A 102730-nucleotide genomic window follows, 5' to 3' on the forward strand; every position below is an offset into this window, starting at 1 on the left:
CTTGAGCGGTTTAAAGGGCGGCAGCTAATTCCTGTCCTTTCCTAGGGCCACTGGAATTAGCTGTGGGGGCAAGGACTCTGGTTGACCAGGGGCCACCCCCTCTTCTCCAAATCGCAGCACACTGCAGAGGAAAGTCGGGTTAGGGTCTGGGGGGTGGGGTAGAGTCATCCGGGGTGGGGATCCGGATTTAGCACTACGGAAGCCTGAGAGAAGTTTCAGAGGCACAGCACCAAAGGGGACTGACAGGGCAGGACAAGGTGAAGCGAACCGCTGTTCCACCCACCTCCTCCCCACCGCTACTCCAACTCCAACCCAGACTGGAAGCTACTACCCAGAACTCAGCTAACTGATCTGTTCCCAGAAAACAAAACGAAACCAAACCAGGGTAAAAGAAGCCCCACCAGCGCGTCCGTTTGAGCCTCATGGAGGGCCTGAGCTCAACGCAGCTACGGAAGGTGGGGGCAACATTGGAGTGGTCGCTGTTAAGGGGAGATGGGAATCCACAAGGCGTGGGGTGGGTAGGGGGGAGTGGTCCCCTTGATTAGGGTAAATTTCCCTAGGAACTTCAGAGCTAATACTCAGCCTTTCGCTTCCCCGCCCTCCCACCGCCACTGGAACTCAGCTTGAGCCCTAAGACCCCCGCGCCCCTACACAGCTCCGAGTTTGCCAGGGACCTTGGACAGGGTTCCGGAAGATTGGGATGCGGGTGCGGAAGAGGGAGAAGGTGGGACTGCGGCCCAGGACTCCCCCCGCTTTGATTGGAAGGGCCAGGATAAAGAAAATAAAAAGCAAAAAATTAAACTTATGCAAAGCATTAAGCTGTTGCCATTAGGGAGAGAGAGGACTCGGAGGAGTTCTGGGCCCCTGTCTAAGAAGGGTGAGTGGAGCCAGAGATGGGATGGGGTGCTCCTGGGCAAAAGCCTTGGAGACGGGCCTTAAAGATCACATAGACTAACCCTCTCATTTTACAAATGAGGAAAAATGTTCACAGAGCCTAAGCCATTCAGCCAAGGTCACACGGCTATTCAACGACAGGGCTGAAATTTGAATTTAGCTCTCTTGATTCCAAATTCGGTGCGCCACCATTCAATCATTGGGCTAGATGGCAGTGGATAGAATGCAGTGCCTGGAGTCAGGAAGTCTCATCTTGCTGAGTACAAATCTGGTCTCAGGCACTTACTAGCAGAGTGACTCTGGGTAAATCACTTAATCCTGTTTGCCTCTGTTACATCTGCAAAATGGGCTGGAGAAGGAAATGGCAGACCACTGAACAAATACCCAGTCAGCAGCAGCAGCAGCAGCAGCAGCAGCAGCAGCGGCGGCATAGCACCACCACCGATAAGCATTCATTAAGCACCCCTCTTGGAGGCAGAGTGGTAGAGGAGGAAGTCTTGGAATGCAAGTGAGATGAGACCTGAAATCAAATCCTGCCTAAGTTTACTAGCTGTGTGACGGCGGACAAGTTATTTACCCTCTTTAAGCCTCAGTGTCTTCATCTGTAAGATGCAGCCAATAATACTTTTTGTACCTTCCTCACATAGTTGTTTTGCGGATCTATGAGATAATACATTTGTTAAGCCCTAAAATGCTATGCAAATGTAAGTTATTACTGTTATTGATATGTGCCTAAATTTTGCCGGGCACTAGGAATATAAAAATGAATATCATATGATCTCTTCCCTTAAGGAGCCTAAGTCTAGTTAGGGAAGAAAATAAGCATTTTTAAAGCACCTACTATGCACTAGACACTTTATAAATAGGATCTCATTTGATCCTCACAACCACCCTGTGAAGTAAGTGCTATTATCATCCTCATTTTGCAGGTGAGGAAACTGAGGCAGACAGTGGTGAAGTGATTCACCCACAACCACACAACTATTAAGTGTCTTGAAATCAGATTTGAACATCAGGTCTTCTTGACTCCAGGACCAGTGCTCTGTGCCTAGATATAATAACAGTATATGGTATATAGCATAGGGGAAAGAACACTTGGCTCTTGAGTTTGGAGTCAGAAGCATGAGTCAGAGGTCAGAAGTCAGAGTATGTCTGACAATTGGTCATTTGACCTCTATGTGCCTGAGTTTTCTTACTGGTAAAGGGGGATGAGAATGCTCATAGAGAATGCCCCACAGAGTTGTCATTAGAAAGCTGTAGTGTGATAGAAATATGAGTTATTGCGTCTTTGTATGAATGTAATGAAATCTGATAAATATAAATATAATAATGTAATGAATCTCAGGTGTCGAGTGGGGGGGGAAGAGTGAAGAAAGACTCTGTTCTGAAGAGGCTCCACCTCTCGCATAGTTCCAGGAGGATGGATTTCTGGTCCTGGAAGGGATATTTTCCCCCAAGGAGTGTGACATCATGAGGGAGCAAATCCAGAAGATCATAGCAGAAATGGAAGTCCCATCTCACAGTCGAATTGAATTCTCTACTCAAGAAGAGGAACAACTCCGAGCCCAGGTAGGTGAGCACTAGAATCCTGGCTTCCTGACTCTCACCACTGCACCACACTGCCCTCTCCTGGTTTTTAATGTACATAGATCTCAGCATCTCCCATTGCCAAATGAGAGCATTTTATATTAAAACCATAGAATTTTTAGATACTGTCATTTTGTAGTAGATAGAGAATCAGTTGGCCTTGGAGTCAAAAAAGACCTGCTTCTAGTTCTGCCTCTGACAAATATATACAGGCTGTGTGGTCCTGGGCCAGTGACTTATTAACCTGTAGGTGCCCCAGTAAACTCTAAGCCTTTAAGTGGCTGAACGGGAATTGTTCTCCATCAGTGAAGGGGGCTGCCTTACTGGGATTTCCCTTCCAGGATGCAATCCAGTCCAAAACAAAAGTTCTTCAATGGGTTTTTGTATGACTCAAATCCCATTTTATACTTCTCTTTACACCTAACAGCACTTATCCCACTCAATCAAAAGCATTTATGGAGCACCTGCTATATGCCAGGCAGTGTGTTAGGCAAAAATACAAAGAAACAAACAAACCAGTCTATTCTCTCAAGGAGCTCTGTGTAATAGGATATGTTATATACAAAGGACAATGTACAAGTAAGATAAGTTATATTGGAGATAATAGAGGAAAGGCATTAGCATTAAGGGGGACTGGGACAGGCTTCTTGCAGAAGATAGGATTTTAGCTAGTAAAATGTTCTAGAGGTAGAGAGAGAAGAGAGCCTAGGACAGAGCCTGGGGTGGGGGGCCCCTGGTTAATGGGCATGGCATGGATCCAGCAAAGGAAACTGAGAGAGATTAATCATATAGGTAGGAGGAGAACCAGGAGAGAGCTGGGTCATAAAAACCTAGAGAGAAAAAGAGAAGTGTCAAAGGCTGTAGAGAGGTCAAGAAGGATGAGGACTGAGAGAAGGGCCATTAGATTTGACAGTTTAAAGGTCATTGGTGATTTTGGAGACAGTAGCTTCAGTTGAACAGCAAAGCTGGAAGCCAGACTGCAGAGAGTTAAGAAAGGAAATAGAGCCACCTATTGTAAATGGCCTTCTCCAGGAGTTTAGCCATGAAAGGCAGGACTTGTATGGAATAATACTAGTGGGAATTAAAGTAACAGTTTTTTAAGAATAAGGGAGACATGGACACGTTTGTATATGGTTCTTAGAGAAAAAGATTAGAGTCTAATCTTATTGTTTTTCTCAAAATTTACTATTCCCATTTATTTAGAAAACTTTTTACATTACATCTTTGTTGCAGTACTTTGTCTAATCATTTCCCCCTTAAGAGGATGTTATCCCCATATTATAATTTGACCATAAATACTGGTTACAGTTGTAAGATGTTCATACTTTGATCCTATTATAGTAACTCAGAAATGTTCCAGTATTAATCTGTTATTTAATAGATTTAGTATTGTATTTACAAAACTTCTTGATAGCAGATATTTTCTATATGTATAGGAAAGGAAAAAGAGGGACATAGTTATAACAATGCCATACACCATAACAGGGGCATAGTTCTCTTTGGTTCTAGGCATGAGTCATAGCTGACAGCCAGTCATGGAGTCACAGGGTATCAAAAGCCAAGTTCAGGATTAACCAGGTAGGAAACTTCCTTTTCAGCAAGGAAATAGCACAATGGGGAAATAGAGTCATGAGGATCCTACCTTAGGCCATGCCAAAGTCTTCCCCAAAACCTTTCCCAGGCACAGACAACCACCTTTAGCAGTTCCCTGACTGCAACGCATGACATTTTCTGCTGTTGGCTTCATGACAATTCAGACAACTATCCAAGCTCAAAACAATAGTAAATTACAGTCCCAGGGATTTTTACCTTAAATTGCAAAATTTCACTAATCATAACTTAGGACTTAAACACCTTTTCTGATGTTTCACCAACAGTTAAGATTTCATTTATCCTCTACTTATAAATTTAAATTATCCATATTCTGGGGCTTCAGACATATAGCAAATCTCTAACAGTTTCTTCATCATAAATATGTTGAAACTACATCTTTAAATCACCCTATACACTTTCATAATAACCGACAATTTCCAAATGAAAATTTGCTATTATAGTAAAATTATTGTTATCTGCCTTATAACAAAATATACCTCACTGAATATTTAACAGTTTTAAAATATCCATTTTTTATCACATACTTTTAAAAACCCAATTTATGTGTAACAGTATCCAGATTTAAAAAATTGTTTTGTCTAACAGCATTTCTGTTACAATGGTCTCTAAAATTTTACAATATAAGAGAATTTAGGGATACAACATAAACAATATTATATATCTTATAAAACCTGAAACAAAACTTCAGATGACATCAATTGCATTTCCAAATTATCACATATAAAAATCATTGATCTTAGTGCCATTAGCATTTTAAAACCACTTTAGAGTCATCAGGTGTGGGACAATTACATTCAATTCAATAAATAATAATGTAGTGCTTAGTATATGCCATTCATTATGTTAAGCACTTTACAATCATTATATTATTTTGGTCTCACAACAACCCTGGGAGGTGGGTACCATTATTATTTTTCTCTTTACAGATCAGGAAACTAGGGCAAACAGAGACAGTATAACTTGCTTAAAATTATACAGTTGATACATTTCTGTAACCAGAACCTGATGCAAGTTTCCCTACATTTTTCAGCATTTTTTTTCAGCACCTTTATTTGGAAATCTGATCTGAGATGAGAGGGGTTAACAGAATAAGAGGGAGAAAAATCACAAGCATGGTCAAAGAAGAATTAACAAGAGGTTGCTATAAAGTGCAAAGTGTTTACTTATTTTTTTCCTTTCTTCACTCTAGGATTAGTTCCAAACTAGCTGCCTTCTTTCATTGCCCTAGAACAATGAAACTATTCATCTTCAGGGGAAGTGCGTCTATTTTTTAAAATTAATTAATTTTTAGTTTTCACTATTCATTTTCACAAGATTTCAAGTTTCAAATTTTTTCCCCGTCCCTACTCCAAGACGGCATGCAATTTGATACAGGCTCTACGTATACATTCATATTAAACACATTTTCACATTAGTCATTTTGTAAAGAAGAATTAGAACCAATGGGACAAACCATAAGAAAGAAGAAACAAACAAACCAAAGAGAGAGTGAGCAAATAGTATGCTTTGGTCTGCATTTAGACTCTATCTACTTTTAACTTTTATAAAATTTAGTCCTTATTTTTCCTTAAAACAAATTCTACAGAGTGGTACCCCAAAACTTTCAGAAGAGAGTGAGTTCCTGAAATTATCCAGGAGTTCTTCCTCGTAATCTTAAAATGATTAATCTCCAGACTTCCAAAATCTACCAAGATGTTTTCAGCAGTTCTGCAAGTATGATTATCTGACCCTATTTCTTATTAGCTAATTTCCCTCAGAAAGCTTAAAGTAGGAATTAGCCTTGCTTACTGGGACAATTCAAGTAGGAAAGTTTATCAGTCTCTCCCAGTGTTCTAAACTCCTTGGCTATAGCCCTTATTAGTTTTCTGGCCGACTGCATTTTAAATCTTTCAAGGTAACAGAATCTGCAAACACAGATATGACACAGATATTTTACATTTTACAAAGACATAAACACAGACAAAAACAAGACAAATACAAACAGACACAAACAGTTTTAACAAAACACATAGTGTGTGCAGTTTAAGAAAGGAAATCCTTACCGGAATAATCCAAGATGAATTGGGTCATCAAAGGCCCTGGAGTTTTTCTCACAAAGAATGGTGAGCTTGACCAAGGCAGGAGCTTGGTTTTTGGAGCAAGAAGGACACAGGACTTGCCAGATGAGGGGGGAGTTGGATTCCAAAGAAATAAATCTCCAGTAGCACCTAGTCCATTCCCACTGGAAGAAGAGAGTCTGATGGCCTGGTTCTGTGTCCAATCCCACTCTTTACATGAATTAATGTCAACTGAACTGAACTGGCCTCTAACCTGTGAATGGCCAGAACTGAACAGAGAAGGCTAGAGAAAGGAGAATCAGGAATAAAACAGAAGTTCAATTTAAAAATGAGGGAAATAGCATGCAAGCTAAGTCCTTCCTAAGAACCAGGGCTCACCTGCTTTGGCAAAGGTAGTGTTTTTAAGTGTGAAAACCACAAATGACTGGCCCACTACATAGGCATTCTTGGGTTTTGAGTACAGTCTTCAAGTCATTAGGGTTGTTGAGCCTTGTCGTTCCTCACCAGGGCACAGAACCAGGGTTAGCATGGCTGGGAACAGCAGTGGGGCGCTTGGTTTAGTTCACTTGGCAGTTCCAACTACAGGGATTGTTGTTATATCAAGTTCAGGGTACAGCTTGCTTACTGTGCATTAGGGTGTCTCCGAATTCTCCTAATGGTATTTTGACGCTGTCTACTCCCAAACTATGTTCTCATACATGAAGGCTTTAATTTACACATGGATGTTCCCTTAACCTCCCTAGTTTCCCAGTTCATCAGCTTCCTAAACTCTCATGACCTACATCTTCACTCACTTCATCCATACACAGGAATGGCCGTACTTTTAATCTCCAATTACTCTTCCCTGTCTAAGAACTACAGCCCACCTCCTTATCCTCCCACCTGGCATATTGCGCTGGTTTGGTTTCCCTGCTCCTTTCTTCTCTAATTCATTTTCCTAAATTATCTTCCTAAAGCACAGGTGTGGTCGTGCCTTTCTTCTGCTCAGGAATCTTCAGTGGTTTCCTATTGCTTTTAGGATAAACTACAAACTCCTGTATGGCCTGGCATGTCAGGTCCTCCATGATCTTGCTCTGGCCTACCTTTTTAGATTTGTTTTATATTATTTCCTGCAAAGCACTCTGTGTTCCAAACAAACTGGGCTAATTGCAGTTTCCCCATATATCATCTCACATCTCCTACCTCCATGGCTTTGCACAAGCTGCACCCCACTTGTGGAATACCCTCCCTTCTCACATCTTCCTCTTGCAATCTCTAATTTCCTTTAACAAATAGCTCTTGTGTGTTCTCCTACACGAGGCCTTTCCTGATTCTCCTAATGGTGAACACCCCTTCTATGAATTTACTATCTACAAACACATATATGTGTCATTAGGAGGCTGTTATCTCTGTGAGGGCAAAAACTGTCTCATTTTTGTCTTATTGAATTGAATCACTTGATCTACTCTCATATCACAACCTCTTATCTGTCCATATTTATTTCTGCCGTGCTCTTCCTAAGTCTGTTTTTCATCCTCAGATGGACCTCAATTCCTCTAATCTTTTGAGCTTCCCCCGTCCATGACCCTCACTCTGGCCTCATTTTCATCCCTTCATCACGAGGTCCCTTTAGAGGCAGCTAAATGGCACAATGAATAAAGTATTTTTGTTTAGTCTTTTCAGTTATGTCTGATTCTTCATGACCCCATTGGGGATTTTCGAGGTAAAGATACCAGAGTGCTTTGCCATTTCCTTCTCCAGCTTATTTTACAGAGGAGGAAACTGAGGCAAACAGGGCTAAATGACTTGCCCAAGCTCACACAGCTTAGTAAGTGTCTGAGGTCAGATTTGAACTTCTTGACTTCAGGCTCATTAATCCATCTATACAGTGCCACCTAGCTACCCCTTGGAGTCAGGAAGACCTGAGTTCAAATGCAGCTTTAGACAATTACTAGCTTTGTGATCCTGAGCAAATCACTTAACTTCTTTATGTCTCCGTTTTCCCAACTATAAAACAGGGATAGTAACTACCTTGCTGGGTTGTTATGAAGACCAAAGGAGATAATATATGTAAAGCACTTTGTATGGTGCCGGGTGCACAGTAGATGCTGAATAAATGCTCGTTCCTTTCCCCTTCTCCCTTTATCCAATCAGCTCCACTGTCCTCTACCCCAGAGCACCTTGCCCTCTGATCCCATTGCCAGTCATGCCTTGCCAAACTCCCCATCTGACTTCTGCACTCCAGGGTTGTTCATTGCTCCTATCTCCCACACTTAGAATTTTTCCCTCCTCACCTCTTCCCCTTAACTTTTTTCCAGGATCAGCTCAAGTGCCACTTCCTCCAGAAAGGCCTTCTGGATTCTTCCAGTTTTCTTTCTATCCTCAAATTACCTTTGTTACTGGATAATTCAATAAGTTTTTATTTATCATATACATATATACACACATATACATGTACATACATATACATATAGGGATATACTTTTGAGAACAGGGACTGTCTTGTTTGTTTTTTGTCCTATCTCTAGTGCCTTGTACAAAGCAGGAGTTTAATAAATGATACAATAGCTATCATCTCATTTGATCTTCCTAACAACCTTGGGAGACAGGTACTCCTTATCCTACAGATGAAGAAATTGAGACAGAGGTTAAGTGACTTGCCCAGGGTAGGGGACACAGGGATGGGGGGAGGGGAGAAGACAGGGAAGAAAAGGGCATCTGTAACCCTTTAACTATCTGAGGCAGAACTTGAACTCATTTTCCTGACTCCAGATCCAGTGTGCTATCCACTCAGCCACCTAGTGGCCTCTAGTTTAAGTAGGTTAAATGAGAGAGGAAACATCTTGTAGTGGAAAATACATAAGACCTGGAATCAGAGTAGGATCACCAGATTTTAAATCCTGGCTCCCCTATTTACTATCTGTATGACCCTTAGCAAGTCCCTTCACCTGCCTATGGATAATCTGTGAAATGCAGAGAGGTTCTAGATCAGGAGTTCCTAATCTTTGTGTCCTGGACCTCTCCAGCAGTCTGATCAAACCTATGACCCCTCCCCAGAATAATGTCATTAAATGCATAAAATACAAAAGATAGGATTGCAAAGGAAACTGATGGTATTGAAATAAGATGTAATTTTTTTCCCATCCAAGTTCACAGACTTCTTTGTAATTTATCCCAGGTTAAAATCCCTAGTCTAGCAGATTAATGCTTATCCCTTTCAGCTCTAAATCCTCTAAGTGATGATAAAGAAATGTGGTCTAGGAGCTACAGATAAAGATTTTCAGAGTCAGGAGCTCATGAGTGCCTGGGGGCTTAGTTCTTGCCCTCACTCCCTCCACATCCTGCTAAGTCCCTTTTTCCTGGGACAAAGATGATTGAAAATACTTTCAGTTTTAGGGACAAAAAAGAAATCTTCCAACACTGTTAGTCACTCCTGTTTCCAGAGTTACTCACCCTTGCCCCTCCCAACACTTTAGTCAGTAATCAACTGCTGTTCCTAGTCTATTTATCAGAAAGAACAGAAGAATCCTCCCACTGCTCAGTGACCCCTTCTTAAGATTCTGGCTTTCAGAATTCCTGTAAGCTTTGGGTCCTCACTCAGAATCATGATGCCTGGGCTTGATCTACTTGTGGAGAAGATACTATATTTGGTCTCCTCCTACCTTACAATCTAGTCCAGAGATTCAGTGACTAAAGCATGCAATCTTCTGGAAAGAGCTGGGATCAGGATCTAGATCAGACTTCAACTGATGTCCCTAGCATGGTAAGTGTCTAGCTCTATGCTATCCCTTCAGAGTGAAGGATCAAAGTGCCACTGACTTTGGGGCAGAGCTGACTTTAAGCCCCCATGATCTCTGACCCCACTAGCAGAACCGAAGAATTATATTTCAATCCTGGCTGTGCTCTAACTTGATGTATGTCTTTGGACAAGTCCCAGACTCTTAAAAGTAAGGAAATCTCTAAGGTGCCCTCACTTTTGGAGCATTACCAACACACTAATGATTTGTTTCCCTCACTTCCCCACACCTTGCACAGGGCAATACCAACTATTTTTTGACCAGTGGAGACAAGATCAGGTTCTTCTTTGAGAAAGGAGTATTTGACAAAGAAGGTAAGAAGTTGGTAGGGGCAAGGTCTAGGTGATGCTTAAAGGGCTGGGGGTGGGGGGGGAAGCAAGACAATTGAGTTCTTATATCTTCTCTATCAACTGAGAAATGGACTTTCAATTTTCCCTAGCTCTTATCATCTCTTTTATTTCCTAGGCAATTTTCTATTCCCACCAGAGAAGTCTATCAATAAAATTGGCCATGGTAAGGATGGTCTTGGATGGTCAGAGAGGGAGGGCAGGGGGCCCTGATGGCTTTATGGGTACTCATACATTGTTCTTCCCTAGCCCTGATCTGCCCCTTCATAGCAGGGGAGCTTGGTCTTTCCCTGGGGGTTTCACCCTCTCTCTGCCTCCCCCTTTCTATAGTTTTCTAGTTACTTCTTGAATAATAAGTATCAATAGCAGCCTGTGTCCATTTTCATCTGTCCCTGTGATAATTTCAACACTGAAGAAATTGCAGCCCTTTCTCAGTAGTGCTAGGAGTGAGTGTGCACTATGGATCAGGGAGAGGTGTCTGGAGACTCCTGCTCTCCTTCCTTCGCAAACCCCTGGGTAGTCCTGGCTTTGTCCTTCCCATTCCACACCTCTGGGGTTCCATATCTCAGCTTGGCTATTTTCTGCCTCCAGCTTTCCTTGGAGAGGGGGAAGTGATGGATTAGGAGAGTGGCTCAGATTCTGTCACTACTAAGTCACTCTCCCTTCTCCTCTTCCTACAGCTCTGCATGCCCTTGACCCCATCTTTAAGAGTGTTACCCACTCACCTCAGGTGCAGGTAAATGAGGATAAGCTCCGTCAGAATTCTCCCCAGGGTGTCTTGGAGCCCCTCCCCAATAGTCTGACCAGAGAACAGACCCCAGTTATCCTTCCTGGCCTTTTCAGGCCTATCCCAAAGTCCAGATAGCCTGGGCCTGATTATAGGAGCAGAAAAGTGGAGAGGATTGCCTATGCCCCAGCATCTTCATACTTTAAAAAGTGTATTATTTCCATGCTGTTAAGAAAGAAACAATGGACCCTAGGATCCCCCTTCTCTTCCTTTCTCTCTTTGCCAATGGGAAAGGGAGCAGTTTTAAACCCAGGCTAGGAGGGTGGGTAAGCAACAACGCAGGGACAACTCTATGAAGGTCTCCCAGATATGGGGTTAGTGACATTCTGTGGTAATGCCATCTTGGGTCTACGTCAGTGAACTCTACTGTTTCTTAGGAGTTGGCCAAGAGTCTGGGGCTTGAGGCACCCGTGGTAGTTCAAAGCATGTACATCTTCAAGGTAAGCTGCCTATTTGGGTACTAGTTCACTTTTGGACCTTGGGAAAGTCTCCCTGGGATTCAGTTTGTCAAACTGCAACATGCAAAAGATTGTGAGGATTACAGGATAATATAGCTACCAAAGCTTTGTTGAAGCAGCACACATACACACAGGATTGTAACCAATAACACCACTTAGTCTAATTTCAGATTTTATAAGGAAGATGATATTCTCAACATCCTGGGAGAAATTTTTTTCTAAAATTTTAAATTAAGAAAAATATTTTTACCAAGAATGAAATGACCTGCTCATCCAGCCATTCTGAAGAGCAGTTTGGAACTATGCCCAAAGGGCTACAAAAATGTGCATACCCTTTGAACCCAGCAATATCGCTAGTAGGACTGTATTCCCAAGAGATCATAAAAATGGGAAAGGGTCCCACATGTACAAAAATATTTATAGCAGCACTCTTTGTAGTTGCCAAAAACTGGAAATCAAGGGGATGCCCATCAATTGGGGAATGGCTGAATAAATTATGGTATATGAATGTAATGGAATACTATTGTGCCATAAGAAATTATGAACAAGAAGACTTCAGAGAGGCCTGGAAGGACTTATATGACCTGATGCTGAGTGAAAGGAGTAGAACCAGGAGAACTTTGTGCACAGCAATGACCACAGTGTGCAAGAGTTTTTTTCTGGTAGACCTGGAACTTTGTAATAACACAAGAACTTAAAAAAAAAAATTCCCAATGGTTTTCTAAGGCAAAATGCCTTCCACACTCAGAGAAAGAACTATGGAATTCATTTGCAGAATGTAGCAGATCGTGTGTGTGTGTGTGTGTGTGTGTGTGTGTGTGTGTGAGTGTGTGTGTTATGTTTTGATTTGTTATATGATTTCTTCCATTTATTTTTGTTCGTCTACACAGCATGACTATAGTGAAAACGTATTCAATAGGAAAGTATGTGTAGATCCTACATAGAATTGTATGCCGTCTTGGGGAGGGAGGAGGGTGGTGGGGAGTAGATGTTGGGGGAGTAAAATTCTAAGTTTTATGGTAGTGATTGTAGAACATTAAAGAATGAAATGACCTTGGAAAATTCAAGATTTTCTTACTCCTCAATCTCTCCTCCCCCTTACCTTCAATTTCCCTCCATTCCCCTTTTTCATCAGTCCTCCTCTCTCTTTCAGCAACCACACTTTGGTGGGGAAGGTGAGTTATGCACAGGTCCTAGCATGGTGCAAACAGTGCATACATGTTTGGGGATAAGATTCTGAGGGGTGAGGAAATGAGTTCCCTGGTTCTTTGTGGATAGGGGAATATGGAACTATTTATGAACCAGGCAAAGATAACCATGGAATGGGGAAGGTTATTCCTGATGGGGAAAGCTTTAGGTTGGTAAAGGGGATAGGAAATGGATATTGGCTAAATGGAAAGGGATAATTCAGCTTTGGGATCAAAAATGGGTGAGGGAGGGGACCAGGGGATAGGTGGCCTAACCCATAGGTTGGTGGCTTGTAGTCACCCCACACCAGGATGCCACCTTTCTGCACACTAAGCCACTGGGGCGAGTACTGGGTGTTTGGATTGCCTTGGAGGATGCTACCTTGGAGAATGGCTGCCTCTGGTTCATCCCTGGCTCCCACACTGGTAAGGAAAGCCCTTTTGGAACATCATCCTTTCCGTCTTTCTGGGTCTGGTCAGAGGGAAATACATTCATAGAGGCATCTGAGGCTCCTCATCTGTCTGTTCTTCCTTGTGAACAATGCAGGTGGCATTTCCCGGAGGATGGTACGGGTGCAGGCTAACTCTGGGGGTGGCACCAAGTTCATAGGCACTGAACCGGTTTATGAGGATAATCGGTTCATCCCTACACCCATCCAGAAAGGTAAAGGTTATTACATGTCAGGCAGGAACCTAGGTTTTGAATGATTATGTTAAGTAAGTGGGTCCAACCACCCCAAGGTTATGTCTCTGTGGGGAGTTTTGGGGAAACTATGGTTGTCCTCTTTTACCTTTCCTGCCCAAGGGGTGTGGCTGCCAGAACTGTTGAGACTTAAGCTGTCCCTGTCATTTGTTGTTTTTACCTTTGAGAGGTGCTCAGGTGATGGACTGGGGGTACATCCAGATAGGGAGACATAAATACTGGAATGGGACACATTCAGGTAGAGAAATGTGACCCTTTCATCTCTCTTGCCAGGAGGTCTCATCCTGATACATGGAGAGGTCGTTCATAAGAGTGAGCTGAACTGCTCTGCATGTTCTCGCCATGTATACACCTTCCACATCATGGAATCCAAGGGCACTCATTGGAGCCAGGATAACTGGTAAGCCAACGTGCCCCAGGAGTGTTGGGCAGGCAGGCTCTTTTCCCAGGGGCTAGCCACATACAACTCTTGCTTTCCCCAAACATTTCAGAGACTCTCAAGGCTACAAAACTGCTGAAAATTTCAGCAGATTGCTCACTTCTCTCTTCCCTTCTCTCCCTTCAGGCTTCAGCCAACACCAGAGTTGCCTTTCCCACTACTGTACACCTAATTACCAAGATGGACCTTCCGGATGAAGCTTTGGGCCTACCTTTTAGATGTACCCAAGCAGCTTCCTATGCTTCCCCAGAAATAGGAGTGAAGTCTGTTATACCATCACTTGGACTTTCTAATGAAGGCCTGATATTTCCTGTCCTCTGAGGAACATGTCTCTTGTTCTTGTCCTGGACAACTGAATACCTAGTACCTTTGCCTCTCTTCTTAGTGTCAACTCTTGAATAACCCTCAGATTCACCTTGTAAAGAGTAAGAAAGCAGCCTGGTGTGTGGAGGTGGGGGGGGGAGGCAGAAGCAGCACAGTGGGCAAAGGGAAGAAAATATACATGAAGGTCTTCCAGAGTGATGGTCATTGAATAAAAAACTGATAAATGCACAGTAGGTACTTTCTGATGTACTTTTATCAAACCAAGCAGCTTTGATTATAAGAGAACAAAAACCTGTCACACAAGTTCTACCTAGCTTGTGCTGGAATAAGTGTTTTAAGGGAATTGTATCATTAAGCTTGATGAAGTAGAAAGAACTCTCAATTGAGACAGCAGACTGGGATTCTAGTCCTGCTTGGTCACTAATTCATTGCAATGTTAGAAAAGTCATCCCCTCTCTGGACTTCAGTATTATCATCTATAAAATGAGAACATTCTTGAGCTACAAGGGAATGTCCACGTTTATGATTAGGAATTTATAATTGGGTATTGAGCACTTAGATGATTTCTAGTCACACACTGTAAGCCACTAGCCAAACTGACAATACAAAATAGAACAAACATTAAGAAGTGGGTCTTTAGCTTAGCTTCTTGGCTACATATAGTTGAAGACTTCTTTCTGTCTTGCTTTTCTTCTGCTCTAACAGCTTCTCCTTTTAGGCAAAACAAAATACAGTTATCTTTCTATGCAGCTTGCAGAAAAGATCTTTATTCAGACCAGGATTCACAACATAGCCAGAAAAGAAACTGGTCCTCTTTAAAGGCAGGGAAAAGTAGGCTTTGAAGTAGCTCTCTTGGTCCTAGTATGAATTCTTAGGGGAGGACCCTCTACCACCCCATAGTTCTTGTCCTGAGAAACTTGGTCCCTTCTGTGCTAGGATCCTTCCTGTTTGAATTAAGATAAATTCAAAGATACTGTATTTTGCTGGAGCTGGAACAGGAGGAAAGCTATAAGTCTCTAAGTCTCATATATACTCTCAGCTTGCCCTATCCCCTCCTATTGACATCTCTGGTAGTCAGGTATGAAGGGAGAGAAGCTCTACAAGGGATGCCGGAGTGGTAAGTAAAGAAAAATTATAAGTGATGGTTAGATTCCCATTTTTAACCAGTATTTATTAAGTAATGATTTGTGGCGAAGTTTTTCTTGTCAGCAAAATGTTTACTATAAAAAGATCATGTTTCTTAAATTCTATAATCTTGAAAAAGCTGTTTCCTTTTCCCTGACTTTTTTTCCTCCCTCCCTCATGGTCCCCTATCCTTTGAGTTGCTAAAGAGGTTGCAGTAGGCTCTGTATGGATGTTATTTATTTTACTGTTCAGGGTTCCCAATGTTTATGATTCACAATGATCATTTAGGTCAGGAAGCACAGCTCTAGAACACTGGTGTCAAAAATCAAATAGAAACAAGGACCACTAAACTGTACATAAGGATCCCTGTGGGTTGCATATTGACTTAGAAAATCATGCTTTAACATCATCTATGTTTTATTGCATTTTTATTTATTTTGTTAAATATTTCCCAATTATATTTTCATCTGGTTCAGGCGGTACTCAGGAGTATTTTGGGTTGCATGCAGCCCTGTGATTTGGATCTCTGATATAGAGTACTCCCCGATTTCTCACATTCTCCACAATTGACCCTCAATATCTATTCTAGTATCTTCTCTTAGTTCCTCTGTTACCCACTTCCACCCCTAGGGGCTCCTAATTTCCAAGTAACCACCTATACTAATCCAGTTCTGACATGGCACACTATGGCCCACTTAGAAAAAATAAATGGCATTAGCTCCACTATTTCCTCATTCACTCTTTTGCACTCTTCTCCCCCTTTACCCAGTTAAAACATTCTCATAAATGTTACAAAAAGCTTCTCCTTTCACTCTCTTCTACAAAATCAAGCCTAGTAAACAAAATCCAGTTTTCACAATTCTCTAAATTATTAGATATAAATTAATTATTCACCATGAGAAGCTATTTTTCAAGGCTGGATTTTGATTTCTCAAAACACATCTTCCGCTGTCTAAATGGGCTCTATCACCGTGAAGAATGTGCTTCCACATAACTGAGAAAAATGAAATAAAAATTAAGTGTTAAAAAAATGCACTTCCACTGGAAACCCTCACTGGTATGTCCTTCCAATTCCTTCATCTGAAATGTTACCTTATTTTCAAATCAACAGAGCTAAAATGCAAGGGCAGCTTTGATTTTATTTTAAATCTCAATTTACTGCAAAAGTGAATCAGCTTTTCACTACCTGACCTATCATACCCAAATGGCTAAATGCTGACTATGGGCCATATGTCTCTCTTTAACTTACTTCCTCCTGTGATCCTTGCATGAAGGCTAAGCCATCAGCAGAATCTGGAGGTAGAGAGGTAAGATAAGATTATCTATTTGAGTAGTGTAGGCTTCCAGGAGGGAGACTATGCTGAGAGACCCCAAAATCCAAGCATAGCTGGAGTTAAGGTCTACCCTACTATCAAAGATTAAGATCAAAGCCACAGAAATGATTTGAGCAAATATGGAAGTCATTGTCCCTTCAAAAGTCTTCAGAGTTCCTGGCCAATGGATCTCCCCCACTGTACTGCCAAAAATGGCAGCAATGGTGTCACCTACTCCCACAGCCAGCACTCCTGCATAAGGGACCAGAGCCCCAACTCCTTCCACGCTACCCTTTGGGGCACAAGGTCTTGGGAATAGCCAAACAGGGAGAGACATGCCCAGCAGCAGGTAAATGTGAGTCAGGATGAGGGGGCCACTGTCTCTTTCATCAAGGAAGAGGGAGAGCAGGTTTCTCAGAGTCTGGCCCAGGGGCTTAATTCGGAAGAAGCGAATATACTCAAGGAAGATAAAGACAGCTAGGCAGACCACAGCTGCAACATACAGTAAGAGTCGGTCATATATAAGTCCTGGTATATAAGTAGCCACTACGATGATGTGGAAATACTTCCGGGTAATTGTGGGGGCCTGATGTTTCTTTGACTCAGAAGATAATCTCTTAGCATTTTGGTACATCACAACTAAGCAGGCTGAAGCAGCCAGCAGAGACCAGTAGATCAGGAGGTAGATACGAGTTTCTGACTGGAATAGGAATTGGAAAAGCCAGAGCAAGGGGTTCTCCCGGATTAGGTGGTACAACCAGGGCATGACGACACCAAGGCCCAGCACACCTGTCATTAGATGAAAGAAAAGAGAAGATGTCCAGGTTCCAGAGTCCATGAAGACAAAGAATGTGCTGAAGAAGATACCCATGATAACCATCCCTACTACTACCACCAGGAGAAAGAAGTCTACAGGGTCTCCTCGGCCTTGGATAACATTTAGGGATCGCTTAATGAGCTGGTTGAGGACAAAGCTGATGCCCCCTAGGATAAGCAATGCCTCCCCTGGGGTGAAGCACCGGGGTAGCAGATACAGTAGGATCATGTTGAGGTAGACAAAGATCAGCAGGACCTCGAGGACCTCAATCACCTCTGCCACACTCAACGAGTGTTTCATGATGTAGATGATGACACTCCCAGCCAGACCAGAGATGACACAGGTGTTGGTGGGCACTGGCCTGGTGATGCCCAGTGCCAACACGGACAGGAAAAGCGCCAGTGCCATTCCGGTGGCTGCCACCACAACGCCGAAGCGCTCGAAGTAGACGTTTCCCACACCCTCGCAGCGCCTCTTCATCACCACCCCCAGCAGAGGGATGACCATGGAGGCCGGAAGCAGGCCGCTGTTAGCTGTGGTCCGGAACTGGAAGACCGCAGCCCCCTGCTGGAGCAGCCGGTCCCACTTGTACTGGACGTAGAAGGCCTGCACAGCCAGGGCCACGGCACACCAGGAGTAGCGGTCCCACACCGAGGCATGGATGCTCAGCACCACCGCGAACACAATGGCGGCTTCCCCCAGCGCGGCTCTGCTCGTCATGGCTGCAGCCATTCGACCACCCTCAGCTTGGATGGGCGCTGCCACGTTTCCCTTCCACAGTGGGGGGGGCTCTGGATCATGGATGAAAAGGTCAGAAGAAGCCTGAGGGTTTGCCACAAAGAAAAAAAGGGCGACGGGCTGGCAGCTGCTTGGGGAGAGCGCGCTGCGTCAGACAGCCCCGAGGGAGGGCACGTGTCAGGGACCCCAGTGTCCACAGTAGGCTGGAGACTCACTGTCCCCTCTCCATCCCCTTTCAGGACTCGGGGAGATGATGTAGGGTGCCACCTCGCCGGCAGCAGCCGCGAAGCCGGCACACCTTCCCTTTTCCCACCTCCTTGTCAGAGATCCAGCTCCAGCACTACCTGGCCCTCACCCACTCGGTCTTCTGCCCTCAAACGAGGGCTTTCACCTCCCTGGGAGCCGCCATCTTAAGCCCGGAAGGTCACGTGACAGACGCCTGGCCAGCCTAAACAGCGGAGGCTGGTCCAACCGTTCGACTCCTTCCATTTGACTCTTCGGTCACGCCCCTACGCGATCACGTGAGGCAGGCGGCCCAGCGCGCGGGCTACCGCGCGGTCACGTGGGGGGGACGCGAAGATGGCGGCTGCCGCCGGCGGGCTCTGTGTGAGGTACGGGCCGGGAATTCTTGATGCTGGCTGGAGGGGGAGTGTGGGGAGAGGGAGCAGGGGTGAATGGAGGGCGGGAGGCGGAGAGAGGCCGAATATAGAGGGAGTGGAGGAACCGGCGCCGAGGGCAGCGACGGTGGGGCCAGGTTGGCGGGCGACGAGTCGGTTACTTTCCAACCGGCCCCCGTCCCAGGCACGAGGCCCCCAGCGCGCGGAGGGGCACTAGGAGGCGGGGGAGTGGGGCGGCCGAGGCGCGAGCAGCCCCTCCTCCCTTGGTGTGTGAGCGCGCACGCCAGATCCCTCCTCCCCTTTCCCCGCGCTGGTGCTGCAGTCCCCGGACTCCCGCAGGCTGGGGCTGCCCCTCCCGCGGGGGGCGTGGCCTGCTCCTGGAACCGCCCCCGCCCCTGCCTCCCCCGCTCGGCGCGCTGGGGCAGGCCTGTAGTGGGGAGCCGCCCTCTCCGCGGCCGAGCAGGAGCGGCAGGCGTCGGCAGATTCATTCATTAGTTCTGCAGACTTGTCTGAGACGCTGTTTTGTGCAAGGCCGGGGAGAGGAGATTCATCTTAACTGGCGTTAAGTGCAGAAAGATTGAACCCACGTGTTCCGTGCAAGGCTCCCTTGGCCGGGGGAGGCTCTTCAGCCCTGGGGAAGGGTTTTAAGAGAGGGACATTTATTCAGGAACTCGGCTCAAAGACAGGTAGATGGATCTTTGACCCCATGAGTGTGGCTGATTCCTCCATAGAAGGCGCTGGAATGTTTCTCTTGGTGGTTTTAATTCCTGTAGAACTGAAAGGGGCCGCCAGACTGGAACTGACATTGTACAAAGAAGCGCCTGTCCGGCCAGAGAAGGCTTACTGTGTGACCTTAAGTCATGTAGCCATCCTGAGACTCAGTTTCCTCGTCTGTAGAAGGAGGTAGCGTTTAGGTCACGATCTGTGAACCCTGCTGGACTGCGGTAAGACTGCTATCAGAGTACCGCCCTCACTAAGTTCAGAAAGGTTTGGCTACCAGGGGATGAATTTTTTTTTTCAGCTATTGCAACTCAGAAAACCCATTCATCATGTTGTGCTGGAAAGAGAGGAGGGGTTTGAGATCATAGATCAAGAGCTTGAAGGGGCCTGTCGAAGGTCCAGTCCGTTCATTTTATAGATTAGGTGAAATGATCTGCCCAAGGACATACAGCTAAGAAAGAGTTTAAGGTCTTCCTGAGTAGATCACCATACCCAGGAATCTTTACTGAAGGTGGAAGTTCTCATTCTTACGAGATCATGGATCTTTTGGCCGTTTTGTTGCATCCCTGATATAGATTTTTCCTTCTACAGCTCTTGATTCATATCCTCTTGGGGGTGTCAGTACTTTCTATGTTCAAGGTGCTATGCCAAGCTCTAGAGGTAAAAAAGATGAAAAGAATGGCATAGTTCCTGCCTCTAGAAAGTTTAGTTTAGTAGTAGATAATACATAGTGTATTTAATAAGTGCAAAGGAGAGGTCCATATTGAGTTCTATGAAAAATCTGAGGACGAAATAATCAAGGAAGCTGACTTATACTCAGATAATTGTAATACAAATCAGAATGTGGAAGTGCATAAAAGGGGAAGTTTAGCCATGGAACCTTCTCTTGCACAGCCCTCTGTGCAGGATTTATGTCAGAGACTTTGTGGCAGTTGTCTTACCCTCTTTAGTTTTTTTGTGTGATGTTACAGTAGTCAAGATCAAGATTCCTTCATCCTCTTTGTTGATGTTTCATAACTATTGCAGAGCCTTGGTGTTAAAGTTGTGCTTCAGACACCTCAAAGTTTCCTTGTAGATCAAGGCATGCTATTTTATTAAAAATAGGTAAGAGAGTTACCACTGAACTACCTTGTTTAGTCGTTTGAGTTGTATCCAACTCTTTAGGACACCATGTAGGGTTTTCTTGGCAAAGATACTGGAGTGGCTTGCCATTTCCTTCTCCAGCTCATTTTACAGATGAGGAAACAGGCAAATAGGGTTAAATGACATGCCCAAGGTCACACAGCTAATAAGTGTCTGAGACTGGATTGTTGAGCTCAGGTATTCCTGACTCCAGGTACAGAGCTCTATCTACTCCACCACCTAGTTGCCTAATGAGCTACCTATCAGACTCATATAAGAAACCTAGAAGTAAATACCACTGACTCAATAGAATGTATTTCTAGTCATAGAGTAGCTTGTGGTCTGTATTAGAGTCAGCTCTCCATTCTCCTTGTTCAAGATAAGCCCCCTTTCAGGAAAAATACTGCAACTCCTTCTTAAAATGTCTAGGTTTTTAGACTAAAAGTTGAAAACCCTAGGTTGTATTTCTGGTAGCTTTTGAGTCACTGAGTCCTTTAGATAAATTATTGTACTAATTCTAAAGTTTCTCCCAAGTATAATAAAAAGGCAATTAGTTCACCATTAGAGATTTTCATAACAAGGTCTTATAGGTGAAAAGAATTGAGATGTCAGTTACTTTGAGTTCCTTGAGAGATGTATATATAAATCAAGAAGATACCATTAAACTAGATGACTTCTGAAGTCCCTTCCAGCTCTAAATTTATCCTGTTCAGAAATTTTCTCTTGGGAAAGCAACCCAGAGATTGAGTAGAAATCAGTTAATTGTTGGTGTTTTTCTTATATCCCTTTTATTCTTTAGCTAATGCATTTGCAAAAAGCCAAGCTGTGTGTATATATACTGTAAACAAAAATAGAACTGCTGTTTAAAAGGTTTTTGTTGCTAAGCTTGAATCTCAGTTTATGCCTCTGTCGTTGGACTCATGAGAATCAGTAGACGTCTTTTATTTATTGTCCCTGTGGGATGTCTGTTAAAAAAAAAAAAATTACATCATCAGAGTTGTATATCTGTATCCCAGTTTTGCATCTTAGTTTATAGAACTGAAGAAACTCAGCTCTCAAGCAGACTTACCTAAAGTATTCAGCCGGATGAATGTCTCTAGGGAAGATAATTTTTGTATCCCATAACTTTAGCATCCAAAGTCCTGTGTTTAAATGGCTGACTGTGTCTAGCCTAAGCAAGTCACTTAACCTTTCTGGGTCTCATTTTCCCCATCTGTAAAATAAGGATATAGACTAGATGGCCTCTGAGTCTCTTCCAGCTTTGGGTCCATGTTTCTATGACTTTATGTGTGATATGTCACGTAGAGTGTTTTATTTTGGGCTTAGAAGCTAGGAGATTTGGGGTTTCTTTTGTAAAACACTTATGTAAGGTACACCTATATTTTACTAATAGGATAGACAGTGTGGAGTTGTGGAGTGGATGCTAGAGTTGGGGTCAGGAAGACATGGGATTGAATCCTGTCTCAAACACTTAATAGTTGTATGACCATGGTTAAAGTCATTTGATCTCTCTGAGTCATAGGTTTCTCATTTCTAAAATGGGAGATAATAATTCTTGTGATACCTGCTTCACAAAGTTCTGAGGTACAAATAATTTAATGTATATAAAATGTATTGCAGCCTTAAACTCACTGTATAGATGTCAGCTATTGTTAATATTCTTCTAATTATTTTTGAGCAATGAATTTGGGAGTGCTTCTTGTACAGAAAGCTCAGTGAGGGGAAGAGATAGTAATATCTGATTCTTTGTCTTTCTAAGTATCAGCCCTTAGGAACCAAATACAGACTTTTTAGATATATTTCAGATTTCCTTAATTTGAGAATTCTGAAAATTGGTTTTTAGACTGGAAAGATAAATTTCTATCATTTATATTATATTTCAGTGACCCATGTGGGTACTTCCTTTACCAATATAAATCACAAGCTCTCCACACCTTAGTAGAAGTTTAAGTGAGTTGCTGTTGTCAGAGAATCGTATCACTTTGATGGCCAGCCTCCTGGTGGTGAGCCCCTTTAAATTTAGCTAGGATGGATAATCTTTAGATGACAGTAAGACACATTATTCAACCCATGCATTGATCCAGGAAGCTTTTATAAAAATATTGTTCCCAACCTCTTTTTTTCCCCTCTTCGTATGGCTTCCAGAGAGGCCAGTATTGTAGGACACATTTTAAAATTTAATTCTAGATTGGGTGGCAAAGTGGTATAGTAGAGAGCTGGCCTTAGGAGCTAGAAAGGCCTGGGTTAAAATCCCACCTCTGATACATGCTGGCTTTGTGAACCTGAACAAGACACTTAACCTCTCAGATTTATAGGCAACATTCTTGAGAGACTAAAATTTGTAGCAAAGGTGCTGACCTGCATGACAGGGTCTAGTCTCGTTCCCTAATTCTAAGAAGTTTAAAAGAAAAATCATGTTTCCTGAATGACCAAAGGAGGTATTTCCAAGAGATATAGAACCAGTGACAGGAAGCATGAAATATGGATAGATAATTAGCCTTAGAGTAAGGAACACACAGGTTCTAGTCCATTTCTTGACACATATTAGCTGTACTAACATAGATTGAGCTCTCAATGCCAATTTCTCAGTTATAAGTTATGGACAGATGCTGAGCTATCTTGGTAGAATTTTCTATACTGGGAATTCCCCAAAGAATTGAAATTACACGTCTGAACCAAAAAAAGATAAAACCAACATGATTCCCCTATTACAATTGACTCTGCGGTTATAATGGTTTTTTTAAATTTAAATTTTTTATAATGGATTTACAGTTTGATTAATATTGCTTTCCAGAATTGAATAGAACCCTACACACATTGTTTCCTTTTCCAGTCTTATTTTTCATTGGTTGTTGAATGTTCCTGGAAGGAACCAGATAGAGGTATAAGCCAGGGCCGCATCCTAGTATGGAGCAGTCTCAATTTAAACAAAAAAGGCATCCAAAAACTTAGTCTTATTCTAGCAAGAGCTGAGTATTACTCAGAGCATCAAAACTTGTATATTTTGTTTTATTTGTATTCTGAATGTCACAATTAAAAACTGGTTTCAGTACATTTTGAACTTTTTGTTCAGGTGACCTGCTTTGCCTTCTGTAGTTGAAAATAGCAAAAATTACCTGTTGATTTTATCTCTTTATCCAGGAGCAGTAGAGAACTGTGGACCATTCTGCTTGGAAGATCAGCTCTGAGAGAACTAGTAAGTTAATTAGTAAAGAACTAGTAAGAAACTAGTAAGTTTCTTAAAATATTCACCGGTATCACTCATTCTCTACTTCATTCATATAGACCTGTTAACACTCTGGCTTCCACACTTTCTTAGCTCAAATGATTCTCTATAGAAAGGATAACAGTATTATTTGACTTTTAGTGCAGGGGGGACGGTTTGCTGGGGAAAGTTGAGAAATTTGCTTTCTTTGTATCCTAAAGAATATTCTTAGGGGAAATCAAGTCTTTTTCTAACCCCAGCATACGTTTTCTTTTCTCTTTGTCATTGTGGCCTTTGTACACTCTGGCTGACTGAGTAGCTCCTTTAAATCATAATGGCTGTGGTCTGTAAGAAATAATCTTTGTCCATACTCAGTTAAAAAGTATTTCATTCTGGTCCTTTGGTGACAGGTGATACATTAAAAATAAATATGATGTTGTGGATGTATTATTGCTTTGCACTTTTTCAGAATCAGATCGAGTCAGAGTTGAATAAACACTGGCAGCGGCTACTAGAGGGACTTTCTTACTACAAACCTCCCAGGTGTGGTATATTCTTAAAATATCTTAATTATACATAGTATTTTATGACAAGCACTTAGTCAGTAAGGATTCATTACGTGCTTCCTTTGTACCAGGCATTGTGCTAAAGTAACATGGGATAGAGGTAGAAATGGAGAGTTGTCCTGGAGATCAGGAAGAAGTGGTTCAAACTCAAAATTTATGATCTTGCTTCCTGATACATGCTAGCTTTGTAATTCTCGGTAAATCACATTACCTCTCAGGCAAATCTCTCATTTGTCTAAGACTATACGTTGCATAATATATTACTTTTTTGTTTGTGAGCCTAGCACTTAGTACGGTGCTTTGCACATAGAAAGCACTTAATATTTTATTCATTTGACACACAGGATGACTGATTTGACGATGCTTTGAAATTAAATAATTTTTACTTAAAGAAAAATCTAATTATACAAATGAGTTTTGATTTCTATCAGGTGAGATAGAAGCACCAGCATTATTTCTGTGATAGGTATTATTTAGGTGGATTGTTTTGTTTTATTTAATAGTATTTCTAGTGTGCTTGACTCCTTTGTATGTGAGAGATGGTGCTAATTTAGAAACTTGTTTCTCTCAGTAGGTTGTATTTTATATCCAGCTGTGTTTTTGTCGATAAGAGTAGTAGAAAATGAGTAAAAGTGTTTTGTTTTTTTCATAGTGCAAGTTCAGCAGAAAAAGTCAAAGCTAATAAAGATGTGGCTCCACCGCTGAAGGAGCTTGGGCTGAGAATCAGCAAATTTTTGGTGAGAAAAGTTCAACCTTAGTTTCAAAATATTCTTGTAGATTTTGCATGAATATCTGTGTGTCAGAAAACAACCAACTTTGAGACTTTTGAGCTTAAAATTCCAACTATAGCCTACTTCTTCTATTTATTGTGTTTCAAGGACACTGTCTGAGCATATATATTATTTGATCTTTAGGTTGATTAGTTTATAGTTAGTATCAATTTAATATGAATTTCAGAAATGAAGAATATTACATCTTTTAATAATTGTACTTTTTAACAATTGACTTGCTTGCTACAATTTAAATTTTCTGGGTAGAGGAACAAAATTGTTTTTGACATTCATATAATGCTACAAAGAGAATATTTTGCTTGAAGAAAGAAGACAAAAGAACAGTTGAATAGTAGAACCTTGTCTCCTTAAATTCTTGAAAGAGAACAGTATCTGTGTCCCATGATCTATGGTCTTCTAAAAAAAAAAAATCTCATGGAAGTTTGCTCATTGGTTGTTAATAGCTTTTGTTCATTCCAAAGAACAAACCCTGGCCTGTTTTGTATTCATTTTGGGGGTGGTTGGAAGGAAGGAGATTGGGTTACCCTGTCTTGCCCAGACTGGAAGTACAGTGGCCATTCATAGACCCATTACTAATTGGCTTGGAAGCTTTGTCCTGCTCTTTTTCCAGCTTGGACTCATTTTCCTATCCATAGGCAGACTGCTGCTGAAGCCTTGCTCCCAAGGGGTTACCATGTGGGTGCAGACTTATTGTGGACATCCCATTGGTTTTAGTCCTACTGCAGTTCAGAAATCCAGAGCTCAAGGCCTTTACTTGCTTCAGTTTCTCCAGTAGCAGGAATTACAGGCATGTGCCACCATCCCTGATTTTTCTAGGTAACAGTGTTGGACTTGGAATCAGAAAGACTTGATTTCAAATCCAGCCTCAGATACTTACTAGCTGTGTGACCTTAGGCAAGTCACCCTCCATTTGTCTCAGTTATCTTCATCTGTAGAATGAAGATACCAATGGTACCTACCTCCCAAGGTTATTGTGAGGATCTAACTACAGTAATAATAGCTAATGTTTATATAGCACTTCCTATGTTCCAGGCACTGTGCTGAGTCCTTTACAATTATTATCTCCTTTGATTCTCACAACAATTGTGGGAGGTAGGGGCCACTATTATTTCCATTTTACAGATAGGAAACAGGAGACAAATAAAGATTAAGTGAGTCGCCCAGGGCCACAGAGCTAGTAAGTGTCTGAGACTGATTGAACTCAGGTTTTCCTGACTCCATGTCTAGTGCTCTTGCCCACTGTGCTACCTAGCTGCCTAAATGAGAAAATAATTTTAAAATGCTTAGCGCAGTGCCTGGGGTGTAATAAGTGTTATTTAAATGTTATTGTTATTATTCTTTTTGTGGTTTCTTTGGTGAAATGCTGTTCTCAATATGCTGTCATATATTCTCTTTGTTTCAGGGCCTTGATGAAGAGCAGAGTGTGCAGTTACTTCAGTGTTACCTTCAAGAGGATTATAGGGGAACCCGGGACTCACTAAAGGTTTGTAGTTATGTCCATTTCTAATCTTTCGTTATCTCTTGTTTCTGACAGTCTTCACTAAAGTTCTTCTCTGATGCCTTATTGTAGAATGGATGTGACCCTGGGTAATTAGAGACTGTGTTAGTGAAGTACAAGTTGTGGTAGGTCCTGCAAAAGATTTGAATGTGGCCAAGTAATGGATTGTATGTCTGTTGTCCAAGGACTGCCCTAGCTAAGGTCAGAGAGACTCATTGCCAGTTGCCTACAAGATGATGAATTTTTAGCTGCCCCAACCCTTGAAAACTATCTACTCAATTGTAGAGATGTTGCAGTCTCATCAGGTATAGTACCACAACAATGGTGGTGGTAACCATAACTACATAACTAGATAGTTTAGGAAATTGGCAGCAGTTGTATGGAATGTGTCAGACACTACTAGTTGCATGTCATGGAAGGAATCTAATTTAAATCATTTTAAGGAAATAGTTTAAGCTTTCAGAAATGCTACAATATCTCAAGCTGAGATCCATTTCTTGGACTTTAAGGTATAGAAAGAAGCCCATGGGTTGATGAGGCAAGTGGAGTATACCCTTATATACTTAAGGATAAAAAGATGTTCTCTAGGATTGCCAAGTTGATGATTACAAAAGTTATTTTTAAGAAATAAATTAAAGTTATCCTCATTGTCTGGCATTGCTTTTGGTACTACGTGAGGGCTACCTATAAGATTTCATGTTCATTTCTTTTATAGACAGTACTGCAAGATGAGAGACAGAGCCAGGCTCTGATCCTGAAGGTCAGTGGTAACTGTTTTCATTCTTTTTAATAAAATTGGCTGTCAGAGTTTTTAGTTTGATTGTCCTCAACATTTTGGATTCCTACCATTTCCTGGACCCTAGTTTACCATTAGTGAAGGTATGAGCTCTTTGTGAAGGAATCTGCTAACTCATCTGTGAAATAAGAGAACTTTTAAAAGTGGGTGTTTTTGGAAGAGGAGTCCTTCCAGTGGAGGTAAGAGCATGCTTATGGATTTGAGGGAGTTGGATTGATTGATCTTTAAAGTTCCTTTCAACTCTAAATTATGATTCCTTAGTTGGTTTGTTTTTTTCCTCTCCAGTCCTAAGCCCATCAGAATAATTTTCATTTTTTTATTCTCTCCTGTCTTCTCCCTCTCCCCCTTCTCATTCAGCGCCCCAGCAACACCTTTGCTTTCAAAAAACTTTCCCCTTAAATTGACATTTAAGCAATTAGAAGTAAACACTCTTGTGGAGGGACAAGGTCAAAAGAGAGAATAGAAGAAATGGGGGGCAGGATAGGATGGAGAGAAATATAGTTAGTCTTACACAGCATAACTGTTATGAAAGTTACTTGCAAAACTACACATATTTCTCTCATAAAAGAGGCAAGCAAAAGACTCATTAGTGGAGGGATAAAGAGGGGAGGTGAGAGTAAAACATGAAGTCTACTCTCATCACATTCCACTAAAGGAAAGAATAAAATGCCTACTCATTTTGGTATGAAAACCTATCTTACAATACAGGAAAGTGGAGGATAAGGGGATAAGCAGAGTGGGGGGGGATGATAGAAGGGAGGGCGTGGGGAGGAGAGCGCAATTTGAGGTCAACACTCATGGGGAGGGATAGGATCAAAAGAGAATAGAAGTAATGGGGGACAGGATAGGATGGAGGGAAATATAGTTAGTCCTATACAACACAACTATTATGGAAGTCATTTGCAAAACTACACAGATTTGGCCTATATTGAATTGCTTGCCTTCCAAAGGGAAGGGGTGGAGAGGGAGGGAGCTAAAGAAGTTGGAACTCAAAGTGTTAGGATCAACTGTAATGTTCTTACCACTAGGAAATAAGGAATACAGGTAAAGGGGTATAGAAAGCTATCTGGCCCTACAGGACAAAAGAGAAGACAGAGACAAGGGCAGAGAGGGATGATAGAAGAGAGAGCAGATTGGTCATAGGGGCAATTAGAATGCTTGGCATTTGGGGGGGGAGGGGAGAAAAGGGGAGAAAATTTGGAACCCAAAATTTTGTGAAAATGAATGTTAAAAGCTAAATAAAAAAAAAAAGAGAGAGAGAAAAAAAAAAACTACACATATTATAGCCTATATTGAATTGCTTGCCTTCTCAGTGGGGGTGAATGCTGAAAACTTAAGATAAATAAATAAAACAAATAATAAATAAATGGATTGACATTTGACTATGTAACTCTGAAGCAGGTTCTTACACCCTAAGGTGTAGCTAATGAGAAAGTTACACCTAGGAATTTGCTTCCAGTTAGATGAAATAAATATCCATCTTATTCTTGTGATGGCCATCATAGGCTCTGCTGCTTTTCTGTCCTGTATGCCTTTCAGGTTTGCTTAGATTTTCTGTATTTGAGAACTGATGCCAAAGACTTTGTTTGCAGATAATGTGTGTGTTATTAATCATTTTCTCACTTATTGACTCATGAAGGTTTTAATTTATTTTGGACTCATAACTTTCTTTCCCCCATTGGTTCTTGGGCTTCTGTACCTGTACTTTCATAATTACAGTAATTTCTGACTTTGCAACCACAACTGTTATCAGCAATAAACATTTTAAAAATATTGATAACTTTTGGTTTTATATGTTCTATACTTTTCATCATATTTCTACTGTCCTCCCTCTCCTATCCCTTATGATAGAGTAAGAAGAGAGAATAAAGCAGTTGAACATAGCTAACCCATACACTGAGAAAAATATGGCATTGTATGCAGTGAACAACAAATATTTACTGAGTGCCTACTAAGTTTAGGGCATAATCCTCTGTATTGATATAGATGTCTTTGGTCTTTTCCAGATTGCAGATTATTACTATGAAGAAAGGACCTGTATTCTACGTTGTGTCTTACATTTGCTCACTTATTTCCAGGATGAGAGACATCCCTACAGGGTAAATATTTCCTGGTTTCTTGACTCTATATGGCATTGTTCAGACTGTTGTAGCTAATATGCTATACATCATCTGTGGTCATAGACATCTGAATATTTCTTACTGTAGCTACATATAATTGTGTTGTAATTTTTTTAGGTTGAGTACTCTGAATGTGTTGATAAGTTGGAAAAGGAGCTGGTCACAAAATATCGGCAACAGTTTGAGGAGCTCTACAAAACAGAGGCACCAACATGGGAAACACATGGAAATCTCATGGTATGCTAGTATTAGGTCTTTTCTAGTTTTTAACAGTTGTGTCCTTTTGCACAGGGCACTAAATTGTATTCTAAATTAAATGATTTGTTTAGAAAATGTATATAGCTACTTTTTTCTAAAAAATTATTGGTATTATGCAATTCAAAGCAGGCATGAGACATGTTTTGTTGTTATTAACAAGGAAATACTTAATTTTGCATAATAACCCTTTTACTTAAAAAGTAAGTAATAGAACTGTGAGCCTAAGTGTTCAACTTCCTCATTGTCTTTATCAATGATCTCACTACTCTGTAAAGCTTGTTCTTTCTGACTGCAGGGAGTTTTAAAGGATACTATACTAGAGGACCAGTTGTAGCAATGGATTGTAAATATCTTTAAGACAGTAACTTGGTTTAATTGCAGACCTGCAATACAAACTTTGTATACCACTTGAATTTATTTATTTATTTAAATATTGTGTCCTTAAATGTAAGTCCCTTGAGGGCAGGCCCCATTTCATTTTTGTTTTTATATCCTCAGTGCCTTGCACATAATAGGAAGTTACTAAATGTTGAATGGAAGTCCCATTCCTTCTCTGTTTCTTTTCTAAATCTCTCTCTCTCCTTTTGATCTTCTTTTTCATTTGGTTATATAGACCGAACGCCAAGTGTCCCGATGGTTTGTTCAGTGCCTGCGGGAGCAATCAATGCTGCTGGAAATAATTTTCCTTTATTATGCCTATTTCGAGATGGCTCCTAGTGACCTCCTGCTATTAACTAAGATGTTCAAAGCACAAGGTTTTGGTTGTAGGCAGACCAACAGACATTTGGTGGATGAGACCATGGATCCTTTTGTGGATCGAATTGGGTAAGTGTCTGGATTGGAATGACATTGATCATTTCAGTATACAAGGTATTGATTCTTTATCTACAAGTTTAGAACACTTAACAGACATATTTAGTTACTCTTGTTTCCTTAGGAGAGAAACCTCCTCATTTGGTTGTTAGAGGAACAGATGAGTGAATTGTCATGTATAAGACTGTGCAATGAGTTGAAGGTAGAACCAGGAGATGTGTGGTCTGGGACTTTGAATGGCAATAATAATGTACCATCCTTCATATAAAAAATGGCATCACTCATTTAGTTTTTAGGGCATGTACTTTAGAGTTCTTTCCTTAGGAGTAAGGATTGATTTATACTGAAATATTTTTTTCTCCTTCATCTGTTCCTCCTAACCTTATCTCATACCTATGAGATGAGATGACAGTTCTGGATTAAGGATGCAATTTGAATTTGAGGCATGCTTATTACTGGGTTATACAGAATTTGAACCCGTGATTGTGGTGCTCTATTCAATCTAGCTATCATAGGTTCCACATGGAATACATTTTACTGCAGCCCTATTGTTAAAATATAAAAGTTGATACTTTGTTTGGTTATCAGATCATTAGTGTTAGAAATGGTATGTCTGGTGGTAAGAGGACTCATTTGGCTTTGTTATTTGTGAGATTACAGAACAAATGGGCCTAGGAGAGAGTTCTTAGGATTATAGTTGTAGAGCTGGAAGGAATTTTATAAGCTGACTGTCTAATCATTCCCCTAATTTTACAGAGGAGAAGCTAAAGCCAAGAGAGGTTAAGTAAATTGGTTAAGGTCACACAAGCTAGTAAATAACAGAAATGGGATTTGAACCCAGGGCCTTAGACTTAAATCCAACACAGTTTTCATTATACCATACTGAACTGATACATAGGATAAATAAGGACATAGTAAAGGGCATTTGGTTACCCTTCGTAAATTCAAGTCACCTGGCCTAGATGAACCCAGATTTTCAGGGACAGAATGAACTCTCAGATATGATTGCTGAACCTTCAATAATATTTGAAAGATAGTGGAATGAGACAGATACAGCAAGTTTGAAGAAGGATCAAGTTCAAATTTTCAAAGAAAAGAGAATCTGCAAATTATAAATCATTGCATTTGACTTAGATTCCTAGGAAAAGTCTAGAATGACTCATTAAAGAAATGTTTGGTGAATGTGTAGAAAGGATAATATCTAGAAAGCCATTCAGAGAACTGCATGACTTCATCAAGAATGAGTCATCTCAGACTAACCTAGCATTTCCTATTTTGACAGTTACTAAAGTGATAGATGAAGGGAATGTTATAGATGACCATTTTAGGAAGGATTTTGTTGGGTTAAGTAGCTCATACTTTTTCTCTAGAGGATATGGATTGGTATGACCCAGATGATGATATAATTAGCTGGATCTAGAACTGGGTGAGTAGTCTCTCCTAGAGGGGTCCTCAGTGGTTCCAAGTCAGGTGGCAGGTGATCTTCAGGATCTGTTGTTAGTCTTGTGCTAGTTAATGTTTTTGTCAGTGACTTGGAAAAAAGCATACATAGACGACATGCTCATAAATTTGCAGGTGACATTTAGCTGAGAGGGATAATTAAGACATTAGATTGATAAATCAGAATCCAAAAAGATTTTCCCAAGCTAGAGCATTGGGCTGGATCTTATATGAAATGTAGTAGGATAATATGTACAGTCTTACACTTGGGTATTAAAAAAAGCCCAAGTGCCTTAAGTATGAGAATGGGACTGGTGGTGGAGTTTTGCAGGGTTGTTTTTTTTTTTTTTAATAGAAAGGGTTTAGTGAACTTCAGACTCTACTTTCTCCACCTCCCTGTTTTGTCCATTTAAGCTGTTAGATATTGTTCCCTCGTTAACTCCAACAAGCCCATGTGCCATTGTCAAGGAAAAGGGAGTAAGCAAGATGATGTGGTAACTAAGAAAGCCAACACACTCTTGGACTACTTTAACAGATGTAATTTCCAGGAGTAAGCTGATAGTCTCTTTGTGCTCTCCCATTATCAGAATATATCTATAGTTCTGTATGCATTTCTGTGCCTCTCACTTTAAGAAGGACATGTAGAAAAGAAATACTTGACCATTTTGCCACAGATGTATTGATGGTGAAAGACCTTGAGTCCATGCCATATGAAGGTTGGTTGAAGAAACTAGGGATGTTTACCTTGGAGAAGAGAAGACTTGGAGGAATCTGAAAGCTCTGTTCAAATGGAAGAAAGGCATACTAGGAAAAGGTTGGGAAGGAAGAAAGTTTAAACTTCTCTTTGACTTTAGAAGGCAAGGTGACCTGCCTAGATGTTGCACAGACTTTCCAGCAGTTTGAGCTGTCCAGAGTGGAATGGGTTTCCCCTTTTTGGAGGCCTTCTGGCTGAGGCTTAGTGACCACATGTTCAGTCTGTACTCCCTTTTGGATACAACTTGGACTAGATGGCCAGTGAACTTGTTTCCAACTCTCAGGAATTCTGGGACATTGTAGGAGGGAGGACTCTTGTCAGGTTGGCAGAGTGCTAACACAAGTAACATTAGTGGCAAAGGGCAAATTTTAAAGTACCCAAAAATCTTTTAATGTTCCTTATTTAATACATTTGTCTCTAGCTTCTCTTTTAAAAAAAAGTTTTACTGTGTTTTTTTAAAAAATACCACTATTACTTCCTTAAATATACGCTGTTACGCAGTGAATATCACCATCCACCACTTCATGTTTTCCTCCAATATAATTTTGCTTTGTAGACATAACAACAATAATAGCATTTTTGTAGAGCTTTGAGGTTTGCAAAGTATGTTATCTCATTTGATCCTCACAATAACCTTGGTGGGTAGGTGCTGTTATTATCCCTATTTTACAGATGAGAAAATTGAGGCTTAGAGAGGTTAAGTGACCTCCTCAGGGTCACACAGTTATTAACTATCTGAGGCAGTATGTGAATTTAATTATTTCAGACTCCAAGTCTAGCACTTTTTTAACTGTTCTACCTCCCTGCCTAGCTGACTTGTAACAATTAAGTATAGCAAAGTAAATCAGAGTGTTAGCTATGTTTGAAAATTCTTACCTCATTTCACACTTCTAGTCCATCATTTCTGTTAAGAAGCAGAAAGTATATTTCATTCTTGGTGTTCTCTAGGTCTCCTTTTATTCCTCTTCGCTTTGTACTATCCAGAGAGTCTTTAATTTCTCATGTTTTATTTCATCTCTTTTTAGGTGAAAATGAGAGTATACTATACAGTTTATTTCATCCTACCTTATTCTCTAGGCTGGTATAGAGTCTCACATATGACTCCTTGACTCTCTTTTTTTCTAGCTATTTCAGTGCCCTTATCCTGGTGGAGGGAATGGATATTGATTCATTACATAAATGTGCTTTGGATGATAGGACAGAGCTCCATCAATTTGCCCAGGATGGGCTCATATGTCAGGTAAATTTTGGATTTGGTTGTAATTGAAGATCTCTTTGAGAGTATTGCTAGCACTCTGGATGTGACCATCTTTGATAGGTTAGTTAATTAAATTGATTCCCCTGAATATATGCACATTATAATATAGCTAAAACAAAACATAATTTATTTTCCAATATAGGATTTATCCTCAGGATTTCCTACCAATGTAGATCAGCAACTGTTCTGCACCTTGTAGTCTTAGAAAAGCCTGGGGCACTGAGAAGTTAAATGACTTGCCCAGGGTCACACGCCCAGTATGTATCAGAAGCTGGACTTGAACCCAGGTATACCTGACTCCAAGGCTAGCTCTTTATCTACTATACCACATTGCCTCTTTGATCATTCAGTTTCCAAGAAGGATTGATTTTCTTTACCCTTCTCTCCCATCCACATTTTCTTATACAAAGATTATGAATTGCAAGATGAGGGTGATCCATATCTTGAAGGATAATTGATCAAATTTTGAGCGCTTTGTTTGTGATCTTTCCTGAAAATGGAAAAATCTATGGTGAGGGTAGGATTTTCCAGATGCCTTTATCTCATTCCATCTTGATTCTTCTATTAACACAATTTGTGATCTAAATGAGCCTTACTGGGGCAGTGATGATTACTAAGATACTCTTGTGATGGTAGCAAGCAACATTTAGGGGAAATCAATAAGTGTCCCCCTTGCTTTGTGTTTGGGATTCCACTAATATCCCAAAGCTGTGACTAGTATCAGTGCCAACTAAGGTCTTATCATTTCTATTTCATTTATACTAGCTATTTTCTTTTTCCTAGCTATTTTCTTTTTCCTTTAACAGAATATGGACCACCTGATGTTGACCTTAGGGGATATCCCTCATCATGCCCCTGTGCTTTTAGCCTGGGCTTTGCTCCGTCACACCTTAAACCCAGAAGAAACAAGTAGTGTCATCAGGAGGATGGGCAGCACAGCCATCCAGCTCAATGTTTTCCAGTACCTGACACGTCTTCTCCGGTCACTAGCCAGTGGGGGAAATAATGTGAGTCTTCCCTGGGCATTTGGGAGTGAGGAATGGGCAGAGAACAGAACAGTTCCTTAAAGATTAACCTGATCTTTAGTCCTGGTCAGAATGGTGGTAAAATATTTTCTACTTGAATTCAATTTCAGATATAATGAGGCTATATAGAAAGTTTCTTAAAACCTATTCTAAGACTTGACATCAGTGGCATCATTTGCACTTTGCCTAGTAAGGTAGAGATTCAGCTAAATAGTTCCATTATAGTGACACCAGTAGTATTAGGTTAATTTCTTAGAAGCATTAATAGTTTTTTCTTAGAGATATGTAAATGAGGCCTATAGTTCCATTATAGTGACACCAGTAGTATTAGGTTAATTTCTTAGAAGCACTAATAGTTTTTTCTCAGGGATATGTGAATGGGGACCTATCTATGCTTTCTGTTAACAAGGCAGCGTTACAGTATAGTAGAACGTTCGATTTGATTGTGCCACAGTGGGCATGTCACTTAACTAAACTATCAGATCCTCAGGCAACTCTCTAAGACTTACCTACTAAGTTACCTGTAGAATAGAGATCTGTACTAGTCAAGAGAGGCCCCACTTCAAGACTTGGGGCTCAGTTGCCAACATTGACTAATTCTGTGATGGTAGGTCATTTAACCTTTGTGAAATTAGTTTCCTGGTCTCTTAAACATGAGTTTAAGCATTTTATGGCTATGTGGAAATACCTTTTTCATGACTTCGTATGTAAAATGGGTATATTTACTGTTTTCCCAGTGGGTGGGGGGTGGAGGAAGGGAAAGAATTTGGAACTGAAAATAAAAATTCAAAAGAAAAATCTTGCATTAGTAGAGAAAGCAAAATGTATGTAATGTGCTTGTAAACATTTTCTTAAATGTAAGCAGCTATTAGCAGCAGTAGTAATATGTTAATCTTCTTCCTTCCATGAATTCTTATAATTTCAAGGTCATATTTTCATGGTTTTTTAAAATTATATTATTTCCCTTGACCCTTTCTGATTCTTGGACATTTTTACCTTCAGTTAAAAGAGTTAATCAGACTTCATATTCTTTTCTGCATTAAGTATCCCAATAAACTGAAGTAGGGTTGGTCTGGATTTTGGGGTGGGGCTAGGGAAGGGCTGATCTTGTTCTTCATTGATTACTTTGGTTTTCAGTGTACTACCAGTACTGCTTGTATGTGCGTCTATGGACTACTTTCTTTTGTTCTCACCTCACTGGAGTTACACACATTAGGCAATCAGCAAGTAAGTGTTGGAATTTTCTGTATCCTTTGAACAAAAACTATTAAAGTTTCTCACCAATGAAATGGCCTTTCAAGAATAGTAGCTTGTGTATACTTGATATTGAATTCTCAGTATTATACTATTTTGGAAATTATACTTTTTGTTTGTCAAACCAGTTTGAAGTTCGACATGAAAACTATTTTTCTAGAATTTGGGCGTTACTTGTATCTTCATGACCCATAAGGGTAGGAATCTGTTTTCAAACATAGTAAAAGCATGAAAATGAGACAACTTGAAAGCTCTTGAGTTTCCAAAAAAACAAAAGAATAGAATAAATTTTATGTCTTTCTCATATTACAGATTATACAGAGAAATTGGCATGTTTAAATGACAGAAGGTTTGATGTTGCTGGTTTTAACAAGATGAGAAAAAGACTGGCAAGATACTACCAAGCCAAGTCAATCTGTTTTCTCTCTTTCCCTTTAAAGGATGTCATTGACACAGCATGTGAAGTCCTAGCAGACCCTTCTCTTCCAGAACTCTTCTGGGGAACGGTAAGTCTAGGGGTCTCAGGTAATTTTTCCATTTCTACTGCAGAATTCTTTAGTTGGAAAGGGGTTTCTCATATTGAATCACTAATCCCTTTCCCTGTTGGGAGCTTGTCTTGATACCAAGTTCGCCATCTACCTTTTGTTAAGCCCTCTTGATGGAATTCAGAAAGACCAGTAGTAGTGCATCTGAATTCTTATCAAAGTATTACAGCTGTTGGGGTTCATGCTTGACTTCTGAGAGAATGGTTACCTACCAACACTGTCCTCAGTATTAATAGAAGCTTCTAATCCCAAAGCTATATCTAAGGCTAATATACTTCCTTATGTCTTATGATCTAGTTGATCTGCAAAATTTAATTGAGTCTACATATTTCAACTCCCCCTCCCGCCCCATGGACTGTGCTTTTTCACAGAATCAAAATATTCTAGGAAAAACTGGTATTAAGTGATAATATTTAGGCTGAGATTCTGCTTAGTGGAGATGTGCAGTTTACTTTTGGTAGATAAGATGTAACTATCAATGGTTATATTTTTAAGAAAAAGATATATGTGTAAAGGATGGTCATTACATCTTTTTTGCCATAGAGGTGGCGGTTTTTTTGTTACATAATATATATTATGTAACTCTGGGGGGGGGCAGTTGCTTATTGCTCCTTATATAATAAATCTAGTCATATAGTAACTCTTGTGGTAAATATTTTGCTGTAGTTATTTCAGAAGGTAATGTTGGGGAGAAAATAATTTCTTCCATTGATAAAGATTTTATGTTTCAGATGCTGTAGAAACTAGAGAAAATATATTGTCCCTTTAATAACAGTAATTACCTGCCTTAATATGGGGAAAAATTGTGCTTTGATTTGTTGAAAGTGAGAAATTAATTATTTTATTTCCTTCCTCTCCTAGGAACCAACTTCTGGGCTAGGGATCATTCTGGACAGTGTGTGTGGGATGTTCCCCCATCTCCTCTCTCCTCTTTTGCAGTTGCTCAGAGCCCTTGTGTCAGGGAAATCCACAGCCAAAAAGGTATGTAGTACAGTCAAGTGCTTATGAAAAGTAAGAGTTATTCTTATGAGGCTCTGTATAAATATCCCCTCAACAAAGTCTTTATCCGAAATTCAAGTCCTTTCTATTGTCCCATTGAGAAAACTAAGGAAGTGACTGACCTTCAGAATTTGCATACACTAGTCCTTTGCCCTGTTCAGCGAACATTTATTGAGTGCTTTCTCTATGCAAAGCATTATGCTAATTATTGGACATAAAAAAATAAAATATGACAGCATCTTCCCTCAAGTATCCTATTTGGGGTTGAGGAGTAGGAGATAGTGTTTTGTTGTGTAATGTGCACAGATTAATAACAAGTTAGGGAATGATGTGTTGGGGGAACAGGTATAGTATGAGATAGGGAGTGATGGGAGTAAAGGAGAGCACCAGATAAAATGCTTTAGAAAAACTTGAAGAGGGAGAGGATGTGCACATGTTCATCTAGGGACAAGGATCAGGGAAGGCTGCATGGGGAAAGTGGTACCTGAGCTAAGTTTTGAAAGAAGGGAAGGCTTCTGAAATGTGGAGATAAGGACACCACAATCTTCTCGAAGTTGGGACAGCCTGTGCTAGTGCATGGAGATGAGACAGCATGTTGTGTTCAGGGAACAGGTAGTAATCCAGTTTGGCTGGAACATGGAGTATAGAAAGGGGAGTAATCTGGAATAAAGTTGAAAAAAGAGGTTCAAATGTTATGTGGCAGCATAAAGAGATTGTTTTTATCTTAAAGGGAACCTCTGAAGATTTTTTGAGCAAGAGAGTGACCTATACTTTAGGAAAGTTATTTGGTAACTTATGTGGTGGATATATTGAAGTGAAGGCTGAAGATCAATTAAAGTAAAATAAAGGCTGGAGGTCGATTAGAAAACTGTTTAGAATAGTCCAGGCACTCTAGAGGGGATGAGGTCCTGAACAAGACTGGTGACAGTATGAGTGAATAAAAGGAAGTAAATGTAAAAGGTAGTATAACGGGACTTGGCAGCTGCTTGAATGTGAGGATGTCAGGCAACATTTTTTTGGCCTTTTTATCTATTCAATTATCTGTGTGTTTGCTTATTTATGCCTTCAGTTTTTAAAATTTTGAGTTCCATATTCTCTTCTTTCCCTCCCCCACATATTGAGAAGGCAAGCAGTATGGTATCATTTATATGTATGAAATCATGCAGAACGTTTTCCTGTTAGCCATTGAACAAACATTTATTAAGAGCTTACTGTATTCTAAGCACGGTGCTAAATGTTAGGGTACAAAGAAAGGCAGGGCCCTTGTCACTATTCTCAAGGTGCTCATATTTTAATGGAGAAGGCAACATTTAAATAACTATACATATAAGATAAACCTACATAGAAGGGACTCTTAGAGGAAAGGGACTAGGGGTAGAGGTCAGAGTGAGGTAAGACTTCCTGTAGAAGAAGGAATTTGAACTGAGTCTTGAGTAGGTAGGGAGGAAAAGTATTCCAAATGTCGGGAACAGTCAATATAAATGCATGGAGTCAAGAAGAAGCAGTGAAGGGCAGCAAGGCCTCTGGTATATCTGCATCTTAGTGTATATGAGAGGAAGCCTGGAGAGCCTGGAAAGGGATGAAGGGGACAGGCTGGGACACACTTCAAATGCCAAACAGGATTTAGGGGGGCCGTTGCGCATGTGTGTGTGTGAGAGCTCTATGATGTAGGAAGGTCACTTTGGCAGCTAAACGTATGAAGGATTGGAGTGAGGACAGACTTGAAACAAGGAGATCACTTAGAAGGCCTTTTCAGTAGTCCAGGGCAGAGGAAAATAAGAAGCAGTCAGCTAGATAGGAGGAGACGTATGAAAGAGGATTGTTACAAAAACCTAGATCAGTGCTTCTTTTAGAGTAACAACTTTGCGAGTGGAGAGAAAGAGTCATTTGCAAGACTTGTTGCAAAGGTAAAAATGATGAAATTTGACAACAGATTGGATATGTGGGATAAGAGCTTGTGAGGAGTCAAGGATAATACCAAGGTTAGCCTAGTTGACTGGGAAAATGGTGGTACCCTTAAGAGTAATATTGTAGGGAAGAAGAAAAGGTTTTGAGGGAAAGGTAATGCATTCTGTTTTGGACATGTTGAGTTTGAGGTGGCTGCAGGACATCCAGTTTGATATGTCCAAGAAGCAGTTGTTATAGAGCTGTAGCTCAGGAGAGAGAATGGAGACCAATATATAGATCCAGAAATCATCTGAATAGTGATGATAGTTGAACCCATGGGAACTCATGAAATCACCAAGCGAAATAGTATAGAGAAAAAAGAAAAAGGAGCCAAGGACAGATCTTTTGAAGGTGCGCATGGTTACTGGTCACAATGTAGATAAAGGTCCAGCAAAGGAAAATAAGAAGCAGTCAGCTACTATGAAAGAGAATTGTCACAAAAACCTAGAGAAAGGAGAGTATCCAGGAGGAGGGGGTGATTGACAGTGTCACAGGGTACAGAGAAGTGAATGAAGATGAAGATTTGAGATTCAAGATGCTTGGTGACTTTGGAAAGAGCAGTATAAGTTGAGTGATGAAGTCTGAAGCCAGATTGCATAGTTTAAAAGTTGAGTGTGAGTCAAGAAAGTGGAGGCTCCTAGTGTATGTGACTTTCTCAAAGATTTTAGTTGAAGAAAGGAGGAGAGATAGAGAATAATAGCTAAAGGAGAAGGTTGGATCAAGTGAGGGTTTTTTAAGGTGAGGAAGACATGAATGTGTTTGTAGACAATAGAGAAGGAACCATTATATATGGAAAGATGGAATGTTGGTGAGAGATGATTGTGGGAGCAAGAGAAGATGGGATAGAATGGGATTAATGGTTCTTGTAGAGGGGTTTGCGTTGACAAGGAGAAGCACTGCTTCTTGATTCAAGGTAGGGGTGAAGGAGGAGATAATGGGGAAGGTGTCTGAATGATGAGGCAAGAGGAAGAGAGAATAGAGAGTTCTTGGTGAATGGCCTCAGTTTTTTTGATGAAGTATGAGATGAGAATCTCAACTGAAAATGTAGAGGGAGATATGAGGAGAGATTAAAACGCTTTCAATAAGCCAGTGTGGAGAATGGGATAATGAATTTATTAGGGAGATATAAAAGATTACCTTGCTTGCAATGCTCAGCTGAGGTTAGGTAGAATAGATCTGCAGCAGATGCAGTCACTATGGTTCAGTGATTTTTTTCTAATTCTTTTCAGCATCTGAATAGGAATTAAAGAGATAGATGACCTTGGTAATCCAAAGTTGGTAGGACAAAGCAAGAAATTTGAACATAAATGATAGTGTTGGTTGGTTGTTGTCCTTCGTCTTAGAAGAGGACCAAAATGACATCACCATGGTAAAGTGAAATTTCAGCGTGTCTGACTGTGGATAATCAGACCAATACGAGCTCGGAATGCTCTACCACAGGTTGGGCACAGATAGTCTGTATGAATATTTGGGGTGGATATCCCACATCCTGCATTTACTTTGTACTGTCTCAATTCTGCTTTGCTCAAAGAGCATAGTACCTTTTCTTATGTGGGCACACCATGCTGAGCGGTCCTGTGCCAGTGTCTCCCATGTTGTACAGTCAAATCCAGAGTTCTTGAGAGAGACCTTAAGAGTGTCCTTGTATCGTTTCTTCTGGCCACCATGTGATTTCCTGCCTCATGCAAGTTCTCCATAAAATAGTCTTTTTGGCAAGTGTACATTTTACATTCGAACAAGGTGGCCAGCCCATCGGAGTTGCGCTTTTGGAAGCACAGTTTGAATACTTGGCAGTTCAGCTCAAGCAAGGACTTCAGTTTCTGGTACCTTATGCTGCCAGATGATTCTCAAATCTTCCTAAGACAGTTCAAATGGAAGCAGTTCAATTTTCTGGCATGGCACTTGTAGACTGTCCATGTTTCACAAGCATATAACAATGAGGTCAGCACAACGGCTCTGTAGACCTTCAATTTGGTAGTCAGTCTAATATCTCTTCTCTCCCAAACCTTTCTTTTGAGCCTCTCAAACACTGAAGTAGATCAGGCAATACATGCATCAACCTCATTGTCAATGTCTACATCCCTGGAAAGTACGCTACCAAGGTAAGTGAACTTATCCACAGCATTCAAAACTTCTCCATTTGTTGTAACTGATGGTTCCACGTTTGGATGGTGTGATGGTGGCTGATGGAGCACCTATGTTTTCTTGGTGTTAATTATTAGGCCAAAATTAGCCCAGGCAGAAGAGAATTGATCCATATTTTGTTGCATCTCAGCTTCAGAGGCTGCATTGAGCGTACAGTCATCTGCAAACAGAAAGTCATGCACCAACATTGCCTCCACTTTGATCTTGGCTTGTAACCTTTTCAAATTGAAGAATTTACTATCAGTACGGTAGTTGACCTTGATGCCATGTTCATCCTCATTGAAAACGTTTGCCAACATGGCTGAAAACATCTAAAAAGCATGGGAGCAAGCACACACCCCTGTTTCACTCCATTGGTGACTGGGAAGACACGAGAGCTTTGTCCATTATCCAGAACCTGGGCAAACACGCCATCATGAAATTGATGTACAATATTGATGAAGGAGGCTCATGACAATGTGATTGCCACTCGCAGGAAAATGCCATGCCATCATCATCAGTGCCTATGCTCCCACCATGACAAACCTTGATGAAATCTTAAAAATTTTGTGAAGACCTGGAGACTATTATCGTCAATGTGCCAAAAGAGGACAAGCTTATAATTCTGGGTGACTTTAATGCTAGAGTAGGCTCAGACAGACTACCAGACTTGGCAGGGTGTCCTAGGGAGGAATGAAGTTGGAAACAGCAACAGCAATGGTCATTTACTGCTGAAGACTTGTGCATCGCATGACCTCCTCATCATCAACACTGTCTTCTGTTTACCTCAACACAGTAAAACTTCATAGATGCACCCTCGCAGCAAACACTGGCATCTAATAGATTATGTAATTGTAAGGAGAAGAGACAGAGAAAATGTGGGAGTTACAAAGGCAATGTGTGGTGCAGACTGCTGGACTGATCCTTTCCAAGCTAAATATTCACATTCATCAAAAGCGCCGCCCCCCCCCCAAGGCAAAATGACTACCACGAGAATTAATGTCAACAGATTAGAGCTCTTCTTTGTGCGTGAAATAATAGTGTAGAGTTTTAATGATTCACTAAGGGGTTGAGATACTGAAGGGAGGATAGTGCAAGGGTGATGCCCTGGGAGAGAAGTGAGGAGTGAAGGGATTAGTGGTCACAGTAAGGACAAAACAGAATTAGGCATTATAAGGTAGAGGGAGGATGTTCAGGTAAAGGAATTTTAGACTTCATAAACATAGAAATGAAACTTGTGGGTCAGGTGGAGAAAAATTCTGTGAGCCAGGCAGTGACTTGATTGAAGAAGACAGTTGAATATTGTTGGGTTCAATAGATAACTGTCACCAACATCCAGATTGGGAGATAGTTTTGGATAGCACAACCCTCAAAGGGGAAGAGATTTCTGAGTGGTGGTGATAAAGGGGAAATTTGTAAGTTGCAGTGGGGAGCAAGGAGTATTTTTACTCCTCAACCACAAAACTCTTTGGATCAGAGGGTATGAGTGAAAATTAAGAGGGGAGAGTTAAATTGTGATCCTGGGTTACTAGAGCATGGTCTATAAGACAAAATACTCTTCTTATTTCTGACTCTTCCTTGTCTTTAGTGCTTCTACTGATCTCCAGTTATTGCACACAATCAATGAATCTTTAAGTTCGTACTTAATTCATCTTTTATCTCCTTTAGCACCTTGTACAAGACCTTGTACCTAGTTTGTATTCTGTAATCTTTTCTAAATATTGAATACACGTATTAAGTACCTGCTATATCCAGGCACAGTGGCAGGATACAAAGAAGTTGAAAACAGATTTTGCTCTTAATAAACTTGTCATCTAGTTGGCAATATATAAAGGATATATAACTACCAAAAGAGTGGTACAAGTGATAAATGCTATAATTATTCAGAAGGTAGCAAAGTAGGTATGGGATATTTTGGGAAGACATGGTGTTAACTAGTCTGATTAGAAAATCAAAAGAGGAATTAGACTGTCTTCTCTGCGTGACCCTGAGGTGATCGCAGATAACCATTGTTTTTGTCTCTATCTACAGGTATATAGTTTCCTGGATAAAATGTCTTTCTACAATGAGCTTTATAAACATAGACCCCATGATGTGATCTCACACGAAGATGGGACCCTCTGGCGGAGGCAGACACCAAAACTCCTTTACCCTCTTGGTAAGAAAAAAACAGCTAACTTATTTAACTTAACAAGATGGTAATGTATGGAAAGGTTATTAGTTCTTAATTGAATTTTATAGTGGCCTCTGAGACATCTTCTTTGTAATTTATATTTAATGGAGAAGTACATTTTTTTTAATTTTTGCTATTAATTTGTTTTCAGTTTTCAATAGTCACTTCCATATGTTTTAAATTTTCTTCCCCTTCCTCCCCAGGACAGCTTGCAATTTTATATTGGTTCTACACATACATTCTTATTAAACACATTTTTCCACATTAGTCATGTTGCATAGAAGAATTAAAACGAATGGGAGAAACCATGAGAAAAAAGCCATAACACAAGAGAAAATAGTCTGCTTCATTCTGTATTCTGACTCTATAGTTCTTTCTCTGGATGTGGATGGCATTTTGCATTGAGTCCTTTGGAAACGTTTTAGGTCCTTGTATTGCTGTGAAGAGCTAAGTCTATTAGAAACACTGGCTGTTACTATCTACAGTGTTTTCCAAGTTCTGCTCATTTCACTCAGCATCAGTTCATATAAGTCTTTCTAGGTATTTCTGAAGTCTGAGTGTTCGTCATTTCTTATAGCACAGTAGTATTCCATCACATTAATATACCACAACTTGTTCAGCCATTCGCCAGTTGATGGGCATCCTCTAAATTTCCAGTTCTTGGCCACCACAAAAAGATCTGCTATAAATATTTTTGTACATGTGGGTCCTTTCCCCATTTTCAAGATCTCTTTGGGATACAGCCCTAGAAGTGATATTGCTGGGTGAAAGGGTATGCACATTTTTATAGCCCTTTGGGCATAGTTCCAAATTGCTTGGAGAAGTACATTTTAAAGAGACTTTTTTGGAGACCCCTGTACTCTGTTGGAGGCTGTTGGAAAGAGTAATTCTCTCAGATTGAAAGAGCATTTTTTAGGGAAGTAGTTTAGGATAGGGGGCAAAGCAGTGGACTTGAAGTCATAAGACCTAGGGTTCAAGTCCTAGCTTTATGACTTGACATCTAGGAAAGCCTGTTGTAAGGTTGTATGGCTGTAAAATGGGGAGAGTATATTTGCATGTAGCTTCCTAATGATGTTATTATGAGGTAAGCACTTTGTAATCTATAAAACTATTCTATAAATATGATCTTTTATTAGTATTAAAATGAAGTGATAAGAATGCTAAGGAGTAAAAAAAAAAAAGGTAATTGGAATACAGTTATGATTAGAATAATGGTGATCATGAAGAATTTTCTTGCTTTTGAGATCCCAGGAGTGAGCTTGGTTTTTCTTATTTCTGTAGGGGGTCAGACCAATCTTCGTATACCTCAGGGCACAGTGGGTCAGGTAATGCTGGATGACCGAGCTTACCTAGTACGCTGGGAATACTCCTACAGCAGTTGGACTCTATTCACTTGTGAGATTGAAATGCTTCTTCATGTTGTATCAACAGCAGGTAAGAACAACTTGGGAGTCAGTGCTAATGGGAGAGGGAAGTTATTAAACAGGAAGGTATAATGTAGGGCCATCAAGGGACTGTGTTGCTGATTTGCTTTACATAGGCTTGGTCAGTGATCCAAAAGGAGTTAGTTTCAAGTCTGCAAACTACCTTTCCCCTCAGATGTGATTCAGCACTGCCAGCGGGTCAAACCTATCATTGACCTGGTTCATAAAGTCATCAGCACTGATTTGTCCATAGCTGACTGTCTCCTGCCAATCACATCACGCATCTATATGTTGCTGCAGAGGTAAGTTGCTGATGGATATTCCCCCAGTTATGTGAAAACACTTGCAGTGGAATTTCCTTGCTCTTAGTAATTATTCTCAGACATTAGTTTCTAGGAACTAGGACAATACATCCATTGGTCCAGAGCCAGTTTACTCAGTGGGTGGCTTTTGTATAGTAACTTTTCTTCCAGTAGAGGGTTTTCCTGTTTATCTAGACTGACTGAGAAGAGGAACTTGGAAGGAGAGAGTTGGAATAATATTTGTCATGGAACAAATTATATTACTCCTTTTATTGAGTGCAGCACTTACAGGAAATATCAGAGCCTGATTTTCTTTCCTCACCTAGGTTAACAACTGTGATCTCTCCTCCTGTGGATGTAATTGCTTCCTGTGTCAATTGTTTGACTGTATTAGCTGCCCGGAATCCAGCTAAGGTGAGATTCCATTTTTCCAGCATCAAAAGAATATGGAACATGTTTTGATAGTGCAAAAAGTAAATATTTAACTTCTCTTTTCCTTTCATAGGTCTGGACTGATCTTCGCCACACAGGGTTTCTGCCATTTGTAGCCCATCCAGTCTCCAATATGAGTCAGATGATTAGGTGAGCCAGCTTTTAACTGGAGGAAAATTTGTTAGAGACCTAGAACATCCTCATTAATTAAAATAAATGAATAATTCTACTTTATCTTTTACCTACCTGCTTCCACTTGTCTATTCAGCTCCCCATTTGAAAACAAGAGGTGACAAGAAAAGAAGGGCTTGGTGGTGGGGTGGGAAGGGGAGACTGTCCAATTGTGGCTCATCTCCTCCTCCTGGAAAGCATTACTGTGGGCCATCAGACTCAGAGAAGGACATGTTTGTCACTTGGCAGCACTAACAGTGGGTATATGTGAGTGTTGGTAGCCTAGAGAACCCATAGATCCTGGGTCCAGGCATTTGACCCACTGTTCTTTCTCAAAATGCAAACTGGCCAAATCATTATTCCTGATGCTCAGGAATGTCGGTGAGCTCAGTAACCCTCAACTTATAAAACAGTAGGATCCACCCCTATCTGATCATTCTTCCTTAAGAAAAAAAAAAAGTTTACACTGCATGTTTTTAGGTATGCACGTGTATTGAATGAAACATATACGTCCACTGAGCATAAAATCGGCCATTTTGTCAGTTTCTCACACAGCTGTCTTACACTTAGGAACCCTGTGAGGTAATTGGAGTGCACTGTGAAGAGTTTGTTGCTACCTTGGAAATGCTAGAATTGTCTTTTAGGTTTCATGCTGCCTCTCTCTCCTTTACCAGTGCTGAGGGAATGAATGCAGGGGGCTATGGAAACCTCTTAATGAATAGTGAGCAGCCACAAGGTGAATATGGAGTTACCATTGCCTTTCTGCGCTTAATCACCACTCTTGTCAAGGTAAGTTCTCATCAGTTCTGAAGCATTTATCCTACAAAATGCTGTTGTCCTTAAATTATGTTTGGTATTGGTAGTACAAGGAGTTTAAACCATAAGATCTCTTGTGTAAATGTGACTCCACAAAATGTTCATGGGAGAAATTGTATATATCCTTAATGCTGAAAATAACTTCTTTTCTTCCCTAATTTGTTGTCCGCTTCCTGCCTAATACTGTTTGCTTCTTTGATATTCATTGATTAAGTACTCATGCCTCCCGAGTTGTTTTCCCAAATTGTTAAGGGAGGGCCTCATGTGGACTGTTCATTTGACATAAGAGCTCAACAAGTATGATTCCTCTTATTGTTATCCTCTGGCTTCCTGCTTTTGTATGGATGCAAAAGCATTGTCTTGATTCCATTTGGAATTTGACTTTGGCAATTTATTCTTTAGTAATTGAAAGGCTTCATACAGTAGATCTCATGATATGGTTTCCTATAGGGGCAGCTTGGTAGCACCCAGAGCCAAGGGCTGGCCCCTTGCATCATGTTCGTACTGAAGGAGATGCTTCCCAGCTATCATAAGTGGCGTTACAATTCCCATGGAGTGAGAGAACAGATTGGTAAGGATATCCCTAAAAAGGAACGTGGGATTTTGAGGGCTCAGCGTAGGTGTGATTGCTGTTTATCTGACAGTTTTCCTTCTCTGGGGTTATGTTCAGTCCCACAATGTAAGATTGCATTGCATAGTTCTCTGGAGTATGCTCCCTGTCATCCTGAAATCAGGAAGACTTAGTTTTTTTCCTTTTCTTACTGAATCCAGGCTGTCTGATCCTTGAGCTGATCCATGCAATTCTGAATCTGTGCCACGAGTCTGATGTTCACAGCAGGTGAGATGGGGAAGAGCTGATGGGGTTTGAAAGAGTAGATTCTATTCCTTGTGCTAGCAGCCACTTTAGCAAGAAGAAAAGTAAAAACCTAATGGGTAAAGCTAGCATACCTTCTTTCCTGGAGGAGCAGTACATTGTGTGTGTTGCCTGGGTTCCCTGTCACTAGAGTGGAGAAGCTTTCAGTAGTAAATTTCTCTGCAAATTTATGATTAATTTGGTGTGCCTTGTATGCTGTCTGCATTTGGAGAGATAAAAGGACAAAAATGCGAAGACCAGGCCAGATTGATTGTTAAGAGTGTTTGATCCTGTAGAAAAGGCCTCATCTTTCTGTCTCATTCATCTGTATCTTGAGTGTGGAAGGTTAAATTTTCCTAATCTTGCCCTTACCATCCAAATATTTACTTGCTAACTTTTTAGGGACATAAGAGAACTCTTCTTTTGTTTTCTAGCCATTCCCCTAGTCTACAGTCTCTGTGCATCTGCAGCCTGGCCAACACTGAAGCTGGCCAAGCAGTCATCAATATCATGGGCATTGGTGTAGACACCATCGACATGGTGATGGCATCTCAGCCCAGATGGTAAGTCCTAGTTCCTACCAGCAGGACAGGAGGAGTTTTCAGGTCCTTATCAAATGGAGTTTAAGCACTAATGGTTTTCCTTGGGGTGAAATGGAGATGTTAGCCTCTGTGCAAACAAATTGCATCCCTTTCCCTATCTTTCTGTATTATACCCATATAGACAGATATGTAGTGTATCTGTTAGCCAAGAGAAAAAAGGTTTTCTCTTTGACGGTTGCACTGTCATTACTGATCCCATATCTCTCAGCTACCCTAATTTAAATTTCCCTAGCATATTGTGTATTAGAAGATTTCTCCCCTTTTTTCTTTCTTCCTTCATTTCTTTTTTTATGTCAATCTTTGAATATTCATTTTAAGTTCCAAATTCTCTTCCTGTGTCTTCAAATCCTACCTCACCCATTGAGAAGGCACACAGTATGATATCCACTAAACTTGTGCAGCTTTCCCCTTCTGCCTTCCTATTACATAGCTTCATGGCAGCATATATTAAGTTTTTATGAACTGCAGTGGAATTTTGCTTCAAGCTGTAGTCATACTATTCTTAATCAGAACTGCTTGTGCATACAATGTAATTCTCTATGTGGTGGTATTTGATTGTGTGTGTGGCAGCAGGTCGTGTGCTGTTGTATGATTATAGTTGCCTCTAGACTGGCACATGGCTGATAATAATAATTCATATTTATTTAACATTTTTAAGTTGGCAAAATACTTTACATTCATTATATTATTTGAGCTAAGGGAGTTAACTGCTTCATTCTTGAGTTTGGGCTGAGGTGTCTGCCAAAAATTATAGCAGCCTTAGATTATTGTCAGACTTTTAATTTGAAAGATCACATACAATGAGAATTGCCATATGCTGAGTCAACTTTGGTTTCCATTTGATCTTCCAGCGATGGGGCAGAGGGCCAGGGGCAAGGCCAACTACTTATCAAGACAGTGAAACTGGCTTTCTCAGTGACCAACAATGTCATTAGACTGAAACCTCCTTCCAATGTGGTATCTCCCCTGGAGCAGGCGCTCACTCAACATGGTAAGTACTTCCCTTATGGCCAGCAGCATGTTTCTACACAGTGTAGGATTTTAGACAGGGATTGAGAAGCAAACGTTTCTTAATTTGTTCCATGCTGAGATATCCAGTTCTTCACCCACCACTTGTGGTGTCTGTCGGGCACTGAACTGATTGTTCAGTTCTAATGCTGGTCTTGTGACTAATTTATTCTTATGATCTTGCACAGGTCTTGAATTCAGTTTCCTTATCTATACAAGAAGGAGGCTAAGCTAGATAATTTCTTTGGAACTCTTAGAGCTTTCCAGCTCTAAATCCTTTCGGTCTATGGAAGGCTGGCTTCTCTTTGGAGGCTTATGATTCTTATTATTATCTTTTGATTCAGTGGAATGCTGTTCTCTGACCCATTAACTAGAAGACGTCATTCAACCTATAGTTTTCTTATGTAATATGGGATTATTCTATATCTTGATCCCATATCTTCATCCACTTAAAATTTGCAAAAGATAGGATAATATTCTTCCTTGGATCACTGTGGCACAGCATATTTTGACCATTTTTTAACAGCCTTCTCTCTGTAAGACCGTGAATCAGGTAACTTTGACATTTCCCTTTCTCCTTGTGTTCTTCTAGGTGCCCATGGGAACAATCTTATTGCTGTTTTGGCCAAATACATCTATCACAAACATGACCCTGCCTTGCCACGACTTGCCATCCAGCTACTGAAACGCTTGGCAACGGTATGACCCCCTCTTTACAACCTGGAGTCTTGGAAACTGATTTTCTTTCACCTTGGTACCTTTTGAAACTTTACCTGAGGGAAAGAAAATAGGTATTAATGGAGATGGTGAAGTTTTTAAATTGGATTTCTCTGAATACACCTTTCTTTGTACTGTAGTTTTCTTTTATGGTTTTCTTGAATGTATCCTTTTCCCCTTTTTGCTCCTTCAAACAGATGGCCTGCTTTGGGCCTCTTTAGGAGAACCTTTGCCACATTGGCAGAGCCATAGTCATTGGTGTTCCCATAGGTTGCCCCGATGTCCGTGTATGCCTGCCTTGGCAGTGATGCAGCTGCTATTCGGGATGCTTTTCTGACCAGGCTGCAGAGCAAGATTGAGGATATGCGCATCAAGGTCATGATCCTAGAGTTTCTTACTGTTGCCGTGGAGACCCAACCTGGCCTCATTGAGCTCTTTCTGAACCTTGAAGTGAAGGATGGAAATGATGGCTCCAAGGTGAGGTCTTCTCCTTGAGTGAATCTGTGTTGGCTGCTGGAACCAGAAGGGCTTTTCTGCAGAAAACTAGCCCTTCGCTTAATTCCCCAAAGACTATCTGTGGGGGCAGGCACAGTCTGAACTTCTTTTTCTTTTCCAGGAATTCAGTCTTGGAGAATGGAGCTGTCTCCAAGTAGTACTAGAGTTGATTGATTCAAAACAACAAGATAGATATTGGTGTCCACCCCTGCTGCATCGTGCTGCAATAGCTTTTCTACATGCCCTGTGGCAGGACCGCCGAGACAGTGCCATGCTGGTTCTCAGGACCAAGTGAGTATTTTCTTCACTGCCCACCAGCAGGAGTCATCCCTGCCTGTAACTCAATTTGCTTTATCCTCTCACCTTTGACTTAATTCCATCGGTATTTATTGTACTTGACAAACAACCAAGTGTAAACTTTGAGTTGGTTGGTTTTGCTCCAGGGGAGTATGTTAAGTCCCATAGCAATGTCAGATGGATTGAAACGGCCCTGTTTGCCTGGGGAGTTGTAGCACTGACCACCAATTGAGGACCTATGTTGGGACTCTCCTATTCTTCACTCCATTTTCTTCTTTTAGGAGTTGTTAAAAACTAGTACTAGGTGGCACTGGGCCTGACCTGGAGTCAGGAAAATTTTTTCTGTGTTCAAATCTTACCTCAGACTCTTACTAGCTTTGTGACCCTGAGCAAGTCACTTACCCCTGTTTTCCTCAAGTTTTCTCATCTGTAAAATGAGCTGGAGAAGGAAATGGCCAACCACTCCAGTATTTGTGCCAAGAAAACTCCAAACGGGTTCATGAAGAATCAGGCCCGACTGAAATGACTGAACAACAAAAAAAGGATGAGAGAGATGCAATGGTTTGGAATTTTATGGATCCACTCGTATAAAGTGTAATCAGTGCATCCTTAAGAAAACACATCTTCCTAGACACAGGATCCTTTAAAAGTTGTGTAGAAGCTACTTACTGACTTGTGAGTCAGATGTCACAGTTTGGGGTAGTGGAATAAAGGAGAAGCCATTGAGGACAGTGGAATCAGGGTTAGTTAAGAAATTTGTGTTGAAAAACCAACACAATCATGATGTGTCCTTTTTTAGACCAAAGTTTTGGGAGAACTTGACCAGCCCGTTATTTGGGACTCTTTCTCCTCCCTCAGAAACATCTGAGGTAAGTTGGGTGAGGTGATAAATGAAGGTGACAAAAATTTGGGGGAGAAAACCTGGGTTTTGAGATAGTAGAATAGGAACAGATGCTTCCCCTATTTCCTCAAAGGGCTTGAATCAGATTTGTGAATTCCTAGGCATTTCTCCTCTTTTAAATACTACTTTTACCTTTTTTTTTTTTTTTTTTGAAGCCTTGTCCTGGGAAAAGGCTTTGAATTCTTGATTCTCCACATATGTTAGGGATGACTCTATCCAGTTCATGTTAGCTGCTTTGGAGACATTCCTACCCTGAGGTCTTTGCCTCTTGCAAGTCATTTGCTAATTTTAGTTTGAGAATCTCTGTCCCGTTAGAAACCAGATGAGTTTTGTCTGTGTTTGCTTTCTATTTTATGTCTAAAGACTAGATGTAGAATACTAAGATGCAATTTTCTTTGTGTAATTGGTACATTCTTTGCTTTTTTCCCTCCTTAGCCCAGTGTCCTGGAGACCTGTGCCTTAATTATGAAGATCATTTGTTTGGAGATATACTATGTAGTTAAGTGAGTCTTTTTCCCCCTTAAGATTTTATTTAAAGGCTTGTATGGAGAAAATTTTTTAAATTGTCCTTTCCATGAAGGAGATATAGTGCTCACTATAGTAAGCAAATGAAGGGATGGTTTGGAATTGTTAACTTTCCAGAAAGACAGTAGTACCCTCAGCATGTGTACTTAGACTCCTACATATCCTTCATTGATACCTTTTGTAAATGTCAGAAAGGTAGATTGTAAAGCAACTTTCTGTGCCTATGGAGGAGACATTCTGAAACAGACCACTTTTGTGGAAGCAGGCGTTAGATTTAATGAATGGCCCGGGGAGAAAAATGTTTTGCGAGGTATCCCTGGAACTGTGTGCCTTTTCTGCAAGGCTTGAGTTCTCTACTTTGTGAGGTTGTGCTTTTTTTTTTTTTTTGCACCCTAAGTGCTTGATGTGATCACTTTCCAGTCTTGCTTAAAGCTTTACCTTTCTTTCCCTAATTCCTCAGGGGTTCCCTGGACCAGTCCCTAAAAGATACACTCAAGAAATTCTCCAGTGAGAAACGTTTTGCCTATTGGTCAGGTTATATCAAATCTTTGGCAGATCACATGGCAGAGACAGAAGGCAGTGGCTGCACTTCTTTGGTGGAGTACCAAATGTTGATCTCTGCCTGGCGAATGCTTCTCATTATTGCCACCAGCCATGTAAGCATGTTTTCCTAAGCGTCTTTGTTGCTCTTGTTTCCGTGTCATAGCTACAATGGATTGAGATTCCTGGAAGTCACCACCCCTTGGGCAAATCTATGAGAGCTAAGTTGTCAGTTGGCTCCCTACTGAGAGACCGAGGAGTGGTCACCAGGGACTTGTGGTGCTGGAACCAGCAACAAGTACTAAAGAAGAGGATAGAACATCTGCTCAAAACTTCTTTAGAAAAAACATACAGGTGTTATTCCCAGCAGGAAAAACCTCTTGTGTCTCCTTGTGTGGCTGTTGTTAGTTCTGATTCTCCTCAGTTCCCCACAAGGCCCACACCTCATGAATATATACAATTGTCTTCTATTGTTATGTTCCCTGTGGGCGCTCACCAAATACTTGTTGGCTGGCCAGCTGGGTTATAACATAATAAGAGCAGTCTCTCAACACCCTGGGGGGTGGGTAGGGGATTTGGTTCACTTTCATTGGTTACATAAATTATATCTTCTGACCCTTTCAGGGAAACAAGCAGTTATTATAGTTTTTATAGATGGAAAAGGGAGTTTTTAAGGCCAAGGCTTTTTCTGGATGTCTCTCCTCAGTGTGCACTTTGGAAGGAGATTTAGTAACAGATTCCAGAGGGATCATTTTGAATTTTCCTTTGTGGATTTGATACTGTTGTACTTTGAGCTTGAGCTTATAGCAGAGAGCTTGTAGTTGAGTTGTTGTCTTAGAATTCAAACTAATGACCTAAGTTAACTAACACAGAGTAGGTGCATCCTTGGTTAAAGTGGACTATGTGCATGTCTTCTGTGAAACCTGTCTCTGAGTGCCAGAATTTGATTCCTTGGAGTTTTGGGTATGTCTGAGGAATTTTTGCTGTAAACACATAAAGGACAAGTATTTGTTTAGTGCCTGCTAGGTTCTAGATGCTGTACATGTGATTGTGATGCTCTGAATCTCCAGATATAAGGAGGTTTGATGCTGACAATGCTTTACTTTAAGTAAATAGTTACTCCCATAGTAAGCTGTGTGACTTTGCAGAATCTTCTTGAATCATGCTTCTGGAGATCTCAACATCTTCTTTTTCCCTCTTTTAAGAAGCTGGACTACATGCCCAGATGGTTGGATTTTAACCAGGAAAATGAGATGTTCTTCTCCTTTTTCAGAAGGACCCCCTGAGCACTTCCCAGGTCTCATTATGGTCATCTTCCTGAGTTCTAAAGGAGTGTCATGGTTTATTTGTCTCACAAATTACTGGTTGAAGTTGTTCTCAGAGTAGAGATTGGGACCTTGACTTTGCATATTGAAGAAATGTTCCCACTTAAAGACCTTCTCTCTCTTCTTTTTCAGGCAGATATAATGCATTTGAATGATTCTGTTGTTCGACGTCACCTGTTTCTTGATGTTCTTGCTGGGACCAAAGCATTAGTGAGTATATTCCAGAGCATTTAAATTCATTGTGTGAGATGTTTTGCTAAAGTCAGATACTTTATTTCAGGGTCCCCTAGACTGCTAGATAAACAAATAGTTTTAGAGTAAGGGGATTGATTTGATTTCAGAATTGGCTGTACAGAAACAAGGCCTGTGGATTTGCCATCCTTCCTTCTCCTTTACTATTTCCGAACTGGTTCTCAGATAGCCTAGCTGAAGAGGTCATTGGAAATGGTGGGGGTACATCTCTGTGGGTGGAAGTTAGGTTTCCTGACTAGCACAATTTTAGGCTTTAACTTAACTATTTTTCTTCAGCTGCTGGTCCCAATGTCAGTGAACTGCCTTCGACTGGGATCCATGCTGTGTACTTTGCTGCTTATCTTACTTCGGCAGTGGACAAGGTAAAGTCTGTGTTGGAAGAGTGGTGAAGGCTGCTGGCTCCTGTAGCTTCATTGATCAGTTTCTTCCATGACCCTCTTAACTTGTCCTTTGTTCTAAGAAGAGTAATAACTTTTGATTAAATTTATCACATTAGGTTTTTGTATATTTTTTGCATTATGATTAATCCAGAAAACTGGATCAGATTAGTACAAATTAGTGGGTATCCATATGCCAAAGGCAAGTTGTTGATAACATTTGAGGCTTTCTATTTCACTCTTGTCTCTTTCTCAGAGATTTGGGTTCTGTGGATGAAATCCTTAGCTCCTTGATGGAGATTCTGGAGGGAATCCTACAGGCAGACCAACAGCTAATGGAGAAGGCTAAGGCCAAAGTGTTCTCAGCCCTCCTCACTGTCCTCCAGATGAAAGAGTTGAAAGGTGAGGTGTGGGACATCACAACCACAGCAAGATATCTTTCTTCTAGCTCAGGAATCAGTGTTGGTTTGCACTAGTTTTCTATGGGACTTCTCACTGATGGGAGATTTGGGATTGGGAGGCTGCTATTCTAGACATGGATCTGAGACTGATATGTAGCATTTCCATTACTCCCTCCTCAGTGTGACACACGCCTTGCCTCTCAGAAGTTCACAGTATGTTTTGATTTCTCCCTTTCCACCTCTTCTTCATTCTTCACTTAGTTGAAATTTGTATCCCATTCTGGACCAAGAGGTACCATTTCTGACCCTCAGTCTGGGAAGGGAGACCCACCCCTCCTCCCCACAGGCCTAGTAGTAGATGCTGTTAAGGGATTGTCAGTGCATCTTTTGTCTACCCTGCAGTGAGTGAGATCACACAGTACTCTCAGCTGGTGCTGAATGTCTGTGAGACCCTTCAGGAAGAAGTGATTGCCCTCTTTGACCAGACCCGGCACAGCCTCGCCTCTGGCAGTGTATCAGAGGACAAGGACTGCATGGAGACAGATGACTTTTCACGGCTTCGGCATAAGGACCAGCGAGATGGGGTATGGGTAATTTGTTCAGCCTCTCCCACAGGCAATCTTAAGAGCCTTCTACCATATGTCTCCTCACTTTCTTCTTGGTTCCAGCAGGTGTGTGTCCTAGGCCTACACTTGGCCAAAGAACTGTGTGGAGTGGATGAGGATGGAGACTCTTGGCTGCAGGTTACCCGTAGGATCCCTATTCTGCCCACTCTGTTCACCACCCTGGAGGTGAGCCTGAGAATGAAGCAAAACCTGCACTTTACTGAGGCTTCGCTGCATCTTCTGTTCACGTTGGCTCGAACCCAGCAGGTAAGAAATAGGTTAGGAAGCCAGCATCCTTGAGCCATCGGGAACATAGCTCTAGAAAGTTATGATATCCCCAAACCAGCTTTCCTGTTCTCATATAAGTTCAATTGTCTCTAGATGTTTCCTTGTAGGGCTTGGGAGGAGGTACTGATTATGTCAGAAATCCAACAGCATCCTGCAGTCATTATTGGGGGTGTACTCATCCTCTTTCTTCATTCCCTCTCATAATCCATCATTCCTTCCCCATAAAATCAGGGCAAGAGAACTGGTTGATCCATCCCAGTATTTGGGGATTTCTCACCCATGGTGGAGGAGTAGTGATGAGTTGAGTTTGCAGTATCTTGAGGGCTACTTTAGGGCATCTATCATCTGTGTCCCAGGGTGCAGCAGCTGTGGCTGGAGCTGGCATCACCCAGAGCATCTGTTTGCCCCTCCTAAGTGTGTACCAACTTAGCACCAATGGAACAGTACAGGTGAGTACAGCTGGGCTTCCAGTAGAGGTACAAGTTCAGATGAATGTTCTGTTCATGGATGAGTCTGTTTCTTACTATTGAAATTATTACTCTTCCACTTTCCTGCAGTAATTCTTGGTGCCTTCTGAATCATACTTGTGAGAGTACAGCTAATGTGGGAACTGTAATAGTTCCTCATATAATTTCTGGTTTTTCAGCAAGAAAACCAGAACGGTTAAAAGGCATTACCTTTGTTATACTCATCAGCTGTGGAAAATGGGAAAAACCACTGAGAATAATTCTTCCCACCTCTTAGCTGGGCAAATAAGGACAGAGAGGGTGAGTAGCTAGCCATAAGTCACTGGCAAGACAAAGAGTAGGTCCTTTGTATTCTGACATCACTTCAGCGCTTGGTCCACTTCCTTTTCCCTATGAAGTCTAATGTATCCTGCTACACCTGTTCCAGTCTACTGCAGTGGTGGAAGACTGGAAGATGTTGGTGAGGACTGGGGCAGGAATGAGCTCAAATGCTAGTTCCTTAGACACGTTGGTTATATAGCTAGCTGTGGAGCCCCACCCAGTAAATCCTTTTTCCAGGGCCTTCCTGCCACCTCTTTGCAATAGAATAGTAGATATTAGAGCTGAGAGGGAGCCTGGAGCCCGTCTATTCTGAGCCTTCTCAGTTTACAGATGTAAAGGTGTCCAGCAGGTTAATAGATCTCACATCGTCTGACTTTGTCTAGTGCTTTCTTTTATATGATGTTGTTTCTCTTCTTTCATGTTAGGCTCATGGGGGTAATTATTATGTTGATTCTGTGAAGGTTTCTCTCAATTTAAATTAGCCTGTCACAGCTTCTGAGGCACATACAGGCTTCTCTGTTTATCAGCCTAGCTCACTGGACATTCTGTCCTGATGAGAACAGAGCTGCCAGGCCACTGTCCCATTCTTCCTATTTATACCACCCAGACTCCTGGTGCTTCTCGAAAGTCTCTTGATGCCCCCTCTTGGCCTGGGGTCTACCGCCTGTCCATGTCCTTGATGGAACGTCTGCTGAAAACCTTGCGTTATAATTTCCTGACTGAAGCTCTGGATTTTGTGGGTGTACATCAAGAGCGAATTCTGCAGGTGAAATTTCCATGCTCTTATTGGAGTTGTGACATTAGGGTTGGGCATCCATGTATGTGGTCAGGTGGAAGAATGGCTGTGGGCTGGAGTCCAGTGTGATGCATGGGTGAGGAGAGGCAGGGTTGCCTCTTAGAGGATTTATTGAAGTTAGAAACACTGTCTAGCCAATCCGTGCCCCAGATATAACAGAGATTTGTTCATTTCATGCTTTTAAAAATGGGGCTAAGTTCATCTCCTCAGGAGAGGAATTTACCCCATCTTAGCAACCCTTTCTTTACTGTTATCTCTTTAGTACACTTAAAAATAATGAGTTATTACTAAGGCTCCCCCAACCCCAACCAAGTTATCTTGGGAGCTTTCTCATCCCAGCCCTTCTTCTCTCCAGTGCCTCAATGCAGTAAGGACAGTGCAGAGTTTGGCCTGCCTGGAGGAAGCTGATCACACTGTAGGCTTTATCCTGCAGCTCTCCAACTTCAGAAAAGAGTGGCAGTTTCATCTGCCACAGCTCATGAGAGACATACAGGTAGGGAACAGTTTGACTTCTATCTTGGGCTGGCTTAGGTTAGTTGAGTATACCATGAGGCCTGTGTTCCTAAATCCAGAGCTTTGAACAGCTTAAGGATAGTGTTTATTCCTTGGGGCTCTTGGCCTGGACTTGCACTGTGGATAGACATCCTGTGGGATGATCATATCAAGGTGAAGCCCAAAGGCCCCAAAGGGTTGGGCTTTGTGAGTCTTATTCCTAGCAGGGGTGGGGAATCTGCTGCTTCAAGGCTACATGTCCTCAAGTGTGGCCCTTTGAATCCAAACTTCACAGAAGAAATCCCCTTAATAAAAGCATTTGTTCTTTAAACTTGGACTCAGTCAAAAGGCCAACACCCAAGGACCTAGAAGGCCACATGTGGCCTCAAGGCTGCAGGTTCCCCACCCCTGCCTTAAGTTAATTTTTCTCTTATAAAAGGACATTTAGAAATCCTGTCAAGATCGAGTATTTGAGAGACAACAAGCATGACTGGAACGACCTGAATCAAACTCTTGATGAAAAAATGTCCCATTTCCCCCATTCCCTGCCCTGTATGTTCTAGGTAAATCTGTGTTACCTGTGTCAGGCTTGCACCTCCCTCCTGCACAGCCGCAAGATGCTGCAGCACTATTTACAGGTGAGGGGAACTCCAGGGTGGCATTTATTATTCTTTGACTCCTATTCCAACGTTGTTACCCTGAATTACTCCCACCCTGGATGAGCTGGAGAGAGTTCCTAGAGGGAGTCATCCCTGGTACCTTTCTCCCACCATAGAACAAAAACGGAAGTGATGCCATGCCCTCAGCTGTGACTCCTCGAGTCCAACGCCCTCCCCAGCCCTCATCCTCAAAGCAGCCTAACCCCAATGGTGAGGCTGCAGAACAAAAGGCCCTGCGCATGGTCCAGTATAGCCTCCTGAAAATTCTCAGCAAGACACTGGCCGCCCTGCGCCACTTCACGCCTGATGTCTGCCAGATCCTTTTGGACCAGGTATCTAGTCCTTGTGTTTTGACAGGGGAGAAAAGACTTAGGGTGGAGGAGGAGAGCGGATGATGTTTTTAGTAACTAGGGAGTGGAAGCAGAAGGGTTAGGAATGGATTAGTGATCTTCTCTTGTATTTCCCCTCTCCATAGTCCCTAGACCTTGCTGAATACAACATCCTTTTTGCCCTGAGCTTCACGACTCCAACCTTTGACTCTGATGTAGCCCCCTCTTTTGGGACTCTGTTGGCCACAGTGAATGTGGCCCTCAACATGTTGGGAGAGGTAAGTCCAGTGCCTAGAATATCTCTTACCATACTTTCCTCACCTTCTGCATTTTACATCTGGGCCTGACATTTCCCCCACTCCCTACAGTTGGACAAGAAAAAGGAACCCCTGTCCCAGGCTGTGGGGCTGAGCACTCAGGTGGAGGGGATCAGAACACTGAAGTAAGACATTTTCTTCATAGCATCACCTGATCTCTTTCTTTTTTTTAATCTGAGCCCAGGATCCTGTTGGTGATGGGTGGGAAATTTTCAGCAGTTCTTAATCTTTGGCTCTTCACCTTTATTCCCTATTTTCTTGCTTTGCCAACTAATCTGTTGTCCTTCACAGGTCCCTCCTGATGTTTACAATGGAAAATTGTTTCTACCTGCTTATCTCCCAGGCTGTACGCTACCTGAGGGACCCAGCTGTGCACCCCAGGGACAAACAGCGAATGAAGCAGGAGCTCAGCTCAGAATTGGTATGGTGGGCCTTGGGCAGGGTAAGAGGGAAGTGATCCTTTAGGGAGGGATTCCAACCCCTTGTCTGTTATCTACCTTGTAGAACTACAGACTCTTAAGCAATTGGATACCTTCAATCCTAGAGAGAAACCATCACAAATTTGACCTGTCCTTAACTCTTTTCCCTTTACATTCCAGAGTACATTGCTCTCCAGCCTTTCCCGTTACTTCCGCCGTGGAGCCCCCACTTCCCCAGCTGCTGGAGTCCTTCCTTCACCTCAAGGGAAGCCAGCCACAGCTTCCAAAGCAGGCCCTGAGAACCAGGAACCTCTGATTCAATTAGTCCAGGCCTTTGTCCAGCATGTGCAGAGATAGGGCAGTTGACTTCTCCACAGGCCACTCCTCCTTCCAGCCAGCCTAAGGGCTGTTAACCTGACAACCCCACCCTACCCCCACTAAAGCGCCTCTTACAGGAAACAAATGGTCCAAGCGGGTTCTCTAGGGAACCCATCCTTATTTTTGTATTTCACCATCGGGTTGGGGGAGGACAGTGGAATCAGAGGATCAGTTTTCTTAGCTACTTGTATAAAAAAAACCACCCCATCAAAGCATATTCCTTTCCTGTGAGCATTCCTTGTTGCTGCTCATAGCAGCTGGGCCCATTTTCCCTCAGCGCATCCTGTTCTGAGTGAGGCCAGCCCCCACTGCCAGCTGGGTGAGAGGTGTGTGTGCCATGTACAGTCCAAGACAAGAGGCCGTATGTACGGGTTTGAGATGTCTCTTTACATGCTGTGTTATTGCATTTTTTGTAACTGCTCTATTTATACAAATATTAAAACACTGTTTATAGACACAGGTGTGGTGGATGTCATTGGAACTTTTAGCAGTGAGCCAGCATGACACAGAAAAGCACTAGAAATTCCACTTACAATATTTAACTAGTTGTATGACTAGTTTGTTATTTGTAAAATGGGGATAATACCTCTATTACTCTCACAGGTAGTATATGTAAGAATTAGATGAGATACCACTTTTACAAGCCTCAGACTGATATATATAAATGCATCTCTTTGGGTGATTTGGGCCATTCTGTTTCTGTCTCTTGAAGACCACTCAAAGGGTTATTGTTGGATTTAGCTTCTGAAACCTCTCTCCTCCCTACATGCAGCATCCACGTGCCCCTCCACTTCTCTGAAGGTTGCACTATAATGGGACCCCAGTGAGGATGATGTTTTTTGGCAGCTTGGGTGATAATGACCTATGTCTCAGAACAACATGGGAGGGAAATGGGTTCTTGTGGAAGTGAACGTCTAACTTGCTAAGGAGGGAATGCCTACATCCAAGACCAGCCTTCCCTTTTGCCCCACTGCAGCACCTGTCTCCACCATGCTCTTAGGCTCAGTGATTGTTTTCACTCCCAGTGTTGTGTAACGACTGTAGCAGATCAGAACATTGCAAATAACCCTCTCAGATGTATATACTTTAAGTTGTTTTTTTTCCCAGTCATGCGCTGGGGCTGGTAAATACAGCCTACCCTACCTATAGGCCGAACATTGAAGAGGCTGTGGCCTAGACCAGAAGAGAACAGCTCTAGCCCACGCCAGAGGCTGGTAATGGAAAGAAAGGAGTCTGACTACAGAAGCTTGTGCACTACAGATGGTTTATTATCATTCACAAGGGGCCGAGCAGCCAGGCATTGACACAGGAGTAAAAATGCCAGTTAAAAAGTGAGTGTGAGAGAGGGTAGAGACAGAGCACAGGAATGGGCCAACAGGGACCTTGCCTGACTACCTACCTGAAGGGCAAGAGGAAGGACACTGCACCTAGGGTATATGGACTGAAATGACACTGGTAAAGGAGACCACAAAGAGGCTTCCACAGTCCTTGTCCCTGGGATCACCCAGTGGATTGGGCTGGGGGGATGGATTAGGTAGGTGAATGAGAGGAACATCCACTAACTTCCTTGTTATAGAGAAACCCAGATCACTTTCATTACATGCCCTCCCCACTTGGCCCTCAAGGGCCAACACAGGCAGTACCTAACTGCCCCTTTTTCTCTTTGGCAACTGAGGGATTTAGCCAAAGCCTGGAGTTCAGAAGAGGTGGTAATTACAATATCTGAAAGGGCTTTTGGCCCCATAGCCAAAAGCACCAGTGAGGACTGCCTGCCTCCAAAACAAGTTATCTTAAGGTAGCAGGGAAGTTTGCTTTCAGGACCTGTTTTTCCCTCAGGGCCCAGTCTCTTTCCCAGCTGAGGCCTAGATTCCTCCCTCAAACCCTGGCTATCTACTTCCTTCAGTAAGCTTAAAGGCAAGAGCAAGAGGGTCAAAAAAAGCAGTAGAGAGGCCTTCAGTGTTTTGTCCCTAGGGTGTAATGGGAGAAGCAAGATCTGGGACTGGGGGCTACTCTGAGACCCCTTCGTTCCATGATGGAATGTATGTGACAGGGAAGACATACAGCTTCCACCCTGAGCTAGGATCTCGGCAAGGTAATAAATGAACAAATAGGATGAAGCGAGAGGAGTTAAGGGACAGCACCCTTTTCCTTCCCCCCACCTTCTCTCTCCCACCTGAGGGTGAAAGTGGGAAGTGATGGGAGAAGGTGTGGGGAGCCGTGGCAGCCCTCAGAGGGTGGGCCCAGGGCCCTGCTTAACTGAGCAGTTCTAAGTAGGTGACGGGCACTTTCCCCTTTCTGTTGCCTCTCTCCCCTATGAGCCAGTCAGGATCCATCCCAGGGAGGCTGTAGACTGTAATGAGCTGAAGAGAGGCAGAGGGTAGGATTAGAGCCCCAGTAATCCTGTACCCAAGAGGACCTAAGTGATAACTCCTTTCCTTCCCTCAGCCTTGATCTAGAGAAAGGCACCTACCTGCCAATGAACCTCAACTCTGACCCCTAGAGTGACCACAGGCACAGAAAGGAACTAGGCTCTGCCTGCTCCCCTCCATCAAAAGATCATTAATTATTCCAGTCCCTTCCCACCAATGATCCCCCTCCCTCCACTTGCTAAGAAGGCTACCTCCTGAATGCTCACCTCATCAGCCAGTAGGGCCAGTTCACTGCTGTCAGCTGCCTCATAGTCATACAACACCCGAGCCTTTCGGGTACCACTAGCAGGTGGAGCCACATCATCCAAGCTGAGGGCAGCTTCTGTGGCGGGTATGCCTGCCACAGTGGGCACCACCGGGATGGTGGCAGCAGCTGTTGCCAGGGAGGCACCACTCAAAGGTGAGGAGGCAGGCTCAGTGTTGCCCACGAAAGTGCCAGGAAATCTGAAGGGGAAGGAGGGAAGGGTTCTTTTTTGAATTTGAATGGAAACAGATAGAAAAACTCAAGGCTTCCAGAGCCTACCTTTAGAAGTCCACTGGAAGAGCCCTTCCTCCGTTCTCTTACCAAGAGCATCTTAATGTACAACTCCATATTTTCTGTTTAATGAAGGAGGTAGGATTCACACAAACCAGGCAGTGAGCTTCTTGAGAGCAAGAACTGGGATTACTCTCTATTGCATAGCCGAGCATACATAGGGCTTGGCATGCAATCAATGCTCTTTGACTATTCCTTTGAGAGATATTTATATCTATATGTTAGAGTGGCTAGAGAGCTGGCCTCAGAACCCCAAACACCTGAGTTCTAATCCTCTGATATACATGTGGGCTCTGGGAACCTGGGTAAAACCCTTTCCCCATCAGAGCTTAGTGAACCTTCAAGCAGCCATCTTTCAGGCTCAGTGTGTAGTGCCAGGTTACTGAGCAATGGGATAGGGGACTGATGTCCCTGTGAACTGTTTCTAACCAAACATGAGGGCAGATTTCCACCACTCATACTTACATCACTCCTTGATTGCTGACCGCATGAGAAAAAGGCAAGAGAAACACATGAAAAACACTGGGTTTTTTGCCCCCTACCTCCCTTTTGCCCTCCCCTCCAAAGAACTTTCCAGACCTGACTCCTTGAGGCTCCTGAGTGAGGGGAGGGAGGTTTTAGCTCCTTTTGTGGGCAGACAGCAGCATCAGAGAAGGCACCCAAGCATCCTAACTCCAACCTGAGACCACCCCAAAGATCCAATCTCCCCTACTTTGGGGTGGGTCAGAATAAGCAATCACTCCAGGTCAAGTGGCCCTGGTACTAGGTCAGGCTTCTTCCTGGCCTGTGAATGAATGGGCCCTCCCTCCCTCCTTCCTTCCTTCCTTCCCTTCCTCCTTCCTTCCCTCCCTTCCTCACTCTCCATCCCATCCCACCCTACCCCAGCTACTCCCAGCTGCATACCTGCCCAGCTGTTTCTGTAAGTCCAGCATGTGTCGATAGCACTGGGCATAATATGTGGCCTGAGACTCCACAAACTCCTGGAGGCAGCGAAGGTGATTCACCTAGGGGGTAAGACCAAGGTGCCCTCATTTCCCTTGCCCTCCTCCTCCTCCTCCCCTGCCACTTTTCACATCCCCAGAGGGGAGTTGGAAAAGAGTCTTTGGGGATGAGGAAGGAGGAGATATAATTTAATCTATACTACTGCCAGGAAGTCTCTTTAAGGATGACGTTACATTTTAGGTCAGACATCATGGAGAACTATTCTGGGGGTAGTTTCTCCTGTTTCAGTGCCTTTCCTAAGGCACTTGGGTAGTTCAGTGGATAGAGCACTGCGCCTAGAAGTCAGGAAGGTCACTTAACCTCTGCCTGCTTCAGGGGATAAAATGGGCATAATAATGTACCTACTTCACTGGGATGTTGTGATGATCAAATGAGATAATGTTTGTAAAAAGCCTGGCAAATAGTAGGCACTTAAATGTTTTCCTTTTCTGGGGAAAAGGACACTTCATCCTCTGAGGCTCCCTCTTTAACGCCAGCCACAATAATGGTCTTCCACATAACTGCAGTCTGAAATAAAACCTACCTTTCACTAATGCCTGGAACCCAACAATTAAGAGATTCCTTCATTCTCATTAAGTATTGCCCTCTCCTAGATTCCCTTAATGTGTGTTCTCTCCCATGGGTATTTACTTTTTGAGTTCCTAACACTTCTACCTGACTTGGAATTTTTGTTTGAGTTTTGGGGACTGGGGCGCAGGTGGTTAGAAAGTAACACAAAGGTGTCAGAATCCTGAGGGAAATCTGGGACACTCACATGGGTACTACTTATTCCTTCTAACAAGAGACGAGTCACCTCCGCCTGCCGATCGAACTCTGTCTGGGCCACACGAAGTTCCTGCTCTGCCTGGAAGAGATTGAGGTGGGGATGGAGGAGGGAAAGTGTCAGAGGACATGAGTTTCCCCTTCTTTTTTCTCTTCCCTTTCTTCTATCTCCTTTCAATCTGTCATCCTGCAATCATTTATTCAGGGTCTGAATAAATGTGCTGGGCACTATACTAGGTGCTGAGGAATCTCTACCTGAGAGTCTCCCTTCCCAGGAACTTTGCTCTCCTCTCCCACCTGCTGGGGACAAAGACATCCCCCCCTCCTCCCAACTCAGCCTTTCTATCCTGATGCCTCTTCCCTTCATTTTTTTTTTTAATTTCAATTCTAAATCCTCTCTCCCCCTCCAGCTCCACTCACTGAGAAAACAAACAGTCAGCTACCCCATCATACAAGGATGTGAATCTCTAAACAGATCAGAGATCAATCTCAGTCTCCTGGGGTCCCTCAACATGCCCCCTTGCCTTTAGGTCCAAAATCTAATCATGCTCTAGAATCATGGAAAGGACAGCCAGACCACAGAATGTCAGAACATGGACTGTTGGAGCTGGAAGGACCATAGAACATAACAGAAGAAGAGAGATCACCTAGTCCACGATCCTTTCATTTCACAATTGAAACTGAGGCCCAAAAAAGTGAAAGTGAAAGACTTGAGGTCTCATAGTTAAGTACTAGAGCCAAGACTAGAACCTGGGTCTGCCCCTTGGCCTGGCCCCTGGAGGCACTGTGCAAATCCCCCACCTCTCCCCAAGCCAAAGGAGCACTTACCTTATCTACCTCATCACTCCACAGCTGTAGGGACATCACAACAGGAGACATCAATATGGTTGAGAGACTGGTCTGGTACCCAATACCCCCAAAAGGCCCAATGCTCAACTGCAGCCCCAGGCTTCTGGAAACCCTCCCACCCTTCCTACATCTTAGGGGCTGCAGCTGGGCATGAGGGGACAAGTCAGTCCAACATGCTACATGCATGGCCTTCAGGAAAAGCAAGGAAGGGAGGAATGAGCATGGGAGGAAAGAAGTACCAGCCCTCCCTCAGCATTCTCTTGATGTTGTCACCCTTTATCACTGGCAAAGTTCTCCCTTAGACCTAACCTAAATCTCTTCCAGTGTAATGAACGTAGACCTGGAAGTTGCTCTAATTGGATAGAGTATGGCTGGCCTACTGTACTCCTGAGGTGGCGGCCCTTCTCTGCTAAGGGTCCCTGCTTTTTCTGGGGTACAGAGGAATAACTGCTGTTAGCCTGAGAAGCAGGACACTGGGGTTCCAGGCCTGGCTATGCCCCCAACTCACTACTTGACTCTGAGCCACTCACATCATGTCTCTGTGTCTCAGGTTCTCCATCCAGAGAACAGGGATTCCTTCCTGGCTCAAATAAGGTAGTAGGGGGCCCAAACAGGAAGTTCTTGGCAACAGACTAGGAAGATGTGAACAATAGGGCCCTTTCCCTTCAAGTAACCCCCTTTTCCCTTCCAAAGAATCTCAGGACCAGGGGGGGATATAGAGAATCATAGGATCACACATAGGTGAAATAAATAGATCCATATATAGAGTGAATGTAGATGGATAGAGATGGAAAGGACCTTGGACGAGTCCTTCCATTTGTTCCTCCTCTTCTTTCTTCCCTCCTCCACACAGAGAACAGGCCCAGAACAAGGCCCAGGACTTCAGTCCCTTATTGTCCTCACTCCTCCCCCCTCCCCACAAACATCCTTGATAACAAGGCAGGTAAGTGCAAGAACTGGGAGTGTCCTGCAAGTGGAGTTGTTTGGGTCTGCTTGGTGAGGGAAGCTTGTACTTTTGTGTCAGTGTTGGGGTGGGATGTTTGACCTAAGCACTTGAAGCACCGATCCCTCTGGTCTTCAGAGTGGGCAAAAGCCCCTGCGAAGCTACCCAGTGTAGCCAGTCATAGGACTGACTTCCTGGAGAGGGGCATGACTCCTGGCTTCCCCCCTCTTCCTGGGGCTCTTCAGCAGCTCCGCAAGGACAGGGCGTTGATAATAAAAGCTGACATTTCTGTGGTACTCTGATGTGTGCAGAATGCTTTTCAATCAGCATCTCATCTGAGCCTCACAAAAACTGTGAGGTAGCCATGACATGACATCTCATTTTTACAAATGAGGAAACTGGCATGGAGTTGGAGGGGGTATTAAGTGACTTGCCCATGGCCAACCAGCTAAGAATCATTGATAGGACTGGAACCCATATCTTCCTGACTCTATCCACTATGCCACACTCCCTCTTTCTTAATGGGGTATAGGATAGCAGCTGTGGGCATGGGGCAGATAGACAAGGAGTGAAAGAGGGGTTGGCATTTATGCACTCTCTCTGGGCAAAAAGCATTGGAGCTTGAGGGAAGGGTCTTCGGGAAGGGAAACCCAGACCCAAGGAAGATACATCCAGTCCCTTCTGCCACCCTCTGACAATCTAGATGTGGGATTCCCTTCACCCATCTTCTGGGACCTCTAAGGGGGTGAAGGGGGCTGGGGTCAGGGGAAAGAAAGCTGGCAACTGGGATCCCCATTTCCTACTCAGAGGTGGGAGGCAGCACAGTGAAGGAGGAGGAAAAGCTGAGGGATGGGGAAATAGGACAAGGAGCTTACCGCGGATGCGCTGGCAGAGAGAATGTAATTACGAGGTCTAGTCTCCTGAAAATCAGGCACGGCCTGGGGTTGGGGAGGGGAACAGAATTCATGGACGAGTCATGCCAGAGATCACTAGGGCCAGGAAGCTAGAGCCAGGGGAAATGCCCTATCTAGACCCTCACGGGCAATGCCTGTTGTACCCAGAGCCCAAAGAAAGGGCTGGGGAAGGGAGGTGCCACAGAGGAACACTGTTGGTGGACAGCTTGAACCCTCCCCTCCCCCACTTCAAAACTTCAGCTGACCCACTGAAGCTACTGCCCCTATCCAACCCCCTAGGAGTGGGCCCCTGGCTCAGCAGCCCCTTCCAGCCTAGGCCAGCAGCTCCCTGCAGGGCCAAAGGTGATAAACTGGAACTCTAAGACCTTGTCAGTGTCTGCACTGGAAAGGCCTTTGGCATCAAATGATCAGCTGCTAAGAATTTATTTGATGTCTACTATGTGCTAGCACTGCACTAAGTACTAGGCTTGGGTGGAAGAGGAGGAAAAGTGGTCCCCATAACTAAGTACTGAAGATTTCTGGGTCACTGGTCAGACCCCCCCCCCCACCTCCATTCCACAATTCTCTGCAAGAGAGAGAGGTCTGAGAGTGGGAGCCGGGCATGGGCTCTGCCTTCTAGACTCCACCAGCAGACCTCAGTACCTTGTACTCTCTGTCCTCCATCCCTCCCAGGCCCTCAGTTCACTTAAGCCACAATGGATGCACTATATCCGACCAATGCAGCATCCTAATCCCAAAGCCATGGACCATATGAAACAGACCCCTTCCCTTCCCCTTCCCTTTCATGTAGATGGTTCTACTCTAATGGGTCTGGGTGAATGGAGTATGGACAGGAATGTACCCATGTACCCAGTCAGACCAGAGCATGAGAGAGCGATTTTTAAGGACAGCACCTGCCTCTCCCAACTTGGAGCCCCAGGTCAGGATGCAATCAGGATGCAAGACAGCCTGGGGCTTCCAAGAAAGGGAGGACTGGGCCACCAAGCAGCCAAGACCGGATGAGCTCCCAACTATCCAGAAGAGCCCATTTCATCCCAAACATCAGGGGCCACATTCTAATGGCCTCTATGGGACAGAGGCAGAGAGCGCCATTAGCCATTTCCAATGTGCCCACCTTTCAGTCACCACCCTTCCAGGTAGGTTTGGGCAAGGGCCCCCTTAGGGAGAGGTGAAAAGAAGAAACAACACCAACGATAAAAAGTAAAACGGCAAAGCAGCACAGCACTGGGACACAGATATACTCACATCTCCCTCACACTGAGCCCAGTTACCAAAGCAGACCAAAAAAGAACAAAAAGAGTTAGTGAGTCAAGAGCGCAGGCAGCTAGGAACAGGCCCCAGTGACACATCTCCCGGGTGAACAGACGCAGACATATCCACAGAGGTGGCCCTTCGGAAGAGATCTGTGCGTGGGGAGCCTTGGGCTACAGAAGAGGGATATCCTCCAGGGAGGGGCAGAGGGGTTTTGGGGATGACCTGTGCTTTTGGATATGGCTCCCCGTGGGTCCAGCTGGCTCGAGGGAGATTGACCCAACATGACTGGGAAGCACAGACCAGATTAGGTCCTTCTCCCTCTAACCCAGGCCTGATAGGGTTAACTCCAGCTGATCCCTCAGGAGCCCCAAATCCCTGGACTTCCTCCTCCTGGTTGTGGTTTAAACCTCCCTCGGGTATGAGCCAGAGAATGAGAAGGGAATGGAGGAAAGGCTAATGGCCTGGTCTTTTTAGGTCTCAGGTCTGGGGTGTTCCCCAGGGCACTTTGAGTCCAGCTAGCCAGGAGGGGAAGGATAGGCTGGGGAAAGAAAGAGTCAAGTACAGGGCAAGCACTAAAAAGCAGGGGGTTAGACATGAGCCAAATTCAGGACAGAAGGCAGATGGAAAAGTACTAAAGGAGAAACGCAGACACACCTTCCCTAACACCCAACCTTCTTACCCTAACTAAAAACAGTCGTCTCCCCCTGCTCCAGGGGCCCTAGGAAAATGGGCCATCTCCCGGAGTATGTGGGTATTTGCGCAGGATAAGGGCTGGGTAACTTGATCTTTCTAGGGGTGGGAATGGAAGTTAGATAGCTGATAGACATCACCCTTCTGGTCACACCACACAGGAAGGTATCACTCCCCAGAATTCCTACTGCTCATTCTGAGATTTCTGCCCATCCCTCTGAGAACAGGTTAACATCCTTGGCCCTGGAACAGGATGAGTGGTAAAGCATTCCACTCTGCCTGCTTCCCAACAGTTTGGTGAGAGGCCTGGGAAGCAGGGGGACCCTGCTAAATGGAGGATTTGCAGTGCCCTCTTCTTCAGTGACAGATCCCATAGTCTGGTGGAACCAGCTTTAAAAAGTCTTCCCATTTTCCCTCCAAATGGAATGGGGGGGAGAAGGGAATAAGTTCCTCCTGGGAATAGGAATTTTAAGGAAGTTGGGAGAGGGAGTCCCAGTCTCCTCCTTGCCCCAATTCCTCAAGTTCAGATAGGAGGGAGACAGAAAACAGGCTACACTGGGGGTGAGGAGAGAAATAGGGATCATGCAAGAGACAGTCCCACCTCAGGCTTGAGAAGGCTCTGATGTGCACTGATACATTAGCAAACAGGTTTGCTGGCCACAATGTATTAGCTAGCTCCATCCCATAGCAATTATCTTGGCCATGGAAAAGATTCTCATCACTAGAGATGGAGGAGACGGGGAAAAAGAGACACACCCTATCCTCTGTAGTTCAGTTCCAAATCAACAGGAAAGGAAAACCTAGGAAACCCTAGGAACCCAAACATCAGGATAGGGATAGAAGACCCATTTGGTCCCTTCCCAGAAGTCACAGGCTAAAAAATAGGGTCAGTAAGGGTTGTAGATATTACATCCCTGGACATGCTTAGTGGGAACTTACGATGGGGGAGGGGGGGAGTTGGGGGGATGGAGGGGAGTTGATGAAGTGTCTCCTTGTCCCAGCAGGAGAAAGTGGCCACAAAGTTAATCAGTACATCTCAGAACCCCCTAGACAGGAGAGGCCATTCCAAGGCTACTCAGGCAAGTAAAGAGAATTCATGCCAAAAACCAGGCAACCTTCGAATAGGGTCAAAATGGTGACCAGTCTAGAGGAAAAGACTGTGCACTCCTCATTCTATACCCTCCCTCCCAATTCCCCACCACCTTACCCTCCTGTCATCTTTTCCCCAACAAGTCTCCAGGGAGGGCAGGGCCAGGCCCTGAGCATCATGGGGAGTGTTGAGGGGAGAACTTACCGCAGCTTTGGCCTCAGCTGCTTTGGCCTTTTTCAGTCTGGCTTTGCAGGCATCAAGATCCAGGCGCCGGTTCTGAAGAATCCGTCTCTCTTTCTGGAGGCAGGAGAGGAACAGTGAGACACATAGGCAGGGCCAGCCTCTGCTCAGAAGAGCCAGGCTCCAGGGCCTGATTCTGACAACAGAAACTGACAAACACATGGCCTCCACCTTCTTCCCTAGCTGACCCCTGCTGTATTTGGAGATGGTAGCCAAGTCATGTGAGAACCTAGTATGCTAGAGTGGAAAAAAACAAAAGTAACAGCAAAATTGGGCTTGGAATTGAAAGATTTGGGTTCAAGTCTCAGCTCTGGGACTTGCAAGGTGACCTTAGGTGAGTGACCTTAGGTAAGTGACCTTTCTGGACAGTCTTTGCACCTCTGTTTCTTCACTTATAAAATGAAGGTATTGGATTACATGATCTTTAGGGTCCCTTCCAGCTCTGTCGATCCTGGACTTCCAGGGCAAGAGCAGATTTAAGATTATAAGCAACTTGAAGGTAGGGAAGGTCAGCGTCACCTTTTAACTTTGTATCCCTGGTGCCTGTCATAGTGTCCTGTACGCAGTAGGAACAAAATAAATGTTTACTGAACTGAATTTTTGAAGAGACAGCCTTAAATATTCCATCCTATCTAGATGGGACATAAACCTAAGGGAAGGACCAAGAGGTGGGTTCCCATGCTCACCAGGTATAACCTGAAGGAAGCAGCTTCCCAGGACACAAACACCTGCAAAGGGGGTGAGGGGAGAAAAAAGCCCTCTAGTCATGGAAGGGGGAGGGGAGGCAAGGATGAGGGGCAGATCTCCTTTTCCTCACCGAAATTGTCCTCCAATCCCCTTCCAAGAAGTTGCGTAGAGGAGTCAAAAAGTTGATGGAAGCAGAGTGGATGAAGTCTCGCTCTGCTGCCCCAAGGCGTTTCTCAGTCTCCCCAACCTTGATCAGGGTCTTCCCTGAGGGAGGGGAGTCAGAGGGGTATCAGAGATATGGAAAACTTATATATCAGGGCCCAGGATGGGGCAGGTAGAATGCAACTTTAAAGAAATAGGGGGAATCCCTCCTCCCCCCATCCCCACCACACAATAGGTATCACTTAGCCAAAAACTTGAGATACAGCTATACCCCTCAAACACACATAAAAGAACATATGGAAGAAAACATACATTTGAGGGTACCAACCCACCCTCCTAGAAGTACACAAACACCAAAGGAGAGGCACCCACATATACTTACATCTACCTGAAGTCAGAGGAACTTAAGAACAGACTTACAAATATACAAACTATCATATGAACACCAAAATAGATATGCAGAGATTCAGACACTCAGAAAACCATACAAATACAAAGAGAAATGTATAAAGACACCCAGAAAAACACAGACCAAGCTGGAGACTTGTCCCTGTGCTCCAGGCTTTAGGAGGAGTTGTCTCTTAAGGGTGTGGGACAGGACTAAGCCCACCGGGGCCACTAGGTGTTGGCATTGGAACGGTGGGAGCCAGGGAATGGGAGAAGCTGGGCAGACTTCAAGGCATTGCCTCCTGCCCTGTGGGGGAGGGGAGGAGAACTGGCTTCAAATTCTTCTCTGCTTCTTATTAGCTATTGTGACATAAGGCAAGTTGCTTCTCTGAGGGCTTCGGTTTCTTTAAGGTATTATATGAACTAGAGAGTCTCTAATACCTTTCCAGGTCTAAAATTCTATATTCTACTGTTTTTTATTCTTAGGCCTTTTCTAGCCAGAACATTCTGTGGTTTTGGGAGGGAGGGAGAAAAGGGGACAGAGCTACAAAGAGCAAGGAAGGAAGGAGGGAGGAAAAAGTCAGGCCTGGGCAGAGGCTCAGCCTCACCATAGGGCGTCTCTGGCCCCAGCTCATTGGCAGCTTCTGACATGTACTGGGCCAGCAGCTCCCCATTGGTGACTCGAGAGGGAACCTTCCTGTCCAGCTTCTCATAGAGGAACTCTTCCACCCGGGCACCTGGAACAAGACCCACAGAGACCCCCCTGACCGTTACAGTCCCAACAGGTTTGACCCAGGGGTCATCTAAACCACTCCTTAACCTCCAATCCTCCAAACCTCTCTTCTCCCCACCCTCACCACCTCCCCCCAGCAGCCAGAAGCTCACTACTAACTTATCACCAAGGATAGAGACTCCACAGGTTATATTTACATTCTATACGTATTTATAACTTTCCTCTACACCGAACAAAAGACTCTCATTTAACACTCAATTTAACCACATGGCAATTAAAAAAAAAAAAGGATGAATTCAATTTTTCATTCTCTCCTTAGGTAGGATCTTAGATGATAGTACTCAAAGCTAGAAGAAAGAGGTCCCATACTTGTCCAACCACCCCATTTTATTAGATCTATGACTAGGCACTGATCCTGGGCCATTCACTGGCAATTAAAGCAGCATGTAGTGAAAAGTCACAGGACCTCAGTTCAAATTCTGGTTCTGCTCTTTACTTACTGCCTATGTGACTTTGAGCAAATACTTTCACTTTTCCAAACTTATGATCCTGTGACTCCTTTCAGCTTCTGCTCAGTAAAATGAATGAGACTGTCCCTAAAACTCCCTTCTGAGTCTCACACTCTGTTCTAAGCTCTGTATCCTCTAATGAGTATTTCTCCCTCCTCTGTTCCATAGGGTACTACCTTCCACCCCTGCTCCAGCCAAATTCTCCCATCCCAGAGTCTTTATGCCCCCGAACAAGTCTTTTGTGCTCTCTCCTTTGGGCAGATGTCAAAGCCATGGCCCCTTGAAAGGACTATTCTCCTTGGTTTCTCTTCTTTCTTCTCTCCCCACCCAAACCCCCAATCCAATGAGCATTTGTTAAGCACCTACTATTTGCAAGGAACTGCCATCTGGGTCCTGGGGATATAAAGACAAAATGAAAAACCATTCCTGCCCTCAAGAAGCTTATATTCTACTGGTTTTGCAGCTACACCGTGACAATATATCTTCCTTTCAAATCTTAAAATATTCCACCTTACGTGATGGAGTCTTTAAAGAGTCTGACTCCAGGGGACTCTGTATTCTAGTTGTGTGAATGTAGCCCTCCAGAACCCTCCTCCAAATCTGGCTGGATTCCACCTGTCTGACCTCAGGTGGGCCCTTATACACCTACAAACACCCCCTGCCCGTCCCCCTCCAATACACCCCCTGATTCCCTGCTGCTTACTGGGATTTGGCTGCAGCAGCACCTCTGTCTGGCGAAGAATTTTTTCTGTCCAGTTCTTGGTGCTGTCTGCCCGGGCCAGGAGGTTTTCAAAATGAGCATCTAGTTCTGTCTTCTCTGCCTGCCCAAACTTCTCTTCGGTGAACTGCAAGTGAGTGTGGAAAGAAGAAAGAGAATAAAAGGTCCAGGTTCAGAAACAGAGGTGTCGAACTCATGGCCAACTAAACTCCTCAGCTGTGAATCAGAACCAGAATGAAATGTAACTAGGAAATGTTTAATAAAATAAGTAAAAAATATGATACAATAGAATAAATATTCTAAATAATATTTAGAATGTTATTTATATAATAAATCTATAACTATATAATATATATTATGATAATTTAAACATATATAATATATAACAAAAATTATGACATGTAATGTTACATAATTATGATATATTATATAATAAATAAAAATATTCAGAATAAATAAATAAATACGTTTTTCTAAGTCAAGTGTCTGATGAGTTTGACAACACTGTGATCCACACTGACCATTCCTGGACCCTTCAGCCTCTGGGAGAGGTAGTCTCGGTGTGTATGTAGTAGAAAGAATGTTGTCAGAGATAATGGATCATCAGTTTGGGGAAATGGGGTCATTGTCCCAGGCCTTTCTCGCACTGAAATGTCCTCCAGTTCCTATGGGATTTGGGAGCTGGCCTTACAGTATTCAGGAGTAAATTCGTATTTACTTATTCAGGAATACCTTACAGTATAGAGGAGGACTGGGTCTAGTTAAGGGGTTTAGCACTAATGTGTTGTTACTAGAAAGTCACTTTTTGCCTTGGAGTTTCAGTTAAGTCATCAGGGAAAGGAACAGGCCTGACTGCTAGGCTGCTAGGCTCATGAAAACAGAGGCTGCTGTTGAGATGGAAGGAAGTGTTGGTTTGGACTCAGAAGCCCAGATTCAAACTCCACCTGTGCCACTTGATCAAGTAACAACCTTGCTGAGCCTCAGTTTCCTTATTTATGAAAAGAGAAGGTTGGGTCCTTTCAGAGGTGGGATCATAGATTTAGAGCTGGAAGGGACTGCAGAGGCCATGTCATTCAACTCCCCCATTTCACAGATAAGAACAATGAGGTCAAGGGACATTAAATGACTTGCATAAGTCTCACAGTTAATTCAGGGTCAGAAGTGAGATCTGAACTCAGGTCCCCTGACTCTAGTGATCTTTCCATTGTACCATGAGAAATGACAGTCTGACAGATGAAGAGTATTTATAAAGTATTCATATTTATAAAGCATTTTAAAAGATTTTTACAAAGATTATGATGTACTGCATGTGCAAAACCTATATCAAATTGCTTGTCTTCTCAAGGAGGGAGGAAAAAACGGAGGAAGAGAATTTTGGAACTCAAAAAACTTTTTAAAAGAATATAAAAATTTGTGGGGATTAAAATTTTTATTTATTTTTAGTTTTCAACATTCACTTTAACAAGATTTTGAGTTCCAAATTTTCTCTCCATCTCTCCCCTTTCCCCCACCCCAAGACAGCATGTATTCTGATTACTCCTTCCCCAATCTGCCCTCCCTTCTATCACATCCCTCCCTTCTTTTATCCCCATCTCTGTACCCCATTGCCTGTATGTCTCATTTCCCAATTGCATGTAAAAACAATTTTTAACATTTGTTTTTAAAACTTTGAATTCTAACTTCTCTCTCTTCTTCCCTCCACACCCATCCCCATTGAGAAGGCAAGCAGTTTGATATAGGTTACATGTGTGTAGCCATGCAAAACACTTCTATAACGGTCATGTTGTGAAAGACTAACTATATTTCCCTCCATCCTATCCAGCTCCTAGCTATTCTATTCTCTTGTTTGACCCTGTCCCTCCTCAAAAGTGTTTTGTTTTTTTTTTTTGAGGGGGAAAGGCAAGGCAATTGGGATTAAGTGACTTGGCCAACGTCACACAGCTATGTCAAGTGTCTGAGGTCCTATCTGAATTCAGGTCCTCCTGACGCCAGGGCTGGTGCTCTATTCACCGTGCCACCTAGATGCTCCTAAAAATTTGTTTTTACATATAATTGGGAAAGTTGGGGTTTTTTTTAATTAATGTACAATGTAGGTAAGTCATAGGGCTGGGCCAACTGCAGTTCTGCAGAAATAGGGGAGGGGAATAGTACCATAGAATGTATTAGTTACTTCCAGTCTGTCAGAGGCAGCTCACAGATATGTATGTCCTAGGATGAACAGGATTAGGGAATATTACTTGAGAGTATATAGATACACATCAAAAAACACTGAACAAATTCTTAAACATATCACCTCAGTTACTTCTGCTATTGCTTTCAGCACTATTGGCTGCCACCACAAAAATCCAGAACCCCTATCCCCCCAAATAATGTCCACTGATTACAAAACTGTAGTTAAAAGAACATTGGATTGAGAATCAGATAAACTTGATTCACACTCCACACCTGCAGCTCACTACTTAGGTGACCTCAGGCAGGTCACTTCACTGAGCCTCAGTTTCCTCCTCTATGAAGTGGTAGGGTTGGACAAGGACCTCTAAAGTCTCTTCTGGTTCTAAATCCTATGACCTCATGAATCTTAGAATTATAGGTCCTGAGGAGATCTTGAAGAGAGAGTCCAACATTTTACTCGATGCAGGAATCCATTCTGTAACATTCTTGGCAAACGGACAGATGTCCCTTCAGGAAATGCACCTGAATTGGATGTCCCATCTTAGTACCTTTCCAAAGAAACTAACCCCTCTTTCTGATTTCCCTATTTCTGGCTGTGATACCACCATTCTTCTGATCTCACATGTTCAAAATCTCAGAGCTATCTTTGACACTTTCCTGAGATCTCACCTGAGATCTTTGTTCATACTACGTCCTCTCATTGTCTCCTTTACAACACACCCTTAAAGTTTGCTTCCTTTTCCCTATTTTTGCCACTCTCACACATGCCTGGACTACAGCAATATCCTGGTCAGCTCTCTTCCCCTCCAATGCCTCCTTCATATTGTTGCCAAAATAATCCGGTCATGTTGCTCTGATCAAGAGTTTTCAGAAGCCTAAGTAAAATTCTAACTCCTGTGCATGGCCTTCAAGGCTCTCCATAAGTAGGACTAGCCTACTGTTCCAGTCTTATGATACTCTCCTCAACCTCCACTCTTCAGCCTACTTGGTCTACTCTCTTCCCCCTGAACCATTCTCCCACCTCTGGGTTTTTTACTACGTTGTTTCCTATGCTCAAAATGTCTTCCTTTTCCATCTTTCCCTATTCACTTCTTACCCACTCTTGAAAGTCCAACTTACATGTTGTTTCCTCAAAGAAGTCTTCCCTTATTCACAGATAAAAACTTTCCCCCTTGTACTCCAAACAACATTTTGTTTCCTAATCTTCAAGGCAGTAGATTATTGTATATTATAGCTATCAGGGTTGGCATCTTTTCCTCCAACTAGGTCATAAGCTCCAGGAGGGCAAGGTACAAGTCTTACCTGAACTTTTTCTCTTCTTCTACTCCTAGAACAATGCTTTGTACACTAAAGGCACTTTAAAAAACTGACTGTTCACCACATGTGGTGGTGCATGCCTGTAATTCCAGTTACTAGGAAGGCTGGCTAGTGGATCTCTTGAGCTCGAGTTCCAAGTCGCAGTGGCCTAAATGGACTGGGTTCTTCACTAAGTTCAGTATTAATATGATTAGCACTCAGGAGTAGGTAGCCTAAGGAGGAACAAACTGGCCCAGTTCAGAAATGGAACAGGTCAAAATTCCTGTGCAGATCTGAGTAGGTTCAGGTCCTTAAGTAACCCCTGTACTTTCTCTTGGATGAAATATGGAAACAGTGTTTACAGCAATAACTGACAAGATTGAACATCATTTCTAGGCATCTCACAAGGTAATACAATCATTTTCAGATGGCTTCCATCATTTAAATTCAGCTTTCTGTAACTTCCAAACCTGAATCTCTAGTTCTCTCCAAGAGTTTCTCTTTTGCATACCAGACGTTCAAATCTTCAAAGAGAGTCATCGTTGTCTCCACTTCCCAATCCAAAGTAGTCTTTCTGAAGGGTAAAAGTCCTTGGCTCCTTTAACTACTCTTTAAAAAGACTTCAAGTCCTCTCACCTACCTAGTCCCCTTCTCCGGAGCTACTCCAGTTTGCCAGCGCCCCCCAAACCCTGCCCAGAACTCCACACAATGATCGCAATTGTGGTCTGCCCTGGGAAGAGACCAAGGGAACCAGGGCCTCTCTTATTCTGGATACTGTACTTCTAGACCTAAAGCCCAAGATCCAATTTGCTTTCTTGGCAGCCACATCTATCACAGTGCTGACTCACTGAGTGTGACCTCAGTCTTTTTTCACATGAATTGCTGAGCAAAGCACCCTCACTTCCCCATCTTGTGCTTGTGGAGCTAGGTTTTTTGAAGTTAGGTATAGGTCTTCTGTTCATTGTTAGCCTAGTCTTCCATCTTGTTGAGATGCCTTTAAATCCTGATTCTGTCACATAAACATTAACTATCCCTCTTTGCTTGATTCCAGCCAAATACACTTTCCTCCAAGTCATTAATAAAACTCCTGAAAAGGACCGAGGTGAAGACTGAGCTTTGTGTTCTCTAGGTTTAACCAATTACTAACCCACCCAAAGGTGGCAGTGAGATAGCTCAGTGAATAGTGTTCAACTTAGAGTCAGGAAGTTCTGAGTTCAAATCCTTACTAGGTATGTGACCCTGGACAAAGCACTTAACCATGAGTTAAATCTATAAAATGGGGATGATAATAACAGCACCTATCTGCCAGGGTTGTTTTGAGGACAAAAAGAGATATTTGTAAGGTGCTTTGCAAACCTTAAAATACTATATAAATGCTACCTGATGATGATGATAATAATGATGGTGTGGTGATGACAGTGATGTGTACTATCAATGAGTTCGCCTTTCTCTGTGTTGTCTCTAAAGTGGTTGTTGCAAAACTTCTTTCCTCAAGCCTCTCACCCACTGTCTCAGTAGAGGACCTTGTCGCAGACATTACTGATAAAATAGAGATCATGTACTTGAAGGTCACTCTTCTCTTTCTACATCTCAAGATCCCCTGATATTAGACCCCTATTGTCTCTTTTATTCCAGTCTCTAATAAAGAGATGATCCTTCTCCTCAACAAGGCCAACCCTTCAATGAGAACCCTTCATTCTACCCCTCCTATGTCCTCTGTTGTCTTCACAATCCCTCCTCTTTTAATCTTTATCTACTGCTTCCTTCACTGATGCCTAGAAACATGTCCAAGTTTCCTTTATATAGTATTTTACTCCCCCACAAAAAAACTCCCAACTTCATTTAACCCTACCATCCCCTCAAGGTATCTTCTTATATCTCTCCCTCCTTTTATAAACTCCTAGAAAAAAACAAACAAACAACCTAGCTACTGTCTGTCTCCACTTCATTTCCCTTCATTCACTTTTCAACCCTTTCTCTGACCCCATTCAACTGAAACTGGTCTCTCCAAAGTTACCAAAAATCTCTCAGTTGCCAAATATGACGTACTCTTCTAGGTTTTCATCTTTCCTGTGATCTCTGCAGCCTTTGACAATCAACCATCTTCTTTTTATTCTGGGTACTCTTGCCTTTTTGGGTTTTCATGATACAGTTTTCTCTCTTGGTTCTCCCTACTTCTCTCTAACCACTCCCCAGTCTCCTTTGCGGAGCTATCATCCATATCATACTTCCTAACTATGGGTGTACTATAGGTTGGTCCCAGATGCTCCTCTCTATACTCTCTCTCAATGACCTCATCAGTTGGTCCTTGAGTATAACTGCAAATTTTCTTAGTCCCTTAGGAAATAACTGATTATATCATACATATTAACTATCAAGTCTGGAGACTTGAAACTCATTTAAAGCTGAATATTCTTTCACAATCTCCTCCCCCAACTTCAGCTTCAATTCCCCCAACAAACATTTGTTCCATCCTTTTTAGTGTGAAGCCCTATCACCTCTCCAGAAAACTGGTTCTGCATCACCAGCTGCCTATTGGTCCTCCCTAACTGAATGTCCAGGCATGTCAAACATAATAAAACATTTCCTCCAAAAAATCCAACCCTCCTTCAAACTTCCTTTCTTCTGCTAAAGGCATCACCAACCTTCTTGGAATCATCCTTGATTGTTCCCACTCCCTCACTCCCAGTCTTATTGATTCTCCCTCTATGATATCTTTCACACTTGTCCCCTTTTCTCTCTTACCCACATGTCCACCATCCATGACCCTCGTCATCTCTTGCCTGGACTATTACAATCACCTCCTAGTTGGTCTTCCAGCTTCCATTCCTTCCCCTCTCCATTCTATTTTCCACAAAGCTGCCAAAATTTCTTCCTAAACCAGATGTCCCTGACTTAAAAAATTTCAGTGTCTCCCTATTGCCACTAGGACAAAATACATTCTTCACCTTGATATTCAAAGTCCTTCACAATTTGGCATCAGCCTACCCTTCCAGAGTTTTACACATTACTTCTCTTTATGCATTCTATATTTCTTCTTTTTAATTTATTTATTTATTTTTTAGTTTAAAACATTCAGTTCCACAAACTTTTGAGTTCCAAATTTTCTCCCACTTCCTCCTCTCCCCTCCTCTGCCCCCCTCCAAGACGACGTGCAATCTGATATAGGTTCTACATATATATTCACATTAAACATATTTTCACATTAGTCATGTTGTACATTCCATACTTCAGCCAAACCAGTCAACTCACTGTTCTCCAAACTTTTCCCTAATACTTGAAATGTGCTCCCTCTTGCCTTCCGTATCTTAGAGTCCTTAACTTTCTGGAAAGCTCAGCTCAGTCATTCCCAACCTGAAACCTCTCCTGATCCTCTTAGTTAATAAATGCCCTGTCCCTCCAGTTTGGGTTATCATGCACATACTTATTTGTTTAGAGTTAACATGGTGTATTCCCTCAGGAGAATGTAAATTTCTTGAGGGAAGGGACTTTTTTTTTCCCCCACTTTTTTCTTTGTATCCCTAGTACCTAGCACAGTGCTTCATACAAGTAAGGCAATCCATAGAAGGTCATTCTAGAAAGAGAAGACGGAAGCAAATTAGGATTTGAATGCTTGGTTCTCTATCATCTATTAGCATCACATCACCTACCCCAAGCTGTTCTCCTTGATTTTTTAAATTGTCTACAGCATTTTTCCAAGTCTTAGTTAATTTGGGCCTTTGCATTCCTGATCTTTGTTAGAGTTCTGAGTCACTTTCTCCTAATTTTCCTTGGTTATATGCCTCTTCCATTGCTCTACAGGAAGTCTCCAGGTCTGTGCCTCAGTGGAAGGGGAGAGGAACAAGAGAAGTCATTCAAGACTTCCCTAAACCTTGTTATTCTGAAAGTAGGAGGATGTAAGTCTCTCCCAAGTAGAAAGGACCTACCTTTAGGACCTTCAGAGAGCTTACCTACCCTGTGCTGGAATATCCTCTATAGGGATCCCTACTTCTGCTCAAACATTTCTAGCCATGCAGAAGACACAAATACAGCAGCCTTCACAGGACAGACTGAGAACCAGAGAACAGCAGCAAACCCTAGATGGGCATGTTGAGTACCCCAAACTTGGGTGAGAGGCAAAATTTACATCAGAAATGGTTGAAATACAAGCTTATCTGGATCCTTTTGCCTTCTGCTCCTTTCCCCCTCTGAAATTCTGAACTACTGTCTCTTCTTATCCCAAAAGCTCCAGAGCTAGAGCTGGAACCCTTAGTCCCACTGCCCCTCCGTCCTGTCCTACCATTCTGCCCCATCTAAGGTAAAGAAACTGAGAGGGGAGGACAGCAGGCTTCCCAGACTAGTGTTGCCCAGTATGGGCCATGATGTCCTTACTCAGGCCCCTGGAGAAGGCCCTGCCCTGGTTTCTCCCAGAGGAATAATGATAAATTATGAAGGAGTGGCCTCTCTGGCCTGGGGAGGGGGAGGGGGGGAGAAAACAAGGAGTGTTGACTTCCAGCCCATCAATAATGCACTAGGGCTTGGGTTTCTTCCTAGTGAGCATGTAGCTACTGCTGCCTCCCAGAAGCCCAGGCTCTATCTTGGGGATGAGGGGAGGATGAGAGCTGGGCTAATGCAGCATGAGCAACCATGTGTAAGGACTCCAACCTGCGGGTTCCCTTTTCCTCTGCCAGCTCAATCTCCTCTCCCCCCAATCACACACATTTTTCCTTCTTTTTCATTCCACCTCCTGGACTACCACAGACTCAACTGGCCCTGTGTTCACCCTGCTCTGCAATCTATAAACATCTCAAATCTCTCTTACCTTAAAACGGCCCCTCCTTTAAAACTGTCTACTCTCCTTGTCTCCAATCCAGAACAACCTCCCTATTTTTCCCCCACTCGACCAAGCACATACTAAGATACCGTACTGTCATGACAACCTCCCCACCCAACCCACTATAACCAGAGGTGGGGAGAGCCTGAAGGTGTCTTTGTTTCCAATCTCTACAGTCTCCCTTATTCTAATTCACTTCAACTATCCACATGTGTTTGGGTAATGTCCAGCCATCTCCTACTTTCTTTGCCTTATATACATCTTATCTCTTATCCCTCTACTCTGGCACAGGCTGGCATCCCTACCCAGAATGCTCAGTCTCTTGAAAACTCAAGCTCTCTTCAAGGCTCAGCTCAAGTGATGCCTCCTTCAATTTCCCTAGTTCTTAGATCCCACCCCTAAATTACCATATATTTATTTGTCTAAGCAGCAGCTTGGGATAGGGGATAAAGAACTGGCCTTGAAGCCAGGTAGACCTGGATTTGAATCCTGTCCCTGACACATACCAGCTGCACAACCCTGGGAAAGTCACTTGACTTGCAACAAGACTGTGAGTTACAGAGAAGATGCCAATCGCACAGTTAATGGTAGTTTCTTCAACCAGGAGTTCCCTATAGCAATAAAATCACAGACACAGACCTCATCCTTCCCCTACTCGAATGTCAGCTATGACAAGGCAGGGGAACTAGCTCACTTTTGCACTTGCACACTTAGTGCCCAGCAGGGGCTTAATAAATGCTTATGGATTTGTTGATTTCCAACCAGACCAATCTGTCTCCTAAGCAAGGCTATTGTAGAAAAAACACTGAATTCAGTTCAGACTTGGACTGCATCCCAGTTCTGTCATTTACGATCAGTGAGATCTTGGCAAGATCACTTCCCCTCTTGGGGCCTCAGTTTTTGCAATCTGGAATATGAGGAGACTGGTCTAGATGAGCTCAAGGGCCTTTCCAACCCCACAATCTATGAGCTGCAGCCTACCACTTCCAGCTGCGTGCTGGACAAGTCCATGTGAGGATAATGCTGCTTTATCAAGCCCGAATGTCCAAAACCCAACTCACATCTGGGCTCACTATATTTCTCACTTGCACAGTCATTTTTAAAGTTGCCATCACTATGGCAACTAGATCCAGAGACAATCAGAGAAACTGAAACAGGGTTTGCTAGCCCTGGAAATCTCTTATTCCTGCCAAGGAGGTGATATCAGACAGAGAAGCTCCCAGGCACCCCAGGACCCCTTACGTCCATCCATCATGGTCCAGAGTCTGGCTACTTTTCTTATCCCTATATCCTGCCTGCCATTTTGGGAGATCAGAATAAACCCCCACGGCTGGAGAAAAAGAAAACTGTCCCCTGCTACCTTTGGGCACAGAACAGATGACCCTGACTACCATGCTCATATTTTAGATTCCTTTCCTCTTCTTGTATACTTTGGGATCTTCCAGGAGCCTCAGATGTTTGGTCAGGAGCTAGCTGCCCTATCCCTTCTGCAGTGATAAGATTAATGGTTGCAGAGGCTCTAGTCCTCTCTCTAGAAAGGACCATAGTCTAAGGATCTGGGACTGGGGGGAAAAGATAATAACTCTTTCCTTCAGGGAGTTCATCTCTTTGTCCTTAGCTCAGGCTGCAGAAACTGAAGACTTGGATGCTAGGATTTATAGTTAGAAAGGACCTTACAGAGCTCCTTATTCTATAGGCAAGAAAATGGAGGCCTCCATTTTCAAAGAGGAGTGATTTGTGCTCAGGCCTAAGGCTAAGAGATTTAATCCCATGTGTTCAGACTCCAAATCCAGTACTCTTTATACAGTACAACTTGTAGGTTTGAAGTCTGGAAGTCTTCCCATCACCTCTGAGCACATCTGGGCCTCCCTCCTTCTTGCTCTTTAGTCCTGCTCTTTCCCTTTTCCCCTTTATATTTCTCTTCAGATTTGGTCAGCTGGCCCTCATTTATTTTAAAAGGAGCCTGGCTCTAGAATCCTGAGCACTGGGGGTTGCTCTGGAGCCAGAAAACAGCAGGGCTTGGTATGCAAAAAAAAAAAAAAAAAATCCCACTATTTATAAATCTCTCCTCTAGATCCCTGCTGCGTGGGACAGGGTCCCTCCTACTCCTCAGAGATTTCATTTGCCAGTAACTGCCACCCAGGCTCCACATGTGGGGTCTTCCCTTCACTCACAGAGAGATACAAACATAAAATCCTGGGAAGTGGGAAGTGGGGTAGGGCCAGTTTTCTCCCTAGCACTCAGCCAGAGGTAGGTAGGGATGAGGGATGAAGGAGAGTTGGGGGGGTGGGGTGGGTGGAAAGGGTGAGAAGGAACCTGCCAATCCAGTCCAGGCTAGATATAAAGGCTGATAGTATGGTTGCCCTGACAACCCAACCATTCCCTACCAGGGGGAGGGCCCTCAACTCCCCATCCCAGAGTCATGAACATAAGTGGGGGGAAGGGAGAAAGCTGTGTGGAAAAGTCCAGAGAAAAACCAACTTCCCATATCCCTCTGCCCTTCAGAGTAGGAGAAAACAAGTCTCCTGGAACTCAAAGTAAACATGGACAAGAGACATTCAAGGACACAGATTTCAACGACTGGGGCCTTGGGTTGGGAGCTAGGTCACCTCTGTTTTTCTGACTCACTGACTACAAGCAAGTCCAAGACCCTTCTTCAATCCTCCACCTCACACAGTCTCTTCCTATTTTCCTGGGGGAGATGTGACATTTGTAACTCAATTGATCTGGTACATTATCTCATTTGAAGCTCACAACTATTCTTTGAGAGGCAGGTGCTATTATTCTCTCTCTTTCTCTCTCCCTCTTCCTCTCTCTCTCTCTCTCTCTCTCTGTCTCTCTGTCTCTCACACACACACACACATTTTACATTGGAAGAAATTGACACTAAAAGGGGCTAAATGTCTAGCCCAGAGTCAAACGACAAATAAATGAATGAGGCAAGATTTGAACCCAAATCTACTTGATTCCAAGTTTAGCATTCTACCCACTATGCCAAACTGCTTCTCCCTAAGGGAATTCTACCCTAATTGAGTAATACAGATAGTTGTTTCCTGCTGAAATCACGCCAAGTTATGGAGGAATCTTGAAGCTAGATGGAACCAGTTCAGTACTCTCATTTTACAAATGAGAAAACTGAGGTTCAGAGAAGGAAGTTATACAACAAGAGTTCAAATGTCAAATAAGTGGCAAAGTTAGGACTAGATCCCAGATCTCCTGACTCTAAGATCAGTGCTCTTTTTACTATACCAGGCTGAGACAGAAAGAATCAAATTCCACTTCCCAAAATTTACCTAGGGATGGAATTTCCAGGCTGAGCAAACAAAGGGGAATAGAACAGTCTAAGTACTCAAGAACTCTCTTGCCTTGACCTCTCACCTCCTCAGCTGTAATCCATATCTGGGAGAAGAGGGAAGCCAGCTACTTACAGTGTTTGTTTATTCTGGGTTTGCCCAACCAGCCTCAGAATAGGGGGTGTGACCCATGAGCCACGTGTCCTGGTCGGGATGTGGTCATTATTCCTTCTCTAGCCGTCCCTCACCCTTCCCACAAAGAGCAGGGCAGGGAAAGCTGCCAGATGCAAACTAGTAAGCTCTGTCGTGGCTTGGACACTACATGCTCAGACTTTGCTGCCATACATTATGGGAACACAGTTGAGCACATGTGGAGGCCAGCCACCCTTTCCTTTGAGTTACTACAAGGATACATAGGGCTATGCTAAGGGTATGGCTCGGGCAGCCTCTGCCCCAGGTTGGGTGGTTAAGAGAAATCTGGGGCTGAGTGGAAGAAGGGGAGGGAAGCAGGTGAGGTTCATCCCTAGCTCCCTCCCCGCCCCCCACCATGCTATCGTAGTTGGTTAGTGACAGGGAAGTGGGGGGAAAGGGGGAGGTAGCTAGAATGATCGATAGAATAGATATGAGTTCAAGTTTATCTTCCATCCCCATCACCTCCCCAAACTGCTTCTGAGGGCCTGGAGCAAAAGCGGGGGCTCCACAGACTAAGAACAGGTTAGTTCATCTCTCTACAGCTAGATAGAGAAAAGGTGGGATCCACAGAAGGGGCCTTCCCTGGAAGGACCGAAAGCTTCCTACACAGTCTGTCACAGCCCCCGGCATCGTAGATCCAGAGTCCCGAGCCAGCAGCCTCTGGTGCCTGGCTCTGCCTCTCTCCTCCTCCGGGCGATGTTGTTAGACCCCACCGCATCCCAGACATCCGGGTCTCCCGGGGAGAACCCTGGGAGATGCAGGGGCCGAGTCACGGAGAACACCAGCTGGGAACAGGGCGGGCGCCCGAGAGACTGCAAAGCAGTCCCGGGAGCTCCGCAGCCGCTCCCGGGCTCGCTCCCCCAGTCCCTTCTTGGCGCAGCCCAGACTCCCGATGTCGACTTCGCAGAAGAGGCAAGGTCCCCACGCGCGGGGGACACAGCAGGGGTGGGCAGCTAGGGAGCAGGGAGCAAGCTGGCAGCGGCGGGAGGGAAGCCGGGCCTCCGAGCCGCCCCACCCGCCCGGCCCATCCAAGCGCAGCCCAGCCCAGCTCAGCTTACCTGCACCGCCCTGGTGAAGAAGATGCCCGCGTCCGACGCCAGCTTCTTCATGTTGAAGTCCATGGCGTAGACTCCCGGCTGGCGGAGCCTCCTGGTCGTCCCGCGAGCACCGACCCGGACCAGCAGCCTCGCAGCATCGGAGCCGGCGGCGTCCGCCCCGCCACCGCCCCGGCCTCCACTCCGCCCACCTGCTGCCCGTCAGCTCCGGGGAGAGGAGGCGCCGCCGCCGCGCGCAGAACCCACTGCGCCCCGCGTCTCCAGCCCCGTGCGGGTGCTCGCTGCTGCCCTCTGGCCTCCAGCTGAGCCGCTTCTTAAAGTGGAAATTACCTGCAGCCCTAGACAAAGCGAGGGTACAGGTGCCCCCTCTTCTTTCTCGGCCTCTTCCCTTCCCCTCAGATCCTAGGATATTTTCTCTCCCGTAACCTTCTCCCCTCCCGCGTCTCTGTCTCTGGCGCCAGATGGCTCAGGTTAGTAGAATGGGGGTGCGGAGCTGTCTTCCTCTGGATCGGAGCCATTCCCCGGTGGAGAGGGAGAGGGCTATGAGACTGCGCCCACCCCCTCGGCTTATCTCGGGGCCGAAGCCGAGCGAGAAGGGGCTGGGTACTGGGGAAGGGAGAGTAATGAGGCCGGACGAAGGGGCATCTCGTGGCGGAGAGCCCCAGATTCGGGAAAGAAGGGCGGGGTGCTCTTCTTTCCCCGTTATCTCGTAGGAATAGAGACTGACTAATTGGAGTCATTAGGCATTAGGCTCTCTAGGAAAGGACGCCATCTCAGTGCGGTTCATCTGATCCTTTAACAAAGCTCAAGGAAAGAAAGGTGGCGTGATTGACAGAGAGATGTCCACGATAGCTCTAATATCTACATCTAACTTTTGATCGTAATTGGACTTTGAAGCTTCCACAAATCCACGATTTCACTGGTGTGGCCCTCTTTCTGCTGGTGCAGAAAACTAATAATAAACAATAACTGACATTTATATAGCTTGACAAAGAACCTCATATTTTTTATCCAACCAGAGAGAAATGATCCATGTTCTCTTATTCAAAAATTATTTTATTTCTATTTTTGTTTTTGACATCACCTTTTCCAAATGGGCCCCTCTTCCACTCCTCCAATCAGTAAACTATGCCTTGTAGCAAAGAATAAAAAAGAAAAATAGTTCCACAAAACTAAACAACGAATCGACTTGAATCAGACAGCTTAACCAATGTTCCTCACAGTATAATTTGTAAATATAATAATCTCTGCAAAGAATGGAAAGAAGTGATTTTTTTTTTCTGCTTCAGAACCAAATTGATTTGGAAATTGTACTTACTTGGTGTTCAGTTTAAGATTTTTTCCTTCTTTCCATTTATGTTGTTGTAGCCATCTCATAAGCTGCTTTCCTCGTTCTTCTTCATTCAAATCAACTTTTTGTCTTCCCATGCTTCTCTGTATTTACCATAATTATTTGTTAGAGCTCATTCATATTCTATTACATTCACATACCACAATTCATGGACCCCAATTTGGCCCCAGTTGATGGACAACTACTTTGTTTCCAGTTCTTTGCCACTATAAAAAAGCATTGCTCAAGTATTTGCTGTATTTTGGACCTTTCTTTCTATCTTTGATCTCCTTGAGGGTATGTGATTAGCAATTTGATCTCTGGATCAAAGGGTATTAACATCTTATCAACTTTTTTTAAAATCACAATTCCAAATTTTTTTTTCAGAACGTTTGGACCAACTTCACAGTAATCACTAACAGTATATATGTCTACGCCTATCTTTCCACAAACCCTCTAACACTGATTATTGTCCATTTGCTGCAAAGGCTCAGAGGTGAGAACTCAGATTTGTTTAGATTTACATTTTTAATGGTTAGTGATATGAAGCAACTTTTCATATGGTTTTTAAATAGTTTTCACTTTTTTAAAAAGCTGCTTGCCATCCATGCATTTTCATCTTATTCAATTCTTTTCTCTCGGTGAATCCCCCAGAGGAATCTTACAGAGTGCTGGAAGCCTTCTTCAGGTCCTTTTAAAATTCTGTGGATGCTGGTACAGCTGATGGTATTCTCTTACTCTCAGTACCCCACCTTCTTTTTCGATCACACAGGTCCTTGATCATGTCTTTTATGCCACTTCTCAAGGGAAAGTCATTGTTAGTAATATGTTATGGCCTAGTTACTCCTGCCATTCATCTTTCCATTGTCCTTGATTCTTTTGAAATTATGGTGCTCTGTGATTCACAATTGAATATATGCAGTATCCCTAAAATGATTATCCCTTCAAAAGGGCAAACACCCCTTCCCCCATATAAACACACATATAACACTAAGTATAGGCTAAACTCTGATTTTATACAACCCAGATCTGGGAAAAAGTTTAAGGTAGCTAAGTGGCACAGTGGATACAGCACTAGACTTAGAATCAGGAAGATTCATCTTCCTGAGTTCAAACCTGGCCTCAGACAGTTACTAGATGTGTAATCCTGGGTAAGTCACTTAACCTTGTTTTCCTCAGTTTTCTCATCTATAAAATGAGCTGGAGAAGGAAATGGCAAACCACTCCTGTATCTTTGCCACAAAAACTCCAAATGGGGTCACAGAGGCAGACATGACTGAAAAACGACTGAACAACAATAAAAAGTCTACATATAATCTTTGTTGTGGGTTAGGACCAATACAGATATTTATCTATAGTATTGATCCGTGAATGAGCACTGATTAAATGCATACTATGTTCTAGGCTGTGTGATAGGTGCTTGGAATATAAGGACAAAAACTAAATAGTCCTTGAAAAGCTTACATTCTGAGGCAGCTTGTGATGCAGTGGACAGAGCTCTGGGCCTAGAGTCATGAAGGCCTGAGTTCAAATCTGAAATCCTGCCTCAGACAGTTCCTAGCTGTGTGACCCTGGACAAGTCACTTAACCTCTGTTCCCTTCCGTTTCTTCACTTGTAAAATGGGGATAATAATTGCATCTACCCTGAAGAGTTGTTGTGAAGATCAAATTAAATAATATTTCTAAGTAAATGTATATGTATATATATATATATGTATATATATATATATATGTACATATGGGGATTTTACATACATAGTAATTTCGGGGGTGGGATGAAGGAGGTACAGCTGGAAGAATCAAGAAAAGATCTAACATAGAGGGAAACATTTGAGCTAAGCTCTGAAAGTCAAAATTCTAAGAAGTGGCACTGAGGAAGGGAGCACATTCTAAGCATATGAGGAGACCTATGCAAAGTACCAAACTGGGAGATGGAATACATGTGTGAAGGACATGTGTGAAGGTTGATCTTCAGTGTGGCAGGACTATAGAGTCTGCAAAGGGGAGGGATACATAATAAGTGCAGAAATGCAGGTTATGAAGGGCATTTAATTCTAGAAAGATTTGTTCTTGATCTTAAGAGTTAATGGGGAGCCCCTAGAGTTTACTAAGCATCAATTGTATCAGTACTTGTATCTACCTCAGACTAGTGATGAGGAAAATGCTCCCTTAAAATTCAAAGTGATATATGAATGTAGGTTATTATCATATATATATTATAGCTATCTATATAATCCATCTATGGTAATTATATACACTTTGCACATACTAAGTGCTTAGTAAAGGTTTTTTCATTCATTCTTTAGTTTTTCCCTTCCATGAATTATTAGGCTGATTGATATCAGAGAGCTCTGTAATATTTGGGAGCTTGAAATCATCATTTTAATGTCATCCGCAAACAGGAGCATCTGAAGGCCCTCCACATCTATAGGGAATCTGTCCCCCATGTGGACTCTGCATAGGGCTTCCTTCATGACAGTGGAGAATACCTTTGGGGAGTATAAATACATCAAATATTTTGGCCTTACTCTTCCAGGGCAAGGCTGATTACATCTCCTCAAGGAATACCCTTGAGAGGTTGAAATGTCTTTTATGATGCCAGGTTGGGTTCCCATTCCACTGTTTCCCCTTCTGTTAGTCACCAGTGACTAGTTTCCTTGATCCATTTAACCAGTTAATATCTATTTTTTACAAAGGGACTTTTGCTCCACTGATATAAGAAGCACAGAAGTACAAACATTCCCCCCAATACTTTGGGGGCATACTTGCCCCTGTATCACCTCAGTCCCTAGGAAGTATGGGCTCAGACTTTATGCAAGTTCACCAGGACATTGGTCCCACCAAGTATAAATCCAAGGGCAGCATCACTGTTAAGATGAATAATCTTCTCAGTAACTGTTGGGTCTTGAAAATATTTAACTACTACTGCTCAGGGTCTCAAAGCTTGATTGACGGGCTACGAACTCAAGCATGGACTCTACTCCCAGACCTGGTGACTCACTCTCCTAATTTTTCGCTCTCTCTTTCTTCCTTCTTTTTTAAATTGGGTTTAAGAAAGCCTTTACTTTCTTCACCACTGAAATGTCACAAGATGCAAAGGACCCAAAGGTGTCTGTGTGTGATTGAAAATACAGAAAACACAACATTCAATAGCTTATCTCACTCATAGACTTCCCCTGGAAATTAAAGACTTTTAGAGACTCCTGAACATTCCTCTGACATGCACTATCTGGGCAACTCACAGAAATTATGGATGATTGGTAAAGTCTGTTTCACCTGCCCACCCAAGACCAGACTCTCTTTAGTTCTTCGGGTGCATGTTAATATTAGTAATGGTACTCTTTTCCTCAAAAAAAAAAAAATAGTAGTATTAGGAAAATCTTTTCTTGTTGCACAACTGGATTTCTTGTTGCACTCAGGATTTTGGGAATTCTTAAACTCATGAGGTAACTCCCAAGTCTGGACATGTCTACTTCTCAAAATTGTGAACCTGTGTTCAAACAAGGAAAAGTAAAGGAAGAAAAATGCCTAGGCAACCACATGTCCAGATGTTATATGCTTCTGCTACAAAACATCATTGCCCCTGGAGGTGGAGAGAAGAGACAAAATCCTCTCCTCTCTACGTGTTCCAAAAAAGGTGGGAGTTTTACTATTATTAGCTGCCTCAGCTGTCCTTCCAAAACACAAAGCCACAGAGTCCAAGTGTTACCCAAAAGGAATGAACAAATAAAGAAACAAAAATCAAGGCCCATATTCAGACTAAGGGTGGGCTGGCCTCAGAAGGAATAGATCTGAAAGCCCCTTCCTTGCTCCTCTATTCTCACCAGAAAGCTGCAAGGCAGGAAGAAATCACACCAAGAGAAGGGCCAAGTTCTGGTTTACTAGTGAGTGCGTTTTGAATTCCCTCCTCCTCCTGTCTCCAAGTTCTTGAGACATGGCCAATCAAAGAAGCTCCTCTTCACCACATGGTTAGCAGACTAGAACCAATTATAGAATGTCCACATATGCTCCTAAGTACACATGGGGATTATATCAGCTGAACATTCTGCATCTGCTCAGAAGAGCTGGTTCATTATCCCATCCCCCATTACATATATTTATGCCTTACTTGATAATGATAATCAAGAAAATCAATCTACAAGCATTTATTCAAAATAATCCTTGTCCTCAAGGAGTTTGCATTCAATTGGGAAAAGAACTGTTGAACAACATTATCCCTGTGGTTACATTTATCACAGAATCTTGTATGAGTTTTAGAAGAGTTTTTTATTGTACTTTACTGACTCAAACTTTTTTTTTTTTTGGTAATAACAATAAACACAGTAGGATCATGTATTCCCCATACCTCTCAATCAATTCTGTGACTGTAAAGATGTGGTCTGTTGTAGAAAATTGTCTACAAGAGCCCATGTATTCCCTTCTTATATTTTCATCAAGGACACTCTAGGTATGTACATAAGTTAATCTCAAAAATTTTACAGAGATAAACACATAACTATATAGATCAGTTGTTGCTAATGTCCTCTCAGTCACCATTTTTGGGTGATAATACTCGTAACACATTATCAATGAAGAATTCTGCAGGAGAAGTATCATGAAGACTGTTATCAGACAGGTGTATTACCAGAAAGAGAGGGCCAATCACAAATGGGAATTGAAGGATAACCAATGTCAAGAGATCTAGAGGAAGCCCCCCAGCACTATCCCTTGAGGGAGATTTATGGGAGGATTTGAAAGAGATTTAAATTAGGCTGCAATCTTCAACAGTGAAGGGAATACCCACACTGATGAGCTCAAAGTCTAGCAAAGTATTGAAATGTTGAAGAAATACCACCCATGGTTTCTTCCAATCATTTCATATACTTCTTTGAAATATGCTGAAAATCAATCCCTCAATATTTTGAAAAATAGATTAAATCCAGCACAGATTTCTTTGTGTATAATTTGTCTGATCCAGCTACTTTTCTTTTTTTAATTAAATGTTTTTTCAATGAACAAAAATCTATTATCTCCCTCCCACCTCCCCTCTCCCACTGAAAACAAAACAAAGCAAAACCCTTGTAACAAATATGCATAGTCAAGCAAAACAAATTCCTGCATTGGTCATGTCCAAAAAATATATCTCATTCTGCACCCTGAGTCCATCACCTCTCAGTTCAAGAGATGGTAGCATGTTTCATAATGGGTTCTCTGGAATCATGGTTGGTTATCATGATGATCAGAGTTCTTAAGTCTTTCAGATGTTTGCCTTTCCAATACTGTTCTTCCTGTATAAATTGTTCTACTGGTTCTACTCACTTCACTCTGCATCATTTTATACCAGTCTTCCTAGGTTGCTCTGAAACCATCACTTTCATCATTTGTTTAAAAATAGAAAAACATTTAAGTTGTATTTAAAATTCAACTTAAGCCTTAAATCAATTTAAATATTACCAAATTATTTTTAGTTTTATGATCACAAATTTCGAAGTTAGACTACAACATATTTCACACATGAGATACCTTTTAGAGACTTTACAAGCAAGGATCTGACATAAACAAATTCAGTTCACTCGCACCAGGGACTTGGGATGTTTCACTAAGTCAGCCCATTAACAAATATTTTTAGTTCCTCATTAAATACTGCTGTTAATGAAAACTTCAAAGCACTAAGTGGATGACATCTGATTAATATGCATGTATTCATGGAAACACTACCAGTAATCACCCAGAAGCACAAAGAAAGAAATCCAAACAAGGCCCTACAAAGCATGCTTAAGGGGTTAATGGCATGCCTGGTCTTGATTACGACCGTGGCCCAAAGTGCTGTCTTTAGACTGGATCCCTCCTCTACTGTATTCCCCATTACCAGCTTCCTCCTTTGCTCCAGGTGAGGTCATATCTGCTACTGATGGTTTCCCTTTTACCAGGCCCACACTTCCGGAAGCAGAATTTGGATCGGAGTAATCCGTTTCTTTCTGTTTGTTATGATGCTCTAAAAACGACTCCCAACCTTTCAGTCTTTCTTCCCTCTCTCGTGATGTCTCCTCCACCTGAAAATCAGTCACACCGTCCCATACTTCCACGTTTAACTGACGACCGCCAAACCACCTGCCGTGGAGGGCTTGGATACACAGGTCAGCTTCTTCTGGTTCTTTATAGGACACTGAGGCCACCCCGTCAGGGTGTCGGTCAAAGAGAAGGACCTTCTTGACTTGCCCAAACTTTTCACACTCTGTCCGGAGGTCTTCCCGGATCTCATTCAGTACCAGAGGATCAGCCTCGAAATCCTTGGGATGGAACATATTCTTGATGATGACCACCCGCTCATGGCGCAGTCGAGTAGTGTTGGCTTTCTTCTCAGGCCGCCAGTCCAGCTGCTTTTGTTGCTGAGACATCTTTTTCCTGTAGTCTTTGCATTTCTTCTTCTTTTTGCTGGCATCGTATTCTCCCTTTAGCTGAAACTTTGCCATTTCCACGTGCAATTTGTAGCCTCTGATTTCATCATCATCCAGAAGTCTTAGCGCTAGGTCCACAGATTCCCTCTTCAAATAACAGCAAAGTCCATCTCCTTTAAGGTTTCCTTGTTTATCTTTATAAAGCTTGATTTTATATTCTTCTGTCTGTGGGTCTCTCATGATGATGCCACACTTGGACATGAGCTGCACAAACTCATCCTTTGTAATGTCTGGAGGTAAGCCAGTCACATACACGTTGGTATTTTTGTCTTCCTCCACGTGAAACCATCCTGGTTCAGGCTTTCTCTTCTCACCTTTCTGCTTCTTGTCAGCGTTCGGTGTGGCTTTTTGATCTGCAGGTTTGGGGGATGCTTTTATATCCACATCAGCCCGTTTCTCTTTTTGCCCACCGGAAGAAGAGGAGCTATCAGCGGGGAACCCATAATTAGCCTGATAATTGGCAAGGAAATCTTCCGTAATCTTAGGGAACCAAGCCTTCTTGTCCCGGTCCCACTCGTAGGCGGTGCCATCCGCCGGGTCCACGAAAGTGTAAGGGTCATCTCCCTCGGGCCCCTCGGGCGAGCCGCTGGCCGCCAGCCTGGCCTCTTCCTGGAGCTGCTGAAGCCTCAGCTGCTCGTTGAACTCCTCATTGACGTCCCGCCTGCAGCTGCTCATATCTCCGCTCTGGGCAGGCACCTCAGGCGCTCAGTCCCGGTGGGATCTCCGGACCTGTGGAGGCAAGCGGAAGAAGAAGGAGGACGCGGGAACACGTCCGGGAGCGGAGGGGCGGGGCGCGGAGAGGAGAGGAGGGCAGCGCGCTTGCGCGGGCCGCGGCTGAGCAGGGGGCGGTGTTGGCGGCGGCGGCGGCAGTCACAGCGACCTCTGTGGTGGGCTGATGCAACTGCAGCTGAGACCGCTGACGGCCGCCCTCCAGTGACGGCATCATTTCTGATAGCGCGTGTCCTCCTACGTGCTTCTGCCGTCCTGGAGTCAGCCTGCTCCCAAAGGACGGCCTGCCCCTTAGTCCCCAGCCCTTTGCCGCCACCCAAAAAAGCTGCCATCAGTATTTTTGTACATGGGGGATTTATGTCCTCTAGCATTTTGTAGACATAGGCAAATACACCTACATAGATACATAGTACGTACATACATATGCACAGTTCTGAAAATCAAGTCCGTGGGCGTGTTTACATACACATAGGTATCTATAACTATGGACATATATGTCAGCATTACACACCCAGATGTGACATACATGTGTGTATAAAATGCCATCTTTTAGGGAAGCAACCATATAGCGCGTGCATGATAGACTATGCCATATGCCATGTGGTATGTGTAACATGGTGTGTATAATGTATGTATATATGCACATGTGCTTACAATATACTTACATATGGTGACATAGCATTGATCTACATGTGGGTACATAAACACGAGTAAACATGTACATGCATGGAGCACACAAATATATTATTACATCCATTTGAGAATGTTTGGGCATATACATTCACATACACACGTATACCTATACACACAAAGAGTGTCCCAAACATCTTGGTTCTGTTTGGAGCTTTGATAGCTATGAAAACTGGACAAGAGCTGGTGTGTGAATGTATATGGGAATATATACACATATACACTACGTATATACATGTGTGTGTGTTCATCCTTCGTTGCCGAAGAAGACCACGCCATCAGGGAAATGGCAACATGACTTGCACTTGACTTTGCTTTGAGTGAGGGAGGGCTGTGCAGGTCACCAGCCTCACTTCTCCTCCAGAGCCATCTGAATCCAATGACCAGATATTCTTCAGGATGACTGGAGATGACCCAGGACGAGGCAGTTGGGGTTAAGTGACTTGCCCAAGGTCACACAGCTAGTGAGTGTCAAGTGTCTGAGGTGAGATCTGAACTCAGGTCCTCCTGACTCTTGCATTGGTGCTCTATCCACTGCACCACCTAGCTGCCCCATGTATATTATATGCACATACATATTCACATATAGACATAAATCTATGTGCTATTTATTAGGGAACCATTAGTGTAAGATATATATTTGGTATATGGTATATATGATACACAGAATACATTGTGGTATACATTATATGTTGTATACAACACATGGTATATACAACATGATACACACATGTGTGCATGTGCACACATTGCTTACATATAACCATAATGGAACATAATGCATATATTATATATATGTATATAATGTGTGTATGTTGTGTTATTGTACATATGTTATATACCATATACCAAATATATTGCATACTAAGTGATAATAATAGCTAGCATTTACATAGCATTGTAAAGTTTGGGAAAGTATTCCTTTATTTCTTCATTTATTGTGAATTTTTAGAAATGATTTTGCCCAATTATGTGCTAATAAAATCAACAACCTAAATAAAATGGATGAATATTTACAAAAAAATATAAATGCCCAGATTAACAGAACCAAAAAATAGATAATAATCCAATCTCAGGAAAAGAAATTGAACAAACCATAAAAGAGCTTCCAAAGAATCCTCCCCCCATTCCAGATGGACTTACTAGTGAAATATGTAAAACATTGAAAGAACAATTAATTCCAATATTACATAAGCTGTTTAAAAGTAGAAGAAAAGGTCCTATCAAAGTTACTTCATGATACAAATTCAGTCTTAATACTTGAATCAAAGAGAGTCAAAAGAGAGAAAGAAAACTGGACCATATTACCTAGTGAGCATTGACACAAAAAACTTAAATAAAAAGTGTTTGGAGATTATAGCAACATATCATAAAGATTATGCATTATGACCTCTCTGGATTTGATACCAAAAATGCAGGATTTAGGAAATATAAATATAGAGTAATATTGGACACTAAAGTATATACCGAGACAAGATCCAAATGTATATATGATTTAGCTCCAAATGGATATATATCATAAAGAATTCAGAGAAGCAAGAAAAAATTACCTTTCAGATTACACATGGGGAAGAGTTCATGACCAAACAAGAGATAGAGTGAATCACAGAAGATAAAATTTTGCACAAACAAAACCAAAATAGCTAAAACTAGAAGGGAAGCAGATAATTGAGGGGAAAAAAAACAACTTTGCCGCAACTTTCTCTGATAAAGGTATTTCCAAGGCATATAAGGAACTCATACAGCAAGTTTCTCTGTTAAGAATCTCATTTCTAGATATAGAAGAAATTGATGAAAATTAATAAGAATAAGAGCAATTTCCCAATTGATACATGGTCAAAGTGTATGAACAGGCAGTTTCCTAAGGAAGAAATCCAAATTATTAATAGCCATATGAAAATAAATGCTCTAAATCACAAATAGAAAAATACCAATTAAAACAACTCTGAGGTTCCACCTCTCCTCCATTAGATTGGCAAAATTGGTTAAAAAAAAAAAAGAAAAGTGGATGGGCTTCTGGGAAAACAGATACATTGATGTACTCTTGGAAGAGATGTAAATTATCAGTACAGACGTTCTGGGAAGCCATTTGGAGCTATACTCAAAAAACTACTACACTCTGCATAACCCATTTATCTCTCTTTCCCTCTCTCTCTCTCTCTCTGTCTCTCTGTCTGTCTCTGTCTCTGTCTCTCTGTCTCTGTCTATCTGTCTGTCTGTCTGTCTGTCTGCCTCTGCCTCTGCCTCTGTCTCTCTCTCTCTCTCTCTCTCTCTCTCTCTCTCTCTCTCTCTCTCTCTCTCTCTCTCTCTCTCTCTCGTATACAGGGTATCCTAAAAGTTCTAGTGCGGTTTTAAACCTTGAAAGATTAAAACTGTTCCAAGATTTAAGTCTGACTAGAAGCTGGACTAGAAGTCAAGAAGACCTCAGTTCATCTACTATCTGTGTGACTGTGAGCAAGTCATTTAACCTCTCTTTGTCTCAGTAACCTCATCTACAAAATGGCGATAATAGCAACCACCTCCCAGGGTTTTTGTGAGGGATTAAATGAGATAACATATGTAAAATGCTTTCATACTGGTAAATTGCGGTTTTTTCTCATTCTTTCAAAAAAATAAATTTATTTATTTTTAATGAGCTTCTACTTTTATTTATTAGTTCAATGTTTGTATAGTTTTCAATTTTTTCTCTTTAATTTTAAGAATTTATATTTTGGTATTAATTAGGAATTTTTTTTCATATATTGATTATCTAGTTCTGTTAATTGTATTCCCAATTCATTGACCTGTTATCTTTTTCTTTTGTTGATAAAGAATGTTTAGAGATATACATTTTTACCTGAAGACTGGTTTGACTATATCTCTAAAAAAATTTTTGGCTGTCTCTTTATTGTCATTTTTTGAAGAAATTATCTATTGTGTTACATCTCTAATTCCCTGTTAGGTATATAGATTATAGACATCTTAAATTCAAATTTATCAGAATCTGTTCTTATTATCTCCACCACCTTCTTATACCCTTTCCATTTTCTAATTTCCCTATTGTTGTTGAGGGTACCACCATCTTTCCAATCACCCAGTTATGTAACCTAGGTGCAACCATCATGTTTTCAATCACCTAGGCACGTAACACAGGTGTCGTCCTTGACTCCTCACTCTCTCACCTCATCCCTAAATCTAATCTGTTACCAAGGTCTGTCAATTTTACCTTTATAACATCTCCAATATATGTTCCTTCCTCTAAAATTGCCATCATACTGGTGTAGGCCTTCATCACTTCATGACTGAACTATTGCAATGGTCTATTGGTTGGTAACCGTGCTACATGTCTTTCCCTACTCCATTCCATTCTCTATTCAGATATTGAAGTGATCTTCCAAAAATACAGGTCTGATCACGTCACCCCCGCTATGCAGTAAACTCCAATGGTTTCCAATTACCTCTAAGATCAATTATAAAATCTTCTGTTTACATTTAAAGTCCTCTATAACTTGGCCCATTCCTACCTTTCCAGTCTTCCTTTACCTTACATCTCTCCACTTACTCTATGGTCCAGTGACATTGACCTCCTTACTGTTCCTTGGACAAGACACTCCATTTCCCCAGAAATTTGTTTTTGAGGTTTTTGTGTCCTAGGAAATGGTCATTTATTGGAAAGGTACCATAAACATCTGAGACATGTATATGTTCCTTTCTCTTCCCATTCAGTAACTGCTAGAGGTTAGTATATTTAGTTTTAAAAATTTATAATTTATTTTTAAAACTTTTCTTTTTAAATTTTAAGTTCCAAATTTTCTTCTTTCCTCCTACTCCTCCCCCACCCATTGAGAAAGTGAGCAAAACTATATCAATTACACATGTGAAATCATGCAAAACATATTTCCATATTAGTTACATAAAAAAAAGAAAATTATACTTCAATTTTCCTTCAGAGTTCATCTCTTCTCTCTCCAGATGTGTATAACATTTCTTCATTATGAATGCCTTGGAATGGTCTTTGACCATTGTATTGATAAAAATAGCCAAAATTTTCACAGTTAATCATCATTACAACATTGTTGTTACCATGGACAATGATCTAGTTGTTCTCACTTCACTTTGCATCAGTTCCCTCATGTGAGTCTTCCTTGGTTTCTCTGCTCATCTCTTATAGCACAATAGCATTCTATCGCTGTCATGTACTACAGTTTATTCAGACATTCCCCTATTAGTGAGCATTCCATCCATTTCCAAGTTTTTGCCACTACAAAAAGAGCTGCTATAAATAATTTTATATATACAAATGCTTTTCCTTTTTCTTTGATCTCTTTGGGATACAGACCTAGTAGTGCTATTGCTGAGTCAAAAAGTATACATGATTTTATAGCACTTTGGGCATAGTTCCAAATTGTTCTCCAGAATGGGTGAAACATTCCCCAATTGATAAATGGTCAAAGGATATGAACAGGCAATTTTTGGAAGAAGAAATTAAAGATATCTATAATCATATAAAAAATGCTCTAAATCACTATTGATTAGAGAGATGCAAATCAAAACAACTCTGAGGTACCATATCACACCTATAAGATTGGCAAACATGACAGAACAAGAAAATGACAAATGCTGGAGAGGATGTGGGAGAGTTGGAACACTAATTCATTGTTGGTGGAGCTGCGAGCTCATCCAACCATTCTGGAGAGCAATTTGGAACTATGCCCAAAGGGCTACAAAAATGTACATACCCTTTGACCCAGCAATATCGCTACTAGGACTGTATCCCCAAGAGATCATAAAAATGGGAAAGGGTCCCACATGTACAAAAATATTTATAGCAGCACTCTTTGTAGTTGCCAAAAACTGGAAGTCAAGGGGATGTCCATCAATTGGGGAATGGCTGAATAAATTATGGTATATGAATGTAATGGAGTACTATTGTGCCATAAGAAATGATGAACAAGAAGACTTCAGAGAGGCCTGGAAGGACTTATATGACCTGATGCTGAGTGAAAGGAGCAGAACCAGGAGAACTTTGTGCACAGCAACGACCACAGTGTGCGAGAGTTTTTTCTGGTAGACTTGGAATTTCGCAATAACGCAAGAACTTCTTAAAAAAAAAAAATCCCAATGGTGGTTCTCAAGGCAAAATGCCTTCCACACTCAGAGAAAGAAATATGGAAGTCATTCGCAAAATGTAGCAGATCATGTTTGGGTATGTGTATGTTTTTGTGTATCATGTTTTGATTTGTTATATGATTTCTTTCATTTATTTTAGTCTGACTACATAGCATGACTATAGTGAAAATATACTCAATAGGAAAGTATATGTAGAACCTATACAGAATTATATGCAGTCGTGGGGAGGGAGGGGGGTAGTGGGGGGTAGGTGTGGGGGGGATAAAATCTCAATTGTATGGCAGTGATTGTTAAACATTAAAAAAAATTAAATTAAATTAAAAAAAAAAAAAGAATTCCTGCAGAGGAATTCTTCAGGTGCTGTGGAATGATGAATCTTTATATTCCATGAGCTCTGTTGTGATTTTTATTCCCCCACCCCTTTTGGACCTGCCAATAAAGCTTTTTTCTTTGAAAAAAAAAACCAGAATGGGTGAAACAGTTCACACCTCCACCAACAGTTTAATATTGTAGCTATATCCTCAAGGATTTGTCATTTCTGATAGGTGTGAGGTATTCTGTTAGGTACTTCAGACTTGTTTTAATTTGCATTTCTCTAACCAATAGTGATTTAGAGCATTTTTTTATATGACTATAGATAGCTTTGATTTCTTCATCTGAAAACTGACTATTCATATCCTTTGGCCATTGATCAGTTAGGGAATGGCTATTTTTTTTTTTTTTGTAATTTTGACTCAGTTCCTTGTATATTTGAGAAGTATTCAGAGAAACTTGGCTATAGAAATTGATATTATTTCATTGTCTATGGCATGTTTTATCAAAATGTAGTTTTCCCAATATTCTCTTTTAATTTGGTCTATTTTTGCTTTGTCTGAGATCATAATTGCCACTTCTCCCTTCCCCTTCACTCAGTACCTTCACCTCTTTTTAAAAAATTCTATTCAGATGAAGGGATGATATCTAAAAATAAAATAAAATTAAGGGGCATGAGAGGAATGTACTGGGAGAAA

General features: G+C 42.5%; 5 protein-coding genes across 16 annotated transcripts; 2 read left to right on the forward strand and 3 right to left on the reverse strand.

Moving 5' to 3' along the window:
* Nucleotides 1–221: 221 nt before the first annotated feature.
* Nucleotides 222–14401, forward strand: PHYHD1 (phytanoyl-CoA dioxygenase domain containing 1). 4 transcript variants are annotated; one of them, XM_072632645.1, is made up of 11 exons: nt 222–455; nt 2305–2463; nt 10167–10242; nt 10394–10441; nt 10956–11011; nt 11440–11502; nt 12674–12695; nt 13005–13133; nt 13255–13371; nt 13684–13810; nt 13976–14401. In XM_072632645.1, exons 1-11 carry the CDS (start codon nt 423–425, stop codon nt 14019–14021), a joined length of 876 nt encoding a protein of 291 aa, XP_072488746.1. In that variant the 5' UTR covers nt 222–422; the 3' UTR covers nt 14022–14401. The 4 variants fall into 4 exon arrangements, with proteins under 4 accessions (XP_072488746.1, XP_072488745.1, XP_072488748.1 ...); XM_072632644.1 differs by having other exon boundaries at nt 273–455; nt 12656–12695; XM_072632647.1 differs by lacking the exon at nt 222–455 and adding an exon at nt 700–877.
* A 1308-nt stretch (nt 14402–15709) lies between these two features.
* On the reverse strand, nt 15710–18624 carry DOLK (dolichol kinase). The gene has a single exon (XM_072632634.1). The coding sequence runs from the start codon at nt 18158–18160 to the stop codon at nt 16574–16576; it is 1587 nt and encodes a 528-aa protein (XP_072488735.1). The 5' UTR covers nt 18161–18624; the 3' UTR covers nt 15710–16573.
* A 52-nt stretch (nt 18625–18676) lies between these two features.
* Nucleotides 18677–61157, forward strand: NUP188 (nucleoporin 188). 2 transcript variants are annotated; one of them, XM_072632632.1, is made up of 44 exons: nt 18677–18777; nt 23767–23821; nt 24300–24373; nt 25049–25133; nt 26590–26670; nt 27401–27445; nt 29488–29580; nt 29719–29838; nt 30473–30684; nt 33992–34106; nt 34931–35131; nt 36287–36376; nt 36844–36909; nt 37810–37929; nt 44050–44176; nt 45473–45625; nt 45791–45917; nt 46244–46331; nt 46423–46499; nt 47165–47309; nt 47787–47907; nt 48108–48174; nt 48624–48752; nt 49643–49782; nt 50392–50498; nt 50787–50993; nt 51133–51302; nt 52108–52177; nt 52645–52712; nt 53195–53390; nt 54732–54809; nt 55128–55213; nt 55485–55630; nt 56032–56213; nt 56301–56501; nt 56879–56971; nt 57918–58076; nt 58462–58599; nt 59162–59236; nt 59374–59589; nt 59733–59864; nt 59955–60028; nt 60195–60324; nt 60503–61157. In XM_072632632.1, the coding sequence occupies exons 1-44, from the start codon at nt 18746–18748 to the stop codon at nt 60677–60679; spliced, it is 5268 nt and encodes a 1755-aa protein (XP_072488733.1). In that variant the 5' UTR covers nt 18677–18745; the 3' UTR covers nt 60680–61157. The 2 variants fall into 2 exon arrangements, with proteins under 2 accessions (XP_072488733.1, XP_072488734.1); XM_072632633.1 differs by having other exon boundaries at nt 47195–47309.
* Nucleotides 61158–61947: 790 nt separating this feature from the next.
* Nucleotides 61948–87746, reverse strand: SH3GLB2 (SH3 domain containing GRB2 like, endophilin B2). 8 transcript variants are annotated; one of them, XM_072632639.1, is made up of 12 exons: nt 87429–87746; nt 74590–74731; nt 74253–74279; nt 73253–73381; nt 72226–72359; nt 71373–71465; nt 68096–68158; nt 66257–66280; nt 65421–65510; nt 64568–64668; nt 63336–63573; nt 61948–63060 (listed from the first exon to the last, which is right to left on the reverse strand). In XM_072632639.1, the coding sequence occupies exons 1-12, from the start codon at nt 87489–87491 to the stop codon at nt 62953–62955; spliced, it is 1212 nt and encodes a 403-aa protein (XP_072488740.1). In that variant the 5' UTR covers nt 87492–87746; the 3' UTR covers nt 61948–62952. The 8 variants fall into 8 exon arrangements, with proteins under 8 accessions (XP_072488740.1, XP_072488737.1, XP_072488739.1 ...); XM_072632636.1 differs by having other exon boundaries at nt 66257–66328; XM_072632638.1 differs by lacking the exon at nt 87429–87746 and adding an exon at nt 86977–87015 and having other exon boundaries at nt 66257–66328.
* A 5256-nt stretch (nt 87747–93002) lies between these two features.
* On the reverse strand, nt 93003–95981 carry LOC140519534 (17S U2 SnRNP complex component HTATSF1-like). The gene has a single exon (XM_072632635.1). It carries the CDS (start codon nt 95865–95867, stop codon nt 94518–94520), a length of 1350 nt encoding a protein of 449 aa, XP_072488736.1. The 5' UTR covers nt 95868–95981; the 3' UTR covers nt 93003–94517.
* Between the last annotated feature and the right edge of the window lie 6749 nt (nt 95982–102730).

This window comes from Notamacropus eugenii, chromosome 1 (assembly GCF_028372415.1).
Source record: "Notamacropus eugenii isolate mMacEug1 chromosome 1, mMacEug1.pri_v2, whole genome shotgun sequence".
Taxonomy (NCBI): domain Eukaryota; kingdom Metazoa; phylum Chordata; class Mammalia; order Diprotodontia; family Macropodidae; genus Notamacropus; species Notamacropus eugenii.

Coding starts and splice junctions, on each gene's coding strand:
- LOC140519534 (XM_072632635.1), bottom strand. CDS start 95,867: ATGAGCAGCTGCAGGCGGGACGTCAATGAGGAGTTCAACGAGCAGCTG.
- SH3GLB2 (XM_072632636.1), bottom strand. CDS start 87,491: ATGGACTTCAACATGAAGAAGCTGGCGTCGGACGCGGGCATCTTCTTC. Junction 71,466..72,225: donor GGGATTGGAGGACAATTTCG/GTGAGGAAAAGG, acceptor TCCTGCCTCCAG/AAAGAGAGACGGATTCTTCA. Junction 65,511..66,256: donor GGAGTGATGAGGTAGATAAG/GTAAGTGCTCCT, acceptor AATCTCTTCCAG/GCAGAGCAGGAACTTCGTGT.
- DOLK (XM_072632634.1), bottom strand. CDS start 18,160: ATGGCTGCAGCCATGACGAGCAGAGCCGCGCTGGGGGAAGCCGCCATT.
- NUP188 (XM_072632632.1), top strand. CDS start 18,746: ATGGCGGCTGCCGCCGGCGGGCTCTGTGTGAG. Junction 29,581..29,718: donor ATGAGAGACATCCCTACAGG/GTAAATATTTCC, acceptor TAATTTTTTTAG/GTTGAGTACTCTGAATGTGT. Junction 53,391..54,731: donor TCATTATTGCCACCAGCCAT/GTAAGCATGTTT, acceptor CTTCTTTTTCAG/GCAGATATAATGCATTTGAA.
- PHYHD1 (XM_072632644.1), top strand. CDS start 423: ATGGAGGGCCTGAGCTCAACGCAGCTACGGAAG. Junction 11,012..11,439: donor CCCACTCACCTCAGGTGCAG/GTAAATGAGGAT, acceptor ACTGTTTCTTAG/GAGTTGGCCAAGAGTCTGGG. Junction 11,503..12,655: donor AAAGCATGTACATCTTCAAG/GTAAGCTGCCTA, acceptor CTTTTTCATCAG/TCCTCCTCTCTCTTTCAGCA.